We start from the raw sequence: 135,731 nt of genomic DNA on the forward strand, positions 1-135,731 counted from the left end.
GGCCAAAATTGTCAAACTGAAACCATTTTCAGGCCACAAAAAGTATTTTAAGATTTTTTTTTTCTTTTTTAAGTTTTATCTGCTCAATAATAATCTCAATTAAATTTGAAATTAGTATAGACAGAAAACGTAAAAAAGGTTTTGCACAGTTACATTATTATGAGACCGGTACTAAGTTTTTAACTTTTGGGGGTTGATTATTTATTATTTTTTAGTTTGAGTTTAGGTCGATGCTTGTGGTTCTGGTTTCTCCAAAGGTAAAATGATTGCAGAAAAGTTGTTAATAAATGGGAATCTGGTTTTTGTGCCTCCTTTTTTTTTAAAAAAGACAATGTTAGTTATCTGTAAAAAAAAAAAAATACATGTATATATATAAATATGTTGCTCTATGAGATGAAAAAGTGTCCATCTTCATCAACCACCTGTGCTTGCATTGAGGTCAGGGGGCCACACAAAATCCCTCAGAGGACCACAAATGGCCCCCGAGCCTCACTTTGGAACTCAGTGTTCCAGCTGTTTTACAGTTTTATGGAAGTTTGTGGAAATGCTGCATAGAAACTGAATGCTGCTTCTCGGTGTTTGGTTCTGGTTCTGGGGACGCAGAGCAGATCAGAACCAGAGGTTTGGAAAGTTGATACAACAGCAGCAGCTCTTTTATGTATTTTGGACCTCTGCCATTCACTGATTTATAAACTAACCGATGTCTATTCTCTGAGCTGCAGGGAGCCAGTGTAAGCACTTTAAAACCTGAGCGATGTGCTCTATCTTCCTGGTTTTACTGAGGACACCAGCAGTTGTGTTCTGGATCAGCTGTTTTAGACAGACTGTGAGGACACTGCTGCAGCAATCAGTGTGACTAAAGAAAAATACATAGATGAGTTTCTCTAGATCTTGCTGGGACATTAGTCCTGGAAATGTTCTTCAGCTGATACATTTCCAGGATGCATCACCTGATTTTATGTTTTCATATGTCCCTGGAGAATAATATGCATCATCTGGAAGTACTTTAATGCAATGCATTGTTTGATTAAAAGTCCTTATACCAGCTTCCTGTTGTTCATTCATCATGGCAGTAGGTCCAACAATTTCTTACTAGTGGAGCGTTTATCCACAGAAACATCTTCCTACCAGACACGGCCTTCACTTTAATGGGAGCACTGGAATCTATGGTGTCTGAATTTTTAGAATGGGAGTCTTCTACCTACTCATCCACTGAGTTACATGATAAATGGGAGAAGGAAGAGTACATTTAATTAAAAGTTTCAGCTGTGTTGTCCTTATAAAACGTTTTGCAATAGCATCTCCTTGGCTAAATGAGTCAACAGAAATTGCATTTTCAAAGATAACAAAAGAAACAAATGCTCAGATGGTTGACATCAATTACAGACACCTTGGCTTGTATTGTTAAAACATAATCACCTCAGACATAAAGCGACATTACAAGAAAACACTGAGCTAATAATCACTACTCGTTGTTTTCAATTAACCAGAACTTGCAGTTCTGACTTTTTCTGAATTTAATTTAGAGTTCCAGTTATTTTGAGAGTTTGCAAATTGCAACTTTGTGGTGCTTAATAACTTTTCAGCTGCTTTTTCCCCCCTCCAAAGTATAAGATGATTACTTACTGGTCATTAAGTGTGAGAAACACATTAACACATTAACTTTATTTTTTCTGCACAAACTTTTGTTCAATAGCCTCTCTGAACAATAAGAACTGGTGCATGACGAATGTAAGAGCGCACCAAGTCTGACTTTAACATAACATAATTAATGTTGGATGGGATAAAGAAACAAAGGCACAAATAATTAATGGTTAACCAAACCAATAATTATGTCCATCAACATTCAGTGTTTTGAGGGTTCTCGCTGAATAAAAAAGAAATGAGCATTATTTAAATTACTCATTTTATCATATTTTAAGGTCGGAAAAGACAAAACTTGTAAAAGTATAAAATCTTAATAAATCACCTAATGTTCCTATTGTTTTTTTTTTGGTAAAATAAGTCGAAAAGTCACTTTTCTGACACAAAAAGCCAAGCTGCTGTCTAACATATAATCACTGGTTCTACATAAATTATATCACATATCACATAGCAGCAGATACAGCAGTCCGTTGTTCTAAACAGAGACCATGCCTCTTTTCCAGGCAGATCTTTCTCACAGGAGCATGCTCAATAGTTTGACGCGGACGCTTCCTGGAGCCACCGAATGAGCATTTTCCAGAGATTCAGTTTCAAAAGAAAAGTTATAAAAGTAATTTATAATGCCCTCTTGAGCTTTATAAATTAACAGCTCAAGAGGGTTCCCCATTAAGTAGTCTTGCTGTTCCACACACTTTTTGTGAAATAAAGATCTTTAATTCAAAGGGACAATCAACCAGTCAATACTGGAGTTACACCAGAGAGCTTTAGTTGAATCAACAGCTACACAGTCAAAGTGACCCCAACGTGTTGCTTGTGTTTCCGAGGTAATAAAATTATATATATTTTTTATCTTGGATTTTACTTTTTATGTGTCCCTGTCTGCACATAACAACTATATACATGAAGACAACAGAGAGACTTTTGGCTGCTTCCATTCACCGTTTAAACGTAAGATAAAGTATTCTTCACAGCTGGGTTGACCACCTTTATCAGCATTTGATCTTGTAAACCAGTATTTTCTCTTTCAGTCTATCTGTGATTTAAATTTTGTCAGATCTTTTCATACAAGTACAAATTTCTTAGCTCCATCCCTCCAGTATCCATCCTATGCTCCATGGAGTGACGCACGACCCTGTAGGAGGGCAAATAGTTTATAAAGCTGCCAGAAAACCATCAGCAGCTCATCAGTCTGTGTCCTTCACTCTCAAGCCGCGATGTCCCTGGAGAATCAGTTGACTTCGTCGCTGGAGGACAGCGAAGCTTTGCTCCTCAATGTCTCCAAGATCCTCTGGGACTCCAGCGCGGAGCGTTACCAGTACGCCGTCTGGCTCCCGGGCATCGGAATCGCTGCGGTTTACGGGTTCATCATCCTGGTGGGTCTGGTCGGGAATATCACTCTGATGAAGACGTGTCTGCTGGTGAAGTCCATGCGCACGGTGCCCAACCTGTTCCTGTCCAGCCTGGCTCTGGGGGACCTGCTGCTGCTGGTGACCTGCGCCCCGGTGGACGCCAGCCGCTACCTGGTGGACGAGTGGCTGTTCGGGCGCGTCGGCTGCAAGCTGATCCCCTTCATCCAGCTCACCTCCGTGGGGGTCTCCGTGTTCACCCTGACTGCGCTCTCCGCTGACCGGTAACCTGCCGCGCAGACCGGAGCCGCGATATGGGCTGTTTCAACTTCGAAATGTCATTTTTACGCATCGCTATGTTTAAATTGAGCTGTTCGCAGCACTATTTATATATATTACAGCACGCTGAATAATATTAATCCACTACATTTGCAAGAGCGCCTGCAGAAAGTTTTGAAGGCGACCAATTACCAGACTAAAGTATGTTGAGGTTTAATTGGGGATGTTGCTGTGGCTGAGAATAAAATTTTAAAAATCTAGATCCTCCACAAGATATATTATATTATATTATATTATATTATATTATATTATATTATATTATATTATATTACAAATAAAAGTCAGCACATTTATTATGTTAGAAAATGTTATTCAGCCTCACAAAGCATAGTGTCTACACTTTTAAATACACATTAATAGTCTTTTCTGTAAACATGTGATCCAGTATCTTTTTTTTTTTTTTTTTTTTGCCATGACTACACACTCAAAAAGGGAAGCTTCATTGTCAAACTGTATTGTTAATATAAGAGCCTTATTGGGACAATAATTAAAAATTAGCCAAGGCAAGTTACTGTCTAGACCAGTGTTTCCCAACCCTGGTCCTCAAGGCACACTGTCCTAAATGTTTAAAGTGTTTCCTTGCTTCAGTCCAGCTGATTTCAATTGATGACAGATTAACAGGCGTTTGTTGAACTACAATCAGTTGAATCAGGCACAATAAAGCAGGGAAACCTCTAAAACATGTAGGACAGTGGGCCTTGAGGACCAGGGTTGGGAAACACTGGTCTAGACAACAATTCAGGAAAATGTGAAATTAACTTGTCACAATTCACTATTCTGACTGCCTTGTTCTAATAAGCCGATACATGAAACAGACAGAAAACTGATTAAGTAAATAAATAAATACATGTAAACATTGATTTGAATCCACAACATTGAAAACAATCAGGAAAACATACCAAGCATTAAAAAGGTGCACAGAAAATATCAACTATAATAAAGCTGATGAAACACAAGATAAAAAGCTTAAATGTTGCACCATACCAAGGTCTATCCTTTCCTCTCCTGAACATATCTAATATTATAAAGCTAAAAACAAGGGGAGAAGTAGAGGGTGGGGTCAGCATCAGTGGTGGACAATAGGATGAACCACCAAGCCTCCGTCTTTCCTCGTTGGTTCTACAGTAGATTTGGGGATTTTACAGTTTCATCTTCCTCTGCAGACCCTGACAGGTAAATGGTAGCGACTATTAATCATAAATAGAGCAATGCAGCTTTTGAACTCTGACTCTTCCTTATTAAAGACCATTTCTTTCCTTGGCCATTCATTCTAGCATTTTGCAATGGTGTCAACAACAAAGCATTTAACCTACTTAATGTCCTTAACATTTCACTGAAATGTACTGAGTTAAATTTCACTGAAAAGTTTGATTTCAGTTCAAATTGAACTGATTCTATTTTTATAAAAAGAATCCCACAGAAACCTCAGTAAAACTAATTCTGTTAAAATACTGCAGCATACTTGCACTGTTTTAGAGATTCAGAGGATTAGTTCTGATGAGCAGTTCTCCAAATCTAGGCTGATAAATCTACTTGCCCAAAGGCACAAGTTCTGCCTGGGATTTCCCCCTCTGATTACCGCTGCTCTGGTACCGTTTTGATTTTGTTCAGTGGAATTATTCATTGTTTTAACAGCCAAGCTGAGCAGCAATCTCCCAGGCAAATAATACATGCAATTTTTATTTATTCTTTTTTTTTTTTTATCACGCTTTGCAAAATTTTACCTGGAATGGACCTCCAGCAGTGCAAGGCCCAGTATGAGCGTCTGTTAGCAGATACTGACTTTTCTGCACTGATGTAGTGAATTATCAAACTTTGTTTAAGAAAATTGACAGAAACATACTTCTTCTCTTCTGAAAAACTGTAAGATTAGCATCCTAAATTTACATATATTAAGTAGAGAGGGTTATGTGGGTTGCATATAAAACTGGCTCGTAGGCAGAAGATCCTTTTTTGAATCCTGGCCTTGGTTCTTCCTGCATGCAGTTTGCATCTTGCTCCTGTGGATTCGTTGGTTGTCTCTGGGTACTCTGACTTCCTGTCCCTGCCCAGAAACATGACTTTTAGGTTAATGGGTCTCTTTAAATTGTGTGAGAGTGTGTGTGCATGTTGCTTGTTTGTTTGTCTATATGTTGCCCTGCGATGGACTGGTGACCTTTCCAGGAAGTACCCTGCATGTCTGGACATAGACCTCACTCTATCTATAGATTTATTTGGCAGGTATAGTTTTACATATATCAAGAGAGACTTTATAATTCACAAAATTAATATGAAATGCTAGACTTTTTAACATGCTCCATTCTCTGTTACACAGGAAAAATAGTATTTAGATCAAATTTTTCAACATTGCTTTGCTTCCAGAACATCACCATGTAGATAAAGATGAAGATTTCTATAAAACACAAGTATTTGCATAGTTTATTCGTTTATATTACAGTGGACAGCTGGAAAGGTCCTCAGTATACCATTGGGAGCAAATACAACTCTCTGTCAGAATTATCCATCCATTTTGTTTCATTAAAAATTGTTTGAGAAGATCCATAAACCTTCAGACTGACCCTCCAGGGAAGCAATCATCCAAAAATGCTTTCCTTCTTCTCCCAGAAACTGTGCAAAAATGTCTGTTTGAGCACACTGATGTCTAAATGCCAAATAAACTGGCATTAAAATAAAATAAAGGTTCATGAACATTTCTAAGTCTTATTGTAGAAAAATCTAATTCAAAAATTGTAGTAATTTATATTGAAAGTGCAGCTATTTCAATGCTTTACAGTTTGTTTGAGAAAAACAAAAACATTCACATGTTAAGCTGAAACAGCCACTTACTAAAACCAAATGTTTGTATAAAATTGGATTCATTTTGGGAAAAGGTCAGTTTTACTACTCAACAAAAAGAATCCATCAACCAACCCAGGATTTTTTAAAAACACTTTATTTATTTATTTTTATAATTTCAGGAGGGTTTTTTTTTTCCTATCACAAAACACCAACAATTTAATATGCATACTGCTTCAAGATTATTAAATAAACGTCAATTTGCTAGACCAATGTAACTTAAAATCCATGGTGTAATTCTTTCAAAATATACAATTTTTCCAAGCATAGCCACCTAAACACCAGCAAGTATTGCAAAAGCAATCTTAAGTCGGTTGTTGTTTTGTTTTGATTCTTTAGTCCAGAGACACAGCATTCATTTACAAAGAGAAGAAAAACATTTTTCTTTTAAGTATTGAAAACTAAGGTCGGTAGAGCTTTGAAGTTTTAAGTGCAGAGATGATTTGTCGATTGTGGAGCGAACACATAGATAGAGCGAACACATAGAGCTATCATGACAGAGAGAGATATCTATCTTCACTTTTAGTGGAGATAAAGCGCAATAACATGTCAAAAGCTTTTAGCGTTTTCAGCCTTATTCTACTGCCATCTTGTTCTTCTGAGAAGAGAAAATATCAGAGTTAGGCAGGTGTGTTTGGATTGGACATTCACCAGCAGTCAGGATTAATCAGATGTTCTCCACATGCAGTGTAGATAGCCTGCTGTTCCTGTCATTCAAAGCTTGCTTTGATTTCCTCTGTTGTGAAGTTAGCTTTTTACAAATGAGCTCTTTTCCTTCATGACTTGAACTGCCGGCTTCATGCTAATGTTTGATGGAGTTATGCTTAAATCTGAAAACCTCCTCCTGCTTTTGGACCTGATTACATGAAGACTGCAACGCACACAAAGAGCTTGGATCTGACGTTGCAATGCATCGAAAGAATACGTGACGTTTGGAGACCTGCAGTTATTGACTCGGCAGAAACTTGGTGACCTCTCTTCATGCTGCACAACAGCATCCTCTGATGTCACGCTGAGATTTTATGTGGCCGACCAATTTGTGTCTGTGTAGGTGTTGTTCCCAATCTCTTCCACTTTATTATGAGAAAACGTTAAGGGACCAAGCAGTGAAGTCACAGAGGACACAGGAAAAATGTCTTCAAAGTGGGTTTTTATATCAGCCACCTGGAAATGTGGTAACTGCCTGAGGAGAATCACAAGCTGCTTTTATTGCTGTACATGGCAACATTTCAACCACAAATGGAGTCTCTTCAGTTTCATTGTGGGGTGAAAGCTAACAGACTCAGATGGTTCTGCTCTTTGAAGTAATTTTCCTTTGTTGCTTTTCCATTTTAGGTTGAAGTGAAAACTTAGAACTAGTTTATTAACCCCCTGAGACCTATACAGCTTTATTAGTTGTGCTTTGCTTGATGGATGTTTCTTTTACTGAAGCAGTCATCGAAATTGGACCAATAAACCTAATTCTAGATTTAACTGATTGCTAACTCAAGGTCAAGGTCAAGAATTTGTCTGATTTTGAGAAAAAGCTGACAGCCAAAACCTGGTCTTCGTTTCTCAGGTACCAAGCTATCGTCAAACCGTTGGACATCAACAGATCGAGCGCCACTCTAAGCATCGGCCTGCGCGTGGGGACCATCTGGATGCTCTCTGTCACCCTGGCCATTCCCGAGGCCGTCTTCTCCGACCTGCACACCTTCACCACCAGCTACACCAACGTGACGTTTGTGACGTGCGCCCCCTATCCTCACGCCGGAGAACTGCATCCGAAGATCCACTCCACTGCCTCCTTCCTCGTCTTCTACATCATCCCTCTGCTCATCATTTCTATTTACTACTGCTTCATCGCTCGCAGCCTGATCCGGAGCTCAGCAGACATCTCTGCAGAGGGACACCTGCATCTCCACAAACAGGTGTGGATCGGGACGCCACAGTGAAACTTTAGTAAATGGCCGTGTTTATTTATCATCCATCACATATTTAGGATGACGTAAAACTCTCTTATGCACAACAAAGACTTGAGACAAACTGCAAAAAAACATTGGAAAAAAATCTCCCAGAGGTAAAAAGTGATTTCTGTGACACATAGAAACAAATACACAGTTCCCAATTTCACACAAAACACTTACAAAGTTGTTCACACCACTGATGAAGACTTATAAAGTAAAGTTCGTTCATTAAGGACCTACTACAGATTTAAAAACTATTAAAAAGATGAGAATTAAGACGAGAATAAAACACAATAGCAAGATGATTAGAAAGCTGAAATAAATGGCATTTTGTAGAAAAAGAAAGATGAAACTGACGCATCAATGAAACAAAAATACAATAAACACTGAAAGCAGTAAAACGAAAGCTCTTGTTAAAAACCCTCAAAACAAAGTCACCTTTTTTGCTGCAGCAAAACCCCATACTGAAAAGAAATCCAATATTTAATTTGAGTACATTTATTCTGTTAGTAAAACAATCAAATTAAATCAAATTTGACACAATTGTTTGTAGCTCTATCAATGTTTCAGAACAAAACTGAAGTGCTCTTTAAATCAATGCTCTTTCACAGCTGATCAGATTTTCTCTAAAGTTTTAATCAGAAACTGAAGTCTTTGCTTCCTTTAGGTATAAATATGATGTTACTAATGGACCCATTTCTTCCAAAAACTTTGCAGCTCCTGTTATAAAAGAGTAAAAGAAAAGTACCAGCTTTATAAATGTTTCTGTTCTGTTTACTTTTTGGAAATTATTAATTGGTAATATTTGAGGATTTTCAACAAAAAAAAATTACCAGAACTTATCACTTTACAAATGAACTGAAATCAAAGGGGTTGATTTCTCTAAACTTGATTTCAAAGTCTAAAAATCTTGGAACTTTCAAACTAGAGAATAAGTTATCCTGGACAAAATGCAGACTATTTGAAAGACAATTTGAGAATTTTGTTTGTGTAAGCTGAAAAAAAAGAACAATTTGGCATTTTAGTCCAAATGTAAAAGCCACAGTTCAGTTGTTCAGTTTGAATTTATGCTGTTTAAGGATCAAGCAGGAGGTCAAGTGGCTTTTTATTGACCATGAAAAGACAATAAACTGATGGGTAAAATCTCAAAATGCGATGAAGCAAATCAAAGGCAAAGCAAATCCATTTATTATAAATGAATACTAAATAATTATTTACACTCACCAAGAAAAAAAGTACAGTAAAAATAAACACACATATAAAACAAAATGCGTAAAACACATTTTTCAAACTCATCCAGGCCTGGAAAAAAAAACATAAAGACAAATCCGTACAATTTCTAGAGAGCTTAGCAACCTTCAGGGCAAGATTGTGCTGCTGCCATAAGGATACATTTTTAAAGACCATCTTTATTGGGATTTAATATAAACATGAGGTTTATATTACTGTAACCTTCAGTACAATTGCATAAGATATTTATCATTCTGTCAAACAGCAACACAACTTCATATTCCCTCATTCTCCCTTATTTCCACAAGAAGCAACTATCAGCACATATACCTTCATAAAATATACAACTCCAAGTTTTATTCTTTGATTATTGAGTCTGAGGCTGTGTCTGGAGTGGCGCTTCTTCACTGAATACTTAAAGTAACATTCTTTGCTTTACTGCAGACAAGAGGCTTCGCACCCAAAACAACAGTAATTGATTTTTATATTGGATGTAGCAGCAGCATCTGATGGATGAATACAAATTTCTCCCTCGTCTATTGTCAATAGAAAAGGAAGGCTGCTCAAACAAAGAAAACAAAAGTTAGACAGAATGAATGTCGACGTATAAAAGGAAAGGTACACCATTATGTCATTTTAGCTAAAAGAAACTCGGATTATTTCCTAAAGAAAAACACTTATTTGACTGTTTTTAGCTGTTACATGGACGTGACAACAAACATATTCTATATAAAACCAATTGAAATATGCTAAGGCACCTGCAGGGAATGATGGTTATTTTGTGACTAATTTCCTTGTGCAAATTGAATAAAAAGGAAATGATCTGTTAGAAATAATCATGAAAACCAGCCTGCCAGTATTTCTATACCACAGATTGTCTCTGTCTCGGTCTTTCAGTAGCTCTGGTTGCATATCAATTCTCTCGGTCCAGAAGGTTCACGGTTAACCTGCTTTGCTCTTTACACTCTTGATTGTCTATGGATTATACAAAGAAGTGATGATGTCTGAAGTGCTGATCTCAAAGGAGGTGTAAAGAAGATTTTCTTCCCTCCGGTAGTTGTCTTGTTTCCAAGTTAATCGACTAAATCTCACCACTTAAGAGCTGTGAATCAAATAGTTCCTTTTTGAAAATCTGCAAGACGCTGTTCGGTGTTAGTCCAGACTTTAAAGAACAAATAGCTACTAATTAAGTATTTCTGGAAGAAAAAACTTCTTATTATTTTCACCTCAGCTGACTCCTTTCGGTGTGGAGGAGTAGCAGCTCCACTCCGAGCTCCTCACTCTTTCTCTGAGGGAGAGACCCAGCCGCTCTGCGGAGGAAGCTCAGTTCAGCAGCTTGTATCTGAGAATACAAGATACCCCCTGCTTGTATCTAGGGAGTTTTTTTAATCAGTTTATATTCTTAATGTCTTTTTCTGAGAGCAAAGTGGAATCAGAATCAGATTCCTTGCCTGTGTGCACAAACTTGGGGAATAAAACTGAATCTGATGGATAGCAACACAGGTTCTGTACAGTAACATTTCCTCTTATTACACTATTTTTACCCCTTGACCATGTCACCATATTTGTGACATTACAAATACAGACTTGGAGCATTGTATCCATCACAGACCATCACAAAGTAAAGCATAATGGCGAGGAAAGGATAAATAGTTTTCAAATGTTATTTTAAGCAAAAAAAGAGAAAGTATGGAAAGTGTATGAGTGTAATCTGCTTTCCTGCTTTCATGCCTCGCAGAACCACCTTTCACTATAATTCCATCTGCAAGTCTTTTTGGGTTCGTCTCTGTTTTATTCATCTACCGAATGCAAGTTTTGCCCATTCACCTTCGCAAAAATGTTCGCGCTCAGTCAGTTTTGGTGGAGAGCATCTGTGAGCATTGAGTTTCAAGTCTAAATCCGCCGTTGTTTTTTCTAACACATAAATACGCTTGCACCATTTTATCTGTCATTTTCAGGTACATTTTCCTGCTAGAAAGTTCAACTCCACCCGAGTCTTATGTTACAAATAACCTCTGCTTTTGTGATCTCCATCGACCTTCCCATCAACTCCAACCAATCCTGCTGATTGCACGGCGCCTGCTGGCGCCATGTTTCAACATGGAAATTTTGCATTATGGGTGATGTGCACCATAATGTAGCATCTAATTTAACATCTGTTTTTGTCATGAAGGCTAAAAAGTTCCTTTATAGTCTCGTCTGTCATCTATTTTTAGCACAATGTTTGGAGAACAATTTATTCATGTTGGCTTCAGAACCAGGGTTAAATAATGCAGCCCTGTCAGCAGGGCTTCTCCAGTAATGTAGGTCAAACTCTGGGATTTGTGTAGGCCATTTTCAATAAACTACGGTTTCATCCTTTAAAAATGGCAAGATGCTCTCCTTTGCTTGATTTTCAGATGTATAATTGGGCAATTTTCTCTGAAATACATTCAATGTGAACAATTAAAATAAATTGATCCAATTTTCCGCTGAGTGACAGGTGAGCCTCACTTGGATATCAGTGTGTACCAGGGGTGTCAAACTCCAGTCCTCAAGGGCCGCTGTCCTGCAACGTTTAGATGTGCCTCTGCTGCACCACACCTGAATAGAATAATTAGGTCATTAGCAGGATTCTGGAGAACTGATCTACACAAGGAGGAGGTAATTAAACCATTTCATTCCAGTGTTTTGTACCTGTGGCACATCTAAACACTGCAGGCCTTTGAGGACTGGAGTTTGACACCTGTGGTGCAGGCAAATATTTGATGACAACCAATTAAAGCTAAAGTGGTAACACAATTGCTGAAGACACTCTAGTGTAATTTCTCCTTCTTCTTCTACTGCCAGATCAAGTCCAGGAAGCGTCTGGCCAAAACCGTGCTGGTGTTCGTGGGCCTGTTTGCTCTCTGCTGGCTCCCCAGTCACGTCATCTACCTCTACCGCTCCTACCACTACGACCAGGTGGACACGTCGCTGGCTCACTTCATCGCCAGCGTGTGTGCTCGCATCCTGGCCTTCACCAACTCCTGCGTGAATCCTTTTGCGCTTTACTTGATGAGCAAGAGCTTCAGCAAGCACTTCAGGAACCAGCTGCTGTGCTGCAGCTCTCCCAGACGGCTGTACAGTCAAAACAGCGCGAGCACAAACGTGACCTCCGTCTGAAGGAGTCCTGTTTCCTCCAACCAAACACATGTGCTTTACCAGGACTCTGCCACCTTTGATTCTCTTGGATGTGTTGGTAAATTATTCTCAGTTTGTCGGGAAAGGGAAGTAACGTCAGTAAAGCTGATTTTAGATACTGGTTGGTAAACTAGTCCATGGTGGGAATGGATCATTTTTGTTGGGGGTATTCTCTGAATGTTAAATATAAACTTAAATCCAACAGCACTGTTTGTGCCATTTGTGGTTTAGCAAGAGATTTAAATAATGCAAATAAAGGGGTGTTTATTGCTCCCATATTGATAAACCAGACAGGCTGTTCCTTTACTCTGCATGTTTTGGTTTGATGTAGTGGTCGCTTAAAAAGCCGAAAGTGGATTTTCAGCTTTGGCCTTGCTGGAGCTTCGTTGCCAGTTTTTGAAACCATTTCATCCACTGTGACTGCTTATAGTTTACACGTCCCAAAAACGACGCAGACATCCGTCACTCCGTGGAGCATCTTTTCTAAGCAGCTCATATTACGTGAATGGTAATCTATATTTTCAAATATGGGTAATATGTACAGTAAAAGGGAAATTTATGTGGGGACATTTTCAAGATCCAGAGCTGAATAATTAACGGTTGTTTTATCATGAACAAAATAAAAGATTTTCCATGAGTTGAAACATCTCAATTAAAAACAAAAACAAGGAAATATCTTTCTCTTTTGCACTTGAGACGTTGTTATTAATTATTAAATGTTCTGTATTTAAACAAAAAAACTGTTGTTGGACCATTTTGGACCTAACTGTGATGGTGTTTATGATGTCTTTGTTGGCTTTGCGTCTGTATTGTTATTGTCATTGTTTAAATTATCACATTGTAGTCCTTTTTCATTTGACGCAAAATAAAAAGGAAACTACAAACATTTTTGACTTATTTGTTGATTATTCAGACAGCAATAAAGTTAAACATCCAAAAACAACATATGGGTCTTGCAAAAACTATCCACATGAATTATATAGTGACGAATTTAAACTCTATGATCCGACTTACTGAACATGTTTTACAACTTAACAGTTTCTGAGCGTGAGGATGAGGCAAAGAGGTGGAAACAATTTAGGAAATCCTCTCTAAATGGTTATGTGTCCAATTTTTCTGAAAGGAGAACAATATCTAAACCCAGATATTAAATTAATTCATTTATAGTTAGTAGTCTGGGAATAATGTCTTTCACTTGTGAAAGGATACACTGATTTTATGAACAGCTGCAGAAATATGTCACTTAGCAAAGAGCATGAATAACTAACCTGAGGCATTTTGAGGTTTTCATTGCTCAGGTGATGTTACGTGCACAGAGATTTTATTTCTTAGACAAGAGATGGTTATTTGTACAGCAACATTTATATGACAGGCAACAGAAGGTGCTTCACAGAACACAAAGGAACAGAGATAAGAGAAACACAAAATACATTTCAAATACTAAGACGTTGAGTATTATTTTTAAAAAGGAGATTTGAAAGCGCAACTTTAAAAAAAAAAGGAGCCGTTTACTGAAATGCAGCTATAAACTGATTTCCATCCTGATTTAAAAGAGCCATCTGTGGCTGCACACGTCAGATTTCAATGGAGTTTGTTTTATCACTGGTTTTACCAAAATTCTGCACTGATTAAATTTCTTTAAATGAATAAATTTGTGCAGATGGAGTTTCATAAATCTCGTATGATTTTAAAGCCCTTTTTTGGCGCCAACATAAATTCTGTTCAGGGTTGCTGTATTGATGCTCATGAAAACGAAAGATTTTCTTAATGTTTTATAGCCAGAGAGTCAAATTCATGTAGCTTTACAAATTGACAGTAAACTGAAATGTTTAAAAATTTTTTTTTTTTTTTTTTTTTTATTAGAACAGGCTTTGTTTTGATCATTCTGGCTCAATGCACATTTAAGTTTTAATATATATATTTTTTGTCATTAATGAGCAACATTAAGTTTGGTTGACTTGACATCCAACTCAGAAAGTTTGTTTTTACTTCCACATTTCCACTACAGAAGACCTTTAATGCTGCAGGATTACATTATCTCTCTTATGCACTGACTGACATCTACATGTCTACAGATAATTATCTTAATCTCCTATGGGGTCTTTTCTGTTTTTGCTCTGATCTACAGTCCACAATCATGGCTGTAGATTATGGACTGTTTGCTTTCTTGATTGTGTCTTTTAAATGAAATCCTGCAAATGAGAAATCTAATTTAAAGACTGAAAGAAATAAGGAAAAAAATAAGATTTAGACTTTAATTGTGAAAAAATGCATGTCAGTACTAAATCTTACATTTACGTTTTCATGCACCTGCAGAATTAATTAAATCTGATCTTGCTTGGTCTGTGTTGTTTAGCTAAAGTTTGTAAGTTTAGAGGAAATGCTAGAAAAACTTTTTTTTTTTTAAAAAACAGCGCACACAGAAAACATAAAAGACTGATTAACTGAACTGAATCTACAGGCTTAACATGAACTCATTGTCTGCATTTTGAGGATGTGTTCTTTAGATTTCAGGGTATTTCCAGTTCTGAGTCGGCTTCAAATGGGACACGAAGCTTAAACAATTACAGAGACGTGCCCAGAAGTTTCCCTGAGCAGATGCCTGAACCGATGCCAACAGAGCAACACTGTGTGCAAAATCCAAACATGGGGCCTGACGGTTCCCAAACCAGACGCCCTCCTCTCTGCCGCTGTGTTGAGATTTTGTCCATGAACACCAAACAAATGATGACAAGTCGTCCACCCTGCTGGAGTTCAGCCTGCGCTTGTAAAAACCTTCTGTTATTCACAGGATTAAAAATATATATATATTAAATGTATGCCATTAGAGTAAGACCAATTTTAAAAAACTATATAAATTCTGTCAAATTTGTCTGTATTTCATCTTACTTCCCACTTTAAGAGACTCGCTGTGATGCTGTCTCCTGGGTAATCATTAATAATTACTTTTGAAAAATAAGCTTTTAGTTGAATTGATTTTTTTACACAAGACAGTCCCTCAGGCTGTTTGTCTTATCTTCTCCCTCAGAGGAGCACATCTGAATGGATTTGTAAAGTAAAGTGTTGAATCATTCTCAAGTGTAGAAATGCCAGACATTGACTGGTCGGACCATCTTCTTGTAACTTCACGGTAACCCCGCTGCGAAAGGCATACAACACCCTCAAATTGATTTCATCCACCAATGAAATACAGGTCTTCTTGCTTTACTCGCGACTCCAGCAAAGGTTACAGAAATAGAAAAACGCGTAGCAAAGCAGCGTGCATCTCTTTCAGACAGTTCTTCTGAAGGCTGAGGTTTTTTCTTCGCTATTTAGCTAAAGCCTTGTCAATTCAAATCTGCCCGGACAGCATTTTTCAGGTCTCTGCTGAGGTGACCTTTCAGAGTGGCATTTGGAAATTAATTCCCCTTGAGCAACACCAGCCACCAAACACAGAGCGTCCAAACACGGCTCACCCTTCACTCCTTTACAAGCCTCAGTTTGGGTTTTGTTTCTGTTTGTAAATTTTTATTAAGGGAAGTGTAAATCTGAATTTAAAAAAAAGGAAAAAAAACACATTAGCAAGATGGTGGTACCAGATATAACGAGAGCAATGCCCCCAGGTGTTCTGAATTTCTCACACACATCTTGAGAGACAAATAAACAAAGCAGAGGGGGATTCAACTAATTTCCTCTGCTTCATTCAATTAGTAATCTGACTTTTACTCTTTTATGCCCTAGGGTATCCTAAAGTCTTTAATATGGGAGAATTTTTCTGTTATAATCCAGAAGCACACGTTTTCAGTCTGAAAGCAGGATTTCATGTACTCAAGACTTCTCCTCGCGCTCAGACATATGCTGGGACTCTTTGCTTGCTTATGAAACATTTTCTGCTTGCTTCTGGAACAAAAATGCACCGTTTCCTGGCAACCTCTCAACCAATAGAATGAAAGTGTTGTACTGGGTGCGTTTGCTTCCTTCTAGCGGGTGTGCCTGTGTGGCTACTATCAATAGCAACCTGCACCGTAGGGAGTTGGTTGCGTGAACAAAATCCTGCTCAAGATCAGTAGCTGTTAGAAATCAGTATCACTGCTGGCGAATGTTTAGCGTAACACGGAGCAGAAATCTGAGGCCGTTGTTTCTCCCCACATCCATCATTTAAATATAGTTCAATGAATCGAGAACCTTGCAAAGGTATGAACACCTATTGTTCGTTTTCACATTTTTCACCAGGCTACAGTCAGAAATTTCAGGTAATATAATAATACAGCATAGTGGACATTGGAAGTCAATGGATGTTTAACAAACACAATTCTGAAAAGTGCGGTGTGCGTCTGCTTTTCTTTATTGGTCCGGCACTCTTCCTATTAACTATAAACTAGTACCCTGTTGATAGCCAACATAGCTTCACAAACTTCTGCAAGTGTGCAGGTGCGTGCGTGTGTGTGTGGGACGGGAGGGTGGAGGGGAACAATCTGTTCCAGTTTAGCCTGGTGGCATGCCTTCAAGTTTTTTTAAAGGTAAAAAACTGTTTATCACATTATGACTCTTTCTGTAACATCCGCACAAGCTAGCTATATCTTGAGGGAACATTTCAGAGGGGTTTGGTTGACCACTAACCTGATTTGACAACCGAGGGAGGAGGGGGGAAGAAGGAGAAAAGGCCCTAGAGGCTCTTGCCCCTGTTGCCCATATCAGAAACCACCACTGTTCCCACCTGACCAATGAACCTATGCTGCTCCTCTAGTTACCATGGGCTTCTTGGCTGCTTTTCTGTAGACTCAGAATAGATAAGCAGCTGGTTTTTGAAGCCAGTTAGTTGAACTGAATTTTACTTAGAGATGTCAGAGTAAAAGTTGTAAAATGTGATTGAAATTTTCTGCACAATTGTGAAAAAATTATGTGTTAATACGTTTCCCACAATCCTTTTGAAATATATTGAAGTTTGTAGTTGAAATGAGACAACATGGGAAAATGCTTAAGGAGTGTGAATACTTTGGGATGCTGTAAATCTGGTCAATTTGATCTGAGCACTAAATCCACATCTCTAGACCTGACTCTTGACTTTTCTTGGTAATAGTCAGATTGCTCCTTTACAGTCCAGCACTGTAAAAATAACACTTATTTGTTTCCTGCATTTTGTGTTATTCTGAATCTCACTCGAGACCCCCCTCCCATGTTTAATTAGATTTAATGTTATTTCTTAATAAACAGAGCTGCCTGTTACCAAGACAACAGCAGCAGTGCAATTAATAAGCAGAAAACAGGAACGAATCGCATGTGTTTCACTGCACCGAATCAAATGCAGTCGGGATTTTGTATGGCACCGGTACCCCAACCAGCTGGGTTTCAGTCGAAGCAAAAGAAACAACTTTGTGACTTCCACTTGAGTTTTTGGTTCTTGTGAGAAATAGACTTTATTCTTAGAATTGTATTGCCTGTTTTAAAAGCTCTTTTGGGTTTAGGTTTGATGTACTGAGTCAGCCCCCTTACCTACAGAGTTATCAGAAAAACTAATTTCCATTCATCACTTCAGATCCATTGAACCTCTTCTGGTGATATTTCTTTTCTTTGTAAATCCAAAAGGCTCTACATTCTCCTCCTGCTTTTACTTCTGTGTGAAGCACTTTAAGGGCCACTTCAAAAATATTTCATCTTCCATTATCCATCCATCCATTTTCTAACACCCTTGTCCCTAGTGGGATCAGGAGGCATGTTGCATTAGTGTATCTTATATATGGAAGCTATTAATCAGCTTCTTAAAATCTGTTACTTCTCTTTAATTGTTGTCTTTGCTTGGCACATGCTCTCTGTTACTAACATCAGTTCCCAAAATACTTTCCATGGGTTTTCAATTGGTTTATGTAATAGATTTTTAAAGCAAGCCTAAGCATGATGAAAAACCAATTCATGTTAAAAAAAAATACAACCTTTTCTCATATTTGAACGGTATAGTACATTAATTCATACAAACTAGTCTTTTGCTGCTTTTTTTTATTATCATTTACGTTGGAGCTCAGAGAAACCAGAGATACAGAACAGTTGTGTGAAAATGTATTTGAACCTTCGTGATTTCTCTCTCTTTTTTGCATGTTTGTCACACTTTAATGTTTCAGAACATCAAACTAATTTAAATAATATTCAAAGATAACACAAGTAACCACAAAATGCAGTTTTTAAATGAAGGTGTTTATTATAAAAGGAGGGGCAAAAGTCCAAACATACACAACTGTGTGAAAAAGTGATTCAAGCATGAGCGTCCTTTTGAAGGTCATTCCACATTTGTTGATTGAAATTAATCGATCATACAAGCTAAACTGGATTAAGAAAAGTGAGTTATGATGATGAAACTATACAAAATTTTATTAATTGCCGCACAGCATCAACATGCAGTGCCTACTGTTGGCGCATCACTAATATTTTGCTCCTTTCTATCCATCTTTCCACCTGCTTTTAGGGTAACTTAAAATTCTCACTACTTCCAATATTTGATCACTTTAGGAGCTCTCTTAAGGCTTAAGATGCTGGCTGAAGTAAAAGTAAGAATTTTCCTAAAATGATGTGTAAGGAAGTACTTTCAGGCTTAGGAGTCATTGGGCATACGGGTCCTGACTTTGTTCAAACCCTCCTTCCTTCCTGCTGTATCTTCTAAGCTAATTTCACACTTTTATGTGCATGAAAACATGACAAAATTAAACAAATATTGTGAGAAATCAAGACTAATCCTGACTTATTAGACATCTTTGATTGTATGTCACTCCTGTTCTTAAAAGTAAGATAGTACAAGTACGTGAAATTCACAATATTCTGCAGAATCCAGACATGGTACATTACTTTTGTCATGATCTTGACCTTTATGTTTAATATTTTTATTTGGTTTATGGTTGAGATGTACTGAGTACAATTTGGAAACTGCATGTGTGTACCGTAGCAGTCAGTTGAGACATCGAGTATGCTGAGATAAGGTTATATTGAAGCCAAAGGCAGCTATGAAACATTTTATTGAGGGTAAAGAAAACAAATTGTAGGAATAATGCTATTTATCTAAAAGGATTACATTTTCCTCATCTGTTGATTAGTCAGAGATCCTTCCTTGGGCAATCTTGGGATGAATCAGGTGTTTAACGAACCTGTGTTACAAAAATGCCGCACTGCAGATATAACATAACTCTAAAAGCCTCACTTTTTTAAAAACTCAGCAAAATGTTTATTTCATTTTTATCAAGCTTCTTCTCTTCAGCCACAACACACTGTGATTTATCTGACGTTCAGACAGCCCCCTGTGGAGCCACAAAGGCTTCAGAAAACAGTTCAACAAAGAAAATAAAGGGAACATCCAGATATGCAACTGGCTGTGTTCACCTTTTAAAGGTTTTGTAAAGAAATGGATGTTAAACAGATTTACGTGAAGTACAAACATACAAAGTCTGAGTCATTTAAAATGTAACCTGTGAGTACAGCTTAAATATCAAATATGATTTTAAAAGTAATATTGTCCTAAAATACACAAATGTGCAGTTGTAGTCTTGAGAATATTATTCCTTTGTAACTATTTTACCTGGACAGTCGATGATTGGAGGTCTATGTAGCAAACAGATGTGTCATTTATGGAGGAGGAAGTTCTTGATACTGTGAGGAAGGAAGAGGCTGGAGGTTCTGTGAAGACGAGGTCGCCCAAGACTGCGGCGAATGCAGAAACGGCAAAGCTCAGACAGAGAGCAGGGAGCTAAAACAATGAGAGAAAAACATGTTTAAGCTTAATTCTCAGGGAGTTGATAAAGGCGAGTAGATCGTTCCACACACCTCTCCTCTCCAGAGCAAATCGAACCGCGCTGTCTGGTGCCGACAGATCGAGAGGAGTTTTTCCCTCTGCATTCCTGCTGGCTCCGTCTGCCCCAAAGTCCAGGAGAAATTTAACAATGTCTGCTTCTCCAGCACAAACCGCAGCATGCAAAGGGCTGATCTGCCCACATCCAGAGCCAACATCTGCACCTGCATGTGCACACAGAGAAAAACTCTCAATATCAGAATGAAGACAAAATAAAATCAATTTGAAGTACGGGCAACCCTCCCAACCCTTTGTGTTGAGAAAATTAAAGCATGTACAGTAAGTAATGATGGAGTAAAAACATCAACCCTAATTAGAGCTATAAATACGTTAAATGGTTTCTCGTTACATCAGACAGCTCTGGAAAAGCTTTGAAATGTATGCTGCTGTGAACTGTGAAGCACTGCTTTCTGTTTCCATGGAAAAGGATGGAGGGCGGCCGGACAATTAGACGGCATAACGGCTGGAAATCACCCCGGCGGCAGCGGGAACAAAAGCCACAATTGAATGTGAAGTTTTGTTAGACGGCCGCAGATAGTTGGCTTCTTCAGGGATTCATTTCACAACAGTTTTCTCAATTTGGCAGAAATACGTCTTTGTCCTGGGGGAGGGCGGGTGGCAAAATTGCACTTAATTTAACTTCAATCGAGAAATAAATTTTTTGTGTCATTTTGTCCAGTCAGTCTTCAAATCAGAGAATAGTTCTTGTTTTTATTATGTCAAAATTATATGTCAAAATTAGACAACTATCAATATTCCTCCTATTAACTAACATTTTCTTTTTTTCCGAATGATCATGTCAACTCAAATTATTCAGGATGTAAGACTTACTCATTTGTTCGAGTGTTTCCTTATGTTATCTTCTAACCCTGTGTACGACATTTGTTTCTCTTACCTAGACAAACGATTACAAAAACTACCATTACAGGCTCTTTTCACAAGACATTTCCGTCATAAAAACATAAAGACGACCTCTGAGCTCCCGCCAGCAATTCATAAATCACAAGTGAATTTTGTGAAATCCCACAGAATTGTAGTTTTTAAAACAAACAAGCCGGTAGTGGAATAAAACCAATATCTGTGTCGAAAATCTTTCTAAACTGTTATTTTCAAAACAATAACGGTTAAAGTCAGAGAAGAAATCTTGATGTTGACTGAGCAAATGCTTCGAATTCAACAATTTTTTCTCAATTCTTCAAGAGAAGAAATTGGTGAATTTATCACCAATTTCAAGGTGACAAATTTCAAAGTCAAATTTCTTTTAAATCATGTTTGACATATGCAGGATTTTTTTATAACAACTGAAGGTAACGTAGTTATTTGATTGGGCTGTAAAATGGCACTATGTGCCTGGAAAATATATAATATCCCTTTAAAAAGGAGGATGTGCTGGTTTTCATTTCCTCATAAAAGCACTTCTAGCCAAAAGCTAAGTCATTAGCAATGTGTGTCTCTGCTCTATAAAGCCACATATGGAGCTACAGCAGTAATCAATTATTTGCACTCACTGTGTACATAGAGTGAATTTAGAAAGTATTCACAGCACTGCACATTTTGTTATGTGAAAGTCTTATTCCAAACTGAATTAAATGAATTTCTTTCCTCAAATTTGCACTTACACGCACCACATTATAACAATGTGGAATTTCTTCTTGAGTGACATGTATGCGTTTAAAAAATATGATTAAAATCAATGTAATTAATGGATCAAAATTAACGTGTTAAAGTCTCACACCTAGTAAATATATATATTTCTCCCTGGTAAAAAGAGGCAGACTGTTGTCTGCCACATGCTTGCTGACGTCAGAGACTCATTAAAGTCATCCGGGCTTATTCCTTACAGATTACAATCCAACATTGACTTTTTTCTCTTTTTTTTTTTTTTGCACTGAATTTTGACTGTAAGTCAAACTAACAAGAGTGAGAAACTAAAAAGTAAACTTGTGAGGCCTTGCAAACGGTTCCTCCTCGTTATTCAGCTTCTTCAGGTACCTGAACGCAGCAGCAGCTCCACACACTCCGCTGCCGGAGCCCTGCAGGCGGCGTACAGCGGGGTCCCCACGCCTGGTATCTCAAAATCAATCTGGGCTCCGCTCGACAGCAGCAGCAGCTCCAGACACTCTCTGTGACCTGGACAGAAAGAGACACCGTCTCACAAACCTGCGCTAAAATAAATCGCACCTTTATGCTCATCGCTTTTAACAGCCACACACCGTTTTTGGCAGCCTGGTGGATGGGTGAAGCCAGCTGGTGGTCGGTGTGGACGGAGGCTCCGTGCTGTAAGAGGAGTCTGACACAAGCTATATTTCCACTGCTGCAGGAGTTAAAGAGAGGTGTGGCGCCATCTGCTGACACTGCCTGAGCCTGACAAGGGAAAAGAAATCTATTTACCTGGGTCACCCAAAGTTACATTATTTAAATCCAGAAAATGATAAAACATTTGAAGATACTTGAACATTATGAATTTTTAAGCGTTTGGATGAGAGAGAAACACTTTGTTGTACATAAATGTATCTTTCTTTGACCAGAAAAGATTAAATAATAAAAATACAAATAAGTACTTCCACTTTCGTTTTTTTTTTATGTGCAGTTTGACTTTTGTTGTTTTGAAAGTGTGTCTGTTAAACATTCGAATGTTTGAACTGAATACACTCTCTGTGTGTGTTAAAATACATTCTTGGAACAGGTACAGTTTTCTTACAGCCACCATGCCGTTAAATTGGAATTTTGATCATTTAAAAAATAAAAAATGTTTTGGCTCCAAATGAACTGATAAGAACAAAATGCAAAAGTTTAAACTTGTCGTGGCATGTCGTTTTTCCACACGAGTTCAAAAATATGCCCAGATGTTGAACCCTTACAAACTTTCGCTTGGACTATGAGGCATCTGCAGCCATTTACAAGCTTCTGGCGTAACAGAAACTGGACATATGATCACACATCTTGAAAGCTCATTTAAAGCGCCTGATTAATTTCCTGGCAGGAACACAGACTTCAAACACGAATTTTAGGGTTGGGAAGGTTTTTTCCAAAGCTTAATAGCAGCCTGTCACAGATTTGTGCTGATGTGTGTTTTTGTTGGGACGCTTAGCTGGATAAAGGTGCACAAGAGGTTCACCATCCATCAAAGTTAAAATTTGTCATCGCATGAAATTATTGCACTGAAGTGAGTTTAATATCAACATAAACTTTGAGTTTGCAGACCAAGAAAAACAACCCTGCTCCAAAATAAACAAGCTTGACTGAAATTTGCGGATGTCTACATAGAAGAACAAAAAGCCGATTCGTCAGACAAGAGACAAACGACAGAAAGGGTTCAACCTCATTTCATCACTGGTTTAAATGAATGAAAAAAGATGGCTAACACCAAGTTCGTCAGCCTCAAATCAGCAGGTAGATAGTCGAAACTTGACCCCACTTAAGAGCAACAAGATAATGATCCGAAACCCGCCACAATAAACTGACTTTACAATGGGTAACAATGAAGTTCTACACGGATCCCGAACACGACCCCATTAAACATTGCAGTCCATACTGTACTTAGAAGTCGAGTCTGAGGCAAGAAACAAAAGTGGTTTCTCTACTTTTGTTTCTCTATAATCTGTAAAGGGACAGTTAACCCAATATCAATAAAATGAACCGTTCAAATTCATTATTAAAAAAACCAAACTATTATGCCAATCCCGGTAACCATGAGTGTATGTAGTCTTGTGACTGGACCCAACTCTACATTTACACAAAACCATCATGTTCATGTTCAACTCTGAGGCTGAATTACTGAATAACATTTCTTACATTTGCACCATTGTCTAAGAGGACTTTGGCACAGGCGTAGCGACCTGTGAGGCATGCCTCATGAAGAGGGGAGACTCCGTCCAGGGTGAGAGTGTTTACCTGGAAGCCCTGCAGACAAAAGTTTAAATCTGTAATCTTTTTCCAATCCATCTAGTCGTTGAAAGATAATTAAGATAATTTCTAGTACAGAACTGTTTTTGTACCTGAGCAATGAGAGTCATGAGGTGAAGGAGTCGGCCTTGATAGGCCGCCTCATGGAGGGGAGTTCTGTCTGAACACGTATCTGTGACAAAAAAAGCAAACAAAAAAAGAAGACAGTCTTTAAACACAGCAAGCAACAACCCCAAAGTGACTGACAAGTCTTTGGAGATAGTAATTGTCAGGCAATTCAAGCTTTTAAGTCCTGAACTCAATGGAAAATATCCACCATTGTTTTTGCTTGGCTAAGGAAGAGCCCGTCCGGGTGTCACAAAGTAACAACGTTCTTTCCAGCTGCCACAGTAAAAATCAGCGAAGACAAACACTCACCAGCCATCAGCGAGTTGCATGGTAGGCCTTTGTAGATGTACAAACGGTTTTGAAAAGGTTGGGACCTCGTGGAAATAGTGGCCATCATGAGAGTCAAGGAACAACAAACTCTTTCAAATCACATGAAACACAGACTTGAACTCGGCCTTGCTCCAACTCTTATCTGGATAGTTGGTCACCTCCCCCACGTTTCAGCTTCTCAGGATACTGGCCAAGACATAAATAACAATAGCAGTGGCAACCGTCCTGGAGAATGTTTTAGAGAAAAACACTTCTACATGTGCATATGAAGAGAAAGGCATTGTGTATAGTCTGGGGGGTCTATAGGCACAATGGGGATGGAAGTACAGCTAATACACTCTTGCAACTCTGCTACGCTGTGAAGGTTTTGGGAGTGAGGGTCAACAAAAAGATTGTTTTAATTCTTGGTATTTCAGTGAAATGAGAAAGTGATGTTTATATTATTGGTTTGACAATATTAGTTAAGGAATCTATACAACCAGATGTAGAAGGCCTTACAAAAATAATCAGATTGGTTCGAGAGCTAGTCCATTCAGGCCTTGCTGCATCTCAGTTTAACTTTGACCAGCTTCCGTGTCCCTGCTGAAGAAACTCATCCCCACAGCATGATGCTACAGCCACTAAGTCTCATTATGGGCGAGGTGCGTTCATGGTGATGTGCAAAGTCAGTTATACGCCACACTTTTAGTGTTTCGCTTCTGGGCCATAAAATTGAAGTCTGCTTTCTCGGTTCCACATCTTCTCCTACTGGTTTGAGGGAAACTGCAAGTAGAAGTTCAGATGAAGTGCATGACTGATAGTTGCACAGATTCTCCTGCTGGAGCTGTGGATTTCGGCAGCTCCTCCAGAGTTACCTTGACCTTCTTGACTGATCTGTGGATTATCAGATTGATTGATTGATTGATCAAAAGCCTTGGATATAGCTTTCTAACCTACAGTGCTAATGAAAAGTATTAGCACCTGTTTTACCCTCTTTTATTGCTTCTACGCATCATGATCATCAAAATTAGACTTTCTTTCAGGTTACTGTTTTAACTTTATGCCTTCGTCTGGCACAGCATCTTTGAACTTTAGAAAATAAAAAATTAAAACAAGACAGGTAGCAACAGTTTTTAAATGTAAAAGTACTTTTATTTCCTAGATTGATTTTAGGTCAAATGAAAAAAAACCTATCATGACAAAGCTTTTTTATAAAAGTGAATTTTATAAATCGTACAAGGTCCACCAGTAACAGAAGACAATATACTGCAGCTTTTTTTCTGTTCTTTGCATATTTAAATGTTTTCCATTCCCCTTTCTTTCTGTGCAATAATGACACTGTGCAAAAGTTGAAAATCTGAGTTCTTTATGCTTCTTTTCCAGAGAGTCAGATTTCTGTCTCAAGGTTTTTCAGTTGTCTTGGTCAGTAGTTTTCAAGACTATCTGAACGTTCATCAACAGTTTCCTCTGGACTCTCCCTGCTTTTTTGTGCTCATTTTAAGACAAGTATGCAGTTCTGGTACTTGGGCAGTATGTGGCTAAAGATGAGTAAAGCTGCGGTAACACTTTCTTTGACAGGTTGTGAATAAGACTGTCATGACACCATCATAAACATGACATAACACCTGTCATGACAGTTATGTTCATGACAGGAACCCGTCAAATAAAGTGTTACCAAAGCTGCAGTATGTCACTTTTATAAACAATATGATTTCACCATGCCGTGACAGTAGGCTATGAGAAAGATAATCTGTGAAAAGATCAATCTCCTGCACCTCTTTCCGGAGCTACCTGATCAATAACAACCAATCCGAAACAGAAGGAGGGTCATAGGGCTGTCAATCAACTCATATGCTCACTGCTAAATGTGCTAATGGGGGAGAAACAACTTACCGCTACAGGAAAACCATTTAACCACCATCATCAGTAACCATGCTGACTTTACTGAGCATTCATAACAGGTTTTGCTAGCAGCAGCGTGGCAGAGGGACGGGGAGAGAGGATGAGTAGCGCCACACTAGTTTGTGATTGATGGCGCTAAGGCCTGCCTTCTGGCTCTGATTGGCTGTTTGTACTTATCACTGGGAGCACTGGGAGAAGACAGATTTTTTCAGATCATCTGTTTCGTACCATAGTGTCATGATATAGTGACAGTTTCAACAAATACGTAAAAAGCAGACAATGTGGAGGAGAGAAAATAAAGATTAGAAATAAACTGTCAAGCTGCAGAATTGTAAATATATAAACTATGAAGATAGTCCACCCCAAAAAATTCAGAACTACAAATCAAGACCAGTTTAAAAGAAGTTTCTTTATACTTCTTTTAACTTTAAAAGAAGTATACAGAAACAACTGACTTTTTTGCACTGAACCGTATGGGTGTATAAATCTTTAAAAAGTGCAAAAACACCTTTAACACAAACTCCCCTTTTGTTAATAAAATGTAAACACCGTTAAGGATTCTCCTGAGCACATTCAGAATTCAGTAGCTGTCACAACAACGTCAGCTGGGCTCCTGCAACATGATGTCAAGAGCTGAAGATGAGAGATTTTTGTTTCTGATACTCGCTTCATGGCACATTAGCAACCAGCATCGCTATTCTTCCTATTCTCCTTCCACAGTCCATTTGGGCCTGTGGCATCCACAGCCATGTCCATGTGCCGGTCGGGTGCCAACCACCGCAGGAGCAGCAGGAACAGGAAGTCCAGCACAGCAAAAAGGGCGAAAAGGGAGCCTGCAACGGGGCCGCAGTGAGACCTGAGTCTCCGTAACCTCCTGTCCAGTGGAAGCACCTCTTCTCCAGCTACTCTGTCATACACCTGGGGGTCAAATGGAGCAATGACAATTACTGTAGAGCATTTACCTTTATCTGTCAGTGGTCTATATCAACATCTACACAAACAGAAAGGAGAACATAAACAGTAGGCATTCGAAATGAGATCATCCACCTATTATCATCATGTTGGAAACAGTGGGTGGCTCTACCCACTCACAGTGGAAAGTTGTAACTGAGCAGGCTCTGTTGGTTTTGCAAAGTGTGAGCTTTCATTACAAAAGTCAGCATGTCAGCACCTGCCTAATACCAGGCAATGTTTGAACTTGCAAGAGAGCGAAATTATTATTATTATTATTTTTGGACTCAATTATCTCCAAAAACATCGTGTTTCTTAGGGGATAAAAAAATGAATAAATGTGACGTCTGAATGTGTCTTATCCAGGAAAATGTCCCTGTACTGAAATTATACTGTAAAACATGTTCATAAATAACTTCCTGGATTTTATGTCCATTGGTTGCAACATGTTTTTTTTCTTTATATATCGTTTCTACAAACAAAACATATCTGAGATAAGATATGCCAAATATGATGAAATATAATCTCAGAAGTTATGAAAGAATGCAATTAAAGCACTCCCAGTCCAAGAAACATTTACTTCCATTTTGTTATGGCTACAGCCGTCTACTTTCTCTTAGGAGTTGGCTCTGAATCAATTGAATTTCGACCTTTAGTCTCAATCTGACCCAATTTTGTTTTCTTGCAGTATTATCCAGAAATTTCCACATTTATTGGGACCCTTGGTAAAGATGTGTTAAAAAAGATTTTTCGATTTTTTTGGGGGGGGTGAAATTATGCTACTGCAAAAACGAATGATTGCTTGCATGTCTGCAAATGTGGCAACAGCTGCCTGCATTCATGTCAAGTTCAAACAAGAACCAACCTAAAACAAGCAAAAACTCATTTATCTTTTTTTTGGAATTTCCCAGACATAGCCAGAGGATGTTGCGTTACTTTACAGTCTTACCCTTTCGGTCCTCTCGGCCACATTTTTCCATGTGTAGAGGTTTTTCACCCGAGAATGGATGGAGGTGGGAAAGGGCACCGAGCCAGACCTCTGCTTGGCAATTACCTTTTCCAAACCGGCACACAAGGAGCGAACGGTCGGCTCACACAGTGTGATCAGATCCTCAGGTAACACCTCAGGAATTCCACCCACTCGAGTGCTCACCACCTAACGGAAAAGAAACATGTTCAGGATCTCATCGAGTCCGACATGTCAATACCTTAGATGAGTCAAAGTAGTTTCTTGGTATCATATATCGTCACACTAATAGAGTGGAAAAACGGAGCAGGTGTCATAACCAGGTTATGACACCTGCTCCGTTATGACTATGACAGTTCTAAATAAAATCAAGAGCATCCACATTTCATGTAAATGTTGTGTAATTGGTGAACAGGGCTCTCCTGTGTGTAATCTGAGTGGAAATGCAGCTTTTCTCTGGAGGCCTTAGAGCACAGGTGTCACACTCAGGGTTCGCGGGCCACAACTGGCCCTCTCAATATTAAAGGGCCATATAAATTAAACTTTAAGATAACAGCTGTGTACTTAAATATTACTTTATCAGTCAATTCAGTTTTCATTTGTACAGATTCAAATTACACCAATTTAGAAAGATACTAGAAATTGCTACGTTTTAAGAAGAGCTAATCGATCACAGAGAAAATTAAAATGTTTTAAGAGTTTAACGGAAAGTTTTGTCAATACATTCTGCAACATTCTGCCCTTGGAGCACATCCATGATGTAGATGTGGCCCAAAATGAAAATGAGTTTGACACACCTGCCTTACAGGCTTGTTAGAGGACGTAGGTGAACAAAGAGCTTCATGAAGACCGAGGAGACGGGATTCAAAAGTGAAGAAGTTTAAAGCAGGTTATAAAACAATGTGCTTGAATCATCATCAGTGGAGCAAGTGCAACTCATCTGCAAACCTACCGAAGCATGGCCCAGTCAAAGTCTAAAGATAGATCTAATTAATAATCTGTGGTAAAATGTCAAATGTAAAATGGTCCCCATCAAATTCTACTGGGTTTCAGCTATTTTGCAAAGAAGAATGGTGAAAATGTCAAGTCTATTAAGTTTCTAAAGCTGGCAGAGACATAACCCAAAAGATCTGCAGCTACACGAGAAGTGAAATTTACTTCTGCAAAATACTGAATACAAACATTACAGTTTTCAGAATTAAATTTATTATAAACAAAAAATAATTATCCTTTAAATTCTTCTTTACAATCATGCGCCACTTTGTGTTGGTCTGTTGCGTAATAACCCAACGAAATGAGGTTTTTGTGGTAACTTCACAAAAATTGTTAAAATTATAACAAGAAAGACAGAAGAGCTATCAAAATAATCCAACATAATAAAACAGAACAAGTTTCTTATAGATCTCAAATAAATTGTCATTTTATTGAAACACATGCATCTTGATTTCTTTCCCCTAGATCAGCATTTCAGATAAAAGTATGGCGATCTCCTGATTGAGCAATAGGACCACTGCTGCTCAGTGAACAGTTTTTAGTCCTTTTAGCTACATAAGTCAATCTGAACAAGTCACCAGATGAACTAGAGCCAGTTTTTAGAATCAACCATCAGTTTATTGGAGGGAAGACTGCTTCCGCATTTCTTAAAACGTGGGACTGAAAATAATAGTGCTATGGTTGCAACATTTATCATCAGCTGTTCGGTTTATGAGACAATCCAACATGCTAGATTAGCCACCAAACGGATCATTTCCTCTGGTGTTGTCATCAGACTATTATTCCCTGATAGTCTGATGCAAATGTCCATTTGCATAATCCAGTTTCTGTTAGGACATGCTCAGCTGACCTCCACTGTTACTGAGAAGCTGATTGCTGAGATGTGCATTCATTTATGTTGCTGCTTTATTAAATCATTACATACACTCGTATTCAAAATAATATCAGCATTTAAAATTTTGGATAAAGCTCAAAATGGATTTTATTTCCATGCACAGATTATTAGTATTTATAGCACTGTTCAGAAACTCTGTGTTGATGTTTCTTTACAAGCTGAAATAGATACTGCATGAACTGAAAACATATTTACAGCTTAGCCTTTTCTGAATCATCAGCTGCTTCCGGGAATACGAAGACCCAGCCAGTTATTCCAGTCCAGAATGATTATGTAGTTTTTTTCCCCATGAATGGGATTTGCAGGAGCTATTTGTGGCTTGGTGTCACTTACAATGAGACAACAGCACATTGTATTTAATCACTTTGTTGCAAACCAGCAGCTGAGTTTTTGCCATTTTTGCTACATTTTTGTACATTTTGATCTCATTGCCATCTTTCTGGTTTCGGCCGCCATTTTAAAACTGCAGAGATCATTTTAGCAGAGCAACCGTCATTTTTTCTACACTCGTCTATATATAATTACCTCTAGTCAACTTTTTAAACGACCCATTTTACTCTGGAGACAGATCAAGTAAATAAGGCTGATCAGACTGGCGCCTGTTTCCCACAGAATGAACCACATTGCTGATTAAACTCTACACACCTTTTGTGTTTAATTGAGCACCACTTCAATAAAAAATCCAGTTAGACAGGTGGAGCCGGACCACGTCGTGACTGTTGAATCTGTTGGTTTTCTATCACTCTACTACACTTATTAATAAATGATTAACCCTGTAGAAATATAATGTGCAGTATCCCAAAAAACAATAAGTGATCTGGTTATTCATGTTGGATTGCAATTAATCTGAACATAATTGCATATCCTATTACTTGCACATGCACACACAAAATAAATTTGTACTCTAATGCTAATTTTAGTATTTGTCTATGTGAGTGTAGCTTATAACGGAACCTGGCTGAAGCAGATTAGAAATCACTTATTTTTTTCTCCCTTTTACAGTCAGTATTTAAAGATTATGTTAATCTTGCTTTCTGATATTTTCTATATTTCACTAAAGTTGAGCAACAAGGTGATGTCCTTATGGGGAGTAATAAAACATTCATTCGCAATTTACTTTGTGTGCCGACATGAATTATTGCGATTATTGTTGCATCACCTGACCAGAGTGGAACACAATGATGGGAGACATGTGCCAATGCAACCACACTAAAAATAGAAGTGAAACTTTCCCAGACAAACTAAAGGACAAGACTACACAAGACTATTTTTCCATCAAACATGGAATTGCGTTTTCTTTTATGGTTTCTCTTCTCTTTCGAAAGGGAAACCACTTCTTGTTTAGTCTGTACTTGGGATTGTTATTGGCAGATCCTTCTGATTTAATAACCCTTAAAAGTGAGAGCACACCTGCAGTCCACAGCTGGCTCCCTCCACGATGGCCATGCAGAAGGCCTCGGTCAACGATGTGTTAAGGAAGATGTGACCTTGAACCAAGACGCCTCGCACGTCTTTATGTTCCAGGGCACCGAGCAGACGTACCCTGCAGGAAAACGGTAACAGAATCCAGATGAATTTGGTGAGGACGATGTCTGGACTTACGATCAGTCTCACCAAGACATGCCAAGAAAAACTCAAAAGTAGTTCTGGGAAAATGCTTATCTTGATTAAATGCCAAAAAGCATTGACAGATTTAAGCTCAAAAATGTTTTGTGCCACACTGACAGAGCAGGTCTAACCAGGAGATAAAGTGTTGCTTCTACCAGACCTTCTTCTTAGGAATGATTTTAATGCAAACTGACTGTCCCCTTAAGAGACAAAACTAAGTGAACTCTTGTCCCTGGATGATATCAGGACTTGTAACCGTCCAGCAGTACCTGTCATGAAGTTGGTATTTTTCTCTCACTTCCTCCAGCACGAGTCTCTTCGGTCCCTCACCGCCAATTAAGAAATGCAGATCGGGATGTTTGAGGCAAAGTTCTGGGATTATTCCACCAAGCAGATCAATTCCTGAACATGGATATAGAACATGAACTCAGTTAGAGCTAACCAGCCATCTACTTTCAGCATACAATATTATTTTTAAGGTAGACATTCAGTGAATTAGGATACGTTTTCTCATGAGACTCATTTGTCAGATCAAAAGAATGAAAATAAGAACCTTTAAGTAGATATGAAATATACTTTTAATTTAGCCCACATTTCTGTGGCAAGAAATTGTTATTTATAATATCCTAATCTTCAATATCATGTTTTCATTAGATACAAGTAAAACTCATCATATTTAACAGAAATAAAGGCTTGAAAACAATGATCTCTGTGTGTACTCATTTTGTTTTGCCTCTCTTCTATAAATGCCAGATTTCTGTAAGGTGGAAGAATCCAAATAAAAGATTCTTCCACCGGAGCCACCAATCTCTGTAGCTGCTCCAGCGTTGCCTTGGCCTGTCCGTTTAAAGGGCATCTGCAGGTTTCAGCAAGTCACATTTATGACTTTTTAAGACTATTTTTAATGTCACTCCTGGTCCTGATGTATTACAATCAAACTTAACAAAACTCATATTTCTGGAATATGCCTGACGCTCTTGGCAGCGAATGTGCTCTTCTCTGACTGTATATAGATTGTATTTTAGATACGGTACATTATTTAAAGGATGCATGGACGCCCTGGTTAAGGTGGACAGATACATCTAGCTACGTTTCCAGTAAAAAGCATTTCATTTGAATCTTCAGATTGCCAACTGAGCAGAGCTCAGTGAAATATCCAAACTTGTTCATTAAACCTCTCCCCATCTCGTCATTGACCTATTTCATGTGGGTTTATGTTTCACGATGGTGTTTGTTCATTAATGTTCTGTAGCAAATCTCCAATGTCTTCATAGAACAGTTGAAAAAGATCAAGTGATATGAACACCTTTGCGTGCACTTTAGCTGATTTTGGAACAGGTTCAATGCTCCAATCAAGCACAAGCTCTTGGCAACAGAACAGAACGGGTCCTGCACTTTTCGACAGGATGGCAAGGAAAATACATTGTTTATATATTTAAGTTTTAACACAAAGGGTGTTTTTTAGACCTCTAGAGAAAGACTAAAGTCGATTCACATGTCAGTTTTTGCTTGATGTGGTAGTTGAGACGAAGCGTCTTCAAAATTCATGGATGTTTTGTATTCCAACACCACCACAATCTAATTCGTCACGGATGAAAGATAAAGATGTCAAGTTTGAGGTGGAACACAAAGGCATGTTTGTTTTTATAGCTGTTAATACCATTGTAGGTTTGCACAAGGTGTACGGTATTAGTGAAAGCACTTGATAAAAGTGCTTTTATCAAGTGATAAAAGTGAAAGCACTTTCACTTAATGTTTGGTTAATTTTTTAAACAAAATTAACCAAACAGTAAACATTAAACAAAGGTTAATTATTATTATTATTATGCAAAATGACAATGAAGTCAGTCTAAGTCTAAGTCTATTAAACATCAACTTTATTAGAGAGAAACGTGGAGATAACAGATTGAATATGACTCTAGAATGAAATATACTATTGGCAGCAACTAATTAGGGTAATAATTAATACAATGAAAGGCACATTGATAAGCCTGTTCACTTACATATTTCCTGTAAAAGTAGTGGGTGACGTGGCATTATAAGATTGTGAAATAGTCAGGAAGTGCCAACAATTTGCAAAGATGAATGAGAATGTGCAGGGCAGAATTTGTTCTTTGTTGTATAATACTCTCGGGCAGAAGAACCTGTTTTATTTTGAGATGCTCTGATGCTGGATTTTGGGGTTTCATTCTTGATTTCTTCACTTAAATATCTGCCCATATTTGTCAGTCCACACACACTGTGATTTGAGTCCCTAACATCAACATTAATCGACATTAATGCATTGCTGTTTACATTAAAGGTATCAGAATAAAGGGGTTATGTGTCATGCGTGTGCAACTCGACTGCAGCAAGAACCGGGCCGACATTTAAATGCTCATTGGTTACCATGGTTTCCCGCCTTTATCTTGCTGTTTTAACATTAGCTAACATGTTGTGGGCATACTTCAACTGTTTATCACAGCGTAATAAAATAAGTTAGTTTAAATCAAATTGACATTTGTGAATGAGAGGCGTCTATATGACCCCTATAAGAATTAAATGCAGGTGAGTCGATAAATTATGAGAGAAAATAGCTCAAAAGTCGGTGGCAGGTGTTATCACTTACTAGGAATATTTTTAAAAAGCTGAATTTATATTTTGCTTGCAAAGGATAAATGGAACACAATTATTTCTTCCTCTTTTGTCTTTATTAGTGAGAAAATTAAGATGTAGCTGCATCTACAGCTATCATTGTGCATGCAGCTGAGGCAGATGCGAAACTAAGCCTTCAGAAATTCAAAATGCAACGGGTTGAACCGAAGGCAGTACGAGGTACAGAGACGCTGTGGTGAAAATAAAACCTCTCACAACTGTAGGTGCCGCAGATTTTCATGTGGGAGATACGCCGGGTGGAGAGAGAGGTGATCGCTGGAGGTGAATTGTCAATTATTTTATTAGTGTAAGTGTAAATAGTTTAAATAGTTAGAATAAAGTATTCTCGACTGCCTTCTGAAGGCGACATGATCAGCAGAGTGGCTGCTGACGCAGCGTGACATTGACTGATAATACTTCTATACTTTGGGTCAGTAATTGAGTCGGGTATATCTAACCCTACCATTCTATCCCGCCTTTATTGGCTACACATGATGCTTAAAAAAACGTTTACTTTCTGTTTTCAAATAAAGGTTCTTACACTTATCTAATGTAAAAATGGCACAGTTTTTCTGACTAAAGAATGAAAATAAAAGGAAAGACACAAAGAAACACAGAACAAACAGAATCACACGTGGATGAAAGACAGAAGGACAGTAGAAGAGAGGGACACCAGGAAAGCACTGATGCCATCGTTTTCCATAGTCCAGTTAGCTTTGCTGTTGCTGCTGAAGCTCATTGTAGCTCCTCTACAAAGCTTCCAGCATCTATCATCAGTTATTATTACTGTAACAGCCCAACGGTTGTCTACAAATACTCTGCTAAATTTAGTCATGTATTATAAAATGCATGCTTAGGATCAATGTAAGACAAGTGTTTTGAGAGAATCTATCCCATGCTCGAAGATTTTCTGTACTTCTGGATTACACAACTCAAAAAGGTGTATTCTCGCAAGGACACTTTGCGACATTAATGTCCTCACAAGTCAGGACACCCCACGCATAATTATTTCCATGCCACAAGACTTGAAATGGTGCCAAAGACTGTTAACTTCTTGACAGAGTTCCAGGATGTCGACATACAGATCAAAATTTCTCTGGAGCTAGAGAGGTTGCCTCACTGGTTTCAGTTCACCCTTCAGTAAGACAAACCCTTAAGTAAATGTTTGTTCTTTTACTATCACTGTGTTGCATCACACACGTACCCATGCAAAAACAAAGGCAACATTTAAACCGAGTACTAAAACTGGTTTAACTAGGACAGCATTTGCTACTTCTCGTGAGTACGGAAGCTTCCATCCGTCCATCCATTTTCTAACACCTTTGTCCCTAGTTTGGTCGGGAGGTGCTGGTGTCTATCTCCAGCTAACGTTCTGGGCGAGAGGCGGGGTACACCCTGGACAGGTCGCCAGTCTGTCGCAGGGCAACACAGAGAAAGACAGGACAAACAACCATGCACAAACACACACACTCACACCTAGGGAGAATTTAGAGAGACCAATTAACCCGACAGTCATGTTTTTAGACAGTGGGAGGAAGCCAGAGTCCCTGGAGAGAACCCACGCATGCAGAAAGACCCCGGGTCAGGAATCGAATCCAGCAGTACAGAAGCTTAACGTTTTTTATTCCTCATCGCTATAAGCAGGTTTTAATAAATTTTATGAAATCATTTTGGAAACTTTGTGTAGATTTTTAGCACCTCTAATTTTTTTTAATAGTTTGCAACCATTTATAGTTGCAAACTAATGGAATAAGACAGAGCCAAAGTAGTACATGGCAGTAATTTTGAGGTGCCAGTCATTTTGACCACTTTTTAATTTTCAAGTCACAATTAGGGCTTCAGATGAGTTTATATTGAGACCAGTCAGCTACTTTCTGACTGGCTTTAACTGAGTTTTGGCTCCTTCTCTAAATCACAAAGCCTCTTAAACTGTAAGCAGCAAAAAAGGCAGAAATAACCCAAAGAAGACCCTCAGTATAGCTGTACCTTTACGGTAGACAAGCCGGCTGATGACAACAATTGTTATCCGGTCGGGTGGACGCTGTGAAGGGTCCGGGGTGAAATCCGTGGGGTCGACGGCGTTGGGGATAACGGACACAATCTCTGGGTTGAGTGCTGCCCGCAGAACCGTGTTCTCCTTACTGGTGTACGAGACGCACACGATGTGGTTGGTGTCACACAGCGACACGGTCAGGAGCTTGTTGGTCAACACGGAACTGACGTCAGCAAAGCCGAAGAGAGAGTGGTCAGTGAACACCTGAAGAGGAAAAAAAGGCTTTTATGTTTATAACAGCGATGAAATGAGAAGAGTTTGGTCAGATTCTGATTTCTCTTAAATGGTACAATTTCCTGGGATCAAAACTATAGCCTTCCAGGAAACATTAAAGATGCATTATTTATATTAGCAGCAGAGGATACATTTCATTTTGTGGGAGGGAGAGAAAGAATGTATTATTTATTTAAAACAGAGAAAATGTGTCAGCATTTTATGTTAGTTACTAGTATCAGTTACTGTAAACAGCAGTGTCCCTTAATATTCCTCAGTGAATGTAGATCACTAACTTAAGGTGCATTCACACCAGCCCTGTTTGGTCCACTTTAATCAAACTCTGGTTCATTTACCTATAAAGTCCGGTTTACTTCAGCAAGGGAGAATGCGCAATTGATCTCTAGTTCGCAAACTCTGGTTAGCCTAAATTCCTAGGTCTCAGTTTGGTTGAAGTGAACTCTGGTGCAGTTCGAATCCATATATGGATGCCAAGAAGACAACACGCGGCTCCAAAAGCAAGAAGTGGACTACAAGCGCAGGGCATTCTGGGTAAATACAACCAGAACAAGTGTGTGTCTCTAGCACTAGTGAGGCAAATATCTTGTGGTCTTTTACCAAAGACAAAAGATATGGCGGCCACTAAAATCTGACATCACTCCAGTTGTGTGCATTTCTTGAAGAAAAAAGTTCGTATCGGTGTCTTCTTCATAGGTTTTCATGTTGTTTGCTTCAGTGGTTCTTTTTGAAGCGCCACCACAGGTGAGGAGGGGAGCGAACAGGTTTTTCAAAGGGTTTAGTTAATTTGAAACAGTGAAGTGTGAACCACCTGAAAATGTAACAAATGTTGCAAATTTGGACACCAATGGAACCAAGTCTACCAGATTATCAGGTGTGAAAGTACCATAAGATACAGCATATCTAGATTGTCCAGAGAAAAGTAAGATACTGAAAAATATTAAAAAGACCAAAACTTCAATAAAATGACCAGAAAGAAGCTAAAGTCTAGCTCTTGTAGAAACAGCTAGAATGAATAGATCATATGCCTCATTGTATCAAGAGTACAATTACTGTAATTTTCCTTTAAAAAGCTTGTTACATATTTTATGTTTCTTTTGTGATTTTTTATAAGAAAAAGATCAATTCTACCTAATTTTTCACTACCTTACACATCTTTAATTTACTCTAGTTAAAAAAAACTACAACACCTACACACTTCAAACTTGGACTGGATTATTCTGCTGTAATAGTAGAATATTTAAAACCATGTTTGGGATTTGTGAAACTTCAATAAAGTTGATTTCACCACTTTTTTTGCCTCTGAATCACACTAGAACATATCTAATTCCAAAACTATAACACCTAGACACTTCAAACCTGGACTGGTTTATTCTCAACTAATAGCAGAATATTTACAACCATGTTTGGGATTTGTGAAACCTCTTTCACTCCCTCATCAGGACAGACAAGGCCAAAAACAGTCTGACTGAATTCACCAGTATTTTAGTTTTAACAATAAATGACCTGCAGCTGATGAAACTACACATATCCAAGACGTCAGGTCACGTACCGTGTTCAGGCCCAACGTCTTGGCGTGGAACAGTGCATCATGGGCCATTGCAGAGAAGGAGCTGTGTGCGTGCACCACAGTGATGCGCTCCCTGACAAAAACACAGCGCAGCAGAGGGAGGCTGTGGAAGCAGGTGGTGGCTGTGGACTGGTTGTACATCACCTGCAGGGGCAGGTAGTAGACCTTCAGGCCATTGGTCAGGTACCGGACACCTTTCCTACTGCCATAGGCGTGCGTGGCGATTACCACCTTGTGTCCCTTTTCGATCAGACACTGAGACAGCTGGTAAATATGACTTTCTACTCCTCCCATATTTGGATAAAAAAAGTCCGACACCATGCAGATGTTGTGCTTCCGGCTGTGGACCTTGGAAGCGTCTGCAGATTCATTCTGAGATGAGGGAGTGTTCGTAGATCCAACTTTCCTTCTCTGGCCCATTGTTCAGTCTTCTGCTGGTTTGAAGTCAGTCAGTCCTGAAACATTTATATAAGAGATAAAATAAAGAATCAGCCAGAGACACCTGATAGAAAACAACCAACCCAAAGGAAAATTTACTAGACGAAGCTAACATAGTTGAAAGACAATATACTTAATCAATATATTACAGTACACACATAACTACAAACTCAATCAAAAAGGAAAGTTTTAAGCCTCGACTTAAAAATAGTCTCATGGTCAAAGACTTTGATTAACTTTGCTTGTTTCTCTAACTTATTTATTCTGTTACGTCAGAACTCATTACTGTCACGCTCTGATTGACTGAATCCACATAATCAAATGTGCTCTAATATTTATAGGGTCAAAGTTTAACTTAACTATTTCAAGCTGTCACCTCAATAATTCATACAGTCAAAATTATCTTTAATTCTTTGTTGCCTGATGAAGCACAGGGTGATTATGCATATTTCCAATAAAAAGAAATCTAGGAACGACATGAAATTCCAGATCTGGAAAACAAATATTAAGTAGCCAATTGCTATTTTATCCAATTGATACCAAATTACCAGCTGGTGCCTGGGCTCTGAAACATTTTTGACATTTAAAATTCTTCAAATTTCCAAAATTCATAGTGCATCCTCTCTTTTTTGCCAGATTTTTAGATCCATGGATGGATGGATTGTTGAAAAAGTGGTTTAATTGACAGGTGGACGGATGAGCGGATGGATAGATGGATCATAGCCAAAAATACATGAGTGAATGATGGCAGAATCTGTAGAAACCACATAATCCATGCAGATGGACAAATGGATAAATGAAGGATGGGCAAATCGATGGTGGGATGGATATAAACCTCCATACTTTTCCAGACTGATGACTTGCATTATGTATTAGAAACAAAACTGGCATTAGACCACCTAACAGTTCAAAAGCTTCACACATTTAATGTTAAATATGTTTTTGATACCTGTAACAGAATAAAAACCTCGATGACAAGTGCTTTCATATGTCAGTCGCTGTCAAAACAGCTTTTATGTGTAGTTGCTTGCTATGACGCTTGTTTTAAAAGCGGGTTTCTCCCCTCACTAAATTTGTCCCCCAACCTAACTAGTGGACCCCCAAACGCATAATCTAAAAACATTTAACCTCAAGTTTAAGGTAATAAAGCCATGTTTACTTCCATTCAACCCAGCTAACTGTTTCATTAGCATTATCATTTACAATCCGGGTTTTTTTTCCTCTTGGCGACAACAACTTGACATTTCTGTGATCCTATCTGTCTTACCTTTGACATAAATGACTTGTCACAACTTGTTAAACCGCAGACATTTGGACTTTTAGCGTCGTTTTTCAGTTACTACCTCCATGCTAATCGAATAGCCGCCCCCTTGAAAACATCCTATGGAGACACGGAAATGACGCAAAAGTGAAACTACACGGAGGTATGGCATGCCGTTAAACATAAAATCAGTTTAACCACAAAGTCCAGATAAGTGAAATTGGTTAATGAATTGAAATAATAGTTAATTATTACATAAATAATAACTATTTTGTAGCTGTAATATATTATATTTTAGTTAGACAAAATACCTAATTGAGATATATTTAATCAAATTCTGACAAGTATAAATGATGTAAGATTTACAATTAATTTGTAAATCCATTTGATCCATTGTCGATTTCTTGACTAGCCATAATTCCTAAAAAGATATCTTAAATTACGTCAATATTAAAGATATCTTAAATGTATTCTAATATAGGACATATAAAAATAAAATAAGATTTGACTGGTGAAAAATATTACAGATATCTTGTATGCAAACAATGTCTAGACAAAACTAACTTAGAAATATCTCGAACTGTAATTTTGACTAGTCAAAATTGCTTTTATGATATCTCCATATCATTACTAATGTCTTTAATAATTACTGTCTAGTCAAAGCATCCCAGATTTACAAAACATTTAGAAATTTTAATGAAAAAATGAAAAGAAAAAATGAAAAGTTAGCCAACACATCATAAAATGATGTAAATTTTGTACAAAATGGAAACAAAACATCAGCAACCGATTTGTATTATTTTAAACATAAATATAGAAAATATTTTCTATTAGTAAAAAAATCCTTTGCACCCTTAGTTTGCTCTTTAAATTATTTTTTTAATTGAATTTTTATTTTAAATGTTGCTTCTAAATATGCTAGATAATTAAATGTTTTGAGAAGTTAACACCAAAAGTTTGTTTAATTTATTGAACAGACATAAATTCCCAAGTTACAAACATCATTTATAACTAAAAATTGTAACGTAGCTGTAAAAATGAACTATAATGCCCTTTGAACGGTAAATTTTGTTATTGCCACACTTAGTCTTTAGTTAGACAGTCTTTAGTTAGAACTGGATTAGTGGTTAATCCAGTTCAACAGATGGCAACGTTTATGGAATACTAAAACCTGTTTTTGACAAACAATGTCATTTATTTTTTCAGGCTTCTCTTTTGACAGTAAACGAAGGCAGAAGCTATAGTGGAAAGAGGTCAAGTAAGATGATATGTCAACTTTCGTTTCTAGAACAGTTGTCATCATGCCCGAGTCAACAGCACTTGTATCATATCCATCTGACATTTAGCTCCAAATGTCAGGTGTTTTATAATCGTTCTGTTACGATTCAGTGTAACCTATTATAAATCAAATCAGATACAGAATATAACCACTAACAGATTAGGTGAATCACCTTGGTAAACTGCTCTGCTGCAGAAATGAATCAAGAGGCAGAAACTCACTTTCTTCCCACCGGGCCTCCAGACTGTCATGATTCTGATCTGATCTATCATCATCAGAATGTGTCTTAACAAGCCCGACCAAAGGACTGCTGACGCAACAAGCTCTCAGCCAGCTCTCCCATCAACACCTAATGTCTCTTTGAGTGGCACAAGTTGTTTGTTTTTTGATTTTGTGAAAGGTCGTTGAATCGATCTGAGAAAAATTAACTTACTGGCTCAGAATGTGCAGCTCTTTGTTTTACAGCATTAATCTGAGTTGACACCATAATGTTCACTTCACCTAGACGTAAAAACTATTTCTGATCATTGTATTTAAAATGTACATTTTCAGGAGACAAATCTATTTTCATTTGATCAGATATATCACTTTTGTCACAGTGACTTCATTTCCATATGTATATGTGCAACAAATTTTATTGGGTTATTTGTTTCCATGCATGTCATCATCTGGAGTACCACATATTTTTTGTTTAATGAAAAATAACATTTATTTTTTTTCTGGTCTTTTTTAGCTCTACATTTCGTTAGGTTGATGTAGATAGGGTATTGATCAATTTTCTTTTAATTGAGAGTACCGGTATATATATTTGGTAAGACATTCAAGAGGTTTAATCCCTTTAGTTATTCCTTACCGCCAAAGTAAAACATTTTGATTGTTAATATTTTTAGGGAGAATATTAAACAATGCTAGACTCCTCCAATAAAACCCCTGCGAAAAAAAAGATACTAGAATGATTCTGATGGTGGGCTTCATCGGGGTCATCCAAGAAAAACTGTTGAGTCAGGAAGTAAAGGAAGGAAGTAAATCAAAAAGGGAATAAAAGGTCATGGCCAACCAAGTGTGAAATGAAAAAAAAGAAAATACATGACTCTTCTTTCGCCTTAGGAACAAATAAAAATTTTAGCCCTGAAATACTTTCTACCAAGAGTCTTTTGTTTTTGCTTTCTCGTTTAATGTATCTTGAGGCCTGGTATCACTGTGAAATAAGAAATCCTGTTAATCTGTCACACTTTACTGAAGTTAAGGTTCTAATTGGCGCATTAAAGCAAAAGGAAAGGGGCTACAAAAGATGTACTGTGAATCTTTTTATGTCACAATTAAAACACTGATGTAAAACACTGATTTCATAGAAAAAAAATTTCTTGTTACAATTTGCTCCTTGTTTGTTTAATAAACTTTCATTTCCTTCTTTTAACCATAAAACATGACGTGAAACATAGAGCTCCTTTATGTAACACGAGAAAGACTTGTCAGCTAACTTTCTAGTGAAAAAAATAATTTTGCTACTAGATTTCACAGATTCCATCTGTTGAGAAAATGATGTGCATATTTGTATTCAGCCAGGTTTAATCTGATGCCCTGAAAAACAATAAAGCACAAGCATGATTAATAAAGTAAAAAGTAAATCTTGTAAATTAGTTTGTGATTTACTCTCACTATTAATTAGAGTTTTCAGTGAAGGTCTTAGAGTTTTGTTACAGAACAAATTGCATCAAGAGGACTAAGGAACACAGCAGAAGGGTCATGGAGAAAGTTGTGGAGAAGTTTGTAAAAGAATGTGTTCCGGTCCAATGAGAAGCATGTTGAACCTTTTGCCCTACAATTGTGAGCATTGTGTGTTGGAGAAAACATGAAACAATATCTGTCGCTGTGGGGATATGAGAGTGAAATGTTCAACCTGTCATCTGAAACTGGAATGAACAAACAGCATGACTGCAACCAAAAAATGGCTGCCAATCTAAGCTGACAGGCCGGACGAAGACAGCATTGGTCAGAAAAGATGCCGCTGCTTACCGTAATACAGACTGCCACAAGTAAAACACAGAAATCCTGTGGAAGGAGATGTTCTGGTAAAAAGAGACCACAGTTAGTAAAAGTTTGACCTACATGCAATAAACAATGGAAAAGTTTCACTTCGTAACTGCTCAGAGTTTATAGCAAGATGGACGGAAATAAATGCAAGACAATCCTATCAAAAGATTCACCTTCCCAAAACAAGAAGCTACAAGGAAATGTTTTACATCATAGCGCATTCATATGATTTATATTCTGTGTTACGCACTGACTATAAACCTATCTGATCTGACTGAGCTTGAGTTATTATGTAAGATAAGTGGGCAGAAATAGTCCTTTCCTGATGAGAAAAGCTTGTAAAAATATTAAGGTGTGGCTGCAGCTTATTGATTCAGAACAACTGAATACAAATGCACTCCGCATTTTTTGTATTTGTATTTGTGAAGTATTAGACACATAAATGAGAAACACAACAGAAATACTGGGAAAATAATACTAATGTAAGAGAACACGAGGAGATGAATAAATTACATAATATATGGATAAACTGAAGTAGGAAAGTCAAAATAAATGAAAAACAGAGGAGGTTAAAATGGAAACCCAAATGAGACTCCAAACACCAAACTCAGTAAAGTCCAAGGTATCACATTCAAATTAGAGTTACATGTTTAACAAATAAGCACATTTGCAGTCACGTATACTAAATTAGAATATTGCTATATTAAGTTCATTTATTTCCGCAACTCAATTTACTAACTGGAATACATGATATAGATAAATTTAACTCACTTGAAGTTTTCAAGCCTTTATTTCTGTCAACTACGATGAGTTTGAAATATATTTTTGAGATTTTTAATTCTATGAGATGTATAAACGAGGACTCTGTAAGAAAGACTTAAATTAGTAAACATATTTATTAAGCAATCCAAATAAATACAGATACATACAGATTAAGAAAGCCCTACATTTAGAGACCAGTTGGAGGGACAAAGTCAGTAAAAGTCACCCTGAAACTACAGTTTCTCTGCCTTTTATAGGGGTACAGGGAGTACACTCACAGCTTCCCATATTTGACATCACTGCTTGTGGACATTGGACCTCCAAGCCGGGGTCTTTATCCATGCAGGTCCATATAGGGCAGACTGTAGCTATGGGATGTGTGGGTCACTCAAAGCATGAAGGTCTCAGTTTGGGGATGCTACTGCAACATAAAGGTACTACAGGTTTCATTTTACAGCCATTCTCTATAAATTATAATTATTGCAATTTGAAGAAATAAAGGCTTGAAATTCTTCACTTTAGGTGTAATGACCATACATTATGAGTTTAGCTGCACTTATTCATTCCAGTTTTAGATGACAGATTGAACAGTTCTCTCAGATGTCCAAAGCGAGAGATGCGGTTTTAGATTTTTTTCTAACACACAATATTCACAATGTAGACCAAAAGGTTTAATATGCTTCTCATTGAAGCCCTGACCTTCTTTCACCATCTTTTCCAAATCTTTCTTCCAGACCTGTCTGCTTGGTTCCTTAGCCCTCATGATGCAATTTGTTCTCTAACAATCCTCTGACACCTTCACAGAATAAATCATTAAGAAATAAATTGTATTTACTATATAAATGATTTATGATGGATTGTATTTAAGAGTATAAGAATAAGATCTGAGTATGTATCATTTGTCTCAGTATAATAAATCTGTGAAACTTTTTTGTAGCATAATATTTTTTTTGGAGACTTAAGTACAATTTGCTGATGAGACTTTCTTGTTCTATGTAATAGAGGAAGCGAGCCAGGTATCAAAGCATTATTGGTGGTATATAAAAAGGAAATGAAAGCTTATAAAAGGAAATAAGACCAACCAACAACATTTTTCTATTAAGTTTAATTTTAAAAAAAAATGCTTATACAGTAAATACACTTTGTACATTAGTGTTTCAAATCCCAAATTACAAAGGAAGTGCACAGTAGACAGTCTGACCACATTTTAGGGGGAGGGAATCACAGTACATTTCTTAAGCTGCTAGCTGCATCTCTTCAGTGAATTGAACATTGTTACATTCGATCTAACTATATCTTAATTAGCACCTTTCCTCAGCTTTATCCATTTGAAAATTAACTTGAAAACAGGAAAGCAAAAACAAAAGACAATTGGTAGAGAGTATTCCAGGCACAAAAGGTCATTTTCCTTTGTTTCTGAGTCATTATGGAGGAAGAGTCATTATGAGCTTTTCCTTTAAATACTTTGCTGACTTTGACCTTTTATTCACATTTTGTCTACTTCCTTAAAAAAAACCCTCCATGGCTTGAATCAGCAGTTTGTCTTTGTTGACCCTGATGAAGCGGAAACATTTTAGTATCTTATTTTCTCAGTGCAGTTTTATTGGAGTCCAGCTCCTATTGTTCAAAATCCTCTTTAAAAATATTAAAAATCAAAATGATTCTCTTTGGCAGTAGGGATTAATTAAAAGGTATCAAACCTCTTGAATATCTTACAAAAGTTACATACTTTCAACTGAAAGGAAAAACAAACAATATCTTATGTACATCAGCCTAATATAGGTTAAGAAAGTGTAGACAGAAATAAATGATATTATCCATTAACAAAGAACAAAGATATGGCACTACATCTGATTACATCTGCAGAAAGAAAGAAATATTAATCACCCAATAGCTACATGATGCCTAAAAATATTTGTTACATAAATATAGATAGAAATTAAGTCTCTGTAAAAAGGAATATTTCTGATCAAATGGAAATAGATTTGCTTTGCATCCCTGTTGATTATATATATTTTAATTACAATGATAAGATAATTTCTACATCCAGCTAAAGTAAACATTATTATAAGAGCTCAGCTCAATGTAAAATAAAATTAAAGAGCTGCACATTCTGGCTGGTGATTTTTAAAAGCTTACAAATGTTCCTCCTATTGTTCCCAAGAGAATTCAAAAACACCAAAAAACAAACCCGTTGTCAGGTGTTTAGCAACAACAAAGGATGATGGTAGAGAGCTTATAAGACAGTTTACAGAAAGTTGCGTCGGCAGTCTTTTCGATGGCTCTTGTTAAGACACATCCTGATGATAATAGGTCAGATCAGAATCAGGGCAGTCTGGAGGCTCAGCGCAAAGGAAGTTGCCTTTCTGGTTCTTGGTCCATGTCTGGTCTGTAGCAGAGAGCAAGAATAAGGGGTGGCTGCAAGCATTTTTTTATCACTGCTGTCTTCAGACAGTGTGACTGGATTTGAGTTCCAGGTCCAAATAACATTTAACTGATTTCAGGGAGATCAGTTAAATGATCAGAACTTACCTGATGATCAGAGGTGGAAAGAAGTGACGTGCAACTGGTTCCCCCTTTTGCTTATTATGTAGCTGGTTCCTTCGTTTTCTGTTGATAGATAAGTATGAAAACTGAATTGTCGTGTCTGACAAAAACAAAGTGAAACTGTAGATTAACAAGGTCACATTGTACTGCTCCTTAATCATGCTGACTTGAGCACAAAATGTAGTCATACCACAATTCTGATTGTTTTAAAACCTTTCACTTTCTTTTTTACTTATCTACATTAACATTTTACACCCGTGCATGTTTCTCTCTGCTTTCTCACAATGCTGAATGTCTCAGGTATTACCAAAGCACAGCCTAAATTTGCCTGGCAGTTGTAAGTACAATGTTACAATTGTGCATTTAGGTAACTGTCCTTTTTAACAATTTAACCAAAAATTTGCTGTTCACGGTTTTGTTCAATGTCTCAAAATAGATTAATGAAAAACCTCATTTAGAAACAGCATTTAAAAATAATCATAGAAATTCAATAAAAAATTACAGAACAAACTAAGTTTACAACAAATCTTTTGTAACATTAAATATGTTTTAATATTTAGAGTGTTGTGTTGTTGACGTTTTTTGTTGTTTTTTTTATTTCGGCATTTTCTAGTATCAGTGTCCTGAATCTTTCCATGACAGTGTTTTGCTGCTATATATGCTTAGATCTGACCAAATGAAATCTAGATTCAGCAGCAGTAGTCCAGAAATTTGGTAGCATATGAAGACAAGGGCAGATTCTTAGTTTATAAAGTTTTACATTTTGTTCATGGTGTGCATAGAAGATATAAATGAACATAATTAATTAAAAAGTGAAGACTTTTAAAAGTTAGTTAATTTGGAACTCTGCAACACTCACCGTAAAAGAAGAAAAATGCAGCCAAAGAGCAGAAGTGCAGGTATGATGATGAATGCAAAATACTCCTCTGGACGGTCTGTGGAAGGACTTATGACCCTTTCCGTTGTTCCACGAACTATAAGTGGTGGAATTGGGAGGAGGGTACAACATGAGTAAAAATGATCTACATAACAAATAGTCTTTGAGTTAAGGACAGTGTCCTTAACTCAAAACAATCAACACTTTATTTTGAAATTATATAACATACAAGTATATCATTAGTAAATGAGAATATGGTGAGGAAGTTCAATCATTTCATATCCTTTCACTTTTGTTTCTGAAAGTGAAACTCGTATTTATCCAAATTTTCTTACATATAGAGTGAATTATTTTAAACCATTATTGCTTGGAATTTTGAGGATTGTAGCTTACAGATAATAAACACTCAAAACTCAGAGTCAGCACCATTGAACTTTTTCACAGTATTCTATTTCTCTGAGATCTACCTGCTAAGATATGGGCTTAATGTTGGGAAGGATTTTAATCTGGCATCAGCAATGAATCATATCAGTTCACCCGCTTCGGATACTAACCTGAACATTGTGTTGAGTTCATGTTGACGTCTGCAAAGAGAAAAGAAAGGTTGTTAAAAAATTTAGTTTGAGCAACACTGTCAATGTTTTACCAAGCAAACATTTTAACATCATTTATCATTGCCCTGGCAAAGAAAGTACCTAAACTAAAAAACACAAAACATAAGAAAACTCATTATTGGTCAAAATAAATGGTAAAGAATTATAACTTACGTAATGTCACAATGTTTTTGGAATATATTCCTCCTTCAAAAAAAAGACACTTGTAATCGCCACCGTCCCCTTCTGTGATGTTCTTCAGAAGGATAGAGCAGTTTTTGGAGCTTTCACTTAGAAACATTTTAATCCGGTCTGTGTAGCTCTCCATAGTACTGTTATCTGAATAAATTGATTTGTTATCTTTTTGCCACTTTAATTCCTTTGCCATTTTTGAGCAGTTGCATTCCAGAAGAACATCGGTATGTTGACAGCTTTCAACAGTAATGGGTGGGTTATCTAAAATAGGAAAGATACAATGCTTAGTCCAAATAGTCAGTTCTGCGAAACACACATTTCATATTTTTCAAAGCAGAATTAAATATTTATTGACTCTTTTAAAGAGAAAACACCAAAACATTTGCTTTCGTTTTCTTGGTCTTTTTTCTGACAGAATTGTTGAAAGTAACCCTCTTTTCATCATCACCATGTGGTTAGAATCTCTTCTTGGTGTTCGGTATAACATTAACTGATGTATAACTGGATAAAAAAAATACTTATAAATAAAGAGCGTTGATATCTATTGAACAATATTTGTCTTTGAATGTGGCCCTTTTTATTTGTTTACCAAAAAAAATTTACAGACACATCTTATTCTTCTTTGTTTTGCACTGCTGTTGGAGAGCAGTAAGAAGGACACCAAAAGGAATCTTCGATTTGGAGTTGAAGGTACGCAAACAGGAACACAATTTGTACCTGAATGCAAGTTAATACATGCTGACATGCCATGAGTAAAGGTTTGATTTAAATGACCTGCATAAAAATATAAAACCAAGATTAACTGTCAAGCCAATAACATACATCTACTAAAGTCTATCCTGGTATGGACTCAAACGCTCTCTGACATTTCAAAACCTTGTTTGAGTGAAAGGACGGACAGTTTGCTGAATCTTTGATGTGCTATGTTTAACAGTATGAACTGTAGCATTAAATATAGAAGTATAGCACTGCAAAACTCTTAACCCAACTTAAAGTCACTTCCACAAACAATAGAATTAATTCTTAATACTTTATTACAAAAAACTGACCTTGTGTTGTTTGTAGGAAAGACCCTGTAAATAGAACAAAATGAAACTGTTAGATCACATTGAAGGTGACTCTTGAGTAATTCAATAATTGGTAAAGCATGTCTAAGTGTATTGATTTTTTTTTTTACAACAAAAATAAATACTTTGCAAAGTCAAGCAAGGCTGGACTGTGCTTCATCAATTATAATATAATTTAAAGAATTACTTGGCACTCTTAGAGTGATATATTTGCATAAACACAAATATTATAAAGCAGTAATAGGCTGAAAAATAAGTCTTTCTGTGAAAACGATTCCAAAGAAAAGGTTGCTTCATAAAGTCAGATGGAACATATAAAAGTAAAAAATAAATGTCTTGTAGAATAAAAATGTTTCCATTAATTTTTAACTTACCGAATATTACGACAAGAAAAAGTGGCGCATGATGCAGTCCCATTTTGTTTTCTCTTTCTATGGCTTCCTTAAAAACTAGTTATCTGGACCAATCAGTTTTCGTTTTTGAGAGTTCTCCTAGTCTGAGGTTGGGACATCCAGACGCAACATTCTGCAGACTAATCTACGAACTTCAAGAACTCCCCGTTTTAACACTAGGCCCTCCTAGTGTTAAGCAAGTGAAAGCAAGAGAGAAAAAAATCACCGGAACAGGGCTGTCAAAAGTGAATCCCGGATCCTCCTATAAAACCGCAGAGGGGGCGAAGTTATGCAGCACCAAGTTCTCAGTCATTTGATTTATCAAAATTGGTTTTTAGACACGATGAAGGGTACAATTTAACAGCAAAATGTGATAATTTGCATTAGCTCGATGTTCGATTTATTTATGATGCCGCAAGTACAGGTATGATTTCCAGATGGACTTTGATTTCGAAACCAATCCCTGTGTATCCGTTTTATCGTGCTACTGTCAAATAAAGTTAATTATAAAGTCTGAGGAAGTTTACAGAAAAGGCAAAGTTTATCATCCCAAGAATTTGGTTCATAGCTAGAAAAGTTGGGAAAGCGAGAGATGTATTTATTTATTTATACAAAAGTAATACGTCTGTAGTGCACTTAACTTCATTTATTTTCTACACACTACGCTTGGGGCTCCATATTAAACTGCTCGTTCAAACTCTAAACCTTTCATTGTGCAAAAATACACCGATCGGTTATCCACTGACTGGCTTCTCTGAGGGTTGTCTCCATCATTCGTTTTAAATCTACATAAAACTCCTTCCAAAATTAAACAATAATGTTTTCACTGTAAGATTTTCTGCAGATTAAAGGTTATTGCTCAGATACTTGGCATCACACACACACACACACACACCCACACACACACACACACACCCCCACGCACACACACACACACACCATGTAATGCAGCCCTCCCCCCCCGGTCCCTGCTCCAATCCCAACACAATCTCCAGCTTTACACCACCGCCACCTCCGGGAGAAACAGGGAAGGATCACCGGGATCGGAGAGCCTCGGCTGACACGTTTAAATCTCTTTAAACGTTTCTCTTTTAATCCAAGCTATACAATCCGTGATCACGACGGTGGTGCTACATACCAGGAGGCCGGTATGGGGGAGCACACGGCGTTTCTGCTCTTACTGGTGGCGACCTTGACGCTTTCATCTGAGGTGAGCAATACATAGCGGAGAAACCGCAGCCTGTGGCGGGGTGTTGGCGAGCTGTTCCCAGGCTCCGATAGGCTGCGGCGGGCCTGTCGATAGAAACGGTGGCAAACCGATGTGGCGCATTAATATAACGGCTATAATGTAGACGTAACGGCTAAACCGTAGCTCTACGGCAGCCTGTATAAAAAAATAAAATAATACAGGCTGTCTTACTTATCTGACAGATGTAACAATACAAATAAACGGTGTCCGCTTATATTTAAGCTTACAAAATGATTTCTTCTAAGCATTCACATCTTTTTTCAGGAGCTCATCTAGATAACGGGCCTGTTGGAGATTTACTGCGTAGGATAAACAGTCACATCAGTGACCAGGCCTACCGTTAGATGTCAGTGATTGACAGCCAGGTCTTTGTTGCCATGTTGGATGTTTTTAACCTGGTTCGAAGTATATTTTTTTGGAATCCGCTCATAAATACTCCTTAATAAATGTTATTTTTTTCCCGAACAGATTCAAATGCAGGGGTCAAGTCAGCGAACGTCTGCTAGCTTTATTCCATAAACTTTAATAACAGCTTGGGCTCCTGCTAAGAGAAAAAACAAAGATTTCTACGTCAATTTGCTCTTTTGAAGGTTACACGACACGACGAACATTTCACTTTTATTTGGAAATATCCGGCTGTTACTATAAACAGCATGGAGGGTTTTACCTAAGCTATCGTGAGATAGCTGCGGGCTAGTGGTAAACTGCTGAGGAGAATGGAAAAAAAAATATGCAGACCGATTAGTTTCACTCAGCAAGATGGCGCCTGTAGCTCCTGTGCTGCTGCTGCTGCTGCTGCTGTGATGGACCAGAGATGCTGCTCTGCTCAGGCCTGCCTGCCTGTACCGTACATTACTAGAAGTTAACATGGCATTGCTGATGTAATTTTTCAGTAATACACATTTATGGTCTCAAACTCTCACTAATCTGGAGTGAAGTTTAAGATTTTCTTTTATTTTATTCCCACCAAACATCAATGTCACTCAATATAAAATGCCTGCCCTTAATTAAAGCACAATACTATTTTTTTAATTCTAAAAGTTCACCATTTTATGGTTCTTTCTTTTGATATTCAGCAAGGAGTTCACCTTTTAATGTACCAAGTTATGTATACACTGCAAACATCTGAGGTTATATAGCAAGTTTATTCTTAACACGTACAAGATCTAGCCTACCTACTCTAAAGAGCGAAAGCGTTCTTTAAAACGTGAAATTATTTATTGTGTTTGTTAAAATATTTATTAATGATCTCTCCACTTAAGTCCAACATCTGCATACTTATTACTATGTTAATCCAACAGTTCAGTAGATGTGAAGCTACAAAGAAAAACAAAAGCTTTATCAAACCTAATTGAAGCCATCATTTTTATTCACAAAAATAACAGATCAGAAGGACAGAACATTTTAAACAAAGTGTCCTCATAGTGAAGCTGCACATTATATTACGGATTTATTGTTATTGCAGCATTACAAAGCATTGCAAAGAATTGCTAAGACTATATTAACTGGACTGCTAATTGCATGTGAGCACCATGCACTCAGTGTCTCTATGCCAGTTAGGCAGATTAGTTTGCGATGATTATTGTTTAATGCAGTAAAAATTATTTTAGTAGGGAAGTATGATAATTTGTTAAAGTGATTAAAAAACTAAAATTAAGTTGTTTCATTGCCAAACCATCAGATAAAAACAGCTTCAGAAATCTTAAGATGAAAATATTAAACTAAAATTTATTTCTAGTAACTGGATATAACACTATGTTTCAGATTAACCTAAAGCAAAAAGATATGAACACTATTTTGTCAAGTATTTGTGTATTTATTGCAAGCCAAAATAGCACTGTGGGTGAAGAAAAGGCCAACCAAAGGCCGCCCAGGTAGCACCGTCTTAAAGCTACAGTTAGCAGCATGTCTGTTAATTAGCCAACGCTGTACACGCTACCAGAGCAGGTAGCCCGGCTAATCAACCAGCCACGAGTGTCAATTAGCATTGTGCCTAAGCATGTCAGCTTCCCAAGAAAAAATAAATTAATTAATATTGCATTTAATCCTTATAACCAGGAGTAATTAGAAGTAATTTTTGCTTTTCAGTTTTATTAAAGAAAAGCAATAATAACTTTTTATTTTTTTTAAAAATGCTAGATGATTTCTGCGATGTGAGAAATTCATACCTCGGTACCTGTTGGTCCCAAGCTTCCTGAATCGTTACCATTATACAACATTTATAGATGTTCTTTGGTAGCTAGGCTCAGGAATATGTTTTGATTTTTGTAATTCAATTGGACCACTTCATTTTAATGATTGGCTTATTATTCTTGATATTTTTAGAAGGTACCCAGTGGAAAACAACCACAAACACAGTGAAAGCAGTCAGTAAACATGACTTCTTCAACTTTCAAAGGCTGTTGTTGCCGCTCCCTAACCGCTACGCTTTGTTGTTTGGCTGTATGCAAAAAGCCAGTCTAACAAGTTGCATTTGTGCAAATAAGGCAAGGAAATTTTGTTGACATTATATTTTAGTGTTTACAGATGCTTTAAAGGATTCTTTCTTGAAAGCTATTACGCTGTACAGAATACAACAAACAGCTTAGCATTGAATGCTGGAGTTACTGGCAGATGAAAACAAATATAAACTGTAAAATATGAAATTGAACCACACAGCCGATTCAGTGACAGACATCATGCAACTTGCCTCTCACGTGAGATTAAAACTACAAAGAAAAAACATGTTTTGCAGAAGGGAAGTATTGCTCTGATTCTTTCAGTTAGAGGACTTCAACTTTTATTTTACACATAAACATAGTTAGGAATGTTTTGCCAGATTGTGGCACCAATCTGGCAAAACATTGGCAGCTTTGTAAAGTCTGGAAAGTAACTCTCATAAGGAACACAACCATTGCACACATCTGGTGGTCTGTAAATGGATAGATTAGTTTATTTACTCATGGTTGTGCTTTTTGTTCACTGCTGTCTGCTAAAGCCTTGTGGAGCAGTGCTGCTTTGTTGTTGTCTACTTTCACTCTCTCTGTTGTTGAAGGTTCTAAGATAGCTATAACAAAAAATACCATCTTGCCTTGTTTTTGTTATGATTTTTATCTCTGTGGTGGCCAGGTTCCAAAGAACAAAGGGCTTCATTTTTCTTGGCTGAGACACTTCTTTCTTACATTCCTACTGCTAAATATTTATCCTGTACAATTCAGCTGAAAAAAAAACAAGTCTGTAAAAATGTAAGCTTATGAAAAAATAGAAAATGTGCAATAATCTAGTTTAAAACTTTGTAAATAATTACACTAAGGCTTTCTTGACGCACCTTTTGATTCAGTTTAAGCATCCAGTCCTTTTCTTTACTTGGTAATATTTGCCCACTCTAACTTGCAAAAGATCTCCAAATTGATCGGACTATCTATCATTCTTCATTCTCTGATAAATCTTCTGTTACATTCTGGTTAGGCCATTCCAACAGTTTTTATTCTTTGTCAACTCTCTGTAAATTCTGGCTTTAGTTATAGAATACAAATAAGCAAATCTCAAGAAAATCCTGCTCGGATTATTTGCGGTTAATTCAATTCTCCGTATATAATGGCAGGTGTGTCCGCAGGAATGCCAAATTATGAAATTGAATCAAAAGGTTGAATGGTGTGAGCACTTAGCAACCAGCTTATTGCAGCTCAAAGTGTTAATACTTATTAATTCTCAGTGGTAAACTGACAGAAGGTTAAATTTAGCTTTAACAGGTTCTTCCAGGGTTTTTCACTGCTGCCGTCTTTCTCATTCAGGTGCCCATGGACGACTCTGTGGGTTTGCTAACTGAGCCTCAGGTGGCCATGTTCTGTGGGAAGTTGAACATGCACATCAATGTACAGACTGGGAAATGGGAGTCTGACCCATCTGGCACCAAAAGCTGCATTGGCACCAAGGAGGGCATCCTGCAGTACTGCCAAGAGGTACTGAGACAGAATGTTACTGCAGATAGACTGGGAACAGACAGGGATGAACAGAGACCCCACATAAAGAACAAAAATGCAGAAAATGCCACATAAAATTCTGAAAACTTGTTTTCTTTTATCAGGTGTACCCAGACCTACAGATCACAAATGTTGTCGAGGCCAACCAACCCATCAGCATTCCAAACTGGTGCAAGAAGGGTCGCAAGCAGTGCCGGAGTCACACACACATCGTGGTGCCGTACCGCTGCCTGGGTAAGCAGCTGGGATGCTGCAGCTGTGGGTAGCTGAGGGATAACGTTTGAAGAGATGAGTGTCCAACAGTAACCTCATGACTGTGTTGCAGTTGGGGAGTTTGTCAGCGACGCCCTGCTGGTTCCCGACAAGTGCAAGTTCCTGCACCAGGAGCAGATGAACAAGTGTGAGAGTCACCTGCACTGGCACACTGTAGCCAAGGAGGTGAGGATGGATAGCAGGCGCTGCCTGGCTTCACACAGTTTATCTTCACTTGTCTTGTTTTGCTTTTTTCATCCAGCCTGTACTTTTATCAGTTTCAGACTTACTCTGCCACTGTCTTGCTGATATGTGTGCCCTTATCTTTTTAAAATAATTTTACGTTCTATTGTATGTCACTTACCGAGTTATTTAAGCAATGTTGGAATTATAACCTTATGCAGGCTTAAATGTCACAACAACTAGCTTTTAGGATGATTCCACAAGGTGTCCGCACATCCTTAAAAAGTCTTCAATTCATGTATATAAAATTAAGGCCTTAAAATGTCTTAAATTCATTAGAAGAATGTAAGTTGGCCCTAAATATGTTAATCACAGGTCTTAAATTTTGTCTTGAAAGGACTATTTAATCTCATTTATTCTATGTATTTTTCTCATGGGACATTTCTGTCTGGCACCTTCATTGCCTTATGTGACTTGCTGCTGTCTTCGTTAGCTCCCTAGTTAGCTTTTTTGCCTCTATCATGGGTGAGTACAAATTTACCCAGCTGGCTGGACAAAGTAATAGATTTCTTTGGCGATACAGGTCTTAAATTCCATTCATAAAGGTATTTTAAAAGTCTTAGAAAGTCTTAAATTTGAGTCGGTAAAGCTGCAGAAACCTTAATTCAAGGTTATGTGTTGTGGCTTTTGGAGACCGTTTGTATGCAGTTCACTAATCGAAGACTTCTTGTATTCAGTCTTGTGGAGACCGCTCAATGAATCTCCATGACTACGGGATGCTGTTGCCGTGCGGCATCGATCGTTTCCGAGGTGTGGAGTTTGTGTGCTGCCCGGCGGAGGAAGAGCGCAAGTCGGACAGCGCAGAACAAAACGAGGAGGAGTCTGACGTCTGGTGGGGCGCAGCTGAGAACGAATATTCTGACAACAGGTACATCATATCGCCGATCACCTGCACACATATGCCTCCGTCTGCCCATACAAACACTGACCCGGCTCCTCTGTCGGCAGCATGACGCGCCCGGTGGACACGCAACCGGCTGCCGCAGAGGACGACGAGGACGACGACGAGGAAGAAGAAGCCTTCGAAAGGGACGAGGACGGAGACGGCGATGAAGATGACGAGGAAGACGACGACGACGACGTCATCGATGAGCAGGATAGCGACGAGCGCAGCGCCAGCGTCGCCATGACGACCACCACCACGACCACCACTGAATCTGTTGAGGAAGTTGTGAGAGGTAAGACGTGAGGCTGGGCGCCTCCTTCGTGTTGATCCACTTTATTTCATTTTGACGTTTTCCATGACATTCAGAAGCTCCATTCCTGCTTTGACGTTTGTTCCAATGTGCCTGCGTGTGTGTGTGTGTACGTAACCTCAGCGGTGTGCTGGGCCCCCGCTGATTCAGGCTCGTGTCACGCCATGCTGGAACGTTGGTACTTCGTCCCCAAACAGGGCCGCTGTGCTCCCTTCCTTTTCGGGGGCTGCGGGGGCAACAGGAATAACTTTAATTCGGAGGAGTACTGCCTGACTGTGTGTAGCAGCTCGTGTAAGTCCTTCCTGACTGGAGATGGACCACGAAGTGTCCACCTCACCGGCCTGATCCCTGTCCTCAGGCTAACCCTGCTGACCGTTTATTTCCTCTTATTCGCAAACTCTACAGTCGCTCTGATGCCTCCTAACCACTCAGAGTTCTGACTGTGTATAGTTTTGTCTTGTGTTGAGCATGAAATGCCATCATCCATCACGCCTTTCTGCATTCTTTTTCTTTTATGCCAACTAATCTAAGGGGATTAATCTTAATCTTGTAGTTCAACTGAAACTTTGAGATTTTACAGGTGGCGACACGTGATTCTCATCCAGTTAAATGAGACGTTCTTAATTTTCCCATATTTGTCAAAATTTGTAAAAAAACAAACAAAAAAAAAACACAGTCAGTGTTTGCTCATCCTATAATTTGTGTTTTTCTGATTGATCCACTCCTTTAACAATATTGTACAGTTCAAATTAAAAAAACGAAATGATCATTTCCTTACTTTTCCTTCATTTGTCCCAATTATGATTTTTTAGGGCGAAGACATTCCTTTTTCATTGTGAATGTATTTGAAAAGGGTGGACAATCCTTTTGATTCTTTGGGAAAACCCATATTGATTAAATAAGCAAAATAACGTGCACAGCCTATAATACAGGTTTACAAGGCAGGGACACAAAAAAACAAAACAGGCTGCGACTTAAAGAAAATCCCCCTGTGTCGAGCACTGCTGCTCAGCTCCTGGGGGTGTGTCGCACAAAATGACAAGACAGCAGACCAACAGTGGGTGTCTTCAGCTGAGTTTTGTAACAGATGTCGAAACCAACCCTGTAACACAAGTAATTGAGACAAAAAGAGCCGTTTGACTGCTTTCGGGTTTTATTTGGGAGCCTGGGTTTATTATTTAGCCGTGGGTGTCTTTAAGCAAAGCAGAAAGACGTTATTATCAGCAGGAACTACCTGACCTCATGCAGCTTCAGGCAGGAAATCTACCAGACCTTCCTCTGTACGTCACTTTATTAGTTTTAGGGAAGGAACATTCTTTTAGGCCCCAAATAATTATCTGGCTGAATTAAAAACAATATTAAATGAAGAAAAAAAATTGAAGAAACATTTTTTTTAATTAAGTAAAAAATAAAATTTGCTTGGAATGCTATGAGATGAAGAATAAACAACCGGTGATTGCAGCTGTTAAATTGTTTTTTTTTTTTGATAGAATAATATCATCTTTTACCAACTGTATTATTTTATAATAATTTTTTCAATAAAACACAGTCAGCAATTGGGCTGGTGACGTTTGAACTCTAAAGTCGGAGAACAGAGCTAAGATGTTGCGTGAAAAAGTCAATCAAGGATAGAGCCCTTTTGACAGTCACAATTTATATTTAAATCCATGTCATGTAATTATTGCTGACCTAAATTACTAACTCTTCTTCCAGCATGAAGACAAAGAAGTCTGGATTGCGCCTGCATGCGTTTCGACTCGTGTGACTGCATGCTTTGTTCTGCAGAGTTTACGGTTGTCACTCTCTCTCTCTCTGTTTGTGTCAGCTGAGGGCTCATAGCTGAAAGAAGTTGTGGGCTGTTGGTGCAGTTTGCCCTGATCTTGAGTCAGCGTGTTGCAGCTTGTCTGCAGATACCCAAAGATAATTTCTTTTTTTAGAGATTTCAGACTTCATGACTTTTCATAGCCTTTGTGTCAATTTCTAGGTTGTAAAAACACTTCAAGATGTGTACATAACTGCTTTTATGTGACTAACTGCTTATCAGTGAAGACAAATTTCCCCTAACTTCCCACACCATCTTTTGTATACCGTATACAGTCCGCTCTGGATTCATTCCTCCTCTCATTTCCCCCCCTATTCAGTGCCCACCATAGCGCCCAGTCCTCCGGATGCAGTGGATCAGTACCTTGAATCGCCAGGGGATGACAATGAGCACACGGATTTCCGAAAAGCCAAAGAAAGCCTGGAAGCCAAACACCGTGAAAAAATGTCTCAGGTGCGTGACTTCACATCGGAAACAACAACGCGAGGATAATTCCGGTGCCAAGAAATGTAATCGTAAGTTGTTTGACTCTCAGGTGATGAGGGAGTGGGAGGAGGCGGAGAGACAAGTGAAGAATCTTCCTCGTTCGGATAAGAAAGCTGTAATTCAGGTGGGACTCAAGTGTTTGTTTCAGTGAAATGAAAGCAAAGTTGCAGTCACACAAAGTGTGATTCTCATCCAAAGTTTAAAGGGGATTTATCCCCAGTTAAAAATGTACATTCTTCTGGCGTCACGCCAGGCTGTCCATGCATCCTGTAAAAGTCTTAAATTCAAGTGTCCAAAATTACAGCCTTAAAATGTTTTCAACTCATATAAAAAAAAGTAAGTTGGCTTTTTCTAACTTATTCCCAGGTCTTAAATTTTGTTTAAAGAGGACTATTTAATGTCGTATATTGGATGTATTTTTTTTATGTGTTTAGGGACTTTTTTGTCAGGCAGAATCGGTATACCGTTTGCAGTTTTCTGGCCAATTACTGATCTTTAAAAACCCTGACTTGCAGATTCCGATTTTGGCCAATATTGATTTTTTTGTGTGAAATGTTGCTAAACATAGAAAGAAAGCCACTGAGTTGTCAATAGTCAGTCAAACCTTTCTCTCGATAGAACAAAACATGTTAGACCTTTGTGGAGGTAGATTAGATTGATGGATAATATCGGTTTCACATATAAGTATCGGCTGATCACCGATCTCCCAAAATTAAGGAAACCTTGGCCGATTTATTGATGCACCCCCTACTTCCTGTGACTCAATGCAATTTAAGCTACCACTTACTATCTGCTAATATACCCTTACTAGCTACCTAGCTTTTTTGCATCTATCATGGGTAAGTGCAAATTTATCGGCAGTTGGCTGGACAAAATCTGTTCATTTCTTTGGAGGTATGGGTCTTAAATTCAATTCATAATGGTCTTAAAAATATCTTAAAGGGTCTTAAATTTGAGTTGGTGAAACCTGCAGAAACCCTGACACCAACTGACTGGGTTTTGAAATGTGTCATGCATGCAGCACTTCCAGGAGAAGGTGGAAGCCCTGGAGCAGGAGGCTGCAGAGGAGCGGCAGCAGCTGGTGGAGACGCACATGGCCCGGGTGGAGGCCCTGCTCAACAGCCGCAGGCGCCTTTCTCTGGAAAATTATCTCAGCGCCCTTCAGGCTAATCCTCCACGGGTACTTTTGCACGGTCACACCACACCTGCAAAATCAGTTTAAGTACACCTGCCTGTAAAAGTAATCACGCGTCTTTAATCTCTCTGCATCGTTTCATCTCACAACCACAAACTTCCGCATGTTTTATTAGGAATTTATTTGATGGAAAAAAACAAATGTCGTGCATCATCGCAGTAGTGAAAGGAAAGTGAATATCTCAAAAAGTGTGGCTTGCATTTGTGTACTTTTAATTGAAATCCCATGAAAGCAATTGGTTTTAGGATGGGAAGCATATGGAAGAAGATCCTCAGGTTAGATGAGGCCAAAAATGAAATATTATAATTTACAAGCAAATCATTTTGTGTGACTGAAAGTAAAGGTTGTCGCTCAGAAACACCATCCCACACGGTGGTGGCAGCATTATGCTGTGGGAATATTTCTTTTCAGCAGAGACAGGGAATGTGTCTGCTAAACCAGTTTAGGTTTCCATTTGTTGCATCTAAGACTGTATACCCAATTATGTATTGTTATTAGTTCTTTGGTTTATTTCATAAAATCCCAATTAAATGAACTGAGGTTTGTGGTTGTAATGTGATAATATGTGTAAAAGTCTCAGAAAATGTGAATGCTTTTTTAAAAGACACTTCATCAGAGTGTAGCGTTTCCGTTTGTACCCTAAGAAACAAAAACTGGCATGAAACATGTACATGTTTATTAACTGGTGTCACCGACAGTCCCGACAGGTGCTGAGCCTGCTGAAGAAGTACGTCCGTGCAGAACAGAAGGACAGGCAGCACACACTGAAACACTACGAACACGTCCGCACCGTCGACCCAAAGAAGGCTGCTCAGATCCGCCCTCAGGTGCTGAAACCTATACACCACGACCGCTTGCTTTTTTCCGGTGGAAAACATGGTTTGGAGTTTTGACTCTGACCTCTCTTTTCACCTCTTGACCTTTAGGTTCTGACTCACCTCCGTGTGATTGATGAGAGGATGAATCAGTCACTAGGTCTGCTCTACAAGGTGCCCAGTGTGGCTAGTGAGATCCAAAAACAAGTTGGTAAGTGTTCCCCTAATGATGGCGTTTGGACTCACTTTGTCACACAAATCCTCTGCACTTAAAGAGATTTGTTTGGAGAACACTTTTTTTTTTTTGCTGACTGTTTGCAGTAATTAGCTGTGATCCAAAATGACACACAAGCCTAATCCTTAAATACTCTTGTTTTGGTTTGACATGATGCTAATCCCACGTAAACGAAAAAAAAGAAAAAAAAGATTTTAGGTGATAGAAATGCAAAGTAGGAAGTAGCTGTGAATTAGATACCTGCTATTTAAAGGTTTTTACAGATAAATATCTCACAGTCCAGAAACAGAAAACGTTAAGATTATGACATCACTGTCAAAGCACCAAGACATGACATGCTGTAGACATCCACAGCTCAACTGGACAAATGTCAGTCACACAGGCCACAAATCAGGCTTGTATGAAATGACTTTCCTTCTTGTTGAAACAAAGCCCAAGGACCTCTGTTTGAAGGAGACACCACAAACCGAAGGCTGCTCTGGTCAGAAGAGGCCAACATTAACATTTTTTTTGCCCCTGTTCAAAATACTGAACCATGAAACACAATGGCGGCAGCATTATGTTGTGGAGAAGATTTCTTCTACAGGGAAATTGAAGCTGGTCAGGTTCAGTTTCCAGCTGGACAATAACCTGTAAACAGACAGTCAGCAATGGATCTTACCCATTCCACTACAATGGAATGGATAAGATCAATGCATTCTAGTGTTCAAATGGCCTAGTCAAAGCCTCAAAACCAATTCAAAATCTGGGCCAATACTCAGAGTTTCTCCATCCAATCTCACCAAGTTTGAGCTAATTTAGGAGGAAGAAATCAGCCTCTAGATGAGTCAGGCCTGTCAAAGTAAACCTCAAATGACTAGCAGCTACAGATGAGTATCAAGTGTTGACTCTGTGGCTTTAGTTACATTGTGGTTGTAATAAGATGTAAAAATAAAGCTTAAGGAATATAAATACTTGAGCGAGGCAGTTTATCTGATTCGGAAGGGATTAGGCGCCAACTTACGTAACATTATCTTTTCGCTGTGCAACCAGAAAACAACTAATTCTGCTCTCACTGACACAGGATTATGCTGGTTCCCTGTGCTTAATCAACGGGAGTCCAAAATAATAATAGTGAACTGACAGTCATATAATTTAGAGTTCAACTGTGTTAAAATTGTGCCACAGTATGTGGTTAACTTGCCGCAAAAAGACATTGAGACAACACTGCGCTCCACATGGATGGATTAGTCACTTTGCGAGGAGGTTTGTGAAAGTTTCAGGCGGTGGATGAATCAGGCGCGCAATATGTGATGCGTGTGGGAGATTTAGTAAGGACAGAGAATGAATCCAATGATTCTCATTGCTATTACTAAATTATTAGACGTTTTCTTTGGAGAGCGAAGAGGTCATCCTAACCCTACAGCAACAATAAGACATTATATCTTTTTAAATATTGATGTTACATTGACAAATGGTCAGGATGAAAGAATCTTAATTTAGGTCATTTTACATCCTATCACCTGCTGTAAGGCAACTATAAGTTCGGTTCTGTTAGCATGGCACCATCATGCTAATTGAACTAGCTACTTTTACTCACTTACCCCCTCCCACCGTCTCTGCCTTCCATGCTCACTCTGTTTCTTTCCCTTCCAGCGATTATAGTGCAGAGAGTCCAGTCTGAGCTGTCTCAGCAAGTCTCTTCCCTGCAGAGCGACGGGCGGGTGAGTCCCACTCACATATGCCTCCTGCATGTATAAATAGCGTTAAAGCCAAACAATATGACAGTTGGGACAAAGTCACGAAGCACAAAGAAACTTAAATGCTGACGTGGTGGGTGCGCAAAAATATAAGCTGAGCCCCAAACAATTCTATCAGACTGTGGAATCACAGATTTAGGAGAATTTATTCAGTGTTTTTGAACTGAATCAATCCATCAATCATTCTTGTGACTCAGTCTTTTGGGGACAACTCGTCAGATTTGGAACGCCTTTCACTCTTACGCATCCTGATTAATGTCCCTCTGTGTTTGCAGGTGGACGGCAGGGTGAGCTATGGCAACGACGCGCTGATGCCAGATCAGGCCTACAGCTCTGCTCCGATGGAACCCGGCCTGGACGGACTGGGCTTCATTCACCCGGAGAGCTTCAACCAGCCAAACACTGAGAACCATGGTAATGCTTAACGTGAAGGGGTCTAGTTGAAGTAAAACTTGTGAACGGTGAACTTCTTTAATAACAATAATAAAAAAAAAAACAACATTAGATTAAATGTACTTAACAGGATTTTTATGTCCCTGAAGCCAATCTTTTACAGTAAGCACTTGTTCCAGTTGGACTACATTAAATTCAGTATCTTTGAAAAGCAGCATTATATTACCAGCACATTTCATTAGTACATGGTCATTACATGGTCTGCTCGAGTGTTAGTATAATGTCTCAGTTAGTTGAACTTTAGGCGTCATCACTTGTCGTCTCTGCAGCTCTCTCCCACACAAACAACTGTCGACTCTCTTTTGCTTTCAGCGTCTTTGTAAAACCTTTTGTTTATTATGGAAAACCCAGATTCATTAGTGCAACGTCTCACACGACGCGCCTGTAATTTAGTGTTGCAAGTCGCATACATGAAAGCGGGTTGTAATTGTTACAAACCACATGATTCCTTGAGGGTGCAGCTTGCATAAAGTCACAGACAGTAGTGAACCCACAACAGCTATCAGAAGTTCAGTTTAGTCCTATTCAACATTGTTTTTCTGTTTTTCTCTGCAGTTGAGCCTGTCGATGCTCGTCCCAATCCAGACAGAGGACTCCCGACACGACCTGGTACGTATCTATGTTTGCAACACCCCTTTTAATTTCTTTTATATATATATATATATATATATATATATATATATATATATATATATATATATATATATATATATATATATATATATATATATATATATACAGTACAGACCAAAAGTTTGGACACACCTTTTAATTCAATGAGTTTCCTTTATTTTCATGACTATTGACATTGTAGATTCACACTGAAGGCATCAAAACTATGAATAACACATGTGGAAATATGCACTAAACAAAAAAGTGTAAAACAACTGAAAATACCCCTTATATTCTAGTTTCTTCAAAGTAGCAACCTTTTGCTGTGATTACTGCTTTGCACACACTCTGCATTTTCTTGATGAGCTTCAAGAGGTAGTCACCTGAAATGGTTTTCACTTCATAGGTGTGCCCTGTCAGGTTAATAAGTGGGATTTCTTGCCTTATAAATAGTCATGAAAATAAAGAAAACCCATTGAATTTGAAAGGTGTGTCCAAACTTTTGGTCTGTACTGTATATATGATGCTAAAAGTAGCTTATGTAAAAATAATTTTAAAAAAAAGTTCAAAACATGTAAATATTTTACCAATCATTATTTTAGGGATTTGTTCACCTGTCGTTAACTAAAATATCTCAACAACGTTTTGATGACCTGCTGTTTTACTTTGCACAGATACGTGTAATTCTTATTTGGACTCCGTCTGTTTTTATTCTGGTACCAACATGAATCGCAATGTCATATTTTCCCAAAACTGAAGAAAATCTGTATACAGTATATATATATAAACTGTATCTGCAGGTGCAATAGTTTACAGTGCAGTAAACCTTTACGGTTTACTAAACTCCACACCCTAATTTCACAACCTGCCTTCATCATGCAACACGTTGCATAACTAAAATGTTTTTTTTGTTGTTGTAAAATGCTGCTGGCTACAATGTGCAAGCATAAAGAAGCATGCTATATTTAGCATATCTATTATCCGTGGTCTCCTCCATGGGCTGCCACCTTATCGTGGTGGAGGGGTTTGAGTGTCCCAATGATCCTAGGAGCTATGCTGTCTGGGGCTTCATGCCCCTGGTAGGGTCACCCAAGGCAGACAGGTCCTAGGTGAGGGACCAGACAAAGAGCAGCCCAAAGACCCCAATGATGAAGGAAAACTTTGGACTTGGTGCTCCCTCGCCCGGACGCGGGTCACCGGGGCCCCACTCTGGAGCCAGGCCTGGAGGGGGGGCACGATGGCGAGCGTCTGGTGGCCGGGCTTTTACCCATGGAGCCCGGCCGGGCTCAGCCCGAAGAGGAAACATGGGCCCCCCCTCCCATGGGCCCACCACCCGTGGGAGGGGCCAAAGGGGTCGGGTGCAGTGTGGGATGGGTGGCAGCAGAGGGAGGGGACCCTGGCGGTCCGATCCTCGGTTGCAGAAACTGGCTCTTGGGACGTGGAATGTCACCTCTCTGGTGGGGAAGGAGCCGGAGCTAGTGCGTGAGGTCGAGAGGTTCCGGCTAGAAATAGTCGGTCTCACCTCGACGCACGGCTCTGGTTCTGGAACCAGTCTCCTTGAGAGGGGCTGGACATACTTCCACTCTGGAGTTGCCCAAGGTGAGAGGCGTCGGGCAGGAGTGGGCATACTTGTTGCTCCCCATCTCGGCGCCTGTACGTTGGGGTTTACCCCGGTGAACGAGAGGGTAGCATCCCTCCGCCTACGGGTGGGGGGACGGGTTCTGACTGTCGTTTGTGCTTACGGGCCGAACGACAGTTCAGATTACCCACCCTTTTTGGAGTCCTTAGAGGGGGTACTGGAGAGTGCTCCTCCTGGGGACTCCCTTGTTCTGCTGGGGGACTTCAACGCTCACGTGGGCAATGACAGTGAGACCTGGAGGGGCGTGGTTGGGAGGAACGGCCCGCCCGACCTGAACTCGAGCGGTGTTCTGTTGCTGGACTTCTGTGCTCGCCATGGATTGTCCATAACGAACACCATGTTCAAGCATAAGGGTGTCCATATGTGCACTTGGCACCAGGACACCCTAGGCCGCAGTTCGATGATCGACTTTGTCATCGTTTCATCGGATCTGCGGCCGTATGTCTTGGACACTCGGGTGAAGAGAGGTGCGGAGCTGTCCACTGACCACTACCTGGTGGTGAGTTGGCTCCGGTGGTGGGGGCGAAAGCCGGTCAGACCTGGCAGGCCCAAACGTGTTGTGAGGGTCTGCTGGGAACGTCTGGCGGAATCCCCTGTGAGACGGAGCTTTAACTCCCATCTCCGGCAAAACTTCGAACACGTCCCGGGGGAGGTGGGGGACATGGAGTCTGAGTGGACCGTGTTCCGTGCCTCCATTGTCGAGGCGGCCGATCGGAGCTGTGGCCGCAAGGTTGTCGGTGCCTGTCGCGGCGGCAACCCTCGAACCCGCTGGTGGACACCTTCGGTGAGGGATGCCGTCAGGCTGAAGAAGGAGTCCTATCGGGCCTTTTTGGCCTGTGGGACTCCGGAAGCAGCTGATGGGTACCGGCGGGCGAAGCGGCATGCGGCTCGGGCGGTTGCTGAGGCAAAAACCCGGGCGTGGGAGGAGTTTGGAGAGGCCATGGAGAAAGACTTCCGTACGGCTTCGAGGCGATTCTGGTCCACCATCCGGCGTCTCAGGGGGGGGAAGCGGTGCAGCACCAACACTGTTTATAGTGGGGATGGTGTGCTGCTGACCTCTACTCGGGACGTTGTGGGCCGGTGGGCAGAGTACTTCGAAGACCTCCTCAATCCCACCAACATGCCTTCCACTGAGGAAGCGGAGCCTGGGGACTCTGGGTTGGGCTCTCCAATCTCTGGGGGCGAGGTCGCCGAGGTGGTTAAAAAGCTCCTCGGTGGCAGGGCCCCGGGGGTGGATGAGATCCGCCCGGAGTTCCTTAAGGCTCTGGATGTTGTAGGGTTGTGTTGGTTGACGCGACTCTGCAATGTCGCATGGACATCGGGGGCAGTTCCCCTGGATTGGCAGACTGGGGTGGTGGTCCCCCTGTTCAAAAAGGGGGACCGGAGGGTGTGCTCCAATTATAGAGGGGTCACACTCTTAAGCCTCCCTGGCAAGGTCTATTCAGGGGTCCTGGAGAGGAGGGTCCGTCGGATAGTCGAACCTCGGATTCAGGAAGAGCAGTGTGGTTTTCGTCCTGGTCGTGGAACTCTGGACCAGCTCTACACCCTCGGCAGGGTCCTGGAGGGTGCATGGGAGTTCGCCCAACCAGTCTACATGTGTTTTGTGGACCTGGAGAAGGCGTTCGACCGTGTCCCTCGGGGAGCCCTGTGGGGGGTTCTCCGGGAGTATGGGGTACCGGGCCCTTTGATACGGGCTGTCAGGTCCCTGTATGACCGGTGTCAGAGTCTGGTCCGCATTGCCGGCAGTAAGTCGGGCTCGTTTCCGGTGAGAGTTGGACTCCGCCAGGGCTGCCCTTTGTCACCGATTCTGTTCATCACTTTCATGGACAGAATTTCTAGGCGCAGCCAAGGTGTTGAGGGGATCCGATTTGGTGGCCTTAGGATCTCATCTCTGCTTTTTGCAGACGATGTGGTCCTTTTGGCTTCATCAGATCGTGATCTGCAGCTCTCGCTGGAGCGGTTCGCAGCCGAGTGTGAAGCGGCCGGGATGAGGATCAGTGCCTCCAAATCCGAGGCCATGGTCTTGAGCCGGAAAAGGGTAGAGTGCCTTCTCCGGGTCAGGGGGGGTGTCCTGCCCCAAGTGGAGGAGTTTAAGTATCTCGGGATCTTGTTCACGAATGGGGGAAGAAGGGAGCGGGAGATCGACAGGCGGATTGGCGCAGCGTCTGCTGTCAAGCGGGCGCTGTACCGGTCCGTCGTGGTGAAGAGAGAGCTGAGCCAAAAAGCGAAGCTCTCGATTTACCGGTCGATCTACGTTCCCACCCTCATCTATGGTCATGAGCTTTGGGTCATGACCGAAAGAACGAGATCGCGGATACAAGCGGCCGAAATGGGTTTTCTCCGTAGGGTGGCTGGGCTCTCCCTTAGAGATAGGGTGAGAAGCTCAGTCATCCGGGAGGGACTCAGAGTAGAGCCGCTGCTCCTTCACATCGAGAGGAGCCAGTTGAGGTGGCTCGGGCATCTGGTCAGGATGCCTCCTGGACGCCTCCCTGGTGAGGTGTTCCGGGCACGTCCCACCGGGAGGAGGCCCCGGGGAAGACCCAGGACACGCTGGAGGGACTATGTCTCTCGGCTGGCCTGGGAACGCCTCGGGATTCCCCCGGAGGAGCTAGAAGAAGTGGCTGGGGAGAGGGAAGTCTGGGCCTCCCTTCTGAAGCTGCTACCCCTGCGACCCGACCTCGGATAAGCGGAAGAAGATGGATGGATGGATGGATGGATGGATTATCCGTGGTTTCCCGAATAAAAGCTGATGAGATTGGATTTTATTTTCTGTTTTTGTTTCTCACTGTGTTTTTACTAGACATTATGAAAACAAAAGAAATACAACTGGCTTGGAGGCAAGTTTTTCTGATCCTGTTTAATTTGTTTGGAGATAGTTTCCACTCAGACCGGTCGGAACAAGGACCCATATTTATGTGCACATTTCAGCCAATCAAGTTCATCACGTTGTTTGTTCAGGAAAGTACCTGGTGTTCAGAAAAGTACCTGGTTATGTGGCCTTACTGCATTCATATGTATTGAGGCTAGAAAAAATGTAAATTCTGGGCTTGAAAGGATTTTTTCCCCCCCTTTCAAGCTATAAAACCATCCTTATCAATCATTATGTTGTTGCTTTGGGGGGGTTTATCTGTAAGCAGGTACGTAACAAAGCACTTTCAGTGAAACTTTCTGTTTTCAAATAAGACTGATATGTCTGATTTCAGTTTCTGCCTTGAAGCCAGAAGAGATGCCAGAGGTGCGGATGGACACCGAAGAGAGGCAGAGCGCTGGATATGAGGTTTACCATCAAAAATTGGTAGGGATTGCCAAGCAGGTCATTCCCACCTGCCAGAGTAGTTTAGAATAGGATTCCTACGCAGTCTGCAACCCAGATTGAGTCTTTTCCTGGTCTGGATTAAAATTAAAAAACAAAACAAAAACTAAAATCCACACATTCAGACTTCCAGACTTTTTTCTCTCTTTTGTGCTCTGCCAGATCCATCCATCATAAATTCAGTGAAGCTTTTGTACATATACTTTGGAAAATATATGTACTTTCCAACTTTGGAATGTATATGCACTTTCCAAAGTACATATACTGGAAAAACGGAAAAACTGAAAAATTAAACCCAATAAATGAATAAAGGGGTAGAAACTCTATTGTTACTTAAAAAATCTTTATTTTTTGGCAAAAGTTTTTATATATCCTATGATAGTAAAGATTGCAACAATGCATCCATACCGTAAAGACTTTTTAAATGTCACTTTAGCATATACAGTACAAGAAAGCTGTTTAAATGCTACAACATTTTGTATGTTTGTAGCATTCAGTCCCTTATATTGTACTGATAAATAGTCCTGACTGACGCATCTCATCTGTAGGTGTTTTTTGCTGAGGACGTGGGGTCCAACAAGGGCGCCATCATCGGGCTTATGGTTGGAGGGGTTGTCATAGCGACAGTCATTGTCATTACTTTGGTGATGCTGAGAAAGAAGCAATACACCTCCATCCATCATGGTGTAATCGAGGTAAAAGGCTAAAACCTACATGATGTGATATTCTATAAAGTTAATCCTTCATAAACTCCCTTTTTTTTCTGTGTTTTTGTTGTTGTTGTTGTTGTGGAAGGTGGATGCAGCAGTGACTCCCGAGGAGCGTCATCTGGCCAAGATGCAGCAGAACGGCTACGAGAACCCGACCTACAAATTCTTCGAGCAGATGCAGAACTGAAGGACCGCTGGCTGACGTTTCCTTCAGGTGTGCCCCGCCCGGCTCCACACGGTCACCGTCGCGCTCTCTTCCATTCTGATCCCTTGCCCTCAGCCCCTGCAGGGACCACGAGGGCGGCTGTCAAAGCTGGTTTTTAACGTTTCAAACAGAAAAGATCAACCTTTTGCATGTCTCAGTCAGGGGTTTGGGCCAAAGGATGCTGGCATGGAACGAATATCTTTTTAATCTTTTTTTTTTTTCTTGCTTGATTGTACAGAGCTAAAAAGTTCCCCCCCCTCAAGCAGACAAAGGTACCCCGGCTTACCTGCACGTTTCAGCCAATCACAACTCCTCGTGGTGTTTGTACAGGAAATACCTTTGTGTTTATATGACATCATCATCTGCCCTCAGATAACAGGTCGGGGCTCTTAGAGCTCCTCGCCGCACGACTGAAGTGTTTCAGGTCGGTTTTGCATAAAAAGCAGAAAACAAAGAAAAAATATATCCTCAATCAAAATATATTAAAAGCTGATGATATTTAATGTTTTGTTTTTTCATGTGTAATATAATAAGCCAGAGATTAGCTGTAAGTAAATGTAGTGCATGGCATTATCGAAGTATGTGGACGTCCTGAGAGCGGACGTCCCTTTAGATATTTTAGCAGGATTGTATATTTCCAGTGTCAACTTTGTGATCTCGTGATATGAAGGAGAAAAAAAAAAAAGTATTGAGAATATGCTCTGCTTTGTCGTCGCACAGACTTGCTTTAATTGAAATCCGCTCATCTCCATGCTTCACTGTTGCGTTAGCTGCATGGGCCAAATGCTCTCTCCTCGTGTAAAATATGAAGTCTACTAGAATCTGAAAGGAAGAAGATCGTGTTACTCTTTGCGTTTCTATGCACTCGTCATTTCCGAAGTCTGACTATTTTCACCAAATATGGAAAGCGTTAATTTTGATGCCGACTGTCGCCGCACTTTGTGATGTCTTCTTTTGTTTTAGAACGAAGATTGAAGGGGTAGTCCAGAATTTTACAACGAGGCTCTGTGGCAAGATCGTAAGCAGTTAGTATCTTACCTGCTGTAGATAATTTAGTGTTCGCCTCGCTCTAACCCATCATGCTTCGTGTGAATCATGCGTACAACTTCAGGATCAGCATTGTTACGGTCACAGCAAAGGTCTGAGAAGAAATCTGAATAAAAAGCAGGAAAGTATCAAGTTTTACTCTTTAAATTGACTAATATGAACAGAGGTTCAGGCACAGCAGCAAGGAGAAACATTGAGCTGCTTATGTGTTGCAGGATCTCTTGCAGCTCTGCATCTCTAATATTAGGAGGGTAAAAATACAATTCAACAGTAAAATATGTTTCTATGCTTTTAAACCTGCTGTGAGAGAATCATGTATTTGACTATTATTATTTATTTATACCGTACATATTTGAGCCATAGTCACATTTGCAGTCGGTGGGTATTTCTACAAAAGGATGGATTATTTACCTCAGAGGTGGATATTGGAGGCGGTGCGCCACCAATGACCTTCCTGTGTGAAACACGTACTGAGAATGGAACGTGTAAAAGCTTTTCTGGTCAGAAAAGCGAGGCAGTTTAAAAATCAACATTTTGCACTATTTTTCTTATGCTATTGATGTTTTTAAAGTTTTGGAGTTGCTTTAAGCCTCGAGGATCAAATCACCTGGATTGATACTAAATGAAGACACAAACAGTACAAACAGTAATGTACTGCAAGTAAGATATTATCTGCTTCTAACCTCGAACACACCTCGCTCCTGGATCCTGAGCTACCCCTTTTACGTTAAGCTTTGGAAAGCTGTTTTTAGTAAAGCATATCATTCCTGATTTAACTAATATCTTGATTGTAAATACTTGGCCGACGGAGCATCTAGGGTTGTTGAGCCACTGAAGTGATGGTTTCCAGTTGTCTGCTCTTTTGTCCTCGTCTAAAAATCCCCCAACTCCTCACATCAATCCTTTTTGTTTCAGATCTGGCAGCAATATTGTACAGAGCAGGAGTTGTTAATCAGACATTACTTAGGGCAGTACTTACTGGAAAGTGCTTAGATGTTCTCCAGACGGTTCTGTATTTACACCACAAACATTCCTTCACCAAATCAACCCTTTCTATTTTTCTACATCCGCTGTGTATACATGTACAGTGCTGTAACGTTTCTTTCCTTGCATATCTGTTGTAATGCTCCTCAAAGCGAAAGACGTGTTCAACTCCCCTTAAGTTATTATAATAGTTACCATGAATGTGACATGCATATATTGCATTATTATGAAAATACAACACATATCACCTCTGCAAATGTACAGACACCAACTGAAGCTCTTAAATCAGGTGAATGTTTAATTAAATGCTTTTCCCCCCTCCGTTGTTTTAGTGACCTTCCTTTTGTGTGTGGTTTGAAACATTTGCTTAAAGTCAGAAAAGCTTTCTACACTCCCCCATTCCATAAATAAATTTTGAATGTACATATGACTGGCTGTTTTATTTTTCTTTTGTGGGGCATAAGTGGGGGTGGGCTTATCTGGAAAAGATTTACAGTTCACACCAAGTTGATAGAAAATGTTTTTCACTTTATCCCCCCCTAGTGGACAAAAAATGGTCCAGCACTTCATGGAAACGCACTAAATAAAATACAAAATGAGTCTTATGAAAATACACTTGCCTTCTTGGCTATCAAAAAACATGACATATTTGTATATACAGTGGATTACAGACAAAGAGCGCACAACACCAAGCCTCTAATAGCAGTTTCACTCACTCATTCAGCCATGCACACGACAATCTGTAATTATAAACACATTCTTTCCTCATCCTGAGCTCGCCTCTGTTGGGTAGAGTTAGTAAAAAGCTAAAAAAAAAAACATCACCTGCCTCAGTCTAAGCTGAATTTAACTGTATATACAACAAAGCTTTTAATCCACACTGATCGGGGATCAGCTTTGTGTATAAAGGGACGCATGATTTCCAGCCAGTACCGCGGACTCCTTCAGCTGTCCTTGTCTAGTGTGGTGGCCAGCGTGACTGTGGTGATGGGCTGTCCGAGGCCGTGCATCTGAATGCGAGCCAGTTTCTTCTGCTCGCACTCTGTCACCAGGTTGTTGAGCTCGGCGGCGCTATAGCCAATCAGAGTCCTCAAGTCGCACACAAACTTGTAGACGAAGCGCTTGCCCTGCACTTTGCTGATCATGTCCCCGTCGTAGTAGTACCTGAACCGCAACAGGCAAAGTTGACAATTAGTAAAAAACACAGTGTGCATCTCCACTCCATTTTTAAAGCTGCAGTATATAACTTTTATTTAAAATAAAATATGTTTTACATATTTCTTATAATGACAGTATAAGACAAATAATCTGTGGGGGAAAAAAAAAACAAAAAACGAGCTCCTCAGCTTTCTCCCAGTGCTACCTGCAGAAATACACCGCGTGGCCAGAAGCAACCTATCAGAGCCAGAAGGAGGGTCTTAGCGCTGTTAATCACCCTCCTGTACATACCGCTCATACTGTCCTTGCTCACTGCTACGCCACAGCTAGTTCCTGACAGCTGCTATTAATGCTAATGCTAGTTAGCATGGACACCGATGACGACGACTAAGAGGTTTTCCAGAATGGCAATTTGTTTCTCCACCATTAGCACATTTAGCAGCTTGTACACATGGGTGATTGAGAGCGCTAAAACCTTCTGGCTCTGATTGGTTGTTTTTGATTGTGAATTGTGCATTTCTGCAGATTGCAAAAGTAGTGATAGGAAGTGGAGGAGCTTTATTTATACTGTCACAATATAGTGACAGTTTTAAAAATATATGTAAAAAACTTTTTATTAAAGCTACATACTGCAGCTTTAAGGCACTGCGTATAACTTTGTTCACTGGAGTAATATCACCTTCACCCTATGTAAACAGTAAAGACACTACTGCCAACTGAAGTGAAAAAGTTTCCACTCCAATATAAAGAAAACAAGCACTGTGGGTTTCTTTTAAAAAGCTAGTTTCTTTTCAGCAGCTGCTTCGCTTAAGTAAAAACCTCACCTATTATCTGAAATCAGTAAACTGTGCCAAGACGTTTACTCAACAAAAGTCGTGAGAGTTTCAGCTGATACTTTGATCACAAGCACTCCCTTCCCATAAGATTCACTTTTACTCATAGGAAAAATGTAAACTAGTTAAACAAGTCCAACTTGTCCAATAGATTTACTGACTCCATCTTCATCTGCTTTACGAGGCTTTGTCACATCCGCAGAAGAGTAAACAGAAGAAATATGCATTAATCTAAGCGTACCTGGCCTTGGTGGAGAAAATGCTTCCTGATGCAATATGCTTTTGAGCATAATGCATCATGCATCATGCTTTCCACTTGGTGCTTTGTTCAAGAGGTGCTTTAAGGGGAATCTGCAAACTTTCCTCAACACGAGTCAGCAACCTTTACAACCCTGAGGTTTAATTATTGAAAAAGAACTTATTTGAGGAAAAACTGCTACATTTTTGATTACCTTTACATTTAAAATAAAGCTAAGTTCTTTAGCATTTTTGGGCCACAGTGGGGGGTGGATCTGCATGTTGCAGGGCCCTGCTCTACACATAACCTTTTCATGCAAGACAAAACGTTTTAATCACATATAAGAAGAGCACCTTCTTTATTTTTTGTGTCCCCTGTATGGTTTGAGGCAAAACTCTTGACTTTCTTACATGAAGCTCAGATTTGTGGATTGCATCATTACTATCTGTTCCGTCAGTAGACTCTCCCGCCTGAGTCACCGCAGGCCTCTTGGATGCTCCTATGATTTATCCTGTCTTTACCAGACCTTCAGGGTACAGTTGTGGAAACCCTTTTCATTCCTGCATAAGGGATTGAACCATTCAAAGCTTGGTATTTACCTTCATTTAAACCTCCCCACAACGTCATCCCTGACCCGTGAAGACCCGTCTTCTTGGTCTTCACTAACTTCCTCTACTGAACCTCTGAGACTTTCACAGACAGGTAGATTTATACTGAAGTCACATGTGAGCATGAGTGGACTTAATGTAGCTATTAGTTGATGTCTGAAGGCATCTGGTTGCACAGGACTTTATTGAGGAGTGTCAGACTAAAGGGGCCCAAAGATCAAACTAGCATGCCTAACCTTTAGTTTAACTTTATTTTATGAATAAATTCACAACTAGGCACTATTATCATATAAAACACAAATACAACTCACTGAAGTGTCTGGGTGTAACTTAATAAAATGTCAAGGGCTTTTAATACTGCTATAAATGAAACATGTGGAGCTAAATAATTCAGCCTATTCATTTCTTAAGAATTTTTTTTACAAAATCAAAGAAAGAAGCAATGAATTAATTTACAAATTTAAGAGGTAACTTAATGAAATCAAAGAAAAATCTGGAATTTAGGAATTTTTGGAGTCCCAAATTTGAGATCAATAAATTTAGCACTATCAATCGGGAATGTTTCTAAGCCCAAATATTATTACGTAAGTAAGCCATGTATTTCTGCATCAATTTGACACCAAGGTTAAAGATCCATTCCTGGAAGTCCCGAAACTTCAAGGTAAAAAGAAAAACATGAAATAAATGAGGAGAATCAAACCTCAGGGCTCTGCTGAGCTTCTCGTAGTTCATCGTCGGCTTGTTTTTGCGCTGGCCCCATTTCTGCGCCACAAGCTCCGGCTGGTTCAGCTTGAACTCTCCCTCCTCTCCGACCCAGGAAATGCAGTCTCTTGCGTCTTTGTCCGTCAGAAGCTCCAGCAGGAACTGCCACAGCTGGATCTGACCGTTGTTACCTGGAAACCATGGAGACAGGGCGGCCATCACAGAGGAAATAATAAAATTAGTCTTTGAAATTAGCAGCAATCAAATTCAGCAACAATCATTTCTATATGAGGACCAATAATATACCCAATTAATGGTATTATCTGTAGAATGTAGCTCAGTAATATAGAAATGTATAAGTTTATTGATATGATTCCTCAATGGGAAACTATATACATGTTGAAATTTGTGTGAGACGTTACCTGTGCGGTTGCCGGGGGAACTGCGCTCCTCTCCTGAAATTCTGGGCGCTCTGGGGCCCCGGTTATGTTTCAGTACTTTTATAGCAGTGGGCGTGCTCACTTGAGCTGGAATTATCTGAACAGCTACAAAGACAAACAAGTGATCAGGCACATTGCAGCTAATATACCGTACAGACCAAAAGCTTGGACACACCTTCTAATTCAATGGGTTTTCTTAATTTTCTTGACTATTTATAAGGCAAGAAATCCCACTTATTAACCTGACAGGGCACACCTATGAAGTGAAAACCATTTCAGGTGACTACCTCTTGAAGCTCATCAAGAAAATGCAGAGTGTGTGCAAAGCAGTAATCACAGCAAAAGGTTGCTACTTTGAAGAAACTAGAATATAAGGGGTATTTTCAGTTGTTTTACACTTTTTTGTTTAGTGCATATTTCCACATGTGTTATTCATAGTTTTGATGCCTTCAGTGTGAATCTACAATGTCAATAGTCATGAAAATAAATGAAACTCATTGAATTAAAAGGTGTGTCCAAACTTTTGGTCTGTGCTGTATTTATGAGTCACTTTTTCTGTGCTAGGATAACGTAAGTCCCACACATTAAACCAAACTCAGGTAAGTGTAACTGGATCACTTGCAACACTTACGTTGATCTATAGTGACAGTGGCGTCCCCGCCTGACTGGTCCTGACTGGCCAACACATCTGAGATAAATATAAAGAATTACTCTCTTTATCGAGGCAAATATTTAGCAAACAACAGACAACCCTTCCAGTTTTTAGAGCAAACAGAGGCTTGTTGTGACGTACATTTGCGCAGCAGCTCCAGGTGGCTCCACAGTATCTCTCCGTTTGGCACTTTCTGAAGGAACTCCTCTTGGTTGAAGCTGCAGAGCTCTCGGCCAGGGATGTGGATGCTGCCGATCTCCATCTCATCGATGTTGAATTCCTTCATGACCCACACAGCCCAGTGGATCACCTGGTCAGCTGTCCAGAGCAAAGGATCTGAGGAAGAGGAGGGAGGTTAGGATCCTTACAGCCGTGGCTCGTGAGACTAAAGGTTTTAGTGAAGGCGTTTCTCACCATACGGTATTCCAAGCCGAACCTGCTCCTTGCGGTAACCTTCCAACGCTGCAGCCCAGCGTGTCACCTGCTCCGACGTCTCATCGGACAGGGAGGACCGCTCTACTGCGATGAGCTGTCCCTCCTCCACCAACGCCCCATCTTCTCCAGCCGCATCCGGGTCAATCACAACTTCTACTGTTTCTACCGGCTTCACTATTTCCAGGATGTTCAGCTTCTCCTCCCCTGGGCAAAGACAAACGCCACACATTATGTTTTAGTGAAATTTGGGTTTTAGGACAATCATGTTCAACACTTCTGACTGAACTGGTACCTGGTTTGGCAACAATCTGCAGGCTGAGCTGCACTGTGCCGTCCGTCTTTACCCCCTGATCGAAGAGGCTGTGATCCGGGTGAAGCTGAAAAAAACAAAAAAAACAAATAAGTACAAAATATTTGCTTCAAAATATGAGATGACCTAATCCCACACCGATCTTACCTGAATGTCTTGTAAGCAGATGTCAAATCCATCCAGACAGAATTGGACGCGAGGCTCCAAAAGCTTCTTCAGATTGCCAATGGGCTCATTGATGTCAATATCTTGTTGAATCAAATCAGAAGCTGTGATGGTCTGCTCCTCAATGCTACAAATGCGAGACAATGAGAATGAAAACATGTAGGCTCCTCTGCACAAGTTTTAAGTGATCTTTTAGCTTACCCTTCCTCCAGGCATGCCTGTTTCTCCCGTTCATCAATCTCGATCTCTATCAACTCTTCTGTCTCGCTTTTAGACATCTTGAGTTACAGATCCCTTGAAGACAGAGAGAATAAGTTTTACTCAGATTCATCTCACTTAAAGGTTTAACACGAAAATGATCAAATCAAAACTAAAAAAGAGAAAATAAAAACAACTATCAGAAAGTTGATTTTTACAAGAGAATTTATTTTAAAATCAACTGATGTATACAAGATATACAGTACTATGACAAACCCCACTTTAGGGAACAAAAATAAGTAATTTTTAGTATTCAATTTTTCAGCTACATCATTTAGTTTCACATTTGAAACAATTCTTTATGTTGAACTATGGTGCCCCCTAGTGGTTCCCATAATAGCTCTCCCTCTATCGTGGTACTGGCAATTTATTACATGAGGGTGATACTTTTAGTTGTTATTGCACCCAGTTCTGAGTAGGACATCTATGACACTTGAAGGATTTAATTGTATGAAGGTATAACAAGGTTTAAACACCACCAAAAACGTTCATCATGCAGCTTTTGTGGATTCAAGTCATTTGAAAAAGAGGTGAGAGAAAAGTACCAGGGACTTTTCTCTGGTTTAATGCTACATAAGGTGCTGCCCCTCCTCCACATATTGCTCTGAATAAAAGATAAGCTGGCTGAAAAGAAAAAGTTATTTTTAAAAATGCAAATATAACTTTATCCACTGATGTTTGTTTTTCCACTATTGCATGTGACTCCAGAACTTATAATTGATGAAGCTTCAGTGCCTTCAAACTGTGTGTGCATTAACTTTTATAATGACATTTGGATTCAGGCAGACTGCTATAATCAAGCCAAAATATGCAATACTTTATGATAAAGGGCCAAGTTGTTAATAATAAACAAGAATGCTTCCATTTGATTTGTCTGTAGAAACTATTTTAGGCCAAATCTAGGATAAGTAATTTATTCAGAGTTTTATTAGAAAGCCTAATGTCCTTCCAACAAGAATGTTTATTGCCCTGCATCAAGAACTTTGAAGTTTTGTCAGAGTAATGACGGCCAAATTCCTTAGCCACAATTACAGCATGTGGAACAAATTAATGCTGCTATATTTTTCAAAACAAAAAAGTTAACAAAATGAGGACAGAATGTACAAATGTATTTTTTATGGTCTACAATTAAATATAATTAAAGATCTTGAATGGGAAATCTGGGCTCATTTGAGACTTTTAAGACAAAAAACAACTATGATTAAATTCAAGACTTCCTAAATAAATTTTGTTAGCCCTGTAGAAACCCTAGCTATCAAGCTGTGAAACACTCATTGACTTATACCTAATCTATAACAAACAGCAAAATGTATAGATTTATTACTTTATTATAAAGTATTGAAGTTTACTTTGTATGTAAGCTTTACCAGTTTACTAATAAACTAATTAGATTTTTTTGTACAAAATTTAGTATTGATTTAGAATTTATGCAATGATATGTAGACATGTGGAAAAAGATAATTGTACTGTTTTTGTCACTGCAATAACGACCAATCTTCGACTCTACCTTCATCCTGTGTGAATACTCCTATAGAAATGCATTTATCTGTGGTAACTACACATTCCTGGCTTTGAAAAAAATCATTTTTCAGTTAAGAGGTTTCTAAAAAAGTGAATATCCTTTTGCGAATTAAAGCATGAAACTCAGGTATTCAACATCGTACTGAGATTTTTAATTTGTTTGCTTTTATTTTATTTGTTCTTTATCTCAAAACGCATGACTAGAGAAATCAAACTTACTGCAAAAGCAGATATTGAGTAGAATACAATTTAAATTCAATTAATAAAATCTGAAGGGTTGGAAGATTAATAAAAACACAAGTTTTGCACCATTAGTTGAACTATATATATATATGCTGACAGCTTAAACAGAGCACGACCTCTCAAACCTCAACTTTTCTCACGTAAACAACATAATTATATGAGCAGCTAATTTTTTTCCTTGCTAGAAGGGCCTCCTAGTATCGCCTTCTCATTGGCCGCCTGGGACACTTCACTCCTGGCCACAGTCAGCCAAGGCGAGGTCGAGGCTGTGGGGTTCAGAGCCAACTGTTAGGCCTCGGACAACAAAACACTCTCTAAACATAACTATTAGTCCCAATTAAGTGCAATATGAATGTACAAAAGTCTATTTCAGATAGCAGGCTACACGTGTGGCAACAATGGAGCAGGCCTGTGTTGGACAAGTTAGCTACAAAACAGCAGCGCGGGGCGAGGCAGTCCATTACACAACCGTCCATCCTCCGCTGCCTCCAGCGCTAAACTACGTTTGAAATAAATTAAAAACGCAGGGAGGGTTACAACTTCAGCGCGGCCACGTTAAACGACACTATAACTCTGGATGTAGAAAACTTTTAAAACGGAAATAGAATAAACGGAAACAAAACAGCATAGGGCAAATGAAAAGGAGCCGGAAATCCTGGCTAAAGGTTTACGGCGTTACAAGACTTCCGAGATCCGCCGCTCGGATCAACAACACAGCCCGCTTTTTTTTACAGGAAAACTATTGCCTAAAATCCATCGTGATGTTACCGATTTTATTAAATTAAGAGTGGTTCGTCATGAAATGCAGAAGTATGAACTACAGTTCGTGTAATTCTCTCAGGATGTGTACCTACTGTCTGTTTGTAGGGGGTCAGCGGCGGCTCAGCTTCACCTTCGGCTAACAGCTAGCGTTTCGTTTCAGCGCTTTCTGTGTTCCCTGGACGACAAAAGCTCAACACCAGCTGTCTGTGGTAGTCTGAGTTTACCCACCGTCGGTAGGGCCGTGCTAATTACCCGAATAGTGCTTGCCTGGAAGGTGGGCGGCCTCTTCCCACTACCCTCACTATACTTTCAGTAGCTAACAGGGTTAGCTTTGCTAATTCAGCTGTAAAATAGCGGGAAGAGTCAGGGCACGACTAAACGGAACCGCCTATCATTACACTAACATGTTACAAAAAACTCATCCGAACAGATAAACTTTTTGCGAATATCAGTACCTTTTAAAGTTCTAACTTTTAATAATCAGAAGTCCAAAATTCACCAGGTCGTGTCGTATCTTCAAGTTTTTGGGCCAACAACACAGCTACAGAAACGAGGGGCGGAGACTAACTGGTAATACTGAGCTCAAAACTTGCAAACAAAATACAGGTAGTTAAAAGAGACATGTGCTTTTTTTCTGGCTTAGCTTATGTGTAATAATTATGCATTATAAAGAGTTTCACAAGAGTGTTCTTTGGCCCATTCAAATGTTGTCATGTAACAACCACACAAATTAATGTTATGTATTGGGATTTTATTTTTGCACAATTGTTTTGAGGAAAGAGAGGATGGGGTCTGAAAGCTAAAACAAATAGACCATGTATATGGATTCAGTCCCACTGAGTAAATTATTTAGTAGAACCTCCCATTTCTGCAGTTGGAGCTGCATGTGTTTTTGTTACGTCTCTATCAGCTTTGCACATCCAACGATAGGAGGGGTTTGACTTGTCTATTCTAAAACATTGATCTTAACACCATTACTGTTCTGGCTGTATGTTTAGGGAGTTGTTCATCTAGAAAGTTGATCTCTTTCCAGTTTCAAGTTTTCTTACAGGATAGGCCTGCATTTAGCTCCATCCATCTTCCCTTCAAATCACCTGACCAGCTGTCCATTATGAAAAGTAGCATGATGACGCCACCGCCCTGACAATACTACTAATTAGATGATGATTGAATCTGTCATTTTAAAATGCATGTTACTATTAGTTTCCAGAAACAGGAGGAATACCTCATATCAGTTGGTGTTGTAAGAGTCTATAATAGCTTTGAACTAAAGATGAACTCAAAAATTCATGCATTAAGTTTCTCATAGCAGCATGAAAGAAAAAACATGACAATCTTGCAAGCCTGACTTTCACTTGTCTATCTTGGAAGCTTGAGAAAGAATAATTTATGCTTCATCTATTGCAACATGAAAACCTACGTAAAGAAAGCACAATACATTTAAAAAGCAACATCATAGCACTGGTATGATCCTATAAGTCCATTCCAATGATAGAGTATCTTCACATACACCATGTAACGCTTGGTCTGCTAAAAGAGGTAATACAACCAACAAGCAAGGTTCAGTTTCTGTTGACTATGTTGCATATTGAACTAGAGACATTTGGATGTTTCACTTCTTTTTAGCTGTAAATGTCAGGCCGCCACCTGTGTATATCTGAAGAGTATGTCTTTATGGATTCCTGCATGAATATATGGCTCTTTTTTTCAGTGAATCATGTAAATACTCACTCTTAAAATTAAAATAAACTTGTATCAGTTTTTATGTGTTAACATCTATGTATTTTTATTTTCACGACATTGTCAATTCCTGGAATGTCTATTTTGAGTTGGAACATGTATTCACATCCACTAACAACAACCCTGTTCATGTTGTTGCTAATGCTCAGCTTAAATGTACATCAGAAATTTGGAAAGCACAATCAATTTAAAGAATAATGTAAAATAAAAAAGGATAGAAAAAGCAGTCTATGAACAGGGGTGGTTAATGTATTCAGAAGTTGTACTCAAGAGTAGCGCTACTTCCAACATATTCACACTCAAATAAAAAGTAAACCATCCAAGAAATTATTCAAGTAAAAGTAAAAAAAGAAATCCTAAAAGATCTATTTAATTTCTGAGTAACAGGTCATAACATCTGATTTGGTATTTTGAAGTCATGTTAGACAAATATAAAGCTGTGTGCAGATTTTGGTATTTTAAAGATAAAAATGATAATAATAATACAATTACAATATGACAAATTAATGCAGAAGAAACACTTCTCCAAGTTAACTTTTCCTTTTAAAACTTATGAAACTAATACTTACAGTGGGCAATCTGTATGTAGATCAGAATAAAGTACTTCCAATGACAATAATGTATACTTTAGTTTACAGTGTTCATAAACTGTACTTATATAAAAAAATAAATAAATAAACAACTCAAGTAGAAGCATATAAAATAGTGAAGTAAAAATACCGCTAAAAGTTTTTTTTTTTTTCTGAAGGTTACGCAAGACAATTTAACTGAGTAAATGTAACTAGCTATTGTTGCCCCCTTCCGTAATCAGTAAAAAATAAGTCACGGTGGTCGGATTAAAGTAGAAACAACATTGGGTTAAATAAAAAGTACATAGACACATCGAGGTAAACTACAAAATACATCTTACATTGATTTATTTTCTTTTTCTGAATGCAGTTTCTTTAAATGTCGTTTTGTTGTGAAAATCGAACGTGAACGTTCTTTTATTGTGAAGAAAGCGTCCCGGAAGTGTACTAGTCAATGTAGCCTGATTTGAATAGCCAGGCGAGCCAAGATGGCAGAATACCTGGCGTCCATTTTTGGGACAGAGAAAGATAAGTAAGTGATTTATAAGTACTTGGTTAACTAATATGTATTTTCATCGTCCATGTTTTTTAAATGAGAATATTTTTGAATATCGATGCAAAACTCAGCCAGTTCTTATTGAAAAGCCGTAGTATTACATTAGCCGCGGCTGCTAGCGCTAGCGTGCTAAATTTCGTCGCAACGCGACAGTTAGCTTTTGGTCTGAATGAGATGGTAAATGAAAAGTGGTGTTTAGAAATCAGAATCTATTTTTGACTGATAAAAATGATTTGATTTAGCATTAATACTGGTTTTACTCAAGCTACTAGCTCCCGTTGTGCTAACGTCAAACATTTCTTTGTTTGTAGCAGAAAACAACGTGATGCTCGTGGTTAGCTTTTTAATAAATTAAATTATCGTAACCTCTCACTAACAGTTTCTACGCACCCAAAAACTACTAATTGTAATTATCGTCTTTATTTTTGAAAATCAAAAATATTGGATATTTTTTCCCGGGTCTTCATGGTAAACATAAAAAAAGAAAAAATGAATAAATCATTAAAATCTTCTTTTGTTGTTGTTAAACTGCCTCAAAGAGACTCGGGAAGCCAAAATTGATGAATAAATTAGTAGTTTGTTTTTGCATACAGTAGTTACCTCTATTAAGTTGAGTAAAAGTAGTATTTACTAAATCACTTTGAGCAGTTAGTCCTCAAAAGTATGAAGGCAAACGTAAAATAAGACTAAAATGATCTATAACTGTAATCACTGTTGTTTAAAATATTAACCATGTGTGATCCAATATTTGATTCCATGTTTGGACACTTATTGGAGAAGAAATACTTCCTATAATGTAATATTGCATAAATGTGCAATACCTTGTTGTTATACTAATGACCTAAACATAAGGTAACATTTATCATTATAAAATGAAGCAGGAAGATGCATCCATTTTTATTTTATTTTAAATGTTGTTCTCTGATAATTTAGTATCTTCATATAAAAAAAATAGCAATTAAACTATATTACAATAAAGTCTTAATTGTATATGTATATTTAATTTGTGTTGTCTTCTGTAGAACTCTTGTGTTTTGTTTAACTGTATTGTTTTTGCTTTATTCTTTCCAGAGTCAATTGTTCGTTTTACTTTAAAATTGGTGCCTGCCGACATGGCGACCGCTGCTCCAGATTACACAACAAGCCAACATTTAGCCAGGTAAATACCTCTTTCTGACATTCTTCCACATATACAGCATGAAGTTGAGACACTTGTAGCAAAACATACATTTTTCAATGTGAAATACCAGTAATAACGTAACAGTATAGGATCGGGTGGTGGATTGACAACAAAAAAGCCAAAGCTTATAATTTGACAACATTAAATAAAGAGCATCTAATGGCCTTAAATCAACAGTGAGAAAAACTACATGAAGGATGAGGTGAAACTTTTCTATTTAGTTAATTCTGTATTATGATAATAATATTACACAGTTAGATTTTGCTCTGAAAGACATCATTTAAGTAGAAAGCATTTCTTGTAGTTTGATGTTTGGCTTCATGTGCAGTATTTAAATGTGATTTTTTTTTGTTTGTCTTTCAGACAATTGCCCTGCTGAATATTTACAGGAACCCTCAGAACAGCGCTCAGTCTTTGGATGGATTAACCTGTAAGTAAAAATCTAAAATGCAGTAAAAGTATCTGTTTTTTTGTGTCATCCATCTTTCTGTAAGATATTAAATGACATTAAATGCACGGGAATTAACAGTACATTTACTCATGCTGAAAATGTTTGGTGTGAGCCCGTATTTAATTGTAATGTTGTTTTCAGTGAATGGATTTAGGATGTTAATAGCTGAACATTGTGTTTTCTCTCCCAAGGTTTAAAATGACAACAAAATAGACACTTAAAATGTAATAATTTTATCTGATTCTGCTTTTAACTAAATTAACCCGAAGCTGGTAAAACTCTGGATTTGAAAGTTGATTTGATTTCTCTAATGCAAGTTAAGCTTACAGACATGGCAACAAACTATCTACTTTGAAATAATGATGTATTTTAATCAGCAACAAGTGCTGGTTTTGCAAAAATATCACCAAAGGTGATTTCTTTCCACATGTGAGAGGCTTTCTGCTAACATGTAGTAAACATAGTTTCAATAATCAATTTTTATTTAGTACTCTCTGTTGCAACCACCAGGTACCGTCAGCGACATGGAGATGCAGGAGCACTATGATGAGTTCTTTGAGGTAACTGGTGATTCATATTCTTGGCAAAGTTTTAGAACATTTATTAATCATAAATCCATAAACGTAGAGCTCAAAATCTAACTCGTAATTTCTTGTTTCCTGCCACTGCAGGAAGTCTTCACAGAGATGGAAGAAAAATACGGAGAAGTGGAGGAAATGAACGTTTGTGACAACCTTGGGGACCATCTTGTGGGAAATGTTTATGTGAAGGTGAAAATTGTTCTAAAATGAACACGTATTATCTTTGCACTGCTGTGATGCTTCATTTGACTCCAACATGTTTTTTAAAATTACTTTATTAATATATCCTTTGATTGCATTATAGTTCCGTAATGAGGAGGATGCTGAGAAGGCTGTAATCGACTTGAACAATCGATGGTTCAACGGGCAGCCGATCCACGCGGAGCTCTCTCCCGTCACAGACTTCAGAGAGGCCTGCTGTCGCCAGTATGAGATGGGGTGAGTCCTGCATGACCCAGCAGAGCCTAAAAACGGGTCTGCATCATTACAGACATAAAAACAACTCTTCTGGAGAGTTAATTTCTTGCATTGGGCCACAACTTGTGCTTCCTGCACCATAAGATTTAGAGGTTTTACAACCTGCCAGCCTAAAATACAAAATTAATTTACATTTTTAAAACTTACCCCCTCACATAATTCATAAGGTTAGATTTTGATTATGAAATAAACTTTTAACTTCTGGCTAAATAAAATAAAGTAATATCAAATATTGTATAACCAGAAGAGTCTTTGTCTTTTCCTTGAAGTCCATTGAGTTCACAAAACCAACATGACATTTTTTATAGACTACAACTGCAAATGCTCTGTCATCTTTAGCTTCCAGCCATGATTTATTAATCAAAAACAGGCCATGATCAGTCGACCTCATGGTCCTCAATGGTGATGATGCATTGCTCACAATGGTTGGTCAAACAATTTTAATTCAGCAAAAAGTTGTTCCAAGTGTTAATTCACTTGGAACAACTTTTTGTTCCAAGTTGACTAAACACAAACATTGCTGATTAATTTACATTTCAATCAGCAATGATGAATCAGCTGGGTTGGAGCAGGAGCACATCTTTAAAAAACAGGACATCAACATTCAGCAGTGGAGTTGGGTACGGCTGCTTTGGGTGTTTTTGTGTTTTTGCTTAAATAGTGCAACCCCATTTCTACAATCTGTTGTTTTTAGTGTACGTTTTCACTTAAGAATATCCCAAAGTTGTTTATTTTTTTGGTGTTTATTTTAAGCGACCGTCCTTCTCTCTGCAGGGAATGCACTCGTGGAGGTTTCTGTAACTTCATGCATCTGAAACCAATCTCACGTGAACTCAGGAGAGAGCTCTATGGACGCCGCAGGAAGGGGTGAAAACTTCTGTTCCATATTAAGACGCGTTACCTGCCTCCCTGTGAAGTTGTTTTGATTGACGTTTTTTCCCCTGCTTCTTCTTTACATGTGCAGCCGCCACCGGTCTCGGTCTCGATCCAGAGACCGGGACAGAGGCCGCGGAGGAGGAGGAGGAGGAGGTGGAGGTGGAGGAGGAGGAGGAGGAGGAGGAGGAGGCCGTAACCATGAGCGGCGTCGGTCCAGAGACAGAGAGCGTTCAGGACGATTTTGAGCCACAAGCATCGACCACTCAACTCTCCATCCCTGAATCCATCACTGTGTTGTTTTTTGTTTTTTTTTTAGTTTGTACCCTGCCTCATTTGGATTTATTACAAGGCAGCAGGTTTTCAAGATTTGTGAAAATAAGTTTCACCTCATTAAATTTAAAGTTTCTACTCAAAAAGGACGTGTGCTGACTCATTCATTCTTTAACAAAACACAAGTTTTTGTGTTTTTTGTCCAAGTTCATAATTTGTTGAGAACATTTGACTGGCTGTGCTCATATTTTTTTTCTTTATTACTTTGTCCTCTTTTTCTACCCCACGTTTTCCTTCCACACATCTTTCCATTAATATCCCTGCATACAGCACTTTGTAAACAGCCACATTCTTTATCAATGTCCTTTTTTCCCTCTTTGTAGAAGGTGTCATTGACCGCGTGCTGGACTAATGTCTTGGGCATAATTGTGTTGATTATAACAGTCCTTCTTAAAAATGTATTTTGGTCTTATTCACTAATCCAATTCTCAAAATTAGCAGAAATAAGTCCTTGAAATTTATTGAAATAGTGAATAAATTAACTTTTAAATCATTCAAATATGTCGAGATGCATCTGGAAATTGCCAGGAAATGACCAACACCCTGATTTTCAGTTTTGATTTGGAGCATTTGTTTTCAGTGGCTCTGCTTCAGATAACTTGGATCAGCCTCCCAACTTTTAATTTGCATTTAGTTGGGACTATTTATCTAAATCACCACATAAACTTTTCTGCACACTCAGATGCTTTTGGCTGATTCATGTGTGGAAATGATTACACGTCTCATGAATTCAGACATTATCCTCGTTTTCTTTGACCTTTTCCTCAGGATGTAAGCGTATCACAGGAAATGACTGGCAATCAAAGACATTCAGGTATTTCACTGATCTTGATTTAATCTCACGCTAATCTGATCTTTTAAATATTTGCAGATCGTGACTCATGCCCTTCAGATTCATGCTGAGGTCAGTCGGTGTTTTGGGTTTATGACTATCAGCTGTTATTCTAGCTCTGATCTGTTTTTTGATTAAAAGTTCTGCTGCATTCTTGTATTGCTTTCATAATTTCGATCTAATTTAATCCAAATTTTAACTTTTAATCAGTAATATTTAAGGATGGGCTGAAATTTCACCCTTATAATATAAAACTAACAAATGTAGTTTTTTCGAGGGGGGGTTATAAATGCTATCATGAATTTAGTCATCATTTAAATGGCAGTTTTGTAATGAAAGTCTGAGTGGTTTTATCTTAATATATAGAAATATGCTGACTTATAATGCATACATTATTTGGACAAAATTACAGTGAAATTTTAAAATTAATTTAAACATGCAAATTTATTTAAAAAATGTTTCTTGTAGGAGTAAACGTCAAATCGATACATGCTGCATGTAGCTTTAAGCTACAAAATATTTGGGCGTAAAAAAATGATTACAATTCAGTCCAAAATACAAAACATTTTCATAAGCTAATGATGTCAAACTTGGCAAACATGAACTTTTGTCGGGAAAAAGATACATTAAAAGTAAAAACTTCATATATTTTATAAAATATTTTAATGTAAGTAAACCTGAAACAAAATACTTTTGGAATTCACAGAAAAATAAAAAATAAATTGAAGATAAACTAAAACAAGGATTTTAGTATTAGGGATGTATTTTCCAAATCTGAGATTATTTGTGATTGGCAAACCAATATTTAATATTATATGCTGTAAATTGATCCAAAAAGAGGCATAAACTCAAGAAGATTCGAAATCCTCTGAATTGAAACAATTGTTTGAAAAGTTTTGCTTTACGGTGCCACATGGGTGGAAATGCTGGAGGGGGGAACATGAAGTCAGGAGCCCCCTGAATCTAAGCAGCCAAGAGATTTTTACCTCAGTTTCCCCCTTTGAGTGAAATCGTCCTGCACAATGCAACAGTATTCATTAAAATCTCCTTCTTTAATAGAGAGTGTAAAGTGTTGAAATGCAGAAGACTTGTATTCCCCCCACCAGTGCATGTCAGTGGTTTGGTCCCCTGCATGCAGCCCCCAAACCCCCCACACACACTGGGTCTGGGAAGGAGCCTCTTTTGTGTGGAGCAGGATTTGGAAGTGTGTCAGTCGTGCCCAGCCTCCTGTGAGTATCCTCTTTCACTGCTTCACTGGAAAACAAATGATGCAGCAGAATTTACTGAGACTTTATCTAAAACTTGTGCAATGTGGTTGAATTTTATTCTCTCCGTTTAATTAGATGTTTAAAACCTGTAAGGTTGACATAGAGAGAAACTACCTGCTTCAAAAACTGGATAAACTGTTCACACTGTCTTCTTTACCTCAAATGCTACATACATGTATTTTATACAGCTTATTTTAACGAATTAAAGGTGCAGCTTCAAATGCAAAAGTAATTCTGATTTGCTGACTGTAACATGAAGTTGTTAGTTTTAGATGAGTTTAATTTTGGCCATAATGTTTAAAGTATGTTCTGTTGCTTTTTAAAGTTTAATGCAACATTCTGCTGCAGGTGAGCCATGCCTTCTGTGTCTGGAAGCAAATGCTTGAAAGATGATCAAACTCCATGCACAGATGAAGGAAACTTGCTGTACGCAGAGAAGAAGTGTCCCGTGGACGGAGTTGTTGAAATTTTTCCTGCTGCGCACAAGTCGTCTGCACTCAGAGGAGACGACTGCATCGACGATGAGGACAAATCCCACCAAACATCTGAAGAAAATGGTGAAAAAGAGGAAAAGGCAGAAGAGACGGCTGCTCAGATAAAGTGGATTCGTCCTGATTTACCCAGCAGGTGCACCTGGAGGCCCGGCGCGCCGATGTCAGAGTCCCCTCACAGCCAACCACCACGGTAAGAGTCACACCAAAACAAAAATAACCTGTTAAAGAGAAGACGATTCACTTATTTTTTTTTTTTGAAGGTGTCAGGAGTAAAACAGAAAGGTGTGACAATAAAGCCACTTTCTTGTCTTTCTAGTTTACTGTGCAGTAGTCCTAATGTGAGCCATAATATAAGTTAATATTTTTATGAGAAGAAGACAATGATATAAAACAATACTGATAAATGTGAAAGCTGTTGTTTTAGGTGAGGCTCTGCACTCTTGCAACTCCTGTTTGTCCGCATCCCAGCATCCATAAATGAAATATATTAATTGTACATTGTGATGAAAACTGTCAACATTGTTAATACACCGTGTTCCAAATTATTATTCAAATTGGATTTAAGTGTCATAAAGATTACATTATTTGTTGTGCTATTAAATTTATAGATGGTATTGTGTGTCAGGGCTCTTTGAATCACTATAATTAATTTCAGAGAGCTGGGTTCATTAGTTTGTCTGGTGAGCTCAATTAAAGGAAATCTACTTAAGAAGGATGTTCCACATTATTAAGCAGGCCACAGGTTTCAAGCAATATGGGAAAGAGAAAGAATCTCTCTGCTGACAAAAATCATCAGATAGTGTAGTGCTGTATGACTAGGTATGAAAACATTAGATATTTAATGAAAACTGAAGCTTTATCGTACTGCGTAGAGATTTGTGGCTGATTCAGAACAAAGATGGGTTTGTACGGATAAAAGCAGAATGAGGAAGGTTTCTGTTAGACAAATTCATCGGATTAAGAGAGCAGCTGTTAAAATGCCCTTACAAAGCAGCAAACAGTTAATTGAAGCTGCTGGTGCCTCTGGAACCTCAAGGTGGAGGATCTTCCAGAAGCTTGCGGTGCATCAACCTACTATTGGGCCCCTAACCAGAGCTCACAAGCAGAAACGGTCACAGTGGGCCCAGCCGTACATGAAGATAAATTTTCAAACAGACTTGTTCACTGATGACTGCTGTGCAACCCTGGATGGTCCAGATGGACAGAGTAGTGGATTGGTGGTGGACGGCCACCACGTCCCAACATGGCTGTGACGTCAGCAAGGAGGTGGTGGAGTCATGCTTTGGGCTGAAATCATGGGGAGAGAATCATTGGTCGGCCCCTTCAGAGTCCATGAAGGTGTGAAAATGATCTCAGCAAAGTATATGGACTTTCTGACTGATCACTTTCTGTCATGGTTCAAAAAGAAGAGCCGTACCTTCAAATCATCTTCATGCATGACAATGAATGTTGCAAGGAATACCACTGTGTCATTGGCTGCTATGGGCATAAAACGGGAGAAACTCATGGTGTGGTCACCATCCTCCTCTGACCTCTGACCTCAACTCTATTGAGAACCTTTGGAGTTTCCTCAAGCAGAAGATCTGAGGGTGGAATGCAGTTCATATCAAAACAGCAGCTCTGGGAAGGTTTTCTGACATCCTACAAAGAAATTCAAGCAGAAACTTTCCACAAACTCACAAGTTCAATGGATCAAGAATTGTGCTGTGATATCAAAGAAGATGTTAACATGTAACTCTGTCTGTTAAGATGTTTTTGATTGAAATAGCTTTTGATTTTAGTACATGTGACCACTTAATGCTACACATTCAAAGAATGACCGTTTGCAGTTATTTATAATCCATAAAATGTTTAGAAAATCTGCTGTGCATAATAATTTGGAACAGTGCATTTTGAGTTTATCATACTGTTCTTATGGGGAGCTTTGTTCAGTAAAATTTGATTTATACTGTAATAGTTCATGACTTGAAAATTATACTGACCATCATTTGCATTGACCATTTAAGAAAATCTGAGAAAATATCACTTGCATAATAATTTGGATCACGATGTAGAGTCATTTGTCTTCTGTTCGCTGCAGCATTAAACCGCCAAGAATCCTCCCCAACATCCTCGGACACATTGGATACACACCTATGGTCCGCCTGAACAAAATCCCAAAGGAGTTTGGGTTAAAGTGTGAAATGTGTGAGTACAACATGACACAACCGCACAGGAGTCAGATCAGCTTCTAGAACGGGTTTTGAGGCCCACTAAAGATTGGGAGGATGGAAGAAATGTCATTGGCTCCACATGCAACCTGAAACTTAAACCACCAGAAAAAGAACGACTAATCCAGTAAAGTCTAAATACCTTAGATTCTATTTAAGTTTATGAAGATACCTGAGAGGGAAATGCTCCATTTCACAGAAAAAGACAAATTTCTTCATCAACCTTTTGAAAAACACCACTGAGTGTACCTGTGTGACTTTCAGAGTCAGTCCGAAGTTAAAACAATACATGAAAATGCTTTTGGAGTTGCTGACAACACAGTCGTCCTGTTAGCTTCCTGCTTACCTCTTACACGTCAAGTATCACACATATCATGGCCTTAAACAGGGTGCTGGTACTGTAGGGGTTTTGTTTAAGGAGGCGGTGAGGTCCAATGGAGAGAAAGGTGAAAATGAAAGGCTCTTTGTTTCTTGGGCCAACGGAGAAAAACACACCCACCAACAAAACGCAACATGAAACTTGAAAACATTCAGGATGCTTGGTAGAGAATCTCCTCTGCTGCCTCACAATTTGCTGAAAAAGAGAAGATTTTATATCACCTTGCAAAAGTTTTCACCCCTCTTGAACTTTACAAACAAAATCTTCACTGAGAATTTTATGTGATAAACCAACACACAATATCTTGAAAGTGTGAAAAGGAAATAAACGATTTGAGTTTTTCCAGTTTTTAGTGAATAAAAACCTAAAAGGTTTGGTGTGCTTTCCAACCCACCCTCTTTGTAACACCTAGGTATAACCCAAAGCCACTAATTGCCTTCAGAAGTTACCTCGCAAGCAAAAAGAGGCCATCCGAGTGCAATTTAATCAGTATCTTATCTGTGAAGAACTGAGATTTGATAAGTGATCAAACAGCATGTCGAAGACCACTAAAGAGACCCATAGTAAGTCTGGAGCAGCTGCAGAAATCTGCGGCTCAGGTGGGATCACTAAGACATATTAAGCTCAGAAACATGTGGATGGAGGTGCTCTGTACCAAACCTTTTGGCCTGGGAGATGGGAATGACATGTCCCAAAAGACTTAAAGTTGTAGTTGTAATGAGAAGTGGCTCTACAAAGAACTAAATACAGATGGATGGCACAATTTAAACTAAAAAAAAGGTAAACCATGTAGCGTTTCCTTCCATTTCAGACCAATGTGCTGCCTTAATTCTATCTATGAGCTAAAATCCTGTGTGAGATATGTGGTGCAAGAAACATGCAAAAGAGCTTTACGTTAAACCTCCTAAAAAAATATTTGTTTGCTGCCTTTGAGACCAATTAAAATAAATCCTACTTTACAACCAGCTGCTCATATTTTTAATTAAGTTCATGAAACAACACAAGACTGGTGAGAAAGAACTTAGACATGAAGCTGTATTTTTCTGTATGAATATTGAATCAAAGCTTATCTTATCCATCACATACTAGTCATAATGACATCGTTGAGTCATCATTATATTAACTGTGATGAATTTTCAATTTATTCAACAAGAATTAATTTATCTGAGGCCTAAGCTGCTCGGGCGGCACTCAAAAGCTCTTGAGATTCAAGTAGATTCTCACAGCGTTTGAGTTTGTTTGTATATTAACAAAAGTTGTAGTTTTCAGACTTGCTCGCCCGCTTGTACACATTCTGCAGCTTAAATGTAATCATGTGAGCTGAGAGCCCCAGCAATATGTAACCCAGAATAAAAACCCTCCTCCAAAAGACCACCAGAAAATGAACAGAACAATATAGGCATTATCTGCTTTCCGTCCCTTTACAATGCTGCTTTGACTGGACTGAAGGGCTGCAGACCAATTATAGACACATGCACTGGATGCTTCGTTGCATCTGACCCCGAATTTGTGCATGTCACGAAGATTGCAGTTGGCTGGCGCATGCAGCAGTTTGAGGGACGCATTGAGCGTGATATTTACCAAACGGAGATGTCCTGCTGGGTTATCTGTTGGCCTTTGTTGATGCCACAACCAAACTTCAAGTGAAAAATTTAGATTTGAAGATTAAGCTGTTCTTTAATTAGCTCTCTCTGCATTGATGCCTGGGGCTTTGGGGAGGAAACTAAAAGAAACATAATTAAATGTTTAGCTAAAACAAAAGACAATGTACATTTCTGGAAAAAAATTAAGATACCACTTAAAATGATCAGTTTCTCTGATTTTACTTTTTATAGGTATATGTTTGAGTAAAATTAACATTGTTCTTTTATTCTATGAACTACTGGCTTTCAGACCTCAAATAATGTAAAGAAAACAAGTCAATGTTCATTTAGAAACAACAATACTTATTTGGTGGAAAAACCAGGAGGTTTTCAATGAGTGCAGTGGGCTCTTCATTTGTTTTCCAGAGCTGTATAAATAAAACAAGGAGATAAGGATGTCCCATATTTATAAGACTTATTAAGGTGTTTCATCTCAAAATATTCATTATGGTAGAGTTTTGAAAAAGTAAAAATCTTAGCAACTTTTCCAAGTGGGACTTATTTGGGTCAATAAGGCAAGGCAGTTTATTTGCATATCAACTTATTACACAGATTACAGAAAAAGACGCAGGTAATGGGAGTAATATACATAAAAAAAAAAAACAAACACATACAAACACAAGATACACATTAAATACATTAAAAGAATAGTATCGCAAATTAGAATTTTTAATCTGTTTCTTTTTAAAAGGTTCATCAAAATCCATGGTTTTATGTTTCCCCATTCTCTTAACGGTTCATACAGCTTTATTTCAATGCCTCCTAAAAAATAAAAACTGTTTTATTTTCACCTTTAAAAAGAACATTTTTAGTTCTCTTGTAACAATCAACGTTGAAACACTGCGGATTTGTGGTATGTCTTAGAAATAAGAAAATCACAGTGTTGACGCATCAGTTTCACAATCCAACTTCTTTAATATTTGGGATAAAAAAAGTGAAAATGACACAGAATGTTTCTCATTATTATTTTATTTTTATGTCTCCTGGTTCAGTTGCCAAGTGTGAGTTTTTCAACGCAGGAGGCAGCATTAAAGACAGAATCACTATGCGGATGGTGGAGGACGCCGAGGAAGCCGGGATCCTCAAACCAGGGGACACAATCATTGAGCCCACCTCTGGTAACACAGGTACTTCCTGCTAAACAAATCCTTTACCTAACTGGGATTTTATTACTTGACGTGTGTCAGCCACTGTAAACCACCAGTTCTGTCTACTTCTAGGAATCGGACTTGCTCTCATAGCGGCTGTGAAAGGCTACCGCTGCATCATTGCAATGCCTGAGAAGATGAGTATGGAGAAAGTAAGTGCTTCCTGCATTAAGTTTTTCTTAAGCAGACTGTCACTCAGCGCATGCAGCTCATCTTCCCCTGTGTTGTAGGTAGATGTGCTGAAGGCTCTCGGGGCAGAAATAGTTCGCACTCCTTCATCTGCAGCGTTTGACTCGCCGGAGTCTCACATACGAACAGCTTGGAGACTAAAGAGTCAGATTCCCAACTCGCACATCCTGGACCAGTATCGTAATGCCAGTAACCCCCTGGCTCACTACGATACAACAGCTGAGGAAATACTGGAGCAGTGTGAAGGTTTATTTTTATTTTATTTTGAAATATGTTTATTGTGAAACGTGCACATGTCAGTGTACCAGAAGGTCTGCTCATTTCCAGTTCTGTAAACTACATGGAGCTGTTTAATTTACTCTTCTAACATTATGGAACATTTAATGACTTTATTTACCCAGTCAATTTCAGAATAAATACGGCAGACACACAACTGAAATGATCTTTTTAGGTCTTATAAAGTTACATGTTCAGGGTTCAGATACTTTTGTGGGATCTTATCAGAAAGTAGTCAAACCTACTGTTGTTATTTACATATTCCCCTGAGTTTATATATATATATACAGTATATAATTTTTTTTATTATGTTTTGCTGCAATCACAGCTGAAAGCCTGATAAGAGTATGTTTCTACCAGCTTTTCACTCTAAGATTTTAGCCCATTCATTTTAGCAGAATTGAAAAAAGTATCTAACAGACTAAATGTTTTTGTGTCTTTACATTGCTAGTTTTAAATATCAATAAGTAGGCCTATGTTTAGTAACTATGTCCATAAATTTTATGATCCATTTCATTAAATTTGAATCCATTCTTCTCCAGTTAAACTCATAAATGACATTTTGATAAATTAAGAAAATATTACTAATTTGTTGTAGCTTAAGCAAGCCAGTTTTAATATGTTTAAAGATGTAATGCATTTCTTGGACTTGAATATTTTCTTCTGCTGAAATTCATTTGTTGAATTCACTCTTATAGATAACAAATCAAACTAGAAAAATGTGCATTTCCTGTGAAAATGCAGTGTGAATGCTGTATGCTGAATATTTTTAGTGAAAATTGAAGACGCATTCAAGGTAAACTGCAGAACTTTCAGAAATGTAAGAAACAGGCAAAAGCAGCTGAATAAAAGAAAGCCTGCAAAACACAAATAAAAACTGTAGAAGAGTGAAAACTCTTTTTTTTTTGCATTACAGTCAATGCAAAAATCCAACCAACAATTTATAAAATGAGCTAAAAAACTGAAGCTAGCTTTAGAATAGTCAAAATGCTAGACAACATGCTAGCCTAGGTTAAAGCTAGCATGTTGACCTACACAGTAACATCCTCCATGCAGTGTGAAAAACCTTTGTGAAAGCTAAAATTAGCTAAAAAAAATGTAAAACAAGCTAAAATAATAATGATAGCATCAAGACTAGCCCTAGCATGTTGACCTACAGTTCCTCCATGCAGTGTGAAAAACCTTTGTGAAAGCTAAAATTAGCTAAAAAAAATGTAAAACAAGCTAAAATAATAATGATAGCATCAAGACTAGCCCTAGCATGTTGACCTACAGTTCCTCCATGCAGTGTGAAAAACCTTTGTGAAAGCTAAAATTAGCTAAAAAAAATGTAAAACAAGCTAAAATAATAATGATAGCATCAAGACTAGCCCTAGCATGTTGACCTACAGTTCCTCCATGCAGTGTGAAAAACCTTTGTGAAAGCTAAAATTAGCTAAAAAATGTAATACAAGCTAAAATAATAATGATAGCATCAAGACTAGCCCGAGCATGTTGACCTACAGTTCCTCCATGCAGTGTGAAAAACCTTTGTGAAAGCTAAAATTAGCTAAAAAAGGTAAAACAAGCTAAAATAATAATGATAGCATCAAGACTAGCCCTAGCATGTTGACCTACAGTTCCTCCATGCAGTGTGAAAAACCTTTGTGAAAGCTAAAATTAGCTAAAAAATGTAATACAAGCTAAAATAATAATGATAGCATCAAGACTAGCCCTAGCATGTTGACCTACAGTTCCTCCATGCAGTGTGAAAAGAACAGAAGACGGACTAGCTTTTAAACAAGCTAACAAGCTAGCACCAAATATAAATCACAGATTAACAAAAATTCTAAACCCTGCAGATTTTTAACATGAAAAATATGTTTTTAAATGATAAGTAATTACTTAGAGAGAAATGTGATTTTCCTTTCAGGTAAACTGGACATGGTTGTAGCTGGAGCAGGGACTGGTGGTACACTCACAGGCATAGCTCGAAAGCTGAAGGAGAAGTGCCCCAATGTCAAGGCAAGATCTACATTAAACCCACACAAACCCACTCAATAATGATTTACCAACCAACGCTGCTTTGATTTGATCTTAGTTAACCACAAAAAATAAAAAAATTTTCCTAGGAAACACAACTTTTACAAGTCTGTAAGTGCTTCCTGTGCAATTGGTTTGCAGATAATCGGTGTTGATCCTGAGGGCTCTATGCTGGTTCACTCAGAAGAGCATCAAAGTGCTCATTTCGAGGTTGAGGGCATTGGATACGACTTCATCCCCATGGTGTTGGACAGATCTGTGAGTGTTAGTGTGAATTTGGAAATTTAATGAGTTTTCAGCTAAAATACAACTTCATTTTTCTCCTCATCAAACCTCCAGCTTGTCCACCAGTGGTACAAAGCGAGTGATAAGGAGACATTTAGCATGGCACGCATGCTAATAAGAGAGGAAGGCCTCCTCTGTGGTGAGTTTGGACCACTGTTCAGCTTAGCATGTCAGTTTTTTAAAGACTTTTTGTGTTGCTTTGCATTAATAGTTAAATTTGTTGATGATCCAGGTGGGAGTTCTGGCTCAGCGATGGCGGCAGCAGTGAAAATGGCTCAGCAGCTGGAGGAGGGACAGCGCTGCGTGGTCATCCTGCCAGACTCGGTTCGCAACTACATGTAAGAGAATAAACAATGTTATAATAGCAAAGACTCTAAAATAAGACCTCCCACAGTCTGTTAAACCAGAGATAAAGTGAATATTAATTCACACCTGTATTTTTAAAGTTCTAATCGTTTATTTTTAGAGTGGTTTTGTGCCAAGAATATATCTAAACAGTTTAAATTTGATTCTGGTTTTGAAGTTTCTCAGTTTGTTTTCAATCTTCAAACTCTCGCAGTATTCGACACAGATGGGAAACAGTAATGAGCCAGGAAGCCTTTATTGGCTGCAACCTTTGCCATTTGATGTCACGAAAGTTTTTGTTTACATTCATAACTAAGAATATATGCTCAGCATTTTGGTATTTCCCATCATTTTGGGGATGGCTTTCACTAATTGATCCCTTTCTTGTAAGGCTTCACAATGTAAGAGAACAGTTCAGAGTTTAAGTTAAATGTGAGTTTGTTTAGTCTTGATGACACCGTCCTTTTTCTTTTAAATTACAATACACACCTTAATATTGAATTGGTCCATCGACACTGTACTTATTGCAAATATGTGTACTACTAATAAGAAAGAAAATACATTTTGCAAGTTAAGGTTATAATTTACTATTTATTGTAAGGCACAAATTAGTAGTGTAGAATAAAAAAAGATGATGAAAGGTTTTGTGGGATAAACTGGATCATGATGATGAATGTGGTTCAATCTACTGTCTGATAAATACTAAACTCTTAGTTTATTAGCTCCAGAATGGAAAAAAAAAAACTACCTGCAGGATTTAATCTCCAGGTCGAAGTTCCTGTGCGATCAGTGGATGTGTGAGAAAGGTTTCCTGGAGAGTCCGAATGAGATCAAGCCCTGGTAAGAGTGAAAAAACGAAATCTCTCTCGTTTGGATACAATGGGACAGCTGGATGTTTTAACATATTTCTGTTGAAGGTGGTGGAACGTGACAGTCCACAGTTTACACCTCTCCACTCCGCTCACCTTTGCTCCATTAATGTCCTGCCAAAAAGTCATCAAGATCCTGAAAGAGAAGGCTTTTGACCAGGCTCCAGTCATCAGTGAATCTGGGTATGTTCTTTATATTTTATTTGACTGGAATCAATTTTATCAGATTGTATTAAATCCTAGGGTATTTCGTCTTTTAATAGCACAGAGGACAATAGAATCAAGTTGTGTCTTTTATGAAACTGTCTCCAACTTGATTCTTCTTTTCAAAGAAAAAAAAGTATTTTATTTGAATATTTCTTGATTCATGTGGTTCTGCAGTGAGATCATGGGCATGGTCACTCTGGGAACCATTCTTTCCAGTGTGCAGGATGGAAAAGTCAAACTATCGGATCCTGTGAGCATGGTGCTCTTCAAGGACTTCAGACAGGTCAGTCTGCTGGTGGAGACACTGAATCCCCTGCATCATGGACGGCTAACATGTTTATTATAACATGTTTGCTTTTAGGTGCGCCTGACGGACAACCTGGGGAAGTTATCCTGCATCCTCAAAACCCAAAACTTTGCCCTGGTGGTGGATGATCAGACCCAACGTAAGAATATTTTTAGTTGTTTTGTCCTCGCAAAGGCAGAAACAAACAAGCATGATTAAAAGCTTAAATTCACTACTTTGTGTCCACCTACTGGCACGACTGCGGTATGTTTCCTACATAATTCTATAAATACAATACCTTTGCAACTTTGTGAAAAGAAATTCATTCAAAATGTGCTTTTTGTGTGTTTAAAATCACTATTGCCTATAACTGGAAATGCTTTGGAATAGATGCATATTTTTGATTATTTGACCAGCTGTCATCATTTTAATGTGTTTAAATAGATTTTAAAGTAAAATATCATTTGCTTGAGGTCAATAAAAGCATTAGGTTGAAAGTAACACTATAATTTGACCGACATGTTTCCATTTGACTGAAGTAAAACAGAATCCAGACTTGAATTTCAGAAAGGCAATTAATGGGAGGCTATCAAGGATTTTTCACTTGACATTAAAAAACAAGATACAAATTTTCTTTTCCCAATCAATTCTTCTTTTACGTTGTTTTCTGTAAAATCTTTTGATTGTTGCCTGCCTCATTTCCTGTCAAAAACAAAGTCCCTAGTTGAATGAAAATAATTTGAACTTTTTAAATCTAAAACTGCCAGGTGTATGAATAATTTTTGGCCTACCTGTACATCACATATTAATGTTTCACTGAAAGAGATTTTATGACAGAATTTTGCTCTTCACAAGGATTTCTTTGTGTTTAACCAGTATTACCAGTGAGACGTTTCTGTTTCTGTCCAGACGATGCGGCGGGTTCAGTTTGTCCGAGGCGGAACGGGTTTGGCGTTGTGACGGCGATCGACCTCCTGACCTTCATCACCGCACATGAGGGACAGGATCACCCATAATCCTCATGTTCGCCCTCACGCAGTCAGGCAGCAGGTTGTTTGGAGGATTTCACCTCCTTAATTAGGTTGTTTAAAAAAATAGCCAGCTCAATAAAATGAAAATATTGTGAGGAATTATGCTTCATTTAGTCATTTTGTTTTGTTTTTCAACATTGCAGTAGATGTAACTACCTTAAAAACATTCAATGGTTAGAATATGATTGATAAGACAACTTTCTACGCTTCAGTTTTATGTTACTTTTATGAAAAGTTTGTAGAAAAATTGCAGATGAAAATTTCTAGTATGATTTGTTTTATATAGTTTAGGTATACACAGATTATTTAAAGTATTTACATGAGCTAAGGAGTTGATGTGATCTCAGTCGGGATCAGTTAAGGGATTTGCAATAGACACTCTTCAACTTTTTTCATCACTAATTAACAATGATTAATGTGTTTAAATAGATATTGTGCCATTTCTTCCAGTTTTTGCTTCTGTATTTTCTTTCTTTTTACTCTATTTGCCTCGGTAATGTTTAAGTTTTTTTTTTCTTGATAGATTTAATGTCGCCATCTGGTGGTAAAACTTTAGCAAAGAGAATTACGGAAGTGTTTGAGTGTGAAATAATTTGTTGCACCTTTAAGCCATTTTCTCTGCGAATTTATGTTATTTTTCAGTTGAATTAAGTATAGTCAAAAAATAAACATGAGTAAGGCTGTAATTTTCCAGACTGAGTTTGTTTCTCACTTGTTCTTGAATTTCTTTGGACCATGACATGATGTGTGGCTTTGAGTTATTTTAACCTACAGGTAATGTATGTTGGAGGCAAACTTTGTCAAGTGAACAGCACACTGTGGATGAAAGATTTAATTTTTAAAATTGATCATACATTCACGAATCCCGAAACAGGATGGAGTGTCTCATTAAACCACAAGAGGGCAGCATCGTCACACCAAAGAGAAACGGACGGCATCATGGACAAACCTGAGTGATATTTTAAAACTCACATCTCCTTGTATGAGCCGAGCCCTGAACTTCAGTCATTTCTAATTCAATTCAATCAGCAGTTGTTTCTCATTTTTGTCAAATTACTGCTGAAAGCCTTTCCGTGTTCAATGTGACTCTGGGGGAGAAAAGTGGCTCAAAAGATTGAATTAAAAATAATCTCATTTCATCTTTCGAATATGAAAAGCTTTGAAGAGACCCTCGAGAGAGAAACACGTAAGGCCTCATTATAATCCGTTTAAAATTCATCATGCCCAAGTCTTATTAATTGATTAGGAGAATTTATTTGGTGTAATTGTAGTCTTATTGTTTCACACTCAATCATCTCTTTGTTTTTCTATTTTTCTTTTATCTTTTTTTGCATGACTAAGCTGCAAGCTTCCTGAATCAACTTTATTCATGACAATAAAGAAGGCAGTTCTTCTTCATGAGTATTTGAGCATAATAATTTTGTTTTTTAAAAGTACATTTTGAGAGTAAGAAACTGCTTGTCTTGACCTTTTCTATCCATTTCCATCCAATGATAATTCAGACAAAAGGTTTCTCTTTTTTTTTTGCAAAAAAAAGCTAATTTCCTAACTTCCTGCAGCACATAGCTGTGCTACAGTGCTAATGCTGACTTGTTGATAAACACAAACAGCTAATAGAGGTTTGCTTTTAAGTAACCAGCAGAACCCATAGTAATAACTAAAGAAAGTAAAACATAGTAAATGCAATGTTGTGAAGGAAAAGTAAAAGTCTGGCAACATGAAGTTGATAAAATTATCTTTAAATCTTCTTTGCTTTTTTCCTCAAGGCCAGAGGAAAAACTAAGTCACTGACATCTGTTGTTCTGTGAAATGTTACAAAACGGTTCCTAAAGCTTCAGTACTCAGTGATAAACCTTCTTGGAAGTGGCCAGCCTCCCAAGATTGCTCCATAAATGCATCAGTGACAGGAAGCCTCACTAAGTCAAGGTTAGTGTTCATGATTTAACTATTACAGTCATATTCAGTAAATTAGATTATACCTGATGAGTCTCATTTGTACCTTTTGAAGACAACAACCTTTAAACAGATCATAAACTTTTTCATTCTGTTTTTTAAAAAATAGTTTTATTTATAGGTCTGATGTAATATTATAATTTTAAATGTAATTTTTTATTAACTGTAAGTGGAAAATCATCATAATTAAGAGAACTAAAGTTGTGTGTTTATGATGCTTTTCACTTGGTGATAGAGTTACTGAAGCAAATCAACTTTTCAATGCTAATCTAAGTTATCTAATGGGTCTGTAGAAACAGACCAGGCAAAAATGGCAACAACGGTTAAAACCACTTATGACCAAAAGTATGGGGAATTTTCCTGCTATAATCCAAGAACACACATTTTCAGGCTGAAACCAGGATTTCATGTCTTTCTTCTCAAAACTTGAAATGTTTGTACTCAAAACGTCTCCTTGCGCTCAGACTTTGTCTCTGCTCGCTTTTGAAATGCCTTTTGGCACAGTCACCCGGCAACCTCTCAGCCAATAGAATGAAAGTGTTGTACTGGGTGCGTTTGTTTCCTTCTAGCGGGTGTACCTGTGTGGCTACTATGGATTGTAGCAACCTGCGCCACCCACTGGATGTAGGGAGAAACAACGACGTCAGCTTTCTGCTCCTAGCACACTAAAAATCCACCAGCTAACAGCTACTGATCGCTAACAGCTACTGATCTTAGGCAAGAGTTGGTTCACTAAACCAGCTCCCTACAGGTCATGTAAAAAGTTTCTTATACATGACTTTTAACAGCCCATTAACAAAGGAAATCCTCATTATAAAACTGCTTTTGTATTTATTAATGTTATTCTTGTCTGTTATTAAAATTTGTTTTAATATCTGAAACATTTAGGTCTTTGATTGGAATGGAACAAATCCGTTCTCAAAGCACTGTAGCTCTAAAAGTCCAATTTATCATTAATTGATGTAAACTGAAAAGAGTCAGATAGTAAGTGCTGACCGAAGACACAACTAAAGAAATAATGATTCTTTTTAAGTTACAAAAACAGCAAGTTGTAAGAAGACAAAATAGTCGAATAGCAGCAGAGGCTAAAAAAAAACCAGAAAAAAATCTGCCATTTAGTAATTGTAATTTAAAAAATAGAAATATTACAATCTTTGTCTTGAATTCTTCAGTGTTGATGAATTGGTGCTACCTGCATTTTCACAGCATCCTGTGTTAACCCGGAACCTGTGAAATTAGAGCATCATCCCGCTCCCTCCCGCCTCTGACAGCCTGTGAATCACTTCCAGGGATCTGCTTGTCATCACACATCATTTCCTGACGAGGAATCGTGTCAACAGCTCCAGTGTCACAGAACGCCGACTTCACATGGAGCTGATAGAAACTGCAACCATCAACTCCATTTTTTACCAGAGCCTCTCCACTGGGGCCAAACTAGTCACAGTCCAAACTCGTCACACTGAGGAACTGTTGATGTCACGTCACGCTGTCCCCCTCTGTCCTCCGCTGTCCTTGGATGTCCTCGCCTGTCCTCTTTACCTCACAGGACATCTCGGTCTTGATGATGCTGATCTTGTTTGGTCATCTCCTCCAGTGTTCATAACGCTGAACAAAACCAAGAAAGCTGAGTTGTTGAGATCTGTATCACAGAGGCATCGCCTTGATGAGCTATGTTAGACTATTTTACTCGTCTTAAGAATACTGTGATTGAGAGCAGATTCATATTTCTATCAGTTAAAGTAAATTCCAGTTAATAAAGGAGCAAAACAGCCCCAGAGTAACATACCACCACCATGTTTGATTATTTTTATTTTAAAAATGCTGTGTAAGTTTTGGTTTTCCAGATGTAAATGGTATGAACACCTTCTAAAAAGTATAACTTTTTTTGTTTTCTTTACCCCTCCAGGGGGTCTTTTGTGGGCTCTAGTGTCCCTTATATGATAGTGGGCTGACAGGAAACGGGGAAGTCGGGTCCGGGAGTTGAACCCGCGACGTCCGCGTCGAGGACTCAAAGCCTCCAAATATGGGTCGCGCTACGCCCTACGCCACCACTGCACGCCCTAAAAAGTATAACTTTTGTCTGTTCAGTCCACAGAATATTTTTGCCAAATGTTTTGGGAATGATCAAGAACTGTTCGGGTCAATTCAGGACTTAGTGTTCATGTTGTTTTGAAACTACAGCAGTTTTGTTCTTGGGATTCTTCTATGCGATTTTTGCCCATGAACCTTGACCTTAACTGAGGCAAGTGTGGCTTGCTGTAGTTGTTCTGGTCACAAAACCCTCTGGTTTTTGGACCAGTCTGGGAGTAATTTTCCACTCCTGGGAACGTTTTCCATTGTTCCTTGTTTTGTTCATTTGTGGCCATCATGGTGGTTCTCTGGAGTCCCAAAGCCATAGAAATGTCAATAACTCTGCTTCTTATTTGTTCTACCAGGCAGGTACTCTTTAAATGTTTTTATTTTATTTTGAAGTTCTGATGGTAAAAAAAAAAAAAAAATCACCATTATTTTACCTTTTGCCAAACCACATTTGTATTTTATCTGTGTATAATAACACAATTCAATTTATGCTGACAACATTTAAGTGTGACAGAACAACAAAAGAAGAAGAAATCTGAAATCTTACCTTACAATCCAGTTTTAATACATCCCAGTCAGATTCAGCTAATCATAAAATCTTTATTAATAAAAACTGTATTAAAGGGAGACATTTGATTGCATTTGGATGTTGATTTTGCAGAATTTTCTCATGTCGAGCAAACATAAGAGGGGAGTAGAGAGGAAAAACTCAATTTTTAATAAAAGGTCGCCTCCATCAGAACCTGAGAAAAAATGATCAGCCATCTCTAAGAGGACAGGAAGAAAGCACAGATAAACAAATAAGCACTGGGTCAGAAGTACTTTCTATGGGATGAAATTCAGTAAGACAATACAAATGTAATGGAAGTAAAAAGCAGAATGAGGAAAATGTGTCCAGTTTTCAGTCCAAAAAAAACCAAGGCCAAACTAATAGTGTCTATCAGAAATGAAAGCTTTGAAGCTTTAGAGTTGAAAGTAAAAATGATTTACAATGAAGGATGACTCAAGAGTTTTAGTGAGCCACAGCCGCAGGAAGACTTAACATTTCTGTGTAACGTGTACGTAAACAGACTGCAAAAATGGAAACTGCACTCAGAAAACTCCCAGTTAGATTCTTAACTTTCTTCTGCTCCATCATATTACAAACAGATCAGAAAGTTTTGTCTGCCTACTGAAACATGCTTCGATAACGGTTCTTTTTATATGTTTGTTGAAACGATGTAATTTTCTTTCGATAGTAAAATAGTACCAACATTCTCATTGTTTTTATTTTCCTATTTTGACCATGATCGCCTCTGTTCAGTCTGGAAGTCCAGCTTGGATCTCAGCTCTCCCTAAAGAGAAAATTAAACAAGTTTTTCTGAATCAACAGGTCCTCTCAAACACCTCACACTGCTGCTGAGAGAGCGGGAGAGTTTTGCCGGCAACCACAAGGTGTGGAAATTCAGAATGACGCACGCAAAGGTCATTTTATCCAAGCAGCTTTCACCTGCAGAGGATAGCAGCAGAATTAGAGGTTAATTATTCACCTCAGGCTCCAACCCTGGAGTAGTACACTGATCAGCAGCTGTGAACTTCAAGCAGTGAGCAGAACGTTTCCAGGGAGTGGAGGTCACATCAGAAGCAAAGCGGATCTGGAAATGTTTTAATTAGTCGCAGTTAAAACGGATACTTTACAAATCTTGTGTGAAACAGTTTTTTGTTGCTTATGGTGCTTTGAAAATTGCCACATTTACAGTGTGTGGCGAAGGTATTTCTACCTATTCCTCTTTACAGCCAGAAACATCAATGTTTATCACATAAACTTCCAAATTAGGAAGACTGATAAAAATCTGAAGAGAGTGACTTGCATTTGTATTTTACTCCTTCTACTCTGATAATTAAAACCCACTGTGAGTCATTTATGGTCACACGTGTTTGCATCCCAGTGATAGATGACGTGGCTACATTCATATGAACTATAATTGAAGTGAATGTGTTTGTGGCTGGATTAAAGCACTTTTGAGTGGTTAATATGACTAGAAGCATTTATTTATTCAATTCACTTTTATCCAGTTAGTAACATTTTCCACTTGTGTGTAATTTAATTCCCGGTGTAAATTTGTGAATGCCTCGGAGGTTTGTTCGGGATCAGTACTGAACAAACGCAAATCGTTGAAGCTCCTTTCCTGGAAGACCAAAGGCCACGGAGAAGACTGGGAATAAAACAATATTCCAAGCTTGTCGCATCTCACAGAGCAGTGTTTAAACAATCACCAGGAAATGGAAAGATTACTGCACAACTACAAATATAACAACATATAGCAGACAGATGTACCAACATATTACCCAGAGAAAGAGTCCAAAGGCCCAGATTAACCATGGAGGTGCTACAGAAGTCCACAGCTCCAACTGATGCCAAATTTTATATAACGTTTCTTTCTTTTCACAAAGTTGTACCATTCTGTGTTGGTCAGTTACATAAATTGCCAAAAATACATAGAAGATTGTGTTATAACATGACAGAATGTGAAAAGGTTAAAGACTGGAGATACTTTTGCAGTAAATTGTAAGAATATAGTTACTCGTAGGATGAAGTCTCATTGCACCACAAGAGGAAAAGTCCGCATCTCATTCAGTTTCTGAACAATTACCATCAAGAAAAACAGAGTTTGTCGCCTATAAAACTGAGCATGTTCTAAACACGTTTTAATTAGGTTTCATGCTTCACTTTTGATTTGGTCATAGTTAATCCTCCATGTATAAACTCCTAACTTTATGTGCCAAAAGCTGCTTGCTTTTGTTGTGGTCTGAGACTTGTTGTGTGAACGGGTCCGAAGCTCCAGCTTGGTGTTCATTTCTCTGGGTTTCTCTTTACTCTTGCTCTCATTTTGCGCGCTGTCATTTCCTGTTTTGTTTTGGCAGCACAATCCCTTATTTATGGTCCTGCTGTTTGCGTTTGTCACCACCAGCATCTGGTTCAGCAGCCACCCAGTTGATTTCCTTTTGTCATGAACTCCCTCAGCTCCTCGTTGTCTTGTTGCTGCATGTAGTCTCGTCAGTAGATGAACTGGTTCGTTCTTCAGCTAACTGGCTGCTTTATTCTGCTGTAAGCCTTTTTTGTTGCATCCATTTACTTTATGTCAATTTTTTTTTTAAAGATTTATCCTCCAGATTGAAGACACATTTCTGGGTTTGGTACCAAGAATTACAGAGAAATTACCTGGTGGAGACAGAGTAGTCCACAAGGACAAGAGACTTGTATATCTCTTTCATTTTATAGATTTCAATCTACACACAGGAATAATGTCCTTATGTGTGCTCATATTTACCACCATGTTGCAGAAAGCTTAGAAAGATATTTTTGCAGTGCAGAGAGAACAATCATCTTTGTTTTTCCTTCCTGTTTATCTTGAGCTTTCTCAGTAGTTGTCCTGCTAAAGGCTTTGGCTTCTGGAGGACAAACTGACCACTTTTCCTCACTTTCTTCTTCTACTACGCTCCAATTTGCATTACTTGCTGCAATTTGAAATTGTAACTTTTTACTGTATATTCTGTTGGTTGTTTTTCTCTCCACTAAACATTCTGCCTGTCTTACTATTAACTTTTTACTTTTAAAGACATTGAAAATACTCTTACCGGCTGTTCTGGGCCAGCTTCTGCTGGAGGTTTCTTCCTGTTAAACTTAAGTTTTTCCTGTCCACTGCTGCTACATGCATGATCAGTCTGAGTGATTGTATTTTTTTGTCAATTGGTGCTATTTAAATAAACTGAATTCAACTGAACCTTCTTATATAGTAGCAATTTAAAAGTGCTAAACCGCCTCTCAACAGATTTATTATTTCCTGAGAAACGTCACGTTCAGTTTTTCCATCATTCTGACATGTCAGCGTTTTCCATTCTCATGCTCTGAGTTTCGGTTTCCCTGTTGGCCAACCTCTACCCTTATTCAGACTGACCTCTGCACCCTCTCATGTAATAATCGAACCACTTCACAGTTTGGCGTCGTGCAGCAGCGAATGTAAACCTGTCTGGAGAAATCTCCAGACAGGAGAACATGCACTCACAAATGAGATTTGTTAATGAGATTGTTGTTTTAGTTCCAAATAAATAAATAAACAAATGAGAATTTGGGCAAGACTTGTTTCTCCTGAGCTGAGATTTAGAGAGCAACCACAACACTCTGTTTTGGGCCTCATACTTACAAAAAAGTCAAAGTTTTTGTGAGATTTGCAAAGGATTTCTGTGATCAGAAGAGGATTTTCTAATTTATTTTAACCTCCAATCCCCGCTGTAATCACTGAAACATGAAGTCAAAACTTTAACAGAAAAGAATCTGCTGTTGTTCTTAACTAGGCTAAAGATAAAATCATTTAATGTTTTTCACCCAATTTGAACAGAGTAATTGCAATTTTATGTTTATGTAATTGAATGCACCATTAGCCTCAGCTGCCTTAGACAATGTAAAGTAAGAATTGAAAAAAGGATAAAAAGGAAAAAACTTCACCAATAAGGCATAACATTATGACCCCATGTGGCTTGTAGAAAAGCTCTGACGTGATGGGCCGACTGCAGCAGAACCTTGAAGGCACGATGGTATCGGGCACTGAGAAATTACCAGCAGGAGTTTTATGCAACTTCAAAGATTCAGAGTTAGCTGTTTGAGACATGCATTGACACAAAATTAGCATAAAAGGAGAGACTGAAGTTTATAAACACATTCAGGAACAAAAACCTTAACTTTCCGATAAAAAAAGAAGAGTTTAGCCAAAATGACGTGTCAAATTTAAGAGGGAAAATGGTGAAACTGTCATGCCTGAGAAGTACTAGCTTAAAAGTTTAACATTACTGTGGATATTCTGCAGCAGGAGGAACTGGTGCACTTCACAAATAGATGGAATCATGAAGAAAGAACAATATCGTCATGATTTGGTGAGTTGTGCAGAAGACCAAAAGTGCAACGGGACGAGGCAGACATAGATGAAAATAATTTAATAGTCCTAAAACATTGTTCACAGGGACAGAGCAGGAGTAAACGCAGAAGATACAAGAATCCAGCTGGGAAACAATGACACAGGTGAGACTGTATACACACAGGGGCAATCAAGGAAATGACAAACAGCTGGAACCAATTACCAAAAAAGAGTGACACCAGAGGGCAAAATAATCAAAATACAAACAAAGAAACTCAAAACAACCCAGAACCAGGACAAATATGCGGAAATATTGAAGTATCATCTCTAAACCTCAGCAAGAAAGATAAAGCTTAGGTACAAAAGGGGCTTCCTAATGAACTATGACCGTAAGAACACAGCCAAATGAATTACAAATGTGTCCGTAACAATAAAATTAATGTTTTGGGATGACAATTACAAAATGCTGATTCCAGAAAGAGTGCATGTGTGTCTGAACAATGCAAAACAAAACTGAGGGTTTTTTTTCACCAGTTCTATCAGGATGAACATGAAAAATTATTTAGCAAAAATACAACATTTTTGGAAGGATGGGTGGAAGTCACACTGGGAGAAGCTTTTCTTTTTTTTCCCCAGATTTCTTTCTCATGACATCTAAAACCTGACGGAATCACAATATGTGTGTTGAAATCAGACTTGCTGCTGACTTGAGTTTGACTTTATCAAACTCAATGTAATTGACGTGCATGTTTGTGTGTGCATTGACATGCGCATGCAGGGCATAAACCCTGCAGTGTGACTGATATCTCACAGTCAAAGCGATGCACACTTGAGTCCTGTCAGTTCTGAGCCGACGCTCAGCGGCTCCGGGCTCGAGTCGTCACTGTGCTGCTGATTTTGGTTATGTCACCCAAGCCTGCCGTCTCCACTGTCACCCTGTTAGTGTCAGTAACGACTTTGCTCCCCATCACTCCCCCCGGCCGTCATTATCTAACCCACTGTAGTCAAGTCACCGGGTCACAGCAACTGCAGTCACAACCCCCTTCCCAGAAAGTTGCACTTACGTCAGCAGTGAAAAGGGTTCAGCCTCTGATCTATTATCACTGTTAATCCACTGTGGGAAATCAATAATGCTGAAAACCGGCCGAGTGCTGGAGAGTACGATCTATCCAGTATTTGTTTGCAATTTTTTCAACAGCGCACTTTAGGTCTGAAGTTTCTGCATTTCATTTTGACAAAAGAAAGTTTGAAATGCTGCGAGGAAAGTTCAATAAGACGATCAAATCTCAAATCTGCACGCTGTGTGCTGGCGGTTTACTCTTTTCTCACTGTGGACAATAAACCTACCTTCTTTCACAAAGTGTACTGGTTCTAAAAGTGCCCCAACAGAATCAACAATCAAGACAAAGACAGCTTTTATTAGATCTTGAGTAACAACTGGATTTCAGCGTTGCAGCACACGTCTCATATGATCCCGGGAGAAAAATATTCAGTATATGTGCTGTTTTTTCTACTAATTTTTAATTCATCTAGATTTTATTTTTGAGACCTGCAATATTTTTTATGAAAAATCTGTTGTGTGATATTAAACTTTGAGGCAAAACCGTTGAACTTTAATTTGTTTCTTTTATTTTGGGGGTTTTTGCCACACAGTTTTCATGTCATCAGACACATTTTAACAAAGACAGAATGAGTAAATACACAATGCAGTTTTGCAGCAATGTTCTTATATTGAAAAAAAAAGCATGCTAACTTTTTTGCTCATGTTAATTGGCTAAAAGGTTGGTCTATATGATTAGATTATCAACCAACGCATAAAAAAGAAGTATTTGAGATAAAGCACAAAGTCAGAGAGTAACAGAGTTAGAAAGTACTAAAAGTTACTCTATGGATAGAAAGAAATGTTTTAGATATTTGAATTTATTGAACTAAATATTTTTGCGTTATGAGAAAAACAGATGAAAACACCTTGCAAGACAGAAGAGTATTTATTTTCCTGCATTTACCATGTCACAATAAACACCTCTTCATCTGTACAATTAAATACAGATTACAATGTGTGAATATTTATTAAACTGAACTGAAATCGAATTGAAAAATTATTGAAAACCTGGAACACACAAAACCCCTAGTTAGATTAAAAGCAAAGAAAAATCTTAGAAGGGGTTTTACTTTCATTTCACCATGACTATATACCATAGATTACAGGGGTGTCAAACTCATTTTCGTTTTGGGTCAAATCCAGATCATGAATGCTCTTAAAGAGCCGGTTGCGCCGGAATGTATTGATAAAACCTGTTCACAAATTAAATAATACTATTGAACATCTTTTCACTCCCTAAAGGATTTTGTGATTCTTTTTGTGATTTTTTTGCAATAAAAATCAAAGTGTTTATGGTATTAATTTGGAAATATTTGCAATATTTATGCTTATTTATGATGATAAATGTGACTTTTTTATTACTCGCTGTATAGATCATGGGCCATAACCTGACATCAATGAAAGCTGAGGCAGCTGTTTAGTACAAGTAAGAAAGTTTTTGACAATTTTTGAAAAAAATCTGCAACAAACTCCCAATTATTAGCACAAAGAAGTGCTGGGATTTGTTCATTTTGTGTGAATTTCCACGATAATTGTCAAGAAACTGGAGGGACTTATTGATATAATTTGGCAGTAAACAGATAAAAACTGCATTGAGTTGATTGATAACATAATATTTAACCACACTTTGTGGTTTAGTCTAGAATCTAGAAGGCCACATAAAAAGCTATGGCGGCCCAGAATTGGCCCACGGGCCTTGAGTTTGACACATGTGATCTATTACATTTCATCACATGATCATACTGGATCATTAGATAAACCACATGCAGCATATAACATCATATTGTATTAGTGCAATGGTAATGGTTTCATATCTTAATAAATCAAATTTTATCTATTATCATATTAATTTATTCGTAAGTTGGACCACATCTGTAAAAAACATAGTACATGCATTTAAATTATTCTGACTGTACGTTTAGTTGGTATGAGCATGGCTGTATTTTTATTTTTATTCTTTTCTTTGACATTTTCAGAACAGGTTGTTGTCGAAAACGTGAATTTGTTCTCAATTAACTTACCTGGTAAAATAAAGACTAAATAAAAAAAAATATTGTATTGTGTCAAACCAGGCCATACAGTATCGTATCGTATCGTATCGTAACTTATCATATATCATATTTGCTTAAGTGCGGCTTTGGCTCCTCTTTCTCCATAAACTTTGACCTCTGACATTTAAAAGTAGCCCCGAAGTAGACCTTTGGTTGGTGCCTCCTTCCCCCTCAGGAGCACAAAGGAGAACAATGTGGGTTTTCATTAAACACTGTGAAGCAGGACACAGAGGAGGAAGAAAAGCACATGTCCTGGTTTTAACTTTCTCATTTTGCGTCATCCTTCTGTCAAAACATATAAATCACAACAGTGTCATCTGATGAAACAAAGGAGGATCTGCTTCTGCTTCTGCTGTCTCTCGTCGAGTTTCTTCTTTACACTTTCTTCGCTCTGGTTCCCAGCTGTACCACATGGAAACAGATAAAGAAATTTAATTTCAGCAGAGGCAGATGTGGCAGGAATGTATGTGGACAAACAGACAGACATGTAGGGGAGAGTGAGAGAAAAGTTGAAGCGAATGGAGTCCAGAGTGGCTGTTTGCTCTGATTTTCTCGTGTGCGTCACTCTCCGGCCCCTCAGGGGGGAACGCAACGCCTTGAAACTACCCATTGTACTTTAATCAGCTGAACTGCAGTTGTGCTGGTTGAACAAATAGCATTTCTTATTCATTTCTGGTGGGAACTGGTAGTCGAAATGTCACATCTACGACAGAAGAATCTCGAAGTTTTAAATGTATTTTTAGCAGGATTGGCTTGCAGCTCGCCTAAACTCTCCTGCAGAATAGTCACACATCCCCCACATTACCGACATAAATCCTCCACAGCTGCTGCTGACGCTCAGCAGGATGGCAGAGGGCCTCACGAAAACTGTTGAAGAGAGGCTCAATAATCACGAGGTGAAAGGTTAATTTGAGCACCAAACTCCCCCCAAACACAAATGGAAGGTTAGTCCGATGGCATTTGTGGGACGCATTCCACAGCATTTATCTGTTTGTTGTGAAAGGAATGTTAACTGACCCACTTTACAGATCACTAATCCTGCAGGCGCTGGCGAGATGTCGCCCGGTGTCGCAGGAACTTTGATTATGTCAATTAGTGAAGCGACGTTCTCTGCAGCTGCAGATGGATTCGTCTCCCAGCTCCCATTTCCAAACCCCGTTTTATACCTGTTACTAAACCGATTTGCAGACAGACTTCTGTTTTTGTGTTGTTTCAGATCTTTACATGAAGGTTAATTCTTACCTAAGATAATCAAAATTATTATATAATCACTTTTGAACAGTTATCATTTCATTCATTGAGGGGAAAAACAATCCAAATCAACGGGACCATGTTTGGAAAAGTAATTATCCCATTGTTAAATCATAAATTAGTCACAATTCTTGGGTCAGTTTTACGAACTACATTCAAATTTGAAAGAAATGTAGAATCAAGGAATGCTGTAAATAGAACCTGTCTGGCAACACAAAGTAGGCTAAAAGATCTGAAAAAGAGCAAATCATGTCCCATTCAAAGGAAATTCAAGAACCCGAGGAACAAAGTCGTTGAAAAGGCCTTTCTAATGATTTAGGTCTCCAGTGAACTACAGTTTTATCCCCAAATGAAGAAATGGGGAAAAGTGGTGAGCATTCCCAAGATTGGCCGGCCAATCAGAGACCCATCTCACATTTCTTGAGGTTCCCTAAAACTTTTGGTGCTTTATGTTGATGGAGCAAACCACCTCTGAGTGACTTAAAAATAGTTTAAAAGAAGCCCAGTCAAAGTTCAGACCTAAATACTGTACGATTGGGATCCTCCAGTGAGGCTGAATTCAAAGAGTTCTGCAAACAAGAGTGGGCCAGAACTCCTCCACAATGAAGTAATTGCCACTTGCTATAACATTTTATGGCAGTAATTGCTGCCAAGGATGTTAATAGGTTAATAGACTCAAAGTGGACCCATTACAAAAAATACCCTATTTCGCACATTTTTTGTGCTTCCATTTGGGTCTCGACTGCTTCTAAAAAGGCCTAATAGCGTTTTTTGATGTCTGGAAAATGAGATTGTTGAGTCACAATTGATGGGCACTGCGCTGTCACATAGCAACCTGAACTGAACTCCAGCACGTTTGGTCACCTGGTTTTACCGCTATACAATGGCTGCTGGAAAAGACGAGAGTTCGGTTGATGACTTAATATTCAGAAACCACTTGCTGCATTCTTGTTGATTGTGCAGGAGGCTCTCCTTCCGCTTTTCAAAGATGTACGCTTATATAATTGCGTACCTATTTGCAGTCATTTTCACGTGTGGGTGTAGACGTTGAGTTGGGGTCGCGGCTAGCAGCAGCATATTTGGATTTAAAGTGGCAAGAGGCCCTGAAACAGCTCATTCTGAAAGGATCTCAAAATAGGGAGAACTGAGCAGAATAAAATCCTCATTACCAAAGAATGATTTTGTGCAAAAAAAACTGTTATGAACATGTTTTAGATACCTGTTAGAGGAAGCATAAGGTCAACTCTAATAAGCTGTCATTTGAAAATTGAGTTTTGCATTCACAGGTTTTTACTGTCTGTGCTTGATCATCTGAAACCTCTAAGTGTTACACAAATCTGGTGTGTCTGCTAAGAAGGGAAGCTACCTGCAAGACTGCAATCTGCAGGTTTGAAAATGATGGGAGGGTGCATTTCATATGACATGATAATAAAGGAAGAGGACAGAAGAAGATTACTAGGGCACAGAGGCACAAGAGCAAAAGATCACTGGCACAAAGAGCCACGCAAACACAAGTGCACCGAGCCAGTCATGCCTCAGAGAGGAGCTTGATGCTGATGTGCAGTGAAAGGCAGAGGTGGTGCATGAGATGGAGTGTAGAGCGACTGTGAGTCAGACTGTGTTGCCGTGTCAGCTCGTCCAGACAGACGCTGCTCTCCAGGCTGTGTGTAGGTGTCTCTCAGGGGGACATGCGGGCTTTTCCATTATGAAACCTGGAGTTGAGGCCGGCAGCCGCCGCCGCAGCCTTTCAATTCTTTATGACACACAAAGGACCGAATTAACAACAGCTTTCTAAGCCGAGCCCGACCTGTCCGGTGATGCAGTGAAGCCCTTCATATGAGGGGTCAGTGTGCTGCCAAATGAAATGGCTTTACATCACATGGCCATTAGCAGATTAATTGCAGGTTTTGCTATAAATCCTTCACTACATCATTCAAAAATGATGTTTAAAGCTTGTTTTACTCAAATCCATGGTTTTATCTCACTGAACTGATAGCTTTGAGGTCTGGAGACTAGAATATGTCTAATGTACAAGGCAAGATATCAGCCTTATCTGGAGATTGTTCCTACATGTGTCTGCTGACATTAGTGGAAGTGTTTTTCCCCCCGAAAGGCTCTGGTGGATTTTACACTTCAGCCTCATTCTCTATCAGTCACCATCAATGTCCCTGAAAACCACATGCTTATGCAACTGTAATGGTTTCTGTCTTAACCCAGACACACAAAGAGCTGCTAAAAATATTCACTTACAGATTCCTTCTCCTTTTTCTCTCTCTCTCCCCCCAGCAACATTTTTTAAATCAGTGTTTCATATCAGACCAAAATTGACCAATTAAACACAAAATGTAGGAATTGTTCCCCCCTTGCAGGCAACAATTGGCAACAAGCATGAATACTGATAAGATGAGGCCACAGCCTCTTAGGTTTAAGGGAAGACTTTGACTAGGCCACTCTAGAGCCTCCATGTTGTCTTTATCAGTCGTTCCAAGGTAGATTTGCTTGTGTATTTTGGATTATTGTCCTACCACATAAGTTAAGCAGCTTTAAGCTGCTTGAACTTAAAGTTGGAAAAAAAATTTTTTAAGGTTTTGTGCTACAGATAACATTTTATGGTTCCATCAATTACGATGAGCCCTGAACCTGAGACAAAGCATTTGTACAACTAACAAATGCTTTGTTAGTTGTACAACAGATGTAACAGGACATACACCCTCCATAAAAGTTTCATTTTTGTTCCATCACTCCACATAATGTCTCTTTTTTTTTAAATAGTAGATGGACCTTTGTGTTCTTTTTTGCAGAGTTGTTTTGTTTTTTTATGCATATTTTTTAAAGATAGTCCTAATCAGTTGTACATTTCTTAGAACCTGAGTATGGAACTGTATTAACTATACCTATATGTAATAGCTATATTTTTCTGACGTTGTAAATTTGCTCTTAAAGTACATTCACTTATTCATCTTTTTGCCATTATGTTTTACCCTCATGTGAATCTGCAAAACGTTTGAGCTTGTAGCTCATGATTTTTATTCTCATCTATTCTTGAATTTATGAAGATCAGGGCACAACTTGCTGCTTTTTGAGGTCATTTATCTTGCTCCATGTTGTCAGATGGGTCCTTTTTAAGTGTCCTCTTGATGCTACAGGTCAGGTAACCAGGTCTGGATTCAGGTTCTGAATTTTCACTCAGCTTTCCAGAAGAATGCTGTTAACTAGTGGATGAACTAGAGGGATGATTACACTATCTCAAACATTTAAGTAGGGCAAAAAAGCAAAACTATGCAAGGAGGCAAACACTTCTTCATAGCACGGTGGGGCCTCAGCTCTCACACAAAGTTTATTTCTATCTCATTGGTAGCAGCTACACACATTTGAAATCTGTGCACGCAGATAAATGTTCAGGGATTTGATTTTGTTTGCTTGCGTGCCTTTGTGCCAGATGTTGCTTATTGTTACAGCGACTAGAGAGCTTTTCCATTTTGGGAGCCCCCTTGCTTCCATCAGTTTTTTTTTTCCTCTTTTCATCTCTGACGTCAATGCTTCCAGCCCGTCTCAGAGTGAAAGGGTTTTCCCGCTTAGTGCCTCCTGAGAGCTGCCCCGCTTTTTCACAGGTCACTTGTGTAGAAATTGCGAATCGGCTTCCTGACTGACTTCCCAGCTTCCCAGTGTCCTTTGTTAGAGGTCTACGTTTTTTTCCACACAGGTGTTTCTCTAGTGCTTTGTAAACTAATTTGTCATATTTTTTTTCCCAGCCCGACGAAATGGCAGAGTGCACACGAACCGATGGCGTCAGCAGGATATGCGCTCACTTCCTTTGAACAAAAAGTTTGTTCCTGTCATTTGACTCGAGGCCATACAATAACTTCGGAAACAAATGAGCAGCTTGGAGGTGAGAGATGGCGTCAGAAGCGTAAAAGCCTTTGGGAAGATTTGAAATCTATTGGATAATCAGCCTGAAGGGATCTGAATGCATGACACGGAGGAGCACTGATGAAAGAAACAAAAAGGGAGGAAATGTAAGACAAACAAAAGGACTAAGCTTTCAGTCCCGACTGTTAATTACCACATCATCTGAGCTGTATGACTGTAAGGCTGTTGCAAGACTACCTATAACCTTCGTCCCCAACCTACGTCTCTGCCCTCTGTCCAGCTTGTGCAAACACACACGACCTACATGGAAAAGCTTTCACACACGCTCACATACGCCTACACACCCCAAACACACACACACACACACACACACGCGCGTGGCTTCTGCAATCTTGTATAACCCACAGTTCAGAGAAATGAAAGGCCCACTTGTAAACAGACCGATGACTGTTGGCTGCATTGTGGAGCCGGTGCAGCCGACGTCAGCGAGGCCTGATGACTTCATGTGTCCGCTGCCACCCGAGGAGGTGACAGACAGTTCGACGGAGGAAGGTGACACTGAATAAACGAGCTGCGCAAGTCAGAAATAAGGAGCCGGCCTCTGAGAGGGGAGACGCTATGACGAGGCAACGCTGGTTGAAACCAAATGCTTATTGGTGCGTTATTAAACCGCTACTACCATGGCATTGGTAGACAAATTACCACCACATCACAGCCGTTTTCCCTCAGCATCAGACATCAAAACATAGGGTATGGGTGGCGTTCAGCTCTGTTTTCCCTTAACCGTTTTCCCTGTACGCTTCTTTTTGTTTTTTTGGTGTTAATTTTGGGTGTGTGACAGAAAGTGGAATGAGAATTAGCATACACTCTTCTGTTTAGCAACAATTTTGAGATTTCGGTGTTTTTTACTCTTACGTGCCCTATATACTCAGGTGTTGCATTTTGCATCCTCCTTGAACATAAATCAAAAACTGCTGTTTTTAAACGTTTTCTTTCTTCAAATATCCGCTGAAGTGTAATTAAATCCCCTGTAGTGGCATAACTCTGCCTCCAAACAATTGTTGAAGAATTCCACCAAAGTGGGCGGGGCCAAGAGACAATGAGGGGCGTGGCCTACTGTGGGGATGAGCGGAGGCGGGGCTGTGGTCAAGACGAGGAAAAACACTGTTGCCAACTTAACAACTTTGTTGCCAGCTTTAGCGACTTTTCGGACTCCAGCTATTTGTTTTTTCAAGAAAGCGACTGGTACCAAATCTAACAACTTTTTTCAGTGTTATTGGAGACTTTGGCAACAACACTTTTTGTTTACGTCACATGACGTTAACATCAACTAAGATGTACCGTTGTCAGTGGCGTGCCATGGGTTTTCAGTCAGGGCCTTCAATACACGTCAACTATACCTGAACAACTGCACCACACCAAGCCACAGGCATCCAATAATATGCAAATGGATAAAAACACGCCAAGAAAATCAACAATGGTCCGTTGTAACAAATAGAAAAATTTGACTGCAGTTGCCTCCGTTCATCCCAAAGACAGTTACAGGCAAAATATTGGAAAATGAAACAATTTTGCACTAAAATATCAGAATTTGGACAGAAACTAAATATTGCATCCTTAAAGTCCAATTTATACAGTATATCAGCAAAAAATGTTATTTGGGTTTTAGTTAGGCTTTAAACAAGCTCAGACTTACTTAAAACTGCCTCCAATAGTTATTTAATTTCCATAAAATAAACAGAATAGGATGGATTTGGGATAGGTCAAAGATTGGTAACAAAACTGATTTAATTGTGCTATATTTAGTGCCAAAAGCTTCCTATGGACACAGTGGTCAAAAATGCCCTTTCACTTTCATTACTACTACAATTTAATTTCCACTGTAGTACACAATGATAAATTTGCAGACATTAAATGGATATAGATTCCATCCGTATAAGGTACTTTATTAAAAGTGTAGCGCTATCTGCATTAGCGTTTTATACAAAAGCCTGGCTACCTTTGCTAAAAGATTGCTGCATGATTACTTTACTGCAGATTCAAACATTTTCAGAGCAATAACTGATGCAATAGGGGTGTTTATTAGTGCAAATACGATCTGTTAGGAACTTCACTTGTGAACTAGTAGACTTCTCATAGTGACAGCGGCAAAGGGGAGAAATGTGATCGCGCAGCAGAAAGCAGTAGTGCTAACTCGGGTGATTACAAGCTAGCTGCTGTAACAAGAGACAGAAGGCCAGGAGTCCGGCTCAATGACGCAGCTGCTGCATGACTTCTACTCCTCGAAGTTTCCACCGAGACACAACTTCTGACACTCCCGTGTCATAATATCACCACGAGGTGCAATGAGGCCCTGTGACTCTCTGTGATCACTGTTTCTCTGTTCTTTGCACATCACGGGCTCTCTGGAGAAAAATGAAACGCTCAGGAATGTATCTGAGTAGCAGCGCATTTTAAACTTATTTCGACATTTAGATTCAAACGTTACAATTTGCACAGATAACAGCTTCTGGTTCTTTAACAAACAGTTTGCCATGGCTGTTGATTTCATCATTTACATTCTAAAAAGGATCAAATCCCACATAAATGTCAAGATGTACATAACATATTTTCTAGGGATGTATGACATTGGATTTTTGGTTGATATCCGATATGCCAATATACTAAAACTCATTTGGCTGATAACTGATACCAATACCGCAATTTTCTTCCTATACCTACTTACTGAAACTATACGGCTTTCTCTACTGTGGAATTAAAATACTTCATTTTCCTTGTCAATTTAGCCTGCAAATGCTAAAAAGGAGGCTGAAAATGATGCAACACTTTCACCTTGCATTATGTTTAATGTCAAATGTATTAATAACATTTGCTCTCTAAGACAATGACAACACCCAAATAGGGCAAATTTGATGTTGTGCAGACTTTGGCTTCGTTGGTAAGAACTGTGGTTGTTTGTTATTAGTTATCTACACTTTAGCATCAGTAAAAAAAAAAGAATTAAAATACCTAAAATAACCTGTAAGGTGAGGAGGAATTAATTGTGAAAAATATTAGGAGTGACAGAGAGCATGTGTGTTACTGAGACACAGACTAACTCAACATGCAGCTGCTGGTTGAACTCGGTAGGAGAGAGAACTGGAGTTTATTGCCTGTAGTGGAATGCTCACACAGACGGCAAAGTCTAGTGCACAATATTAACACAGCCCAACGTGCGTCATAGCTCTCGCAGCTGACACTGACTTACCGTGTGTGTGTGTGTGTGTGAGAGAGAGAGAGAGAGTCAGTGTGTGCCTATGTGTTCTGCGCTCCTCTTTAATCTCTTTACTGTAGTGCCACATCAGTCTGGTACTGATGCATGAGCCAAATCCAAGTCCTGTGTAACGTCAACATTATGACGAGAACAATGACAGAGATGCACGTTAATGTAATGCGCACAGAGAGAACAGCGTGAAAGGAGTCTGAAATAGAGCTGGCATTGTTACCCAACACTATTCAAGACAAAAGACCTCCAAGAGGAATAATGCTGCGTAAGAAGACTGTAATGATAATAGTTTCAGACTTATCGTTTTGGATAGCAGTCCACAGCTAACACTTCATATTAAAGCTGAGTAGTTCCCAAAGTTTTGGCCAGGACCCCACAGGAGTTAATACAGAATTCTTCAAATGTCATTCACAAACAAGCAAATGCCAAAATGCTAATTGGAAAATATTATTGACGACATAAATCTTTCATGAGACTGGCACCAACCTCCTGTGCTGTCAGTAATCTATACTGCTTTGTAAAACTATTCCCTGCTCTTGATCTTGACCACATTTTGTTATGGATGAAGGAATATTAAAATTTGTGAATCTGTTCTTTTGGGGGTCGGCGTGGCGTGTTCTGCCTCATTGCGACTTATCTGCTGGTCAACACATTCGCTCAATATAAACAGAAATTAGCCAGCAGTAAGTCATTTTATAAATTGTCTGACATTTGTTTAAAGTAGTTTATCCAGAACTGTCAGATCCTTAATCAATCTTAGGGTTGAGTCATTTTTTAAATATATATATATATAGAGGAAAGGGCCTACAGAAAACTAGATGGCAATGTTCCGAAGAGAAAATAGGATGTGCTATTATTAACATTTTAATGTTGCATTAATCTGGATATACAACAACTTAAAATATGCATCAAGTAGATTTACCTTGCAGTTTACAGGCATAAATACTTTACATTCTGGATATTTTTAAATGGCCAGTGTTTATGGGCTGCTCAGCGGGGCAAGAAGGTCCACAGTCCAAAAACATTAATTTAATTTAATTTAATTTAATTGGCTTCTTCTTTAAAGTCGTACATGCATGTTAGTTATTTTGTGTAACAGAATGAAAACCTGTCCACAGTGCACCCCACCGAGAAACATGTTTTTCTTTGCTAAGATCATTTTTGGCAACTTTATGTTTGGTAAATTCTTAAGATTAAAACAAAATTATCATAGGTATATCTTTGATTATTACAAGCTCAGAAAACCAAAACACTATGCTGCAATGCTGATACTGTTATGGTTTGCTGTTGCCTGAACACATGACATTTTCCCTGATGACCCTGATGATGTGTTGTTCCCTCAACATAATAGTTTCATTTTAACATGTTTCTGTTAGCAGTGTAACGGGAATTGCATTCACATTGAATGTAGTCAGTACATATACCAAACAAATACAGCTTTGATTTATACCTGAGCTGTGAGAAAGACTTTGAGACAGTTCTTCCATTTCTTCTTGCATGTGACAATAGACACAGATCGGCATCCTGGTCTCTGTCTGACACAATCAGACTCACAACCAGTTAAGTTACACCCTCACATACAAATGTAGATGCTGTTACTTTCCACTGACCCTCACTACAGCGCAAGACGATTTTATTACAATAGTGCCCCCAGTCATTCAGAAGATGCTGAAGACAAACCATAAGTTTCCATTCAGATAAAGTTAAACACACTTGTTTTCCTTAACATAACACATGCAAGACATTTGCAATCGTAAATCTGTGAGGTAATCTTTCTGCCATAATTCGAGAGCACACATATTCAGTTTGAAAGCAGGGCTTTATGTCTTTCTGCTCAAAACTTCTGCTCTCTTTCAAATATTCACTGTGCTTTCTCAAAACTTTCTCCTTGGACCATATCTCCGCTTGCAAACTTCTTTCTCGCTTGCGAATCATTTTCTGCTGCTTAGAACAAAAAAGTACCGTCGCCTGACAACCTCTCAGCCAATAAAATGAAAGTATTGTACTGGGCGCTCTTCTTTCCTTCTAGTGGGTGTGTCTGTGCGGCGACTATTGATTGTAGCAACCTACGCCCCCCACTGGATGTAGGCAGAAACAACGACCTCAGCTTTCTGCTCTGTGATCGTAAACAGTAGTAAACATACTACTGCCCAGGCAATAAGTGGAAATTCTAACATAGTTACAAATTAAAAGTTCAAAAAGAGAACAATATCCACTAGAAGTGAAAAATAAATATCACTAAAAGAATCACGTGTGGAGGCGTTGCTCAACTCTTGCCACCTTTTTGCGAGCGTGTTGAGTGGTTGCTAGCATAAGATTGAAACTTATATGTGATTGTGACAGATGTGGAAAAATGTCAAGAATGCTGCTATCAGGTCCACTTTTTTCTAGGATTATTTTGCTATATTTATTTTTAAAAAACCATGCAGCTATTTATAGAAAGGAAGTCTGTCTGACAGAACACTTTCAAGATGCAAATAGAATGACGTCTCACTACATAACATGAAAAAGCTCCCACCTTTTTTAAATCATTTACAAGATGACCTTTTGGATGTCCAGCAGGAAAACAAACACTTGACTGGGTGAAAGATGAGTAAACATTCCTGCAGCAGGCTAAATGAGTTTGAACCTTTTCATTTTATAGTTCTACATCTCTGACAATGAACAGACCTGAAATATATTCTGCTATAATGCTTATATGTTCATTAAAAGGAGAAAAGGGCTGAGTCATTAGCCTTGTATGGCTCATTCTTGACTTGCATGAATCTCGTCCTCCTCTGTGTTTTCTTGTTAATGATAATCTTTGATTATATGTCCACTTGTTGGGGTTTTGTTTTTGACCAAGCGGGAGACACTTCCTTCTGTCCAGTCCTAGAGGTGGACATTTTGCAAAGTGAGTGTCCTGATGCTGTGCCTCATGTCTGAGCTGAAACCCAAAGCAGCAAAGGAAGTGGTGGTGACTCCTGCTATCCTGTGGGAAATAGGACAATCATAAATAGGTAGACTTTCTACACAGGCTGACTAAAGAAATCCTACTTATTTATTATTTACTGTAAGTCTTTCTGTTGCTTAAGCATCAAGAAGTAAGCTCCCTCCCAAGTGATGCTTAATGGAAGTTTAATTCATTGAGTACTTCCAGAAAGAAAACCCATTACATTTCTGTGTTATATTATGTTTTTAATCATAAAGTAAGTCACTTTTAAAAGTTGTTAATAGACTTGTTACATAACTGTAACCAACATCCTACTTTAGTAATATAAATAAAATAGGCTGTTTTCTGTTTGACCACAGCGAGGGGAAAAACCTTCTGTAGTGGTTTCGTTCACATGATGACATGTGATTGCTTTTGGTGTGTTTCAACCCCACTTTCTGTAACGGCAGGGTGCTGATTAGCTGCAGCTGCCCATGTGGGGGTGGACTTAAAGGTCAGCCTCAACCTGTGTTTCCTTCCCCTAAACATCTTCAGGCTTCAGAAAAACCAAACTCATTTTGTACAATCCATGGTAATTCCCTTTTTTTTTCTTTTTAATGAATGTTCACTAGTCTTCTTCATCTGCCCGACAAAGTGGAAAGTACCAGTGACTAACCTTTTAATGGTCTCTGTAATTTAAGTTTGCTTTAGTCAGGCTGTGTTTTTAGTGTAAGGGTTCAACGTATGAGGCTGTGGCAGATATGGACTCGGTGTGTATCTGTGCATGTGAACTGAGCGTGCAGGTTATTACAGTTCAGCCTCGGTCATCCAGTGCAGAGAAGCACAGGATTCATACGATCCGGACAAGCTGTCCCTGGGGTACATGACCGTCTACATGCTTCAAACAGGAAGTACAGCAAATTCCTCTGATGCTCCCGGATCAAATGACCAACGATGAAAACACTGGTGCAGCTTTATTAATGTTTCCACTATAACATAGAACAGTGTTTATGATCCCCAGGCCTTAAGGCGCTCTGTATGTTCCAAACACACTCAATTCAAAGCATTGGATTACCTCAGGAGCAGATCAACAACCTTTGTCCAGACATCTGGTGGTTATCCGCAAATTCGTTCCAGGTGTGCTTCTTTGACTACGACTAGAAACAGTAGCAAACACTTTGTGCCGTATACGTCAGAAAACAGAGCAGCATGTCCTCTGGGTTTCATTTTGTCTCTTAAAACATTAGGCTGAACTTGATTTAATTAGATTTATTGGTTGGACTTTGGGCATGGATGCCAGCCAAAAAGCAGGACACGTACTTAAATGAAAGAAAAATTAAGTTGTGATTAAAGGAAAAAAAAAAGTAACAACACATCTGAAAGGGAGTAGGAAGAAGCAAATGCTTATTTAGTTTGATTCCACCGCATATATATTAAATACAATATACGAAAAAAAGAGAACAAAATAACATAATCTGTGAAACTCATAGTAACCTTTTAAACTAACTGTGATTTTCGGTCATTTTGAACTATCAGGCCACTAAATGCTGTGGATTTCCTCACCTGAGAGTAAAAGGAAGTCAAAGGGTAAACTACATTATTCCCTTTTTGATTAAGTTGATCTGTGCATATTTAATGTATGGCTAAATGCAGAATGCTTTTAGCATTATTTCATCAAAATATTTCTTTTAAAAGGTGAAGTTATTATATTTGTCTAAGATATCTGTGATGTGCAAAGTGTTTCTTTGCTGTAGTTAAAAAGAACAAATGGGGTGAAATTCCACATCTGTAAAAGCTGTCACTGGTTAGAGATTTAGGACTCTTTTTACCTCACTGGCTGGATAATAAAACACAGCGCCCTGTTCCCAGAGTGTCTGCTTTGGACAGACGCGGTTTGAAGGCTGAAGTGCCTCTCGTCCTCAACCGATAACTCCGGAGACAGTTTTGCAGGAGTAAAGAGTCCGTACTTCACCAAGGGAGGATTGATCATCCTGTTACACAAGGTTGCAGCGGTTGTTTGCTTAGCTGCTCCAGATGCCAAGTCGTTCTGAAAGTGTTTTCAACTAATTTGTGTTTGTCCCGGATGGGTGTTTGAAGCGTTTAACAACCTCCTTCAGGTTGTTAAACACAGTGTTCATGTCTGATTCTGCAAAAACATCTACAAAAAAAATGGTTGGTTCAAAAAAGAAAACTGTCCAAAACAAAAAAACAAAAACAAAAACAAAGAGCTAAAGACAAACTACAGATGTTTTAAAATTACCACTCTAATAAAGACTGTTTTTTTTTTTTTTTTACAGCAATCAGGATTGTTTAGTGACTATCTAAAATTATGACCAGCATTTTGAAAAGCTGACTGATGTTTATGAGAGGGTTTGGTTATTTTGTCTCGTAAGTATTTCATATCTTTGCGGTTTAATAATTTTGTACCCAACTTTGTAGGCAGGAAGTTTGATATTCACCATGAATCAAATCGACCTGCGGCAGGATCGCTTCATACCAGTTTTGACAGCTGATGATTTCAAGTGAGTTTCTGTTTCACTTTTAGTCTGTTGTACTTTTGCCAAACTCTTGGAGTTTGTAATTATAGCTGGTATTATAACAAATGCCTAGAGTTGGCTTACTGATAGACAGCACATGTCCTGCAGGTACTACAAATCCCAGAATGCTCTGCTGGTGTCAAAGAGTGTCTTACAGATAGGGCTGGTCAATAAATCAATGACAATATGTATCGTGATAGATACATGATCATTATCGATAAACAATATATTCAATAAAATGTTCAATAATTTAGCTGAATTCTGATCCAGAACCACACAGCATTCTGGGGGATGTAGGCAGAGGACAGACTTTAGCTACTCAACCTTTCACAGCCAGTTAAACTAGGTTGGTGGCATTAACTCTCTCTCTCTCTCTGGTTACCTAGCAACAACATGTTGAGTTACTGGCACAGCAGCAGTTTCAGGTTTTGCCACCACAACTTCATAAAAATAAGAAACAACTTATTATGACTTTTTTAAAAAGTTTTTTACTTTGTGCCACTGTGGATTTGAGTTTGACACGCCTGGTTTACTGTAAGGGAATTTGCAATGATTTTGGTTTGATCAGGTGTCTTTATCTGTCATAGTCACCAAACCCAAACAGAGATCAGAACCGCAACAAACAGAAAAAGGCTTATGAAGACTTTTAGTAAGCAATTAAAATATATTATAATTAGACATGAATTTTAGAACGGAAACAGGAAACACGTAGGGGCATTAACTTTAGGCATTAATGGACACAATTCATAAATACCAGTTAGTGTCAAAAGATGCTGCAATATTTGAGAACTGACAGCAAATAGTGTTTATAAATCCAGCTTTGAACATGGTGATCAATAAAATGAAAATAAACAGCAGTAACACTACGGGTACGAGGGAAAATTAGGCAAATCTAACTGGATTTTATTGTTTTTGCCAGAAAACAATGAAAGGGGAAATCCGTCAGGAGCTGACAAGATTTCAATTGGTTGTTTGTCTCTAACAAAATGATTTTTTTCCCTTTTTTTAAAGCCAAGATTTTGACAGCAATAATGCAGTTTTCTTCTTTTTTTTTCAGTTCTGGAGTTGGTTGGTGTCAAGCAAACCCTGGCTCCAGTTTAGTTCTGGAACCAGTTTGGTGCAAATAAAAAGAAACAAAAAAAAACTTTGTGAGACCAAAAACAGATTACACAGAGGATTTTAAAAAAAGCAGATGCTCGCTGGGGGGGAAAAGAACGAGTGCTAAAAAAAAAAATCAACCCTTCCCCTCATAGTAATGAGGCACAGATGACAGAGGAAGTTAATATCTGATGACAGAAGGGGAACTCAGACTCATGAGGTCAGTGACACGAGAACGGTTGCATCGCCGGCTCTTTCTGTAAGCCAAACGCTTACTGTAAACAAATCTCCTGAATGTGACGGAGGCTCAAAGACTCTCCTGTGGAGGCTTTTAGACCTTCCCGCCTCCCGGTGAGATTAGCACCCTCCTAATTGTGCGTACGTGAGTGAGAAACTGTGTACATGCGTCACTGCCAATAATCGGCCTTTCTGGCGGGGCGAGTATGAATACCAGAGGATCTGTGGAACTCGTGGAGCCGCAGAGCTGAGTAAATAAACAGCGTTCAGCAGAGCGCGTCAAGACTCTGCATGACAGATTTGTTGTTCCTGCAGATTGTTCACATATCTCTCTCCAGAAGGCTTCTGCTTGTTGGCATTTTTGTCAAGTATTTCAGTAGAAACCAAATATTTACGCACATGGTCTTACTTTTCTCTCTGTCTTACATTAGGTCAAGTAGCATAACCAAATAATTTCTACTTGCCAAAAACCAGAATAATGACAGAACATTTTCACATTCACTTTTTTTTTTAGCTTTCTTAAAATTCTTAAGTTTACATACATATCCTTTGTAATTTGGTACATTTGTCTTTTGAAGCTTCTAACAATAGTTTGCTTCAATTTTGGCCCATTTCTCCTGACAGAACTGGTGTAACAGAGTCAGGCTGGAGGTCATCTTGCTCTCACACTTTTTCAGCTTTGCCCACAGATTTTCTACAGGATTGAAATCAGGGTTTCGTTTGTGACGATCTCTGCTTAGCATTAACTTCGTTGTTCTTAAGTGCAAAAGGCCACTGTCACTTTGGAAGACCCGTTTGTGCCAAGAGCTTTAACTTTCTGGTTGATGTGGTAAGAATATTTCCACACAATCTTCTTTCCTCATTATGCCATCGTTGCTGTGAAACACCCACACAACATGAGGCTGCCACCCCCGTACCTCGCAGCTGGGACGATGTTCTCAGGCTTTCAAGCTTCCCCCTTTATTCTGTGGTAGTGTTTAGGGCTAACCCTCCAAACAAAACAAAAATAAAAGGCTTTTTACAAACTGTAATATGGTCTTTTATGTTGCTTCTAGAAATGGCTTCTTCCTCTCAGAACGGCTGTTCAGCCCATGTAGCGACAGGAATATTTCACCCTGGATTTTGTCCTTCCATTTTGAGCTTCAGTCAGTATTTTCTAAAGTTCATAAACAGATTATACTCATGTCTGGGACACAAAACCTGATTCCTTCCTGAATAATATCATGGCTAGATATTTCCATACATTTCACGCTATCAGTAACAGGTTGCTTTGTGTGGAACTTGTTAAGTACCGGCCAAAACTTACTGAAAATCTTAGCTACTTTCTTTGAGCTTACAAATTACTTTCTGATAATGACAAGTTACTTACCAGTACTTACAGTTTACATTTCAATATGATCTGGTTACTTTTCGTCTGTTCCCATTATAGTCAGCAGAATTTACAAGTTGTTGTTCTTGGACTTATGAGATACTTTTTAGATTTTACAGGATACAGATTGATACAAAACCTGCAGGATACTTATGGACATTTTTTTTAGTCACATCTGGAGCTTTAATGAACATTTTCAGTCATTCTTGAAATTACATGTCACCTTTCTTGATCTTAAGTTGTACTTTAGTTGTGGGATGTTTTCCTTTCCCCTCACTTGCATGACACGTTGTAAATTTCCTCATTTCCTCCTCTAACTTGCGAGTTGCTTTTAATAACTTATGGTTTGGACTACTTCTGTAACTTACACAATAGTTGCTGTAACTTGGATGTTATATTCTTTAGTGTTACATAGTGTTTTCTGAAACTTGCTCTTTAATCTCCCGGGTTTTCTTACTGTCTATTGCTTTACAGTCCTGCCACTCTGTTATTTCCAGGAGCTCCCAGTGAGCTTTAGGAAAACATAAAGTTTTATTGTCACCCAAAATACTTGGGAAAGATTCAAACAAGGGAAAGTTTGTGACCATTGCTAAATCATTAGATATCCAGAAATTAGCCATAACAACAAAACAAACATGCGAAAGCGTGCACAAAGGGCTCGTAAAACCTGTTCAGAAGCTGCAATCCTGGAGCTAAATGGAGCAGCTCAGATGGACAATAAGGGCTTTGTCTTGTGAAATACGATTATCTGCTTACATAGATGTCCAGTTTCCCGGTAAGTTAAATTATCACCTCGGTGGATCTGATAAAAGTTTTTCTCAAAAACTATTCGCTCGGCTTCACCATGTCTCCAATAAAACTCTAAGGTTCTTGTTGAAACCCAGTGAAAAATGTAATATATTTGATGTTTTCCTTTGTTGAATACTTGATTGACATTCATTTTAAGTCTAAATTAGATAATTGTAGCACATTTTCTATGACCTGCAGTGTATGTGACCTACAAAGTAGTCTCGGGTGCAGTGATTACAAATGGTTTGGTTTTGTTTTGTTTTGTTTTGTTTGCGCTGTCACTCGCAGATGCTTACGCTGCATCCAATGAGACGCCTTTTCTGAAGCTCGCATTGCCACAAAATGATCAGGCTACTTGAGAGCACCTATCAGAGGTGGATAAATGTTTTGGGAGGGGTTTGGCCTTGTTAATGAATGTTGTGAAAGAAAATATAAAAATAGCAGCGAGCACGAATGACACACCCAGGAAGGTTTCGTGGGAGTCTTCAGAGACATACCCCAAGCAATAGGTCAGAGGCAGAGACCTTTATTGCAGCCCTGACCTGAAGTTGATTTAGAACAGCAATTATGTTCATATTTCATTGTTTTACACTGTACTTCAACTGTATCTTTGTGCATCAAAACAAATATCCATGACGCAAACAAAACCTCAGTGCTGACCTAGTACATTTCCTTGTCACACATCATTCCTACACACCAAAAGTCCACCTGGGTGTATAAATCCAGCTGTTTGGAGGTTTATTAGGGAACATTTAAGAGCAAACAGCATCATAAAAATCAAGTAGTGCAGCAGACAGGTGAGGGATGCAGTGGTGGAGAAGTTTAAGGCCGAGTTAGATTATAAAACCACATTCCTGGAGCACCGTACGATCCATCATCTGAGAGCAAGAAGCCCATCAAACCACAGCAAACCCACTGAGAGAGTTACTGACGAATGAAAGCAGGAAGACGGGGAACACAGGAGCCATGGAAGAAGATGCTCTTCTTCCACTGCAGTTCAAGAACCATAGAAACTTGGTTCTTCTAGTACAGGCGGTTGGACTTTTTATTTTTAAATCAAAGTAACATTATTGTAATTGTTGTATAAACAACCTTTTACGTACAACACAAATTTTTGTCTTTTTATTTAGATGCCTTTACAGCAAGTAGAACCACATCTATTGTTTTTTTATTTAATTTACTGATTTTGGTAAAACAGCATTTTACAAATCCTGTTCTTATAACGGAGAATAAATGTGTTAAATTGAATCCAAAAGAATTTGGAAACTAGACGCCTTTCTTTTAACACAGCAAATCTTTTTGACGTTTTGGATCTCTGATGCATAACATCCCTTTCCTACAAAAAATAAACAAAAAATTTGACAACTTTACTTGCTTGATTTTAGTTCTCTTTTTTTTCTGGCCCCCGAATATTTTTGAATCGACAATTTTTACCCACAAGTTTGGACACCCCTGGTTTAGATCAGTGTGTTAGAATGCAGTTTACTGTAAAAATATGTGCACTTCCCTTTATGTAAAATGATCAATCTTACGCAATTCTGAGGAAACTATGATTAATTGCTGAAGGTTTTTTTGTTTTGTTTTTTTTTGCAATTTTATTTCAGAAGTTAACTTTTAAGATTTTTTGCAAAAACTTTCAATCTGACCTCAAAAACCATATCTTTGTTTGCTTTAAGTTGAGAGCGTCTGAGCATTAGCATTAGCATTAGCCTTCTGGAAGCAAACATTTGGGATGAGTTCTTGTTACCGCGGAACTGACGTCAGAAAGACTCAACAGAATTCCTCGGGAGATTTGCATTGCAGATACTTTGCAGAGATGTTCTGCTTGTATTGAACTATATCTCTGTGTTATGTGGAGCGCGTCGGCCGGCTGATACCAGATCAGCAGCAGGCAGCAGCTGAGGGCTGATATGTTTGTGCCAGCTGGTCATTAACGTTCCTGTCAGGCCGAGGTTCCTGCCCGGAAGCCGTGAGCCAAATGTCGAGACGTATATTACGCACATGGCTTGCAACAATTTAAATGTGAACATGAGGGAAATCTGCGAACCTTAAACAGGCATCTCTTGCACTCATCATGTTTGCGGGTCGTTCAGCTTCTCACGTTGCGTCATTTGACTCCCGCGTAGCTCTTCCAGTCAGACGTCAGACACCTGTCCTGGATCAGCGGGGCGGCCGGGACGGTCACTGGGGTCAGATGCATCATTGTCGTCAGCGAGCCTCGTTGGAAGAGGGTTGGGAGAGATCCGTCTACAGGAAACACCGAGAGCTAACAGTGACTTGTGATCCTGCTGCACCACTTGTTTCATTTTTTTTTGTGTGTATTAATAAGACGTGACGTGTCAAAAAACACAGTAAATTAATCTTGTATTGCAGTAGAATATTTAAAATTAAAAATCGACACATTTCCTGTCTTTATTTTGAGGACATTTATTCAGCTGGGGCTAAAAAAAAAACAACCCATCCATTAAGAATTATTTTTCACAAAATTACCAGTGCTGCATTGTCTTGGTCCTCCTGACAATCCCATCTAAATATAAACTATTGAACCCTATTTAATGATGTGTATGTAAAAGGTTTGCATACTTCTATTAAAATGCTGGTTTAGAGCTTTTATGTAACCCAAGCCCTTTGGTATTAATCGGCTACAGGGAAACATGTGAAAAAGCTGGCTGAAAAAAATGTGCTTACCATTTAATGAACATGTTGTTGATTGGATTAAATTCAAACATTCAACGTTTTGGGGTGAATATGAAGAACCTTGAATAAAGTTCAGCTGGTTTTTCTGATATTTGCTCGTTTTTCACCATTTAGCTAAAGCCAAAGTTTGCAAAAGTGGTGGTTCTTTGTAAAGTTTTAGAATAGACATGCAATCTGGCAGAAATTCAGTGGCTGAAATGGAATAAAAATAGGCCTAAAAGCATGTATTTGTTACATTCTTCCTTTTTTCATTTCTTAAGTTGAACTGTACAGGGTACAGGTCACTTAATATTTTTGGAAAAGTTTTGAAATTACTTAGGATTGCAACACTTTTGAACTACTGCATTCTTTTTTTTACATCCACTGTATGCAATTTCTTTTTAAATTTAATGAGCAATCTATTGCTTCCCGTTTACGCCTGGGGATGACAGAGACAGGTTTCTGTTAGCTACTCTTCACTCCATCCCAAAGCAAATAAAAAGATATAAACAGAAGATCATTTTAAACATCTGATATAGAAAAATTTAGAGACACGGCACATACTTCAGGAAGTGAACTTTATTTAAATAAATAGCCACATAAATAAACAATCTTTCTTAAACATTCTCTCTCCTTCTTCCTTCTGGTCCTTCTCTTCATACACACACACACACACACCCCCCCCCACACACACACACACAAAGACGTGATCATGCTCAAACAGTCAAGTAACAATTTAAAAAACAAACAGGAAATACTTCTTATTATCTGAAGTTTTTATCCAAAGGAGCATCTTATTGATTTGCATCACAATTCTTAGTGTTTGACCGTTTTTTTTTTTCTTCCATCATGAGAAACCAACAAATAAAAGAAAATCCTTAACATAAAGTGCAAATTTTGCTTCTGTTAAAACAGTAAGCTTAAAAAAAAAATTCAGAGGGACCAATGAATGAATGAATGAATGAACGCATGCATCATTTTTTTTTCAAGTCACAATCGGAGACGGAGGGTTCTGATTGTGAGTTTGTTCGGGTAAAAGGCACAAGTGTCGGTGGTGAGTGCAATCAACCAAAAACTGGAATATCAACACTGCACGTTTCCAGGTCCAGGAGGAACACTGCTCTCCTATGAGATGTTTCACAGATATGAGACGAAGAACTGAACACACAATAACACACATCGCTTCATCTGAACTAAGGTTGTAGCCACTGAATAAAGTTCAGCTTCCTTCACAATATGGTATTGCTATATTTAGGTTTAGTTGTTTTTTTTTTATTATTTTCTTTTTCTTCTTTTCTAAAAAAGTACAAAAAAAAAAGAGAGAACACAACCATGGTCCTGACAGTAACAGCTAGAGATACAAAGAAAAGGTGTAGCTTTAGGATTTGGTGGCAGCAGGAGTTTCAGATCACATAAAAATGGTTGCTAACCACCCGGCTACATCTTGAGACAGCATTTGAAAAAAGGAAAAAGTCAGTAGTGTGTCTTCGAGAGATCACCTGTGCTGTTCACTCTTTGGTAAAACCCAAAATTTCTTTCTGTTAACTACGAGCACTCTGCAGGATGAAGCAGCAGTTGTTTGTTTGTTGTTGTTTTTTAAATGCCTTCCTCTAAATCACTACAGTGTCATGTTTATTGGATCGCATAATAACGAGTACCTTTTCTGGTCGGCCAGCTAGCAAAGCGAGATCAAACACATTTAAAGATAAAAAAATAAAAATAAACGAAGGAAAACCTCAGGCAGAACACGTCATTTTTAACCTTGTCTTTCCGTCGAGTTTCTGTGTGAAATATTGCACTGTTCCCACAGTCTTTGTTCTGTCCAGCTTTCCTCTGATACACTGGGAGTGAAAAACGAGGACAAAGAAGTGGAGACGCCTCAGGAGCGTCCAGATCGTAGGTCAACGCCGCAATAGTGTGAGGGCAAAAGCATATGGAAGGTAGTTCTGTCCCGAGGGATTTAGGTGAATTATAATAGAGAAAGCGATGTCAATTCTTATTGCTCACTAATGTTGCTCACTATTTTTACATCAAATCAATTTTTTTTGTCTCTGTTGGTATTAAGTGAACAAATATTGCATATAACAATTTAGTTGGACGTAAACTTTTAGTGCTTCTTTTATTTTTGCTCAGTTTGCTCTTCAAGGTCAATTTGCCACTCACAATATGGCGGGTGAGCTGACGTATCTTTTCTACAGGGCAGCAATGCGTCTGCTCTTCCATGTCTAACGTGAAAACGTGTTCTCCGGCGTGATTTCACCCTGTTGCCTGAGGAGGTAGTAAAAGCATCTAACATGGAGGCGCTCAGCAAACGAAGACATTGTGGATCTTCAACCCGATGTACCTGTTTGTGCTTTAACTAAATCAGCGAAACCACGTCTTCATTCAGTTTTGGCTGATTACTACATCACAGTCTTCCTGCAGCTTGAGGTAAAAAGCAGCATTTTGCGCAGCATAAACAATCTCGCACTGAAACAAAACAAACAAAAAAAATCGTCACAGTTTCCATACAAGTCCTTCAGTGAACGCTTTCGAGCTCAGGGCGCTGTACTGCATGTTCATTGCACTGCTACAGAGAAAAGTCTCTAGAAAGGCGAACAAAGTGGGGAAGAATTTTGGTCTTACTTAACCAAAGAAGAAGTCGAACAAAGAGCAGAGGAGGGAATCTTCTTGTTCACTTAGACAGCATCAGAATTCGAGAGTCAAATATTTCAGCTGATCTCATTCTAGTGAGTCCGTCGGAGAGCTGGAAGAGAGCCGTTCGCTCTTATTGCTTCTCTGGCTGCTGAATTCACCGCCTCAACCAGAGTTTGGTTATTGCTTAGTCTTTAGCTTATCTGGTCTCAAAAAGCACACAAAGGTGGACACATTCTCACGTGCCAGTTTGTCGCTTGCATCAACTTTTTGTTTCTTTCACTCAGTTGTGCTCTGTTGTTTCCTGGGGACAGTCCTCCATTTTATTTCACCATCACGCAGCTGCTGAGCTGCTGCTGTCCGGCCAGGCCCAGCTCCTGCATGCCGGAGTCGGCGCCGGAGACCGGGCC

At 38.7% G+C, this 135,731-nt stretch overlaps 9 protein-coding genes across 15 annotated transcripts in view; 4 read left to right on the forward strand and 5 right to left on the reverse strand.

The window, feature by feature from the left end:
• The first annotated feature begins 2,421 nt into the window (after positions 1-2,421).
• On the forward strand, positions 2,422-13,386 carry LOC116722619 (gastrin-releasing peptide receptor-like). Its single transcript, XM_032566785.1, has 3 exons — positions 2,422-3,274; positions 7,723-8,074; positions 12,170-13,386. Exons 1-3 carry the CDS (start codon positions 2,859-2,861, stop codon positions 12,482-12,484), a joined length of 1,083 nt encoding a protein of 360 aa, XP_032422676.1. The 5' UTR covers positions 2,422-2,858; the 3' UTR covers positions 12,485-13,386.
• Positions 13,387-18,649: 5,263 nt separating this feature from the next.
• asb11 (ankyrin repeat and SOCS box containing 11) lies at positions 18,650-25,640 on the reverse strand. Its single transcript, XM_032567335.1, has 7 exons — positions 24,633-25,640; positions 24,308-24,387; positions 24,105-24,212; positions 22,523-22,673; positions 22,302-22,439; positions 20,285-20,473; positions 18,650-20,207 (listed from the first exon to the last, which is right to left on the reverse strand). Exons 1-7 carry the CDS (start codon positions 24,718-24,720, stop codon positions 20,083-20,085), a joined length of 879 nt encoding a protein of 292 aa, XP_032423226.1. The 5' UTR covers positions 24,721-25,640; the 3' UTR covers positions 18,650-20,082.
• A 286-nt stretch (positions 25,641-25,926) lies between these two features.
• piga (phosphatidylinositol glycan anchor biosynthesis, class A) lies at positions 25,927-41,841 on the reverse strand. 3 transcript variants are annotated; one of them, XM_032567331.1, is made up of 9 exons: positions 41,587-41,604; positions 40,142-40,255; positions 38,668-38,891; positions 38,419-38,580; positions 36,569-36,839; positions 32,218-32,350; positions 31,751-31,883; positions 28,435-28,641; positions 25,927-27,452 (listed from the first exon to the last, which is right to left on the reverse strand). In XM_032567331.1, the coding sequence occupies exons 3-9, from the start codon at positions 38,854-38,856 to the stop codon at positions 27,213-27,215; spliced, it is 1,335 nt and encodes a 444-aa protein (XP_032423222.1). In that variant the 5' UTR covers positions 38,857-38,891; positions 40,142-40,255; positions 41,587-41,604; the 3' UTR covers positions 25,927-27,212. The 3 variants fall into 3 exon arrangements, with proteins under 3 accessions (XP_032423222.1, XP_032423220.1, XP_032423221.1); XM_032567329.1 differs by having other exon boundaries at positions 38,419-38,891; XM_032567330.1 differs by lacking the exon at positions 40,142-40,255 and having other exon boundaries at positions 38,419-38,891; positions 41,587-41,841.
• A 3,455-nt stretch (positions 41,842-45,296) lies between these two features.
• LOC116722920 (uncharacterized) lies at positions 45,297-50,065 on the reverse strand. Its single transcript, XM_032567337.1, has 7 exons — positions 49,864-50,065; positions 49,472-49,495; positions 48,402-48,683; positions 48,189-48,218; positions 47,617-47,731; positions 46,743-46,820; positions 45,297-46,599 (listed from the first exon to the last, which is right to left on the reverse strand). The coding sequence occupies exons 1-7, from the start codon at positions 49,904-49,906 to the stop codon at positions 46,554-46,556; spliced, it is 618 nt and encodes a 205-aa protein (XP_032423228.1). The 5' UTR covers positions 49,907-50,065; the 3' UTR covers positions 45,297-46,553.
• A 799-nt stretch (positions 50,066-50,864) lies between these two features.
• Positions 50,865-72,468, forward strand: LOC116722913 (amyloid-beta A4 protein-like). 2 transcript variants are annotated; one of them, XM_032567324.1, is made up of 18 exons: positions 50,865-51,091; positions 54,904-55,071; positions 55,197-55,326; positions 55,418-55,530; positions 56,265-56,455; positions 56,536-56,765; positions 56,907-57,074; positions 58,925-59,058; positions 59,141-59,215; positions 60,113-60,271; positions 60,985-61,113; positions 61,213-61,312; positions 62,972-63,039; positions 63,351-63,489; positions 64,084-64,137; positions 68,983-69,074; positions 69,641-69,787; positions 69,888-72,468. In XM_032567324.1, exons 1-18 carry the CDS (start codon positions 51,032-51,034, stop codon positions 69,987-69,989), a joined length of 2,259 nt encoding a protein of 752 aa, XP_032423215.1. In that variant the 5' UTR covers positions 50,865-51,031; the 3' UTR covers positions 69,990-72,468. The 2 variants fall into 2 exon arrangements, with proteins under 2 accessions (XP_032423215.1, XP_032423216.1); XM_032567325.1 differs by lacking the exon at positions 56,907-57,074 and having other exon boundaries at positions 50,866-51,091.
• Positions 72,469-72,545: 77 nt separating this feature from the next.
• Positions 72,546-80,925, reverse strand: gabpa (GA binding protein transcription factor subunit alpha). 2 transcript variants are annotated; one of them, XM_032567332.1, is made up of 10 exons: positions 80,819-80,925; positions 77,781-77,873; positions 77,562-77,706; positions 77,397-77,481; positions 77,084-77,308; positions 76,811-77,005; positions 76,649-76,705; positions 76,000-76,122; positions 75,576-75,768; positions 72,546-73,202 (listed from the first exon to the last, which is right to left on the reverse strand). In XM_032567332.1, the coding sequence occupies exons 2-10, from the start codon at positions 77,855-77,857 to the stop codon at positions 72,983-72,985; spliced, it is 1,320 nt and encodes a 439-aa protein (XP_032423223.1). In that variant the 5' UTR covers positions 77,858-77,873; positions 80,819-80,925; the 3' UTR covers positions 72,546-72,982. The 2 variants fall into 2 exon arrangements, with proteins under 2 accessions (XP_032423223.1, XP_032423225.1); XM_032567334.1 differs by lacking the exon at positions 80,819-80,925 and adding an exon at positions 80,456-80,810.
• Positions 80,926-83,081: 2,156 nt separating this feature from the next.
• On the forward strand, positions 83,082-87,209 carry u2af1 (U2 small nuclear RNA auxiliary factor 1). Its single transcript, XM_032567336.1, has 8 exons — positions 83,082-83,204; positions 84,300-84,387; positions 84,772-84,838; positions 85,370-85,419; positions 85,531-85,629; positions 85,745-85,878; positions 86,692-86,784; positions 86,882-87,209. The coding sequence occupies exons 1-8, from the start codon at positions 83,161-83,163 to the stop codon at positions 87,036-87,038; spliced, it is 732 nt and encodes a 243-aa protein (XP_032423227.1). The 5' UTR covers positions 83,082-83,160; the 3' UTR covers positions 87,039-87,209.
• A 125-nt stretch (positions 87,210-87,334) lies between these two features.
• On the forward strand, positions 87,335-101,302 carry cbsb (cystathionine beta-synthase b). Of its 3 annotated transcripts, none has more exons than XM_032567326.1 (15): positions 87,335-89,184; positions 89,572-89,907; positions 91,798-91,904; positions 94,942-95,076; positions 95,170-95,249; positions 95,328-95,532; positions 97,475-97,566; positions 97,726-97,842; positions 97,924-98,008; positions 98,102-98,207; positions 98,983-99,054; positions 99,132-99,266; positions 99,465-99,573; positions 99,652-99,736; positions 100,486-101,302. In XM_032567326.1, exons 2-15 carry the CDS (start codon positions 89,579-89,581, stop codon positions 100,590-100,592), a joined length of 1,764 nt encoding a protein of 587 aa, XP_032423217.1. In that variant the 5' UTR covers positions 87,335-89,184; positions 89,572-89,578; the 3' UTR covers positions 100,593-101,302. The 3 variants fall into 3 exon arrangements, with proteins under 3 accessions (XP_032423217.1, XP_032423218.1, XP_032423219.1); XM_032567327.1 differs by having other exon boundaries at positions 87,335-88,027; positions 89,015-89,907; XM_032567328.1 differs by having other exon boundaries at positions 87,335-87,937; positions 89,015-89,907.
• Positions 101,303-133,248: 31,946 nt separating this feature from the next.
• Positions 133,249-135,731, reverse strand: part of sik1 (salt-inducible kinase 1) — a 10,592-nt gene continuing 8,109 nt past the window's right edge. The window contains exon 14 of the mRNA XM_032567585.1: positions 133,249-135,731. This exon is cut by the window's right edge and continues 433 nt beyond it. Within this exon, the coding sequence (XP_032423476.1) occupies positions 135,645-135,731 (87 nt within the window). The 3' untranslated portion in view covers positions 133,249-135,644.

This window comes from Xiphophorus hellerii, chromosome 7 (assembly GCF_003331165.1).
Source record: "Xiphophorus hellerii strain 12219 chromosome 7, Xiphophorus_hellerii-4.1, whole genome shotgun sequence".
In the NCBI taxonomy this organism is placed as follows: domain Eukaryota; kingdom Metazoa; phylum Chordata; class Actinopteri; order Cyprinodontiformes; family Poeciliidae; genus Xiphophorus; species Xiphophorus hellerii.

Coding starts and splice junctions, on each gene's coding strand:
- u2af1 (XM_032567336.1), top strand. CDS start 83,161: ATGGCAGAATACCTGGCGTCCATTTTTGGGACAGAGAAAGATAA. Junction 84,388..84,771: donor ACAAGCCAACATTTAGCCAG/GTAAATACCTCT, acceptor TTTGTCTTTCAG/ACAATTGCCCTGCTGAATAT. Junction 85,879..86,691: donor TGTCGCCAGTATGAGATGGG/GTGAGTCCTGCA, acceptor TTCTCTCTGCAG/GGAATGCACTCGTGGAGGTT.
- LOC116722920 (XM_032567337.1), bottom strand. CDS start 49,906: ATGGGACTGCATCATGCGCCACTTTTTCTTGTCGTAATATTCG. Junction 49,496..49,863: donor TTTTCTTGTCGTAATATTCG/GTAAGTTAAAAA, acceptor TTCTATTTACAG/GGTCTTTCCTACAAACAACA. Junction 46,821..47,616: donor TGCATTTTTCTTCTTTTACG/GTGAGTGTTGCA, acceptor ATCTATCAACAG/AAAACGAAGGAACCAGCTAC.
- LOC116722619 (XM_032566785.1), top strand. CDS start 2,859: ATGTCCCTGGAGAATCAGTTGACTTCGTCGCTGGAGGACAGCGAAGCT. Junction 3,275..7,722: donor ACTGCGCTCTCCGCTGACCG/GTAACCTGCCGC, acceptor TTCGTTTCTCAG/GTACCAAGCTATCGTCAAAC. Junction 8,075..12,169: donor ACCTGCATCTCCACAAACAG/GTGTGGATCGGG, acceptor TTCTACTGCCAG/ATCAAGTCCAGGAAGCGTCT.
- asb11 (XM_032567335.1), bottom strand. CDS start 24,720: ATGATGGCCACTATTTCCACGAGGTCCCAACCTTTTCAAAACCGTTTG. Junction 24,388..24,632: donor ATGCAACTCGCTGATGGCTG/GTGAGTGTTTGT, acceptor TTTTTGTCACAG/ATACGTGTTCAGACAGAACT. Junction 20,474..22,301: donor GGAGCTGCTGCTGCGTTCAG/GTACCTGAAGAA, acceptor GTGCACATGCAG/GTGCAGATGTTGGCTCTGGA.
- LOC116722913 (XM_032567324.1), top strand. CDS start 51,032: ATGGGGGAGCACACGGCGTTTCTGCTCTTACTGGTGGCGACCTTGACG. Junction 56,766..56,906: donor TGTTGAGGAAGTTGTGAGAG/GTAAGACGTGAG, acceptor ACGTAACCTCAG/CGGTGTGCTGGGCCCCCGCT. Junction 59,216..60,112: donor ATAAGAAAGCTGTAATTCAG/GTGGGACTCAAG, acceptor TCATGCATGCAG/CACTTCCAGGAGAAGGTGGA.
- cbsb (XM_032567326.1), top strand. CDS start 89,579: ATGCCTTCTGTGTCTGGAAGCAAATGCTTGAAAGATGATCAAACTCCA. Junction 89,908..91,797: donor CCTCACAGCCAACCACCACG/GTAAGAGTCACA, acceptor TGTTCGCTGCAG/CATTAAACCGCCAAGAATCC. Junction 95,250..95,327: donor AGAAGATGAGTATGGAGAAA/GTAAGTGCTTCC, acceptor CCTGTGTTGTAG/GTAGATGTGCTGAAGGCTCT.
- gabpa (XM_032567332.1), bottom strand. CDS start 77,857: ATGTCTAAAAGCGAGACAGAAGAGTTGATAGAGATCGAGATTGATGAA. Junction 77,482..77,561: donor TCTGCTTACAAGACATTCAG/GTAAGATCGGTG, acceptor TGTTTTTTTCAG/CTTCACCCGGATCACAGCCT. Junction 75,769..75,999: donor TTCCCCCGGCAACCGCACAG/GTAACGTCTCAC, acceptor CATGGTTTCCAG/GTAACAACGGTCAGATCCAG.
- piga (XM_032567330.1), bottom strand. CDS start 38,856: ATGGGCCAGAGAAGGAAAGTTGGATCTACGAACACTCCCTCATCTCAG. Junction 32,351..36,568: donor CCGGCTTGTCTACCGTAAAG/GTACAGCTATAC, acceptor ATCCATGTTCAG/GAATTGATCTGCTTGGTGGA. Junction 31,884..32,217: donor AAATACCAACTTCATGACAG/GTACTGCTGGAC, acceptor GTTTTCCTGCAG/GGTACGTCTGCTCGGTGCCC.